Source organism: Monodon monoceros, unplaced genomic scaffold (genome assembly GCF_005190385.1).
Source record: "Monodon monoceros isolate NGI ecotype Baffin Bay Population unplaced genomic scaffold, NGI_Narwhal_1 Super_Scaffold_20, whole genome shotgun sequence".
NCBI lineage: Eukaryota > Metazoa > Chordata > Mammalia > Artiodactyla > Monodontidae > Monodon > Monodon monoceros.
Window position 1 is genome coordinate 51014755 of NW_021703777.1, and position 144179 is coordinate 51158933.

Here is a 144179-nt window from a genome sequence, read left to right on the forward strand (position 1 = left end):
CATGAAAACACCCTTCTACATAATTCACATTTCTTCCCCAGCCTCACCCTCCCTCCCCCAAAGTTTTCACAAAATGCCAGTGCCCAAAAAGAATCATAATTCTATAACTATAAAGATAAAAGTTTCTCCCAAACTTCCTTGATGTTGGGCTATAGGTGAATTTTAAAGTATGCATCAGCTAAACAAGGCCATCAGTCACCCATCTGGAAGACTGGTGCATAGTTTCCTCCTAGGCTGGTGGTATTAGAAAGTACTCCAGTTTTTGAATGGAGCCAGATTTATATGTTAGCTCTATAAAATATTGAGCAACTGTAGCAGCAAATACAAAATTATGAAACAAAATAATTTTATTTAAAAATTCATTTCTGTTACATTAAAACAATTATTTTCCCTTCACATCTGTTTCCTTTAACCAGACATCAATTTCTTCTATTGCTGAATTATGGTCTATTACACTGCTGCGGAAAAAGGTAAATTCAAATTCTGGAAAGTTTAAGTTTAATCTTAAAAATGTGAATTCAGGAATGTTAAAGTAAAATAAAAGTCTGTTTTAAAAGTATCTCTCACACGTATATATATATTTAAATACTAAAATAGGCTACCTAGGATTTTTATAAAATGGCTCTTGAAAAGATAGCAGAGGCACAAAGAAGCTATATAGTATTTTCCAACTGGGCATAAGTGTCACAAGGGTACCCTACAAAAAGACAGACAATCTCTATCTGATGCAACAGGAAGCACCAGCAACAACAGAAAAAATCAAATACATTATTGGGACCTGAACTGCCTCAACGAAGGAACGCCCTAGCTAGGCCTACGGGCCTGTGGTTCTTCAAAAGCCTGCAGAGTCACATGGGCTTTAGATGCAGTCGGAACGCAAGCCAACTTTCTCCCGGAGGCAGGGTGAATTCAGGCAAGAGGTCCTAGATGGAATGCGAAGCCGAGTGTTTTTCTCAGTGCAGCTCAGATTAGGGCAATGAGTCAGATTTCCACGGCATGGTGGACCTGCCAGAACGGTGTTCGTGAACCTCTGGGAGTGCTGGGGTTTTCAAGCTGTCCCAAGAAAGATTTCAGTGTGTTGCCCTACACTCGGCATACACAGAGTGGCTCCGAAGGGCTACGGGCCTGGATGTTGCTTATCAGGTCCAGGGGGTCTGGGGGTACTCAGGGTTCTGGACGGGAATAGGGTGCCCAGGCAAGGCTCCTAGGTGTCCTGAAACGCGTACTGCCATGAAGATAATGCAAATTTTACTCTATTAGGGGTTATTGTCTTTAAAAAAAAAACTTGAAATATAAGCATTAGAAGCCATCGCTTTGTATAAGGAAAATGAATAAAGTTTATCATCTTACTCCTTCCAAACACCTGATGGCATTCACTTCAGACACCTGAAAGATGAAGAGCAGTGCAACTTTCAATAATTTAATGGACCGGTCTCAGTATGAGAGACTTTACATAGCATTTGTCAACTTGAAAATTAAATTGATAACTGAAATAAAGAAAGCACTTAGAGAAAACATAATTATAAACTAATCATAGAAAAGTTTCTTTCTAGAAAAAACAAGTGTTTCTAGGAACTGCATGAAAGGTTTCCCATCTTTAAATGAGCACAGTCTCCACTAATACCAAGGAAACAGCATGTGTTTTGAGGAGATGACAGCGCCTCTTAATGTAGGGGACATTGATACTTCCACAGCAGATGATATAATTTAGTAACTTAAACATTCATTTACAGGATGATTTCTTAACTTGTTTAATTGAATAGTGACGTCTTGATATGGTTAGACCAGTATTTGGGAAAACAAGGACAATTTAATAAACGTCATGACACTGTAGGACCTCAAATCCTCAAGAAGCAATTTTATCAATAAATCATCACAATTGAGCCCAGGGCTTTAAGTTTAATCAGCAAAATTATTCAGTTTAAAAGAGAAAGGTAATAATCAAAGAATCTGATTTATAAACCAGGCACTTCAAACTGAAATTTAAAAATTTTAGTTTAAAAAAAATTTTGTTAAGTTTTCTGTTTTCAACCAACTGTCTGAACGCTTAAATTCTTTATAAACTATTATGTACGAGAATCTTGGTATTCGTTGGAACTGGCCTGGCCCCTAGGCAGAGAGAGATACGTAACCGAAGTAGCACGTATACTTTAAGGCAGTCTCATTTTTTGGATACTGCCAAATCGAGATGCCAATAACATCATCGCCTGACATCTCTGCAGAGACAATTTGTAAAGATACGGAAATATTACCTTTTTATCATAAAAATATAATCACTATGATGTAGTAGAAATATCTAACTGTATTAGTTGAGTATGAAGTTAGAAAATAAAAGTACAACTATGATGTCACTAACAGTCTTCCTCCCATAATCTGACATAGGCTTAACTCTCCATTAATAAATCTTAACATATTTATAATCTAAAAATGAAATACCCATAGAATGTCTGCTCCTTAGTAGAAGCTGGAAATTGGTTCAATTCCACTTCATTGTTAATCTGAGCCATTATTGCTTTTGGCAAATTATTCTTGCTAAGGACCTACCAAATAAAAATACACTATGTCACCAACATTTTGTCAAGCAAAAATGACACTGAAAGAAAAAAATCGGTATAGGCAAAATAAGGAATAACTTAATTTAAATTTTGATGATTTGAGCTTAAAGCCTATAGGAGTAGGCTTAGCTGTAAATATTCTTCATAGACATGGTTACTGTAATAAAGCTCCCCCACAATTCTGTTCCACTGATTCAGAAAAGAAAATCTAGTTTGTATGTATGTTTCTCTCAGTAACTTTCAAAATCTAAATATATTATAAATAAATCATCTTATGTCAATAACTTACACTGAAAACCACATTTACTACCTTTTAGCAACTTTAGGTACTTTCCAGATGTGAATTTTACTAGTTTTTTCTCTCACTTGGATCTATATTCCAAAGCTATAACTTCACATTTTGCAGATGACTGAAAATAGAGTAAGTACTACACAAAAGTTTCTAATTCTTTTCATCAGTTCCTTAAATCTCAAAGTCCTTTCAGTTACAATATTATAATTTTGAGATTGTTCATTCATCAAATAATAAGAATAATTCTCTCTGTGTGGTATACTAGTACAAATTGCCATTACATTATAAAGTAATGTATTTCTCAGGGGCTACAAAGCTAAAAGAAACTAAAACATGATCCGAGAATCTTCAAAGTAATAGCCACTAAACTAGATAACTGCCTTCTATTTAGATTAATTATGAGAAAAAAATAATAAGAGATAAAATAAAAGACTGAAAGAGTTAATACAGCTTCCAAAGTCTCCCAGGGAATCATTTATACATCAGGAGAGACTGGTTCAGTAGTTAGAAGGTAACAGAGTCACCAATGATAAGTAGATAAGTACATTAGATGTGCTGGCTGGTTCATTCCACTTGGTAAAATAGTTTAACAAAGTGGAAGGGTTTTTTTTGTTTTTAAAACCAAGGGGCATGTGTCATAACATGGAACCAGAATGCAAGTTCTGTAAGCCAGAATGGTTGGTGAAATGTTAAAATATAAGAATGAATGTAGCTATTTAAACATTTTAGTATACTTTGTCTCACTGAAATTGAGAACTTTAAAAACTGGCAACGTAACTAAATATATAACTATGTATTTAAAATAGAAATTAATAAGATTACTTTAAATTCAAAGTAAGAAATACCCATTTAAATATATTTGTGGGTGATAACCTCCAACTGTACCCTTTTCTCAAAAACTTAAAGTTCAAAAAAATGAAAACTAATATTAATGGGTTTTTTTCTGAATTAGTACAATCATTGACATGCTAGATGCTTCCACTGCTAGAATACACCCTTAAAAATGGAAAGAATGACTGCAGGAGCTGTAATATCCAGTATCACAGCAAACATCTTTGCTCATTTCTAAAGTATGGATATCATACCTATTTGATAGCTTTAAAATGAAAAATAAATGCTTTTCCTATATAAAATGCTTGGTTTAAAAAGGCCATTTATCTTGCATCCTAAAATTTAAGCCCTTTAAATATCACAAAGTTACCCTCTTGGGCCTTTAAGAAAGATACCTATCCTAAAGTATTCTAAACTGGAATTTTTTTTTAATGTTTAGTTATACTGGTTATTTCTAATGGATGGGATAATATAACTGACTTTCGTCTCTTTGCAATGTTTTCCATATATTCTGATAAATACATCCAGGCATCCTTCTCTTAAATGAGTTTTAAATAAATCTAAATAACATTATATACAATTATTCCTTGCAGATTAGTTTTTTAAAACAGATCCATAAGCTAAATATCCTTAAATTGTATCATGAAAACTGTAGGGCCTCACTGAAATAGAAAAAAAGAAAAGGCCTTTGTTTGTATCATATGGTAATTACCAGTTAGTTACCTGTATTGATAAGATTTGGAGAGCAGAAAACCAGAAATAGGCATTTTCACGGTAGATTCAAATGTTTCATAAAACTTGGAATCTGTATAATTTGTAATTACCAAAGAAAATCTAAAGTTTCCATTTGGTAAAAAATAGACAGTGATGGTAATCCTATATTTTGAAAACACAGAACACCTCAGAGCTGCCAAAATTGTGTAAGACTCTCTTAATGCAAAATTCTCAGGACAGGTGGTGTGCTAAAACACTTTCAACCAACAAATCTCCAAACGGTTCTGATATATTTATTCTCATTAACCCTATTTCTTTTCCTTCTTTTTTTTTCCTTCCTTTTTCTTTTTTAAAAAAATAACTCTTAGAACTGAGGGCAACAGTGACTCCTGGTCATAATTTTACCATTCTTTATCTTGTCCATATAAGATTTTAAAGTTAACTTTGAGGTTTATCTACTGGTATGCGTAACAGTTACCAAAGAATCTATGTGACCTTAAAAATAAAATTCATGATCTTTCCAGTTGAGAGACAGCAGTACTGCTATTAATAAGTATCACAGTCTGTTGAAAAAAGCATAAATAATGGAAGGCCATCATAACCAGTATATGTTGATTTTCCTGAAGGTACTATGTTTTGGAGCAAAGAGGAAGCAACAGATTCATGAGTGAGAAAAGGAGTTGGAAACCAGTAAAAAACCTGCAGAATATGGAGAGACAGAAAGAACTGTCTAGCCTAAAAAATCTTCAGGGAGTTCACTTTCCCTTTCTTTACATCTGTAAGGGATAAAATAAGTTATAGAATAAGCCAATTAAAAAATGAAACAGTTAAATTACTATAACTTAAAAAAAATTATTAGTAAGGTTTAGCACCCAGACAAAACTGAGATCTTGTGTTTTGAATAAGAAACTGTATTTTCTTTTTCTAATCTAACCAGGTGCTTTCATAATTATTAAACTTCAGGTATATACATAGAAAAAAAGTTACTCAAAAGTTTATTGTTGGGCTTCCCTGGTGGCGCAGTGGTTGAGAGTCTGCCTGCCGATGCAGGGGACACGGGTTTGTGCCCCGGTCCGGTAGGATCCCACTTGCCGCGGAGCGGCTGGGCCCGTGAGCCATAGACGCTGAGCCTGCGCGTCGAGCTCTTCAAATGAAAAATTAAAATGACTTTAGGATTTTCCTCTGGGTTGTAGTCTAATAAACGACAGGCCATTTCTTAGGTAACACCTGTTAGGGTACCAATGAAAAGAAATACACACACACATACTCACACACACATATACACTTAAATATGCATAATTCCAGAAGGTTTATACTTAAGTGTTTTAAAGTAATTATAATAATATAATATATTACATTATATCAATACCAAACCACAGGAGAAAGATCTGAAAACCTCAGTTTTCGTAATTCGTTTCACAATGTTGGTCATTTCTGGATCTGAAACATTCCTTATTCATTAAAGTCCAGAGATATAAATGGATTTATATTGTGGTAATAATTTTGCTCTTCAAAAGTAAAATAAAATAATAAAATTGTCTACCCTGACAGGATTTAAACAGAAATCTGTTTTCAAACCATTTTTCCATACCCAGAAACTAATATTGTCATCACGTGCATCAAGATTAATCTTCTTTATTCAAACCACAAATACTACAAAAATTGCTTGAGAAAAAAATATACCTGTGCTGTTTGGTAGCTTTTCTCTAAATGTATTCTATAACATCACCTCATGGTAGATAAGCTTCAAACTTTAATCACCAACACTTATTTTCCTCATAAAAGTCCCATAGAGCTTCACCTGTATTTTTAATCTGTAATAAATTCTCATTCTAGCTGTTCTTTGCTGCAGCAAATTATGATCTACAGTGAATTCTGCTTTTAAATATAAATCTTGATTGTAGAACTTAGAATGTGAACATGATGCTAGAGATATAGTTTGCTCAATACAGAATAGAATAGGCTACTGTATGCTATATTAGGAATGACCTATCTTAGAGACTTGGTTCAAATTTCAGTTAACAGAATGCTCACTGTTAGGCAAGGGATGTCAACAGGTTGGCAGAATAGGATGTCCCTCACTCATATCCACCCACAGCAACAATAATTTGGCAGTCATCCACAAACAAGAGTGCTTTTGTGGGAGATATGGGATCTAGATGGTGAAAGCCCTATGGAGCCCAAGACTGTGGAGGGCCATGTTGTTTTTTTTTTAAGCATCTTTATTGGAGTATAATTGCTTTACAATGGTGTGTTAGTTTCTGCTTTATAACAACGTGAATCAGTTATACATATACATATGTTCCCGTATCTCTTCCCTCTCGCATCTCCCTCCCTCCCACCCTCCCTATCCCACCCCTCTAGGTGGTCACAAAGCACCGAGCTGACCTCCCTGTGCTATGCGGCTGCTTCCCACTACCTATCTATTTTACGTTTGGTAGTGTATATATGTCCATGCCACTCTCTCACTTTGTCACAGCTTACCCTTCCCCCTCCCCATATCCTCAAGTCCATTCTCTAGTAGGTCTGTGTCTTTATTCCCATCTTGCCCCTAGGTTCTTAATGACCTTTTTTTTTTCTTAGATTCCATATATATGTGTTCGCATACAGTATTTCTTTTTCTCTTTCTGACTTACTTCACTCTGTATGACAGACTTTAGGTCCATCCACCTCATTACAAATAACTCAATTTCATTTCTTTTTATGGCTGAGTAATATTCCATTGTATATATGTGCCACATCTTCTTTATCCATTCATCTGCCGATGGACACTTAGGTTGCTTCCATGTCCTGGCTACTGTAAATAGAGCTGCATTTAAAAAGGTAGGTCTGGTAGGTCTGCACCCTGGTGGTAGGCTGGCCAACTATGATCCTAGTTACAGATCTGGAAACAGCCCCATGTTCCTATGGATTTGGTTAGAGCCCTGATTGGCCTTCATCTTGCTACTAGCATCATTCACCAAAGGACTCTGAGCCACACCTGCCCGTGCCTCAGGTCTGCAGATCTTGGTCCCTACTGCAGATCCTGAAGCAGCCCTATAACCTAGCTTCAGCCCCTCAACTAACCAACCTTAGCTGCAGCTGTGGTCTATATGTACTCCTGCCAGCCCAGGGACCCAGTGGGAGTCATGCCCATCTGTGCCCCTGGAGGCAGGTTCCCTGAACTCAACCTAACTGCAGGTCCTGCAACCCCTTTGATTCAGCTCCAATCCCTCCTAGTCACAGTCATGCCTGCCCAGGGACCTGGCAGGACACACCCTTATTCATGCCCCCAGAGGCAGGCCTTCAGATCTTGGACCTGGCTGTGAACCTTAAAAGCAGCTCTGTGACCCTGTTCCAGCCTCACTCAGTTGTGGTCCAGGGCTAGTCCTGCCTGTCCAAGGACCCACTCAGTGACCCTGTAGGAGTCCTCCCAGGAACCTGGAGAGAGTCACACCTACACAAACACCTGTAACAATTCTGCTATATGCGGACCCAACGGCGAACATGTTAGAGACGATGACAGCGTTAATCATAAAAAAAGAAAAATGATAAATTTAAGCACATTAAAACAAATAGCTTCCACTCATTAAAGACATCATGGAAAGAGTGAATAGACAAGGCACAGAGTGAATGGGGTTTACAATGGATTTTAACATATGCCCCATCACCCAGAAGTAGCTAGCCTAATTGAAAGATGGAATGGCTCACTGATGAGTTACAGCAACACTTGGAAGGCAACACCCTGAAAAGATTTTTTGTTTGTTTTATAGGAGGCAGTGTATGCTTTGATTCAGAGACTATTATATAGTGATATCTCCCCATATCCCGCATACATAGGTGCCAGAATCAAGAAGTGGAAGTGGGATTATACTCTTACACCTGCAGAATTTTTGCTTCTCATTCCATCGACTGACCTCAGTTCTCAATGGGGAACCTTTCTGTCAACAAGTCCAGACTTGTACTGTTCATCACACAAAAGGCCAACAAATTGAAAGGTGACGTGTTGGGGCAAGGACTGAGGAGATGGTGGACTAGTGTCCCAAAGAACCATCTTACTCAAGCTAGAATTCAGGTTTCTTTTATACTGAAAGAGAAGAGGATGTGGCTGGTTGTTGCAAACTTCTTGGTGCTGACCAGACCCAGAGGGAATGTGATAATCCTTTGCTCTTGCACCTGTCCACATAGGTCTAGTCACAATATTCCTATAAACCTCCAAAAAGACAAATATTATTCTCTGTTTTGCAACTTTTTATCTCTATGTGAATGAAAAGCTTTATACCTTTAAATATCAAGCCTGGGAGGCAGAGCCTTGAGAAAGGGCTATTATGTATATTCCAGGCTATAGGCAACATTCTTTTACAAAGGGACACAGCCAGTATGACTAAGCACAGGCAACAGAGCACAAAGGTTAGAGCTAAAGGAATGGGTCCAATATGGAGTCAGGTTTGTTCTTCTTATTTGATTTCCACCAGGGGACTCCATAATGGTTCCACTGAATTGGAAGATGAGACTACCACCTAGTCACTTGGGGCTTTTTTTGCCTCTCAACCAAAAGGCAAAAAAAAAAAGAAAAGTTAATCTATTGTATGGAGTGACTCATTCTGATTATCAAGGGGAAGTTTAGCTGCTGCGACAAAATGGAGATAAATAGGACGATGTCTTGAACTCAGGGGATTCTCTGGAATGCCTCTTTTGCTTCAAAACCAAGTTGCAAATCTTAATGGAACACTAACAGCAACCAAAAAAAGGCAAGTTGGTTAAAGAAGCACACCTTGTAGGAGTGGAGATTTGGATCACCCCTCCAGGTAAAGAACCCAGAGAAGTTTCTGGCTGAAGACAAGGAAGTATGAGATGGGCACTAAAGAAGAAAGCCACAGATATCAACTATGACATAATAACCAATTTACAGAAATGAGGACTAAAGTATCTTTGATATTTTCTCTTTTCTTGTTACATGTATGTGTTATTTGTATATACTAACCATTTTCTTCTCTCTCCTTCCCATTTTATTTCATATATGAGTTGTTAGAGATTAACTCACAATATAATCTTTGAATAACAGAATATTTATGGAGATGATGACTGAATTTAAAGAGTGTTTTTTAAATGTTTATCTTGGAGAAATTATACATATAAAAGTCAATTATTTACTTACATTCAAATGTAAAATTTAAGTGAATAAAAGTCAATGCACAGAATAAATGGAACAGGACTGAAGTAAGAATATTATTATGTGCTGAATAAGTCTAATTTTATAGAACCATTACCTCTAATGATTAATTACCTTGGCCACACATCTCCATGTTGGAATCAGATGGCCCGACATGTAACAAGTTCTCTGATTTTGGACAAGATACATATTACCTATGAAGATATTACTACCTATAAAATATGGATGGCTTAGGGTCGCTATAAGGATAAAATGAGATAATGTACACAACGAACTCAGTTCAGTGAAATTGGTAGACATTTAATAAATGTAAGTCATCCATTCATTCATTTTTCTCATTCAACTTATTTACAATTCACTTACAGTGGAACAGACAGTCTGTTAGGTACTGACACCTCTTTTCATGGAAATTAAAGTCATTTATAGGAGGAGGTGACAGATATTAAACTTCCACTTCAACAATTTTTCCGTAAATTGGTCTCACTTCTCCAAACCTGTTTGTTTCTTTTACAGCATTTATGATCATTTTTCCCTTGGTTTTTGCCTGTGTCCTTTTTCTATCTTCTTTTTTAGACTGTAAACTTAAAAAGGCAGGGATTCTTTCTGAACTGTCTCTCAGTCATCACAATGCACAGCACAGTGTATAACATCTATAAATAATTGTTGTTGAAGATTTTTAAGTAAACAAATTATCATTCTAATACATAATTACATATAAGTACTCTAAAAAGTTGTAACAAGAGACTCTAAAAAAAATAATGAACAGAAGTGACAAATGAGAAGAAAACGGAAGCAAAAGAAGAGGCCAAGTTTTCCACTCCAAAGGAGAAAATGGAAAAACTGTTGCAGAACAAAACTTGGGTTCATTCACCTGATGTGCAGAAAAGCTAATCTACTGACACCCGTTGGTGGTGAAGTGGACTACAGCATTCATTGCAAGGCATCAAACAAGGAGAAGAGACAGCTAATGCTCAAAAGACCTGAACTCCCTAATGACTTTCAGAAAATGGTTTTTTTAAAAAAATATGGCACTTCCCTGGTGGTGCAATGGTTAAGAATCCACCTGCCAATGCAGGGGACACAGGTTTGAGCCCTGGTCTGGGAGGATCCCACATGCCGCGGAGCAGCTAAGCCCATGCACCACAACTACTAAGCCTGTGCTCTACAGCCTGCAAGCCACAAGTACTGAGCCCATGTGCCACAACTACTGAAGCCCATGTGCCTAGAGGCTGTGCTCTGCAACAGGAGAAGCTACTGCAATGAGAAGCCCACACACCGCAATGAAGGGTAGCCCCCACTCGCCACACCTAGAGAAAGGCCACGTGCAGCAACAAAGACTCAATGCAGCCAAAAATAAATAAATTTATTTTTTTAAAAAAGGAAAATAAAAACAGTATGAGGGAAAGGATCGCAGAGTGTGTGATCAACTCATGCACAATTCTCTTATCAGTTGTTGGTGTGGTAGCAGGGTGATGTTTTGGGAATCTCATTCATCAACCTTCTGGTTTCACCTGGTCTGGGGTGGTCTTTGTGCTGGTGGTCAATATGCAGTTAATTTTTTCCACCCGGTGAGGGTTTTAATATTTGCAAAACAACTCAAGGATATGTCTCAGGATATGATCTATAGCCTTGAGGAGGAGCTAAAAGTCCTTGAATTTGTTTTATGTTTAAACTATTATTGTTTTGTCTCACTTGACTGTTTTCCTTTGCTTCTGCATTTTCTTACTTCTCTGACTGAATTTCTTTGGAACTCAAGGAAGGCCTAGGAGGCCAACAGTTTTTCTGCAAACAAGAGGCAGGGGTCATGGGGTTCTCTATCCTGGGGAAAGCCCCCCAAGGTCCTGCTTGGTTTCAGAATCAGTTTTAGACTTTATATCTCCCAAAGGAACTATTACCCAGTCACTGGAAAAGCTAAAGAGAAATGTTTTTAAGGTTCACAAATGTGCTGTGTGCAGTTTCATAATGAAAAATCTCCTGCAGTTCTATGATAACAACCTGTAACACAAATTGAATGATTCTTCTTACCAGTGCCCAAATGTGGCCTCTGTTATATGTCCCAAGTCTCTCTGTTCAGGCAGCTCTTCATAGTGAACAAATTGAAGTAACTTCAGCCAGTGTCCAAACAGAATGGGTGTGGGGACGATAACCCACAAGAGAACAAACCTAGGCACAAGGATAAATCATCTGATGGTGTAGTGTCAGAAAGATAAAGCGAAGTGTGCGCAAAACATTTTGCAGCTGACGCTGCCTTAAATACTCACATGTGGACACATGACATGATCTTTATTAAATCCAAAATAATGAGTTCAACTGAGAAATAGCTACAGTTGTCTGTTAACCTAAAAAATAAAACAGCCAGGAATTTAACCAGCAAAATGGGTTTATCTGGGAACAGCAAATAATTACAATTCCTGACAAGCAGGCTATAGGAAAAGCCATAGGCAAGTCCAATAAACAAAGGAAAGGAATGTCATTTTATAGAGAAAAAGGAAGGAATGTCATTTTATAGAGAAAAATGAAGAAGTTAGGAGGGATTGTTTTGAAGGAAAACCCACTGGACAAAAGTGAGAAATCAGAGCGAAAATGTTCTCACCGGCTTAGTTGCTGGGGTGTTCAATTTTCTGAAGGAGATGCAATGTACATCTTTCCTGTTGAGACCTGTAACTGACAATTCTTAACTGTTGATGACTCTTCTGGTTGGGGTCTGTAATTGAGAGTCCTTCCTGTTATTGACCAATTGGTACTGTGTAAGAGCTCTCCCTTCTGACCTCTGACTCCATTTTAAATGAGGTTGCTCTTTATTAATTTTCACATGCCTATAAGGAAAATCTCTGTCCATGTTGGAATGAAAAAGGCAAGGCATTTTTGTTGCAAAAAAATTGCAGCTTATTCGAGTTAACAGTATGGTCTAGGCTGTTGCAGTATATTCTCTTTCAATGTGCCTTCTTCATCTTATATATGTACTTGATGAGTTAAAAACAGTATTTGAGTTTAAAAGAGTTTGTATATATTTAAATGAATAACATTTTATAATCTTTGTTACATGTTTATATCAGTATCTGGTGGAAAATGTTTTGAGGTTTTTAGGGTTAATTTCCTCCTTTACTGTTTCTTTAAAACAGAGTTCTTAATAACAGTGGAAGTTCCTAAATTCAACTAAACCATTTTGGATGTTGCAAGTATTAAAAATATTAGTTTGTTAACTAATTACAGGTTAATATATTCCCTTTTTAATTTTTAGAATTAAATTAGAACAATTTTAGAATTAATTAGAAACTAATTTAGAATGTGTTTTTTAACTTTTAAATTTACTACATAAATTATAGGTGATTATGGGTCTCAATAACATTAAGAAAGCTTCATTACCTTAACATTATCCTCAGTGTGCCTACTCTAAGTATAAAAGTGCACATTTGAAACACAGCTGCAGAGATAGGTTCCTCACAACTTTTTTTTAAATTTAATTTAATTTTATATTTTTTTATTGGAGTACAGTTGCTTTACAATGTTGTGTTAGTTTCTGCTCACAGTTTTTTTTAGGCCACACCAAACAGTTTTTATTTTATTTTTATTTTTTTCATTAATTTTTATTGAAGTATGTTTGCTTTACAATGTTATGTTAGCCTCCACTGCAAAACAAAATGAATCAGCCACACACAAGCATATATCCCTTCTCTTTTGGACTTCCCTCCCATTTAGGTTACCACAGTGCATTAGGTAGAGTACCCTGTGCTATACAGTAAGTTCCCATCAGTTATCTATCTTATATATAGTATCTATAATGTATATGTGTTAATCCCAATCTCCCAATTCCTCCCACCCCACCCCTTTCCCCCTTGGTATCCATACATTTGTTCTCTATGTCTTTGTCTCTATTTCTGCTTTGCAAACTGGTTCATCTGTACCATTTTTCTAGATACCACATATATTCATTATTATATGATATTTGGTTTTCTCTTTCTGACTTACTTCACTCTGTATGACACTCTCTAGGTCCACCCACATCTCTACAAATGACCCAATTTCATTCCTTTTTATGGCTGAGTAATATTCCATTATATATATGTACCACATCTTCTTTACCCATTAATCTGTAGATGGACATTTAGGTTGCTTCCATGTCCTGGCTCAATGAACATTGCGCTGCATGTGTTTTTTTGAATGGTTTTCTCAGGGTATATGCCCAGTACTGGGATTGTTGGGTCACATGGTAGTTCTATTTTTAGATTTTAAGGAACATCCATACTATCCTCCACAGTGGCTGTATCAATTTACATTCCCACCAGCAGTGCAAGAGGGTTCCCTTTTCCCCACACCCTCTCCAGCATTTATTTTTTGTAGAATTTTTGATGATGGCCATTCTGACTGCTGTGAGGTGATACCTCATTGTAGTTTCGATTTGCATTTCTCTAATAATTAGTGATGTTGAGCATCTTTTCATGTGTTTGTTGGCCATCTGTATGTCTTCTTTGGAGAAATGTCTATTTAGGTCTTCCACCCGTTTTTTGATTAGATTGTTTGTTTTTTGGATATTGAGCTGTATGAGCTGCTTGTATATTTTGGAGATTAATCCTTTGTCTGTTGTTTCATTTGCAAATATGTTCACCTATTCTGAGGGTTGTCTTTTTGTCTTGTTTATGGTTTCCTTTGCTGTGAAAAGGTTTGAAGTTTCATTCGGTCCCATTTGTTTATTTTTGTTTTAATTTTCATTACTCTAAGACGTGGGTCAAAAAAGATCTTGCTGTGATTTATGTCAAAGTGTGTTCTGCCTATGTTTTCCTCTAAGAGTTTTATACTGTCTGGCCTTACATTTAGGTCTTTAATCCACACACCAAACAGTTTTTAAAGCAGCCTTACAAGTAGGTTTTTGGTTTTTTTTTTCCCCAGTGGTGGAGAAAAACTTAGACTAATAATCCAGTAAAGAATGCAGATTTTCTTAATTTAATCTTGAGGAATGGGGAAGAATGGTATTATATAAGAAAAATGGGGACTTGTTCTCTGTGCCAATTTGCAAGGCTGGTTTAAAGAGCACAGGAGATAAAGTTATAAAAGGGCTACTGTAAAAGTTACAAATATGTAGTTAAAGCAAAGTTATAGAGGCAAGTTTTGTCATGTAATTTATTCAATATTAGAGAAACAATCAGCAGTATAAAGTATTTCTCTTGACCCTTGACAGTAAAAATATCACAACTGACTTAATCCTTTCCTGTTGGAATAGTTTGCATTTCCTGTTCTGGATGCCACTGCCAAATATCCTGGTACTTTGAGTTGGTGTGCATGACTTCAACAACTGCTTTGACAATGCAGCAGTCTGAGTATTACAAATGGCTGTTAGATTAAGCACTGAGCTACCAGGGTTTAGTTCAGTTATTTCAATAAACACGTTTATTCTTGGTAGTTCCACTTTATTGAAGTGCAGCAGAGGTACTCTACTGACTCTTCCATTTGTAGTTCTCTGGAAGAATTATATTTTTTCTTGTCTTTTTTTGTGTTTATATATTTTATTTTACATTTTAATAATGTTATGTACTTTAAAAAAGAAATGTTCTGTGTGTATAGATATTTGCATGATATAATGTAGTTGATATTCAGTTCCTCAAAAGGTCTTGCTGCTGTCAGATGTTATGCACTATATCCATCATGACTATATTAAACACAGCTCATATGTGAACAAATATAGGACATTTGGCCAAATAATAATAATGAAAATAGTAATAATAATATTAATAACCTAGATTCAAGACTTCACCTCACTGTGTCCAGCAATCCAAAGTTATGTCATAAACCTTGTCAAGTCACAACCTGTTCTTTACAAAGTCTTCCTTGATATCACTAACCAGGTCCCAACACCATAACTATCTTCCTTTGACTTCCCTGTTCTGAAGCAGTAATAAAGTCCAGTCAAAGTACTCTACACACTTCCTGTAATAAATCAAACGAACCTAGCTTTGGTGATTTTGTATTTAATGAGTTTCTTACTGTAGTGCATTAAAAATGACTTTGTTTGCTTTGTATCTCCTCCTATCAAGAGGTGGAAGCTACTTCTCCACCCTTTGAATATGGACTTGACTAGTGACGTGTTCTAAAACTCAATAGAAGCAGAAGTGACCTAGGCCTAGAACTTACATGCAAGGTGTTATAAAATTCTGCTCTCATCTCAAAAAAGTCCAAGTTTGTCTGTTGGAGAGGCCACAAGAAAGTGAAAATCAAAGCTTCCTACTAATCTGCCAAACTCCAGCCATGTGACTGATGCCTTCTTGTATCATTCTGCTCCAGCTAAGCTGATGGCTAACCCTGTACTGAAGAGTAAGCTCAGGGAAGCTCCAAAGATAACACTTCCCTGACCCCAGACCAAATTGCTGGTCCAGAGGGTCATGAGCAAATAATATGGTGCTATTTTAACCTTAAGTTTAAGAATGGTTGGTTATTTTTGTGTATAGTGTAAGGGAGTGTTCTAATTTCATTCTTTTCCATGTAGCTGTCCAGTTTTCTCAGCACCACTTATTGAAGAGGCTGTCTTTTCTCCATTGCATATTCTTGCCTCCTTTATCAAAAATAAGTTGACCATGTGAATGTGAGTTTATCTCTGGGCTTTCTATCATGTTCCATTGATCTAAATTAGAACCCTCCCTAACACCATACACAAAAATAAACTCAAAATGGATTAAAGACCTAAATGTAAGGCCAGACACTATAAAACTCTTGGAGGCAAACATAGGCTGAACACTCTATGACATAAATCACAGCAAGATCTTTTTTGGCCCACCTCCTAGAGAAGTGGAAATAAAAACAAAAATTTAAAAATGGGACCTAATGAAACTTCAAAGCTTTTGCACAGCAAAGGAAACCATAAACAAGACAAAAAGACAACCCTCAGAATGGAAGAAAATATTTGCAAACAAAGCAACTGACAAAGGATTAATCACCAAAATATGCAAGCAGCTCTTGCAGCTCAATATCAAAAAAACAAACAACCCAATCCAAAAATGGGCAGAAGACCTAAATAAGCATTTTTCCAAAGAAGATATACAGATTGCCAACAAACACATGAAAGGATGCTCAATATCGCTAATCATTAGAGGAATGCAAATCAAAACTACAATGAGGTATCATCTCACACCAGTCAGAATTGCCATCAACAAAAAATCTACAAACAATAAATGCTGGAGAGGGTGTGGAGAAAAGGGAACCCTCTTGCACTGTTAGTGGGAATGTAAATTGATACAGGCACTATGGAAAACAGTATGGAGGTTCCTTAAAAACTAAAAATAGAACTACCATATGACCCAGAAATCTCACTACTGGGCATATACCCTGAGAAAACCATAATTCAAAAAGAGTCACGTACCACAATAGCCAGGACATGGAAGCCACCTAAGTGTCCATCAACAGATGAATGGATAAAGAAGATGTGGCACATATAGACAATGGAATATTACTCAGCCATATAAAGAAATGAAATTGAGTTATTTGTAATGAGGTGGATGGACCTAGAGTCTGTCATACAGAGTGAAGTAAGTCAAAAAGAGAAAAACAAATACCGTATGCTAATACATATATATAGAATCTAAACAAACAAAAAATTATATATATATAATATATATATACACATATATATGGCTCTGAAGAACCTAGAGACAGGACAGGAATAAAGGCGCAGACGTAGAGAATGGACTTGAGGACATGAGGATGGGGAAGGGTGAGCTGGGACAAAGTGAGAGAGTGGCATGGACATATATACACTACCAAATGTAAAATAGATAGCTAGTGGGAAGCAGCCACATAGCACAGGGAGATCAGCTCGGTGTTTTGTGACCACCTAGAGGGGTGGAATAGGGAGGGTGGGAGGGAGACGCAAGGGGGAGGAGATATGGGAATATATGTATACGTATAGCTGATTCACTTTGTTATAAAGCAGAAACTAACACACCATTGTAAAACAATTATACTCCAATAAAGATGTTAAAAAAAATGGTTGGTTATACAGCAATATGTAACAATGATATTATGATTTATCAAAAACACAGTACATATGTAGCTCTTTAAATAAACAAGCCCAAAGAATATTAATATAGTGAATCAATGTCAAATTGGAACAAAGTCCAGAGTGTCAAGGACTTCTAGGTTACTTGTACAAACTCTTTAATGGTTGATAAACTTTCATTGAGAAACTATCACATTTTCATCTCCTCACTACTCTTAACAAAATATATCTTTTTAATTTGAACTTTATATATTATACATATATATGTGTGTGTATGAATTCTAACAAACACAGAAAATAAGGTTTCTTTTCAAATACTTGAGGGAAAATGTAATGAGTAAAAAAGGGACTTATCTAATACTCCACTGTACACAGATAATACCCAGACTGTGATAACTGTGAATATTTTACTACTTTTAGTCATGGTGAATTGGGACCATATATTTTTGGAAGAATAGTTACTAGTGGTTGTGATATATCAGGTACTGGATAAATATGAGAAAAACAGAAATTAAGAATAAATGAAGGTACATGTTTGTTTCTGCATTATATTTTATGTGGCAAATATAATGACAGAATGAGGACTCTAAACCATCATATTAAGGCTAAGTGAGAAAGCCAGAGGAGCATCCTTAGCAGCATATAAAGAAATTCCCATCTCTTGCAGAAGGAAAAAAATCAGTGTCATTTTGAAATAAAATATTTCCAGTTCTACTTAAAGTCCCAACCCAGTTTTAAATTTTTCAAAGATCAAGACCCTAGTTGAGAAAGAGCAGAATGACAGAGAAATAGTTAATGTATGTGAAAATCTTGATTTCCTAGATTCCCCTGAGCCTACTCCTCTCTGTGAAGGGATAGCACTTCTCCATTGTTTGAGGATGATATACTGTCTTCTACCCTTCAGAACATCTTGTATCCCTGTCAGTATCTGCTCTTATCTCCATTCTTGGTCACAGGCCAATAACTAGGGTTAATCATGTGTATAGAGCCAGGTATAAGATGGATCTACTAAGGGAGGAAACATAGTATAACTCAAAAGAACTGGAGGACTTATCCAATATTTACCTGCAGGTACTGAGAGATGATATGTGGAACTGTATGCTGAGGAAAGAATTAAGGAAAGTAGAATTTAAAGTTGTATAAGGAAGCATCTTTTTAAATTTTAGAGCACTCTCTCAGGACATAGGATTTAATACCTGGGCTTAGACTCCAGGAGAAACTTGGAAAAAGTGATGGCCTATAGGAAGTAAAAGTGATATGCTGAAAGTGCCATGAGAAACAGTGAAAGAAGGAATCCAGAGGCTTAGAGCAGAGGATATATTAAGATTTATATGCTTGTAAGTCTGGAAAATCTACCACATGATTGTTTACTGAAGTTATAAAATGTTCATTGTGGCCATACTGTGAGGGCCAGGCTGTTGGCAGTAACAAAACTGAGCTCAATAATGTTAATTGTAATCAAGTCCAAAAATAATACAGACTAGGTAATGGCACTCAGTCATCAGAAGTCAAGCAGTCACAATGATCACAGTGAACAGTGAGGTTAGAGTGGCAGCCAGGCAGCCTTAACCCATGAAAAGCTATCAGTATGGTGATAGAGATAAACAGATAGGCCACCAAAAAGGGCATTGTCCTGTCTATACTACCAGAAGAGTTCAAGGATCAGTATCAGAAGGATGAGGACCATCGCTTCACTCAAATCATAATCACTTGCCAAGTTTTAGACCTGGAATTTTTAGACCTGATCCATTGACTAATGAAGAGACTGGGTCCTTTACAGGAAGAATGCTGTAGCATCACAGTAAGTGTGCATGCTAATAATTTCCTCAATTCTTTCCCAAGAGGATGAAAGCATCCTGGGGCAACTGATGATTTTTTCAGTCCCTCAAATATATAATTAGATAGAAATACTTTGTCAGTTGCACAAATCCAAACTGTATCCTTGACATGTGGGATAAAAGTTGTAATAGTGGGAAAGGTTGGGTAGAAGCAGTCTGTATTAGAGTCCTAGGGCTGCTATAACAAATTACCACAAACTTGGTAGTTTATAACAACTGAAATTTATTCTTTCACAGTTCTGGAAGCCAGAAGATTGAAATCAAAGTGTGTCAAGGTCCACTTCCTTTTGAGATTTTTTGAAAAAATCCATTCCATGATTCTCCTAGATTCTGTTGGCTACTGACAATGCATGCTGCTCCTTGGCTGTGGTTTCTCTCCAATTGCTGTCTCTCTTCACATCACCTTTTCCTTTGTGTGTCTATAAACCCCTTCCATCCTTCTTGTCATAAGAATATCTGTCATTGGATTTAGAGCCCATCCTAAATCCAGTATGAACTTACCTTGATATGCTTAACTTAATTACAAGTATATTTCAGAGGTATTGTAGTTTGGGTTTCAGACCACCACAACAAAGCAAAAATCACAATAAAATCAGTCACAAGTTTTTTGGTTTCTCAGTGTATATAAAAGTTATGTTTACACTACAATGTAGTCTATTAAGTGTACAAAAATGTACCTTCCTTGATTAAAAAGTGCTTTATTGCTAATCTGAACGTTTAGTGGGTCATAATCTTTTTGCTGGTGGAGGTCTTGCCTTGTTAAAGACTGTTAACAGATCAGAGTGGTGGCTGCTTAAGACTAGGTTGACTGTGACAATTTCTTAAAATAAGAAAACACTGAAGTCTGCACATCAACTGACTCTTCCTTTCATGAATAATTTCTCTGTAACATGCTATGTTGTTCCATAGAAGTTTATTTTCAGTAGAACTTCATTGAAAATTGGAATCTATATGCTCAAACCCTGCTGCCACTTTATCAACTAAGTTTATGTAATATTCTAAATCCTTTATTTTCATTTCAACAATTTTCACAGCATCTGCACCAGCTGTACTTTCCATTTCAAGAAATCACTTTCTTTGCTCATCCATAAGAAGCAACTTCTCACCCGTTAGTTCTATCAGGAGATTGCTGCAGTGAATTCAGACCTTCAGGGTCCACATCTAATTCAAGTTCTCTTGCTATTTCCACCACATCTGCAGTTCCTTCCTCCACTGAAATCTTGAACCCCTCAAAATCATCCATGAGAGCTAATATCAACTTCTTTCAAATCCCTGTTAATGTTGAGAGTTTTACTTCTTCCCATGAATCACAAATGTTCTTAATGGTGTCTAGAATGGTGAATCCTTTCCAGAAAATTTTCAACAGACTTTGCCTAGCTCCATCAGACGGATCACTATCTGAGGCAGCCATAGCCTTACAAAATGTATTCCTTAAATAATAAGAGTTGTATGTTGCAATTACTCTTTGATCTCTGGGATGAAGAATGGTTGTTGTGTTAGCAGGCATGAAAACTACAGTAATCTCATTACACATCTCCATCAGAGTTCTTGGGTAACCAGGTGCTTTGTCAATGAGCAGTATATTTGAAAGGAACCTTTTCTTTCTGAGCAGAGGACCCAACACTGGGCTGAAAATATTCAGTAATCCGTGTTGTAAAGAGGAGATGTGCTGTCATCTGGGTTTTGTTGTTCCATTTATAAAGCACAGGCAGAGTATATTTAGCATGATTCTTAAGGGCCCTAGGACTTTTGGAATGGTAAAAGAGCACTGGCTTCAACTTCAAGTCACTAGCTGCTTTGGCCCCTAACAAGAGAGTCAGCTTGTCCTCTGAAACTTTAAAGTCAGGCATTGACTTCTCTTCTCTAACTATGAAAGTCCTAAATTGCATCATCTTCCAATATAAGGATCTTTTGTCAACATTGGAAGTCTGTTGTTTAGGGTAGCCACTTTTTTTTGTTTTGTTTTGCTTTTTTTTTTCTTTTTTTTTTTGCAGTACACGGGCCTCTCACTGTTGTGGCCTCTCCCGTTGTGGAGCACAGGCTCCGGACGCGCAGGTTCAGTGGCCATGGCTCACGGGCCCAGCCGCTCTGCGGCATGTGGGATCTTCCCGGACCGGGGCACAAACCCGTGTCCCCTGCATCGGCAGGCGGACTCTCAGCCACTGCACCACCAGGGAAGCCCTAGGGTAGCCACTTTTATGAATGATCTTAGCTAGATCTTCTGGATAACTTGCTGTAGCTTCTACATCAGCACTTGCTGCTTCACCTTGTACTTTTATGTTATGAAGTTGGCGTCTTTCCTTCAACTAAATGATTCAAACTCTGCTAGTTCCAACGTTTCTTCTGCAGCTTCCTCACCAGTCTCAGCCTTCTCAGAACTGAAGAGAGTTACGTCTTTGCTCTGGATTAGGCTTTGGCTTAAGAGAATGTTGTGGCTGATTTGATCTCCTATCTAGACCACAGACATTTTCTCCACATCAGTAATAAGACTATTTCACATTCTTATCATTTGTGTGCTTGCTGGAGTAGCACTTTTCATTTCCTTCTAGAACTTTTCATTTGCAAAAATATTCCTTGATTTTGTGCAAGATGCCTAGCTTTTGGCCTACCTTAGCTTTCCACCTGCCTTCATAACTAAGCTTTATTATTTCTAGCTTTTGATTTAAAATGAAGTACATTCAACTCTTCCTTTTACTCGATACTTAGAGGCCATTGCAGTGTTATTAATGGCCTAATATCAATATTGTTGTGCCTCAGGGAGGGGGGAGATCTGAGGAGTGGGAGAGAGACAGGGGAATAGCCAATTGATGGAGCAGTTAGAACACGTATATTTATTGATTAAGTTCATCATCTTATATGAGTGAGGTGTTCTGGTGCAACCTCACAACTTAAAATAGTAACATCAAAGATCACTGATCACAGATCACCATAGAAAATATAATAATAATGAAAAAATTTGAAATATTTCAAGATCACCCAAATGTAATACAAACATATGAAGTGAACAAAGGCTATTGGTAAATGGCATGGATTGACTTAATTCACTCAGGGTTACCACAAACTTTCACTTTGTCAAAAGCCAACATGTGTGATGCACAATATAGCAAAACACAACAAAACAAGGTATGAGTGTACATTTCAAGGACCCTTTCTCTATATAAGATCAGTTTCATAGTTACAACATGGATGTATTTTGGGATATCCACTATAGCCTTGAAACACCACCCTGACCCAAACCAAAGCACAAACACAAGATAAGATCACATTTCTATGGATGGTACAAATTAACGATCTTAAAAAGTTAAAGAATGCAGGATGATTAGCTCCATCATATCTGGGCCTTGCAAAACCAAAAGATCCTGGAAAATGGTACTGGCCTCCTGCAAACTCATCCAAGAATTCACTCTACTCTCAGCCTCTCTTTAAGATGGGATATCTCTGCTAGAGCCTATTAACACATCTTCAGGTACATAGTAGGAGGTCATTTCTTTGGTAATTGTGTTCTCTGCCATCTCTATCTGAGAAGATCAGACAGAGGGCTCATTCACTTGGAACAGAAACAGCAAACATTTACAATTTTTACTGAGGACTATATAAAATAACTTTTTCTCTTCCCTCATAATATAGGCCAATGAGATATGAATTATCTGGATATCCTTCAGAAAATTGTATGAACTGACTATGTTGATATAACATTGAGCTAATCACACAGGATGAACAAGAAGTGACTATTATGTTGGACACCTGTGTAAGACACATGCACCTTAGAAAGTGGGAGATAAACCCTATGAATATTCAAGTGTGATCTGCCACATCAGTGACATTAATTGGAATCCAGTGATCAGGGGTATTTGAGGTCATGTTTTCCAAAAGAGAATAGATTTTTGTATTTGCCTTTCTTTCTACAAAGAGAAAAAAACAGTAGTTATTTGTAGGCCTTTCCAGGAATTGGGGAAAGCATATGTATTCCATCCTGTGACTCATATGCCAGGTAACACAAAACACTACCAGTTTTGAGTGGGCCCATAGCAGAACAGAATTCCGCAGTTGGTGTAGCCTGTGGTGGGCTATAATATTAGGTAGACCTTATAGTATTAAATACATCAATAGTGAGAAAAGACACTGTGTGGAATCTCTGCCAAGGTTAATGGCAGAATCACAACACAGCATTACAAAGTCATCTAGGCTGAAGAATTACATGTGTTTAGAAAAACAAGCCCTGGCATGCTATGGGACCCTGTTAAAGATGGAACATTCAACCATAGGACAGAATATTATTTCCTGCCAGAGATTATCCATCATAGAATAGGGAATAAGCAATAAAGTAGGCAAAATTACCCAGCCAGGTCACATCAGACAGCCTTTATTATCATCCACCCCAGTGCCTGTCCCTAGAACAAATTAACAAAGTGGTTATGGTGACAGTGAGTGGAGCTATGCATGGGCTCCAACATATGGGCTCCTGTTTACCAAGGCTTATGTAACTACTCCCTTACTGAGTATCAAGATGATCACATCTGCTAGGAATCTAATTAAACACTGAGTTCCTGATAGGGCACTGTTGTATGAGTAGACCAACTGGATACTGGGGGCCAATTTCCTAACTTGGATCTCTTCCACACCGGCTATTTACCCTGACAGGAATAGCCACATATACTAGGAATTACTTTATCTTATTATCTGCATGAACTCTGCAAAAAGGTCACATTCCATTAACCAGGAATTTTAGCAATTTTAACAGTTCATAACACTGAAAGATATAAAAATGGTAAAAAAATCAAGATATTTTAAGGCCATGGGTGAAAATTGACTTCAGCGTGTGAACACAAAGTCTTATGAGTAGCTTACTTATTTGGTAGAAAACAGTATGGGATATTTTGAATTTCCAAATTATGCTGTTCCTATTCTAGATGTCAATTCTCCTCAAATTCTAATTTCTTTTTCTTCAATCATTGATACCCCCAGTTTCTGCTGTTGATTCTGTTTGGGGCAATGTAATCTCAAAAGTGGCTACAGTCAGAAAGCTATAGTGATCTTAGCGTTCACATCATTAGCTTCCCTTCTCTTAGTTGTCATGTTTCTGTGATGCCTGATATTCATAACTGAAAATAGTGTTACGTATAATTTGTCCAGTTTTCTATTTGCTCATGGCAGAGGGTTAGTCTGGTCCCTGTTAACCCTATCATGGCCAGAAATGGAGTCAATACCTTAAATGACTTAATTACTAAGCAGTTTAACCAACTTGGAACAGTCTTTGAGTAGACAAATGGGAGCAGAAACTTAGGAAGATTTCTAACAAAAAGGGAATTTTTGTAATGTAGAAATTCAGTGACTTGCTAAACTCATATGCAAGAGAAAGCACATCCTTTTGTTTTTCCAAACTTACTAAGATTAGGAGAACAAAGTAAACACCTTTTATTCCTGCTAAAGTACATCCAGGCCAGTAAACACCTAATAATATTGAGAGAGTAATGTTGATAATGGATAAATTTGTTGGCTCTGGGTCAAAGTTCTTTAACTCTTCTGTAGTTCATGACAAATATAATTCTGAAAAAGCATTGATGCAGAGAAATTTTTAGTGACATCTAAGCATTATTTAAAATTTTATTTTTTCCAGTTTATCAAGATAAAATTGACACATAACGTATAATTTTGAGGTGATTTGAAATGCTTATATATTACAAATATATACTGGTATTAATTAACACCTCTATGACATCACATAATTATCATTCTTTTCTTTTGTGGTAAGAAAACTGAAAATCTATTCACTTAACAACTTTCAAGCGTAATACAATACTATTAACAATAAACACCATTCTGTACATTGAATGCCCAGAACTTATTCATCCTATAACTGGAAGTTCGTGCCCTTTGACCATCTTTTCCCCCTTTACATGAACCCTCAGCCCCTGGAAACCATCATTCTATTCTCCGTTTCTATAAGTTTAGCATTTTTAGATTCCATATATAAGTGATATCATACAGTACTTGTCTTTCTCTATCGGACTTATTTAACTTAACATAATGACCTCAAGGTCCGTCCATATTGTGGCAAAAAGAAAGACTTCGTTCTCTCTCATAGCTAAAGAATTTTCGATTGTATGCAATGTATCACATCAACTTTATCCACTGATGGACTCAGGTTGTTTCCATATTTTGGCTGTAGTTAACAATGCTGAAATAAACATGAAAGTGCAGATACCTCTCCAAGATCCTGTCTCCATTCCCACTGGATATATACCCAGAAGCAGAATTGCGTAATCATGTGGTAGCTTTATTTTTCTTTTGAAAAACCTACATAGTGTTTTCCATAGTAGCCATATTAATTTACATTTCCCAAAACAGTATACTAGAGTTCTCTTTTCTCCACATCCTAACCAACACTTTTTTTTTTTCTTTTTTTTTGCGGTACGCGGGCGTCTCACCGTTGCAGCCTCTCCCGCTGCGGAGCACAGGCTCTGGACGCGCAGGCTCAGTGGCCATGGCTCACGCCGCTCTGCAGCATGCGGGATCCTCCCGGACCAGGGCACAAACCCGCGTCCCCTGCATCGGCAGGCGGACCCCCAACCACTGCGCCACCAGGGAAGCCCCCTAACCAACACTTTTTATACTTTGTGTTTTGAGGATAACCATTCTAACAGGAGTGAGGTGACATATCACTGTGGCTTTGATTTGCATTTCTGTGATCTTTAGAAATGTTGAGCACATTTCAATGTAGTTGTTGGTCATATATATGTATTCTTTGGGAAAATTATTCAATGTGTCTGCCCATTTTTAAATTAGACTTTTTTTTTTTACTGTTAAATGTATGAGTTTTTTTCTTAATTTTTAGTGGAATATAGTTGATTTACAATGTTGTGTTAGTTGCTGTACAGCAAAGCAAATTGGGAGATTGGGTTTGACATATGAATTCTTTTTATATTTTGGATATTAATATCTTATCAGTTATATGATTTGCTAATATCTTCTCCCATTCTGTCTGTTACCTTCTCTTTTGTTGATTTTTCCTTTTTCTGTGCAGAACTTATTAGCTTGATAAGGTCCCACTTGTTTATTTTTGCTCTTGTTGCCGTGCTTTTGGTGTCAATCCAAAAAATCATTGCCAAGACCAATGTCAAGGGGCATTTCTCCTGTCTGTTTCTCTAGGAATGTTTTCAGTTTTTGTTATCATATTTAATTCTTTATCCATTTCATGCTAATTTTGTGAGTGGTGTTGTATAGGGGTTCAGTTTCATTCTTCTACCTGTGGTGATCTGGTTTTCCTACCCCATTTACTGAAGAGATTATCCATTCCCCATTTAGAGTTATTGGATTTTGTGTCAAATATTAGTTGACCTTACTAATGACAGCTTTTTTTTGAACTCTCAATTCTGTTCCATTGGTCTATGTGCATATTTTATGCCAGTGCCATACCGTTTTGATTATTATTCCTTTGTAATATAATTTGAATCAGGAAGTGTAATGCCTCCAGCTCTGTCCTTCTTTCTTGAGATTGCTTTGGCAATTCAGGGTGTTTTGTGGCTCCATACAAATATTAGGATTGTTTTTTCCTATTTTTGTGAAGATGCGTTGGAATTTTTATATGAACTGCATTAAATAGAGAATGCTTTGGTTATTATGGACATTTTAACAATATTCTACTCATCCATGACTTTGTATATCATTATAACTTTTTGTGTCTTCTTCTATTAATTTCAAAAATGTCATAGTTTCCTGTGTACAGAACTTTCCTTTCACCTCCTAGGTAAATTTATTCCTAAGCATTTTATTATTTGTTATGCCATTTTGAATGGGATTATTTTCTTTGCCCCTTTTTTAGGTGTTTTGTTAATAGTGTATAGAAACACAACTTATTTCTTTTATGTTTATTTTTATCCTGAAAATATACTGAATCCACTGATTGTTTCTAACAGTTTCTTTGGTGGAGTCTTTAGAATTTCCTATATATAAGATCATGTCATCTGCAAAGAAACACAATTTTACTTTTTCCTTTCAAATTTGGATGTCGTTTATTTTATTTATTTATCTATTTATTTATTTATTTTTGGCTGATTGCTCTGGCCATGACTTCTCATACTCTGTTGAACAGAACATATTTGTTATTCCTGGTGGAACTTCAGAGGGAAAGTTTTCAATGTTTTATTATTTGCTATTATGTTATCTGTGGGTTTGTCATGGATTGCCTTTATTATGTTGTCATGTTCTTTTTATACCCCGTTTAAGTGTTTTTATCATGAAAAGATGTTGTTTTTCCAAACTTTTTGCATCTATTGAGATGATCACATAATTTTTATTTTTCATTCTCTTAATGTTGTGTATCACATTATTGATTTACTTATGTTGACTCATCCTTGAAGCCCAGGGATAAATCCCATTTGATCATGGTGTATGGTCCCTTTTTTTGCACTGTTTAATTTGGTTTGTTAATGTCTTATTGAAAAATTTTACGTCTATATTCATCAAAGATATTGGTCTGTAATTTTTTACTCACTCAGATTTTGTTTTTCTGGGAAATTATTTATCTCTATTTTTGAAGGACATCATTTTCAGGTAAAATATTTTGGGTCACAGATTTTGTCTTTCAGAACTTTGAATATACGAACCAACTCTGTCCTGGACTGTGAAGTTTCTACTGAGAAATCCAATAATATTCCAATAGGGATTTCTTTGTCTGATATGAGGTGTTTTTTAGACTTTCTCAGAACATTTCTATGGATATGTCTGTTCCACATTGCTTCTTCCCTCTTGAGGGGGATTTCTTTCAATTGTATGTCTCCTTTTGATCCCACAATGCAAGCCACATGTTGAGAATCTTCCATTTATTTTCCCTAGTACTGAGTCCTGAAATGTTAGTTTGTGAGTATTCTTCCAATCCAACAGACATGGGTCTGATTTCTGCACTTGCTAATTCCTGCTGTCCATGGCAGTGCACAGAAGGATACATTTCTGTGGGTCAGGGAGGAGGAGCAGAGTGGTGTGGGTGAGGTACACGAAGCACTGGAGAAACCTGTGGTCACTCAGAGGGGTCTGCAGATGAGGTGTCCAAGGAGATGGTGGGAATCCTGATGGAGTCCACAAATGGTTTAGCAGGAAGAATCACAAAGTGGTTAGTAGCAGTGCTTTGATGAGTTTAAGGCCTGGCAATGATCCCAGCCTCTCGTAGCCCCTACGCTTTTCAGATCACCTCAGTAATCTCGGTAAGGTGAGGAAAAAGTGTACATTCCTTATTGCTGGGGAAACCAGGCACTCACTCATACAATTTCACTTTCCCCTGTGGGAGACATTACATTTCACATGTATCTTTCCTGGCACTAAGCCACAATAATGGGGAAAGGAATGACACAGAAAAATGAAACTATTCTTCTTACCTTCTTCAATGCACACATTTTTGGAATTATTTGCTTCAGTGGTGGAACAAAACTTCTTCACTAGACTTTCTGATTCCCAGAAAGTTATGCTCACCCCTGGGGGAATGCCAAAATCACTGTTCTGTGGGGATGACAGTAGAGATATCCTATTCTGCAGTCTTGCTAATGTCACTACAGAAAAGAAATTCTTACCATGAAAACCTCAAAGGAAGCTGATATCAATGGAGGTGGAACAACATAAGATTAGAAAACAAGTCAGGATCTTGTGGGTCATTTCAGAGAATATAGATTTTAATGTATAGATGAGAGAAAGTTATTAAAGCATTTTACTCAAGTATGATAATTTCTGAAACAGATTTTTTTTGAAAATCAGAAAAGTTTCTCTATGGAGAGTGAGTTGCAGGTATGCAGAAGTTGAAGCAGTGATATCAGAAGGGTACTGCAGTAAGTCAAAGTTAGATATAAAAATGACTAGAGTCAGATAGATGCAGTGAAGACTACAAATGAAAATAGGTTGATTTATAATTTGTGAGTAGAATGTATAGAAATAGTAAGCAATTGAATAATTACACAATTATATTTTTATTAAGGACCAGTTATTCTCATGATAATGTTATTATCATTATATATTCTTATTGATTAATTGCTTGAGGAAAATCAACTTTTTAAGCAAAAGGATTATAGATGTATTGTCCTAAATATCATTGAATCCATTTCTACATGGTATAGTGTCTTCCAGTTGTGAAGATCCAAGCAAAAAATGGAATTTTACATTATAAAAAGTATCTTAGAACAGGAAGGCAAGGAAAATAGAATTGGATATGCTGGAAGGAAGGATAAGATTATCAAGTTATGCTCTTCATGACTTCTGCATTCTAAGATATCTCTTCTCGATATAACATTAATCTGATGAGAACCAGAACTTGAACTCCTATCTTCAATAACAGTAAAAAGATATCTTTTTCTTCTTCTCTTAAAGATAGATGTGATTTAGCAGAAAAGGCACTGAATTTAGCTTCAGAACATTTGGATCTAAATCTCCCTGCCTTAACATCTCAAAGTGTGCATATTCTCTCCTTCTGGCAGTAAGTGATGGCCTCATTCTTATCTGCAATATTTGGCAGAATTATCAGTATGAGAAACACTACAGAGACCATTCTGTTCAAAAGAACATTCAAATAAAACCAGAGAAAAAGATCCAAACAATCTAGTCTTATTTGAATATGCATCAGATGATGATGGATTTTCTTAATATTATTTAGAAATTATTATGGATTTGTGTTTAACTTCACACACCCTTTTTTTGATATCCTCTCAAAGAAGTTTGGTAACTCTCATTCTGAGGTTTGTTTTTTCCTAACTTATTTTATTGACTTTATTGACATTTTTTTTTCCATCAAGGCACTTGCATTTCATTTTACTCCTCAATACAAAGTACACAACTCAAAGTTCAGCCCAACCTACTATAAATTGATTGGGAGGGTCAAGTACAAATCTTTGGATTGTGAGTTTCATGCACTTGGTTTAAGCCCAGATTTAGTTTGAGCAAACTTAATATCATGAAGACTGTGAAAGGCTTCTGTGTCATTTTCATGCTGCATCTATGGTTCTTTGACTCTGGAAGGACTGGGAAGGTACTTGTATGGCCCATGGATTTTAGTCATTGGATTAATCTAAAAGTTATTCTGGAAGAACTCCACCTTCATGGACATGAGATAACCATCCTGGTACCTTCAACAAGTTCTCTGCTTGATCATACCAAGATTCCCTTTAATGTGGAGATACTTCAACTTTCAATAAGTAAAGAAAGTTTCATGGAAGAGTTCAGTGCTGATCTCTATACACTTTCTTTTGAACTGCCGAAACTTTCATGGTGGGACAGGCAAGTGAAAATGACAAAAGTTATAAAAAATTTTTTAGCATCAGCTAAAAGAGTATGTGACAGTGCTGTCACAAACAAGGATTTACTCATCAGGCTACAGGCAGCTAAATTTGATATCTGTATTGCTGACCCTTTAAGCTTTTGTGGGGAATTGGTGGCTGAACTCCTCAATATTCCGTTTATATACTCTTTTCGGTTTTCCTATGGGAATGTCATTGAGAGATTGTGTGCCAGGCTTCCTATGCCTTCTTCATATGTTCCTGGCATCACATCAAGACTGACAGACAACATGACTTTTATACAGAGGCTGGAGAACTGGTTATTGTATACAATGAGTGCTATGATGTCTTCATACTATGCATTTGCAGAATGGGATGAGTATTACAGCAAGATTTTAGGTGAGAGAAATTTGCATGTAATAATGATTCATATTTCATATGTAAAATGTGAATATTTATCTGACTGTAGGAAAACTTACAAAAGACTTTTTTTTAAGTGAGGACCCAAGCTCCTGTTGCTTAACTGTTTTGAGTGAAAACAATAAAAACAGCTCTTTTTCTTTCTTTTTTTAAACTTTTTCTTTTTCTTTTTTTTTTTTTTAGATCATTGAGTACTGCAAACATATCAGAGAAGGAATATTCTCTATATTTCTCCATAAATTCTGTTTGATGCTACTAATTTTTTTTCCAGAGTATCTGGAAAACCCAAATCTGACGTGTGCTTAAGTTCCATAACCTTAGACTACTTCTCCCTTGTTTACTTCTCCTTTTATACACTTGTTTTCTTTCTGATTAACCTGCTGTCTCTCAGGCTTTCTGTTTGCATCCTATCAAGGCTTGATTGACTGATTCCTGGGCTTGGAAAGTGGTAAGCATGAAACTGGAAAATAAATAAATATATCTTGATTTCATTTGCTCTTGTCTTCAAAAGGAGAAACAAGGAAGATTTTTCTCTAAAGGACCATGTTTCTAGACTTTTAAACTTATCCCATTGTTATCTTGTTATTGTTCTATTCATAATTGCATTAGAGGTCAACTAGAGAGCTTTGACCCTGAGCACAAAGCTTTTCTCAATTTAAGCAAGTCTGTAACCACTTTAATTTTCCTTTTGCATAATTGATTTTTTTATTAAAGAAACTTTTATTTAATTGTGTTAAGGATGATTTTGCATAGTATATTAGTTATCTTAGAGGAAGCAGTATCCTATTTATATTATTTAGATTTTTTGAGATATAATTAATATATAACATTGTATTAGTTTCAGGTGTGGATGAAAAAGTTAATCAATAGTCAATCTAAGAAATGGACAACTTTATTTGAGCCAATGTGGGAATTATAACCCAGGAGACAGTCTTTCAGAAAGCTCTGAGGAATGTTTCACCCATTAGAAGTCAAAGCACAGTTATATGTTTTTGAGACAAAGGGTTTTACATCAAAGGGTTATACATCAGAGTAATGTATTGACAGTTTACATAGGCCAACAAAGCGAGTAATGAGTTACTGTGACCCTTTAGGGGATTAAGGAAGGAATGTTATATCCTAAGGAGTTACCTTGTTGGCACCAGGAGGAAACTGGCTTTTTTGTTTGTTTCATTTTTGTTTTGTTTGTGAGCAGGCATTCCTGTGTCTTCTAAGGAGATCTTGTTAATGTACAATGCAGATGCAAAATGGACACTAAAGGGGAGCAGGGTAGTAGCTCAAATGGCAGAGAAAATTTTACGTTAAATTTTTCTTGTCCTGCCTTAAAATCATTTTGTTTCATCACAGGTGGACAACATAATGATTTTATATTTGTACATATAGTGAAATGATCACCACTATAACTCTAGTTAACATTCATCACCACACATAGTTAAAAGTCTTTTTTATCTTGAGATGAAAACTTTAGATCTATTCTCTTAGCACATTTTAAATATTCAATACAGTATTATTAGCTATAGTCACCATACTGTACATTACATCCCCAGAACTGAAAGTTTATAACTTTCGTCCACATTTACCTATCTATTGTGCCCACCCTCCAACCGTAGGATCTTGCAACAACCAATCTATTCTCTGAAATGTTTTTTTCTCTTTTTTTTTGAAGTTCCACATCTAAATGATATCAAACAGTATTTGTCTTTCTCAGTCTGACTTACTTCATTTACCACAATTTCCTCAAGTTCCATTCTTGTTTATGCAAATGGAAGGTTGTCCCTTTTTCTCATGACTTAATATTACTCCATTGTTTATATAACCATGCTTTCTTTATCCATCACCCATTGAAAAACAGATTGTTTCCATATTATGGCTATTGTAAATAATGATGCAATGGACATGAGAGTATAGTAGGAATTTTATTTTGAGTTTTTTGAGGAACATCCATACTATTTTCCAAAGTACCTGCACCAATTTACATTCCCACCAACAGTGCACAAGTGCTCCCTTTTCTCCACATCCTCACCAGTATTTGTTAACTCTTGTCTTTTCGATGATAGCTACCCTAATAGGTGTGAGGTGATACCTCATTGTGATTTTGATTTGCCTTTCTCTGATGATTAGTGATGCTGAGCACCTTTTTATGTATTTGTTGGCTATTTGAATATCTTCTTTGGAAAGATGTCTACTCAGGTCCTTTGCTCATTTTTTTAAATGAATTATTTGCATTTTTGTTTGTTTGTTTTTTTGCTGTCGAATTCTATGAGTTCCTTAGACATTTTGGGTGGTAATGACAAATCAGATACATGGTTTGCAAATATTTTCTCTCATTTCATAGGTTGCTTTTTCATTTTGTTGATCATTTCTTTTGCTCTTCAGAAGCTTTTTAATTTGAAGTAGTCTTCACTTTTTTATTTTTAATTTTATTGCTTATGCTTTTGGTGTCATATTTTAAAAATTATTGCTAAGACCCATGTCAAGGAGCTTTTCTCCCATGTTTCCTTCTAGGAATTTTATGGGTTTTCAGGTCTTATATTTATGTTTTTAATCCTTTGCAAGTTAATTTTTGTAGCAGAGTAAAATGTGGGTCTACTTTCATTCTTTTGCATGTGAATATCCAATTTTTTCAGTGAAAATTATTTAAAAGACTGTCTTCCTCCACTATTTCTGGCTGCCTTGTGAAATATTAGTTGACCTTATATGCATGGACTTATTTCTGGGCTGATCAATGGGTTTGTTTTCATGCCAGTACCATATTGTTTTGATTAATACAGCTTTAAAATATTGCTTGAAATCAGAAAGTGTGATGCCTCCAGGTTTGTTCTTCTTTATCACAAATGCTTTGGCTATTTGGAGTCTTTTGCACTTCCATATGAATTTTAAAAGTGTTTTCTTTGTTACATATTTTAACAGAAATATCTCTAATACCCTATCATTACTAAAAATTAATTTTATTCCTAAAGAATTAAAATTTACCTTTTTGGTTGTGATCTATTATTTTATGTAGCCACTTCCTTTTTTCTTTTTTGGATATCTGTTCAAAATTTCCTCTGAGAAGTTATTTCTTCAACAACTCACAAACAATATGAGTGCTTCTAATGAAGTATGCTGCCCAGGAATATGCCATATATTCAAAAAAGGCATATGACTTAATCAAGGTCGACATGTTGCACTGAGGATTTTTCTGGGCACTCTGTGACAGAAACAGGTGCTTATATCTCTAGACTTGACCCTAAAACAAAAAAAAATGTGGACAGAAACTGCTGCACCCATCACTTACCCAAAGTCACAGTCCAAGCTGCAAAAGGCAAAACCGAAAAAAGATAACTTAAAATCTCATCCTAGTGACATTTTCTGAGCCACGGATCAAGCAGTGACTGATCTACAAGTGTATTGAAGTTATTTGTTTACCTCTGGTTCCAGCAATTTTGTACTCAGTTTTGGAAGCTCTTTTATAGTGAGACATAAGTTATAGGACACAACTCTGTCTCTGATTCCTTGCTAGCTCTTGGCACCTTAGAACATTCTTTTGGGGAATATATCAATAATCTGAGAAAGAATAATAAAGTCTTGGTAAATAGAAGAAAAAAATTTCTTTTACTCTCATAAATTTTAAAATGCTATTAGACATAGATTATCATTCAGTATCAGTTTAGTATCTCCATTATAAAATGTATTCCAAGTATATTTTTCAAATTTTAAAACTGTAACTCATAACTTATACAATTATAAATTGAATCATGTCATAGATATGTTCAAATAATTGAGGAGAAAACAAGTAAGAAGGTATCTGGTTCAAACAATATTTTGAGGAAATATTAATATAACATTTTGGGAGACAAAGGAATGTTAGGATAATACTATTGGGTTAGACACAAAAATGGTCAATGTCTAATAGGGCAATAAAATCATAATTTAGGGGATGATATTTTCTACCAGACAGAAATATACACACCAACTTTTTAACTTCACAGTGTCTGAACAAAAAAGTCCAAAATAAATCAATAATAAATAACAAAATAAAATGTAGGCACACTTTCCTGAAGATGTAAATAATCCTTTAATCATTCAACAAATGCCCCAGCATTATATCAAATGTGGCATTGCTTTTGGAAATTTGGAAAAGTTTTTCCAAATTTGACATATTTTCTCACAATCTCCTTATTCAGATCAATTATTTTTTTATTTCTCCTACAATATTATCTTCATTTCAATAAGATGCATTAATCACACCAGATTACTAAATCAGTAGTGGAGAATTAACAGGAAAAAGATATCATCTTGATATGAAAGAAAGTGAACCAAACATATGACCCTGCAATTCTACTCCTAGGTTTATAACCAAGAAAAATAAACACATATGTCCACAGAAAACATATACACGAATTCTCAGAGCAGCATTATTCATAGTAGACAAATGTGAAAACAACCCAAAAGTTCACCAACTAATGAATGAATAAACAAAATGACGTATATCCTTACAAAAATATCATTCAACAGCAAAAAGTAATGAAATACTGATACATACTACCACGTGGATGACCCATGAAAAACATTATGCTAAATGAAAGAAGGCAGCAAAAAAGACCACATGATGTATGATTTCATTTATATTAAGTTAAATAAGGTTTTTCTGGAATAGGCAAATGAAGCAAAAAGTAGATTAGTGGTTGTCATGGGCTGGGAAGAGGGAGAAATGAAGAATGACTGCCAATGGATACAGGATTTCTTTTGCAAGTAATAAAAATTTTTTTTAATTTAATAATGGTGATGGTTTCACAATGTTATAAATGTACTAAAAACTACTCAATAGTTTATTTAAAAAGAAGAATTTTATGGTATATAAATTATACGTCAATAAAACTGTCATTAAGAAAAGCATGGGAGTAAAGCATCACACAAAGAGAATAAAATTATACCCATGGCTGATACAAATAAGGCTCCAATATGGGGTCTGTGCTGGGTCTGAAACTGGATTTTGAATACTTTTGTCATTACCAGAATAAAACCCCTAAATTACTGAGATCTGCTTGTGATCTCTTACATAGATAGATTGTCCTGGTAAGATCAAAACCCTTATATTTTCTGATCAAAACTTTAGCACACTTAGAACATCAAGGAGAATATTCAAAAAGCCATGCAGTGAGAAACCAGATAGCTATGGTTTCCTCCTATCAGTGATATGGAGTACGTATTTCAAAAGGACACCAAAACTCTGGGTAAGGTTCCTTATACCACAGTAATTGAATAGAATTCAAAAATGAAGCTCTGGTTCCCAACTAAGTAAAATGATTTAATTCAGAGTCACTAATCTGAGTTCTTATTCTGTTAATGTTCACTTGGTTTCCACTTCAGTTCAAAGGTAACCCTTTTGTACTGTTTACCAGCTAAATATGTCAAAATAGCAAATATTTCATCACCAAATTATTATGCAGTGCTCTCTCTTCACCAAAGAGGACAAAGTCTTGTAAAACAGGAGCTATAATTATGTACAGCAAAGGAATAATCACTTTTAAATGTTTATGAAAAGATTTCCATTCCTGATAGGATATAATAAGTATGGAAGCATAGCCCCAAACACCAGAAGAAAAGATGGATACATTTCAAAAGTTGTTTTTAAAAGATATCAGAGGTTTTGGAGCAATGAGGATGAGATAAATTGGAATTCCAGAAGAGGAGGAGACTCTACCATAGTAGGCTGGGATCACTGGCTGAATTTCTTGTTCATCGCTAGGAGCACATGCTGATTCTGAGCTTGGAGTGGGACTCAGGCTTAGCTCAAGCAGAAAGAGTCTGTTGGCAGAGAGAAAGCAGCAGGCTTTTGCCTTGTTCCATACTTAAATCTGTGTTTGGTTATGCATAATCTCAGTATTGTGTACTCTTGGGGGGCAAAGGCCTATTGATTTCTCATGGGTTGCATAGAACTAATATTGCTTCTTTAAAGATTTTTCTTAGAAAATTCTATCGTAAAACATGTCCCACTTAACATATCAGATTGTTTTCCCTCTATCGTCTTTTATTTTTGTTCAGGAAAACGTACCACATTATGTGAAATTATGGGGAAAGCTGAAATGTGGTTGATTCGAACATACTGGGATTTTGAATTTCCATTCCCTTACTTACCTAATGTTGAATTTGTTGGAGGACTGCACTGCAAGCCTGCAAAGCCCCTACCTAAGGTAATTAAATGTGCTTATTTTTGCTTCTCTGAGTATTTACCTCCTGGAATCATTTCTAGTTTATTATTTTTTAGTATTTGACCCTCAAACTGAAAACCTGGACACAGGAATTATCCACCTTAGACTATTACATTACCATTAAGTATTTACTACATTATTGTGGTAATCATTAGTGATGCTTATCAAATATGCCACATATTTGACAACAGTAATGTCCCTAGCCCCTGAGTTTAGTGGAATTGTCCAATACTCTCAGGGCAATGAGAATGAACTGAAGTGACAGGTATCACTTCCAGGTCCAACACAATTATCAGGTGCACTTACTCCAGAGTTCTCTTTGGGCTGTCTTTGGGCTGTGTTCCAGAGTAGCTACTCTGCCAATCTGAGTCCTGGTTAAAGAATATATATAACAGTTGCAGCTCAATGATGGACATATGGCATGAGAAAGAAATAATGTAACAGGGAAGAGCCAAATCTTGACTACATGTTGTATCTGTTTCTTTTACTTTAACCTTTGCTTTCCGCTGCTTTTGTTCACTAAAAGGATACTGTCTATACATAATGGCTTGCCTTGGGGAACCCTACCCCTCTGCCTGAATGTTAAACCAAAGTGCCTTTGTTCAGGCAAACATCCAGACCCTGTCCACCTGTGGATGGCTACAAGAAAGAAGAAATTAACACATCCCCTCCCCGAGGCTGGCCGTTCCAGGTGATATTTGCAAAACTTATGGCCTTTTTACTTTACTTCCTCATCTCCCCCCCACACACTTTGCGCTATAAAAGAAACTAGCATCCAAACCCCGATAAGATGGTTATTTTGAGACTTTAGCCTGCCATCTTCTCAGTTTGCCGGCTTTCTGAATAAAGTCATATTCCTTGCCTCAGCACCTCGTCTTCAGTTCATTGGGCAGTCCTGCAGTGAGCATAGCGATCTTGGACTTGGTAACAATAAGGTGTTGTTTTAGGCCACTGAGATTTTGGAGCTGAAAGTTATTTTGCATAACCTAGTCTAAAAGCTGGACATAGTAGGGAAATTATAATAGTTTGAGAAAAGATCAAATAGAGATGGATGGCCCACCCAAAATCCTGGCATAAGTTCAGTAATGGTGACCTGTTTGGTTTGAATAGAGGAGAGAAATTAGCCTGGAGAGATGATCAGAGGATAGGTTATAATAAACAAATGGGCAATACTAAGTATTCTTTACTTCAAATTTAAGGTCAATGAATGATCAATGTATACTTTTTAAGCAGTAACGTGATACAACTTACCCTTTCATAAATATTATCTATTGAATTGTTTGGAATGGAGCAAGATTTAAAGGAGGGAAATGAGCTGAGATAGAAGTGCAATAGTTCCTGCAAGCCATTGTAGAGATCCAAACTACAATATGATAACAATTTTGAGTATAAATGGAGAGGTTTAGGAGGTATTTACAAAGAAAGTCAATAGGATTTTCTGATAGGCTAGAGATTAAGGAAGAGAGTTCCAGAATTAATCCTTGGCTTTTTGTTTCTTTGTACATGTCATTTCTTTACATTTCTTTATTTATTTTTTGTACAGGCAATTTAGTAGAGAATATTATCATTTATGAGGAGAAGAAGGAAAGGGGAACAGTTGTGAGGGAAAATGATTTGTTCATATTTGCATATGTTGAATGTGGTACAATGCAGTGTCTAGCAAGCATCTACCAAATACATTGGTTTAATCTCAGGGAACAGATTTATGTAGTATTTATGGTTTTTTAAATTAATAGACTATTTTTAGAGACACATTCACAGCAAAATGGAGCACAAAGTACAGAGAGTTCCACCTATCTCTTGCCCCCTCCCATGCACAGCTTCCCCAACCATCAATATCCCACACTCCTGCAGCACATTTGTTACATTTTATGAACCAACATTCATGTTAATTTCAACCAATGTCCACTGCATACAAAAATGTTAACTCTTTGTGTTGTACGTTCTATATTTTGATAAATACATAATGACATGTATCTACCCTTATACTGTCATACAGACTCTCCACTGTCCTAAAAATTCCCTGTGCTCCACTTCTTCATCCTTCCCTGCCCCTAAATCTCTGGAAATCACCATTTTTTTTAACTTTCTCCGTAGATTTGCCTTTTCCATAAGCAGTAGTCTCACATTAGTAGTCAAGGAATAAGAACTCATGACTTTTTACTGGCTGCTTTTTGTGAGCATTACATCACCCAGAGTGAAAAACAGAACTTGGGGTGGATCAAAATACTATAAACTAGATGCCTAAGGCTTCTGTGAAGAGGGGTTATTCCTGAAAACCTGACCATTGACATTAGAGAAATAGATGAAAGTATAGAATAAAGACATAAAGACAAGTACACTTTTTTTAAAAATTGAACTTTTAAAAAATATTTTATTTTTATTTTTTTTTACTAGGGTATACTTGCTTTACAATGTTGTGTTAGTTTCTACTGTACAGTGAAGTGGAGTTCCCTGTGCTATACAGCAAGTTCTCACTAGTTATCTATTTTTTACATATTAGTGTATATATGTCAATCCCAATCTCCCGATTTATCCCACCCCCCTTTCCTCCCTGGTTGTCCATACATTTGTTCTCTACATCTGTGTTCTATTTCTACCATGCAAACAAGTTCATCTGTACCATTTTTCTAGATTCCACATACATGTGTTAATGTGTGATATTTTTCTCTTTCTGATTTAACTTCACTCTGTATGACAATCTCTAGGTCCATCCACATTTCTACAAATGACCCAGTTTCGTTCCTTTTTATGGCTGAGTAATATTCCATTGTCTATATGTACCACATCTTCTTTATCTATTCATCTGTTGATGGGCATTTAGGTTGCTTCCATTACCTGGCTATTGTAAATGGTGCCACAAAGAACATTGGGATACATGTGTCTTTTTGAATTTTGGTTTTCTCTGGGTTTATGCCCAGTAGTGGGATTGCTGGGTCATATGGTAATTCTATTTTTAGCTTTTTAAGGAACCTCCATAGTGTTCTCCATAGTGGTTGTATCAATTTACATTCTCACCAACAGTGCAAGAGGGTTCCCTTTTCTCCACATCCTCTCCAGCATTTATTGTTTGTAGATTTTTTGATGATGGCCATTCTGACTGGTCTGAGGTGATACATCATTGAAATTTTGATTTGCGTTTCTCTAATAATTAGTGATGTTGAGTAGCTTTTCCTGTGTTTTTTGGTCATCTGTATATCTTCTTTGGATAAATGTCTATTTAGGTCTTCTGCCCATTTTTGGATTGGGTTGTTTGTTTTTTTGATATTGAGCTGCATGAGCTGTTTGTATATTTTGGAGATTAATCCTTTGTTGATTCATTTACAAATATTTTCTTCCATTCTGAGGGTTGTATTTTTGTCTTTTTATGGTTTCCCTTGCTGTGCAAAAGCTTTTAACTTTCATTAGGTCCCATTTGTTTATTTTTGTTTTTATTTCCATTACTCTAAAAGGTGGGTCAAAAAGATCTTGCTGTGATTTATGTCAAAGAGTGTTCTGCCTATGTTTTCTTCTAAGAGTTTTATGTTGTCCGGTCTTACATTTAGGTCTTTAATCCATTTTGAGTTTATTTTTGTGTATGGTGTAAGGGAGTGTTCTAATTTCATTCTTTTACATGTAGCTGTCCAGTTTTCTCAGCACCAGTTATTGAAGAGGCTGTCTTTTCTCCATTGTATATTCTTGCCTCCTATGTCATACATTAGTTGACCATAGGTGCGTGGGTTTATCTCTGGGCTTTATATCCTGTTCCATTGATCTATATTTCTGTTTTTGTGCCAGTATCTTTGGAACATGGTCTTTTCTTCTTAAACTTTAGCCCCATCTACTGAAGAAATAGAGGGAGAATCACAGTTAATCATGTATGTGTGTTCTTATAACTCTCAGCACAACAATCCTCTAGTGAATGTGACCCAACTAGGGATCTGCAGTAAGACTCAGACTTTCATCTCTTTCTTGTAAGGAAGACATACGAAAACGTTGGGGAGAGGAGTGAAAAATTTCCCTCGCACTACAACATGATAAAAATGTCAGTTTGATTTTGAATGCCACAACATAAGTTTGTGGAATTACAGAATTTGTTTTTTGTGCATCTCAGGGCAACAGAATGTATTAATCATACTCTCAGTTCATTCCACTCCATAATCAGCCCATGGCAAACATCTCTTTTGATTAATTTTTCTTACATTTTTTCTTTGTCTTCTTCTCTTCCATTACCCCACAACCAGTGGGCACCCAGTCAAATGCATTTAATGTTTATCATCTTATTTCAATTTAAACAGATAACTGTGTATCCTTAAACTATATGTAGAAATGATTTGAGTTGTTTAATTATATAAATGATGTTATGCTATAATTCACATTTTCTCATTCTTATTAGTATATATAATTTTTTTCATATGTATCCAAGTTTCTATTTGTAAATTCATTTCATTCATTCTGACTGTAGCAGAGAATTTTGGTATCAGGAATGCTTAGGGGGTTACAACTTCCACATTTTATCTAGACCTTGATTATTATTCTATTTTCTAATACGGGTCAGTTTCACAGAGGCAAAGGGATATCACACTGATGAATTTTATTTGTAATCTCCATTTATAGCAAAGTTGAACATTGTTTCAGAAACTTATCAATTATCCTTATTTTCCTTTTGTGAAACTCATATATTTAGTATATTTTTGGATAATCTTTTTTTTTTCAAGTAATATCAATTCTTTCCATCATTTAGAATATCTAGGTATAAATCCTTGATCTAGCCATTGCAAATATCTTCTCCTATGACTCCATATATTTGTTAATATTTTCTCTAATTACCTTTTTTAAACATAAAGTACCAAATTTGATGTAATCAAATCCATCTTTTTATACATTATGATTTGTACTTTTAAAAATCTCATTTAAAATATTTTTCTCTTTACTAAGGTTAAAAAGACATTCTCCTATATTTTATTTTTAAATGTATAATATTATGTTTTAACATGATACATTTAATCCATTCAGATTTTTAAAATTAATACATGATAGGAGGTAAATATTCACCTCCATTTTTTGTCTGAATAATGAACATATTATTGTACCACCAGTTAATAAACCATCCACTCAGTGTGATATTTTCTCACTGATTATCCCAATGAATTATATCATCTTATCATACAGGAGGCTTTCACATACTCATGGCTCTCTTTCTGGCCTCACTACTTTATTCTATTGTTGACTTTGTTAGCAGGTCAGTAGATTTCATTTTGTATTGTTTATTATTATCGGATTGAAATAGTCTCCAGTACTCCTTTTTCTTTTTCAAAGTTTATTCATTATTTATGAAAATGTATTTTTATATACTTTTTAAAATATTTCCTAGTATCTGAAGAATATGATATATAATTGAAAATAAATTTGAAGTGATTGATAGCTTTACATATTATATCAATCCATCTATAAATACAGTGTAACAGTTAATTTTATACATCAATTTACCTGGGCCAGGTACCCAGATATTTAGCCAAACATCACTCTGGAAGTTTCTGTGAGGGTATTTTTGGATGACATAAACATTTAAATATGTGGACCTTGAGTAAACAAATTGCCCTCCATTATGTGGCTGAGGCTCATCCAATTAGTTGAAGACCTGAATAGAACAAAAGACTGAACACTCCCAAGCAAAATAAGAATTCTGCCAGTAGACAGCCTTCAGACTTGAACTAGAGCAATGGCTCTTATCTGAGTCTCCAGCCTTATGGCCTATTCTGCGGATTAAACTTTCCAAACTCCATAATCATGTGAGTTAATTCCTTAATATAAATTTCTTCCTTGTCTTTCCACTTTAAGTCTTACACATTTTTATCTTCTCTTATTTGGTTGAATTAGTTTTGTTACTAGTTCAACATAGGATGAAAAGATTTCTTTTTACTTCATTATAATTAGATATGATATTTTTATTTTTAATGGAAAGCCATATATTTCTACTATATTACTGTTAACCTCAGAGTATTCATTATAGTTCTTTCTGCATGTCTTATATGGTCAGGAATTTATATGTCTACCTCATTTCTAAATGTGTTTGTGGAAGCTTATACGAAGAGAAAATATAACCAAAATAAAAGAAAATTGAAATTTAGAAAACAGAAAAAAGTAAATATACCAAAAGTATGTCATTATACTGACTGTGATTCAGCAGAAAAATGAATGATAATCTTATTAGCATCCAAAACTAAATATAAAGTGAAGCACCAGAACTATTTAACTTAAACTAGAAATTTGGCTCTGCCAGCTACTGCTGCGTAGACTTGGACAAATTACTTAACCTTACTGAGATAGCTTTCTCATCTGTAAATGTATACATATCTCTTAAGATTCCCATATATCTAAGTTAAATCATACATGTAAAGAGCTCTGTAATTGGTAGAAGATAACATGTAGTCAATAATTTGTAAACACACACACACACCCCCCTCTATCATGCTGAAGGGAACCTCCATTTAAATCATTTTTAATTTTCTTAATAACCAGTGATTTCAGGTTATACTTTGTACACTGAAATGGTTAACATACGAAAAAACAGAAGTGTTCTAAGAATTCAGGCATATTGAGAAAAGTGTGTGACATTCTTGTAAATATCAACTTTCATATAACAAAGACTATTTCCCTCACAGGAGTTAGAAGAGTTTGTTCAAAGCTCTGGAAAACATGGAGTTGTGGTGTTTACTCTGGGGTCAATGATCAAAAACCTCACAGAAGAAAAGTCTAGTGTGATTGCATCAGCCCTTGCCCAGATTCCTCAGAAGGTCAGATAATCTTACTTTTTCAGTGACAGCTTCTTTAAATTCCATGAAGATATCCTTAAAATTGTGCTTAAAAATGTAGGAAAAGTTATTGGTATTGTTAGTGTCAATTTAACTGAACTGTAAAGAAAAAATATTAAATGGTAAAACAGGATATTTGATTCTTATCTTGCTTTAAACCTGACATTACTAACAGGAAAACATATTGCACAATTTTCTTTAAATAATGACCTAAAACTTAATCATTCACTACTGTCAAACAATCAGTCAGCTTTGTGTCTAGGTTTTAAGGCTTCCATGTAATCTAACATTGTTTTTTGGTGTTTATTGAGTTTTTTGGTTTGTTTCTTCATTTTTTAATCTGAGACATATACACAAGTTACAACTACCTTGATGGAGAATAAAGGAATAGATATTCAAAAATACAACCTTAATTCACTGGATGCCTTAGGACTATATTTCCTTATAATTAATGGATTTGTGCCAGGCCATGGTTGAGCCTGGAATTGACAACTTAGATTCCTGGAATACTCCTAAATAGATACTCTTCGTTTTAAACAGCTAAAATCTTTAATAATACAGTACAAGATTTATGCAGTTCACTCCTTGAAGTTCCCCAAAATTATAACTTTTTATTTATACCATTCTAAGTTATAACTGAGTGGCATTGTTTTTAACCACCATGAACACTTTTTTCCCCTACATTTAGTTAAAATAGAAAATTGCATGTAAATTTAAGTTACAAATGCTCACAATAATTATTGTATTCATAACCAAATTACTTTCAATAATTGTTTTGTGGAAGCAGCACCCATCTAAATATTTAATCTAAATTCCATCTTCATAAAAATATTAAACTTTCAATTGCATTAAAATACAATGTTTAGGGGTGAAACCAGGGTAGACTAGGAAGCACTAAGACCTGTCTCTCTACCTAAACAAAATTGTACTAGCAAAAACTGTCTGAAGTAACTATATTGGAACTCTGGACTCTAACTGAGCACTCTAACTGAGTGGGAACTGTGGTTAATTTTAGTCAATGTCATCCTTTTAGAATAGCAGCATCTTCAAAGTCTTCATCACTCTGTCCCATGCCAGCCAACATGCCTGCATTCCTGGTGTAATTTGGTGGAACCGGTAGACAATAAGACCTTATCCTCCAAATACTGTGGTTCTGCATTCTAATTGCTGATTACTGCCCATGGTCATTGAGGTATATGCACAGAAGCTGGGCACAGTTGTTTCAACATTCATTAGAAGAAGCAACTTCCAGGCGTTTTAAAGGATAAGCTTTTTTTTTTTTTCTTTTTTCTCCATTTGGGAGAATTAGACATTTAAAAAAAACAACCTCACAAATAGTGGAATTTACAAAATTATGTGCATGTCCAGAGAAAAACACTGGCTCATAAAATACCTGAGAAGACCTAAAACTTTAACCTCACCCTGATTTCTAGCAAAGAGAAACACTTCAACAACAGCAACAACAAAATCAAACTCTAACAAGGGGCAAATCTGATTTCTGAAGATAGAACATTATAAAAAGCAAATGTACAATACTCGAAAAATATCACAAGGCATACAAAGATAGATGAAAGTATGGCCCAATCAAAGAAACAAAATAAACTGAGAGAAACCATTCTTGAGGGAGCCTGGATTTTGGAATTACTAGAAAAAGCCTTTAAAACCACATTTTTAAAGATGTACAAAGAACTAAGGGAAGACAATGATAAAGAGAATAAAATGATGGAGGAACAAAAGGAAATATTGATAATGAGAAAGAAATTATTTTTAAAAAGAATCAAAAAGAAATTCCAGAGGTTAAAAATTACAATAACTATAATGAAAAGTTCACCTCAGGGGTTCAAAACCAGACATGAGCAGGCAAAAACATCAGCAAACTTGAAGAAAGGATATTTGAAATTATCGAGTTCAAGGAAGAAAAATGAATGAAGAAAAATGAACAAAGCCTAAGGGACTTGTGGGACACCATCCTGTGAATGAGCATACACACTGTGGGAGTCCCAGAAAGACAGAAATGGGCAGAATGGGCAGAAAGAATATTTAAAGAAATAATGGCTTAACATAGTCCCAATTTAATAAAATACATAAATTTACAAATCCAAGAAGCTTAGTGAACTTCAAGTTGGATAAACTCAAAGACACCTACACCAAGACACATTATATTCAAGTTGGTGATAAACAAAGATAATGAGTGACTATTGAAAGAAACAAGAGAAAGAATTCATCACCTAAAAGATATCTTCAATAAAGTGATCAGGCAATTTCTCATCAGAAACACTGGAGGCCAAAAGGCAGTGGATTGATAAATTCAAAGTGCTGAAATACAAACTTGTTAACTGAGAGTTTTATATCAGGCAAAATGTTCTTCAATAATGAAGTAGAGACTTCCCTGGTGGTCCAGTATTTAAGACTCCACCCTCCCAATGCAAGGGCCATGGGTTTGATCCGTGGTGGGGAACTAAGATCCCACATGCCACACAGTGTGGCCTTAAAAAAATTTTTTTAAAGAGTAGAAATTAAGACATTCCCAGATAAACAAAAGTTGAGGGACATCATTAACACTAGACTTTCCCTGTAAAAAATGCAAAAGGGAATACTTCTTGTTGAAATGAAAGTTTGCTAAACAGTGACACAAAACCATAAGAAGAAATAAAGATCTGCAGTGAGGTAAAATTGCAGTAAAGGCAATAATAAAAACTAATATTATTGTTATTTTTGTTGTAACTCCATTTATTAAAATTTTTTCTTGGGCTTCCCTGGTGGCGCAGTGGTTGAGAGTCCACCTGCCGATGCAGGGGACACAGGTTCATGTCCCGGTCTGGGAAGATCCCACATGCTGCAGAGTGGCTGGACCTGTGAGCCATGGCCGCTGAACCTGTGCATCCGGAGCCTGTGCTCCGCAACAGGAGAGGCCACAACAGTGGGAGGCCTGTGTACCGCAAAAAAAAACCAAAAACAAAACAAAAAAAATTTTTCAATGATTAAAATAAAAATTTATAAAAACAATTATTGATCTATGTAATTAGAAACAGTATGTATATGTATGTAATTTATGTCATCAATTATAGAAAAAGCTGGATGGATCTATAAAGGAGCACATGTTTTTATGCTATTGCAGTTAACCATCAATAGGTCAAAGAATACGTTACAAAAGTAATATGAAAATGTTTGTTTAAATGAACGAAAACACAAGAGACCAAAGCAAGAGATGCAGAGAAAGCAGAGTTCAGAGAGAAATTTATAGCTGCAAGTACCTACATTGAAAAAGAATAATGATCTAAAATCAATTACCTAATCTTATATTTTAAAGAACTATAAAAAGAGGACAAACTAAACCAAAAGCTAGCAGAAGGAAAGAACTAATAAAGACTAGAACAGAGATAAACAAAACAAAAAACAGAGAAAATCAATAAAACCAAAGGCTGGTTCTCTGAAAAAGTCAGGGAAATTATCAAAACTTTAGCTAGATTCGCAAAGAGGAAAAATCGAGTATATGCAAATAATTAAAATCAGAAATGAACCTAGGGAGATTACTAATGGCTGTACAGAGATTAAAATATTATCAGAGGATATGATGGAGCTGTGTCCAAGATGGAAGAGTAGGAAAACCCCAATCTCACCTCTTCTCACAGGCACACAAAAATAGCTCTGATTTGCAGAGGAACTACTGATGAGAAAAAGAAGATGAGCAGAAAAGATCTTCTACAACTAAAGATATAAAGAAGGAACCACAATGAGCCAGATAGGAGTGATGGAGAAGCAGTATGGTTAAGAGAAAAGAACAAAGAACCAAAATAAGAACAAAATAATGCCATTTGCAGCAACATGGTTGGACCTGGAGATTGGCATACTGAGTGAATTGAGTCAGAGAAAGACAAATATCATGTGATATCGTTTACATGTGGAATCTAAAAAAAGGCTTCAAGTTAACTTATCTATTGGCTTGGCCAAAAAGTTCTTTTGGGTTTTTCATACAATGTTATGGAAAAACCCAAAAGAACTTTTTGGCCAACCCAATACAAAACTGAAATAGAGTTACAGATGTAGAAAATAAACTTATGGTTACGGGGGGTAAGAGTGGGGGAGGGATAAATTGGAAGACTGAGACTGACACATATACATTACTATATATAAAATAGATAACTAATAAGGACCTACTGCATAACACATGGAATTCTACTCAATACTCTGTAATGGCCTATATGAAAAAAGAATCTTAAAAAGAATGGATATATGTATACGCATAACAGATTCACTTTGCTGTACACATGAAACTAACACAACATTGTAAGTCAACTATACCCCAATAAAAATTAAAATAAAATAAAACAAAAGTCATCTGTAAAAAAAAAGATTCGTATTTCCAAGTGAGCAAATTAGCAGAGGTTGTTTCCAAGGTGTGAACAGTTTGAGCCAAACATTGGGCTCCCCAGCACACATCTCCTGCACCAGGAAGTCAAGCCTTCAGAACACTGGCTTTGAAGGTGAGTGGGGATTACTTTCAGAAGAGCCAAGGGCTCATAGTAGTCAACACACAACACAGAAGATCCCATGAAGCCCAAATTGGAGCTGCCCTACAGCATGTAGCTCTCATTACTAGAGGAGAGTGCAGTGCTTGGACACATAGGATGTCTCCTGCAAAAGGTCACTTCTCCAATGTCAGGCAATGTAACCAACCTACCAGATATATATAAAAAAAAAATCAGCAAATTAGATGAAATAAGGTGACAGAGGAATATGTTCCAAATGAAGCAACAATATGAAACCCTAAAAAAAGAACTAAGTGAAGTGCACATAACAATCTACTTGATAGAGAGTGCAATGTAATGACTGTAAAGATGTTCAAAGAACTCAGGAGAAGATTAGATGAACAGAGTGAGAAGTTAGAAGTTTTTAACAAAGAGTTAGAAAATATAAAGAAGAATAAAATGGAGATGAATAATACAAAAAATGAAATGAAAAATATACTAGAAGGAATCAACAGCAGATTAGATGATACAGACAAAGAGAGCAGTGAGCTGAAAGATAAAGTACTGGAAAACACTGAAGCTGAACAGGAGAAAAAAAAAAAGATGGAGAGATATACCATGTTCTTGGATTGGAAGAATCGACATTGTGAAAATGACTATACTAGACAAAGCAATCTATAGATTCAATGAAATCCCTATCAAGCTATCAATGGCATTTTTCACAGACCTAGAACAAAAAAATTTCACAATTTGTATGGAAACACAAAAGACCCTGAATAGCTAAAGCAATCTTGAGAAAGAAAAACAGCTGGAGAAGTCAGGCTCCTGGACTTTAGACTATACTACAAAGCTACAGTAATCAAGACAGTATGGTACTGGCACAAAAACAAATATAGATCAATGGGACAGGATAGAAAGCCCAGAGGTAAACCCACGCACATATGGTCACCTTATCTTTTTTTTTTTCCAGTACACGGGCCTCTCACTGTTGTGGCCTCTCCCGTTGTGGAGCACAGGCTCCGGACGCGCAGGCCCAGTGGCCATGGCTCACAGACCCAGCCGCTCCGTGGCACGCGGGATCCTCCAGGACCAGGGCACGAGCCCATGTCCCCTGCATAGGCAGGCGGACTCTCAACCACTGCACCACCAGGGAAGCCCCTCGTCACCTTATCTTTGATAAAAGAGGTAAGAACATACAATGGGGGAAACACAGACTCTTCAATAAGTGGTGCTGTGAGAATTGGACAGCTATATGTAAAAGAATGAAATTAGAACACTCCCTAACACCATACACAAAACTAAACTCAAAATGAATTAAAGACCTAAATGTAAGGCCAGACACTGTAAGACTCTTAGAGGAAAACATAGGCACAGCACTCTATGACATAAATCACAGCAAGATGGTTTTTGACCCACCTCCTAGAGAAATGGAAATAAAAATAAACAAATGGGACCTAATGAAACTTAAAATATTTTGCACAGCAAAGGACACCATAAACAAGATGAAAAGACAACCTTCAGTCTGGAAGAAAATATTTGTATTTGAAGAAACTGACAAAGGATTAATCTCCAAAATTTACAAGCAGCTCATGCAGCTCAATATCAAAAAAACAAAAAACCCAATCCAAAATGGGCAGAAGACCTAAATAGACATTTCTCCAAAGATATAAAGATGGCTAACAAACACATGAAAAGATGCTCAACATCACTAATCATTAGAGAAATGCAAATCAAAACTACAATGAGATGTCACCTCACACAGGTCAGAATGACCATCATCAAAAAATCTACAAACAATAAATGCTGGATAGGGTGTGGAGAAAAGGGAACCCTCTCGCACTGTTGGTGGGAATGTAAATTGATACAGCCACTATGGAGAACAGTATGGAAGTTCCTTAAAAAACTAAAAATAGAATTACCATATGACCCAGCAATCCCACTACTGGGCATATACCCAAAGGAAACCATAATTCAAAAAGATACATGCACCCCAGTGTTCATTGCAGCACTATTTACAATAGCCAGGACATGGAAGCAACCTAAGTGTCCATCGACAGATGAATGGATAAAGAAGATGTGGCACATATATACATAAAAAGAAACGAAATTGAGTTATTTGTAGTGAGGTGGATGGACCTAGAGTCTGTCATATAGAGTGAAGTAAGACAGAAAGAGAAAAACAAATACCATATGCTAACATATATATGGAATCTAAAAAAAGAAAAAATGGTTTTGAAGAACCTAAGGGCAGGACAGGAATAAAGACACAGATGTAGAGAATGGACTTGAGGACATGGGGAGGAGGAAAGGTAAGCTGGGACGAAGTGAGAGAGTGGCATGGACATATTTACACTACCAAATGTAAAATAGCTAGTGGGAAGCAGCCACATAGCACAGGGAGATCAGCTCAGTGCTTTGTGACCACCTAGAAGGGTGGGATAGGGAGGATGGGAGGGAGATGCAAGAGGGAGGAGATATGGGTATCTATGTATATGTATAGCTAATTCACTTTGTTATAAAGCAGAAACTAACACACCATTGTAAAGCAATTATACTCCAATAAAGATTAAAAGAAAAAAAAATCTTTAGCATTACTGTGAACTGGAAAATTAGTCACCCATAGCTTGTAGACCCCAAGTTGAAATTTTGATACAAAGAGAATTGGTGAGGGAGTTATATTAAAACATTAAACCTGTTAATATGTGAACTCTTCAAAAAAAAAAAAAGTAATGAAGCCATAATAGCTGAAAACTTCCCTAACTTGGGAAAGGAAATGGTCATCCAAGCAGAGACAATCCCAAATAGAATGAACCCAAAGAAGACCACACCAAGACATGTTGTAATGAAACAGCAAAAATAAAACCTAAAGAGAGAATTTTAAAAGCCCAAGGAAAAAGGAACAAGTTAAGTACAAGGAAACTCCCATAAGGCTAAAAGCTGACTAGTCAGCAGAAACACTGCAGGCCTGAAGGGAGTGGCAGGATATATTTTAAATAATGAAAGGGGAAAACTTACAACCAAGAACACTCTACCCAGTAAGGCTCTCATTCAGATTTGATGGAGAGTTCAAAAGTTTTACAAGCAACCAAAAGCTAAGAGAGTTCAGCACCACCAAACTAGGTTTACAAGAAAAGTTAAGGGGACTTCTCTAAGTGAGAAAGAAAAGCCCACAACTAGAAACATAAAAATTGCAAAAGGAAAAATCTCATTGGTAAAGGCAAATATACTGCAAAGTCAGTAAATCAGCCATGTATTAAGCTAGAAGGAAGGCTAAAAGACAAAATTATACAATCATGTATACTCACAATAACTAGTTAAGGGATACACAAAACAAAAAGATTTAAAATATGATGTCAAAAACAGTAAGTGTGGTGAGGGAAGTAAAAAGGCAAGGTTGTTTAAAATGCATTTAATCTTAAGAGATCAGCAACTTAATCAAGTATTTTACATATATTTGTATTTATTTTGCTAAGTACAGTGTGAGGAACATGGACAATAACTATGTAATATCTTCACATGTTTTAACTAGATTTATCATGATAATCATTTTGACACATATAGAAATACCAAATCACTATGTTGTGTAACAGATACTATCATAGTGTTGTAGGTCAGTTTTACTTCAAAAACAAAAAAGAAACAAACAAACTCACAGAAAAACAGATCAGATTTGCGGTTATCAGAGTCAGGGGATTGGGGAAGGGACAATTGGAAGAAGGTGGTTAAAAGGTTCAAACTTCCAGTTATAAGATAAATAAGTACTAGGGATGCAATATACATCATAAATTTAGGTAACACTGCTGTACTTTATATGTGAAAATTGCTAAGAGAGTAAATCCTAAGAGTTTTCATGTCAAGAAACTTTTTTTTAAATTTCTTTAATGTTATACCTGCTGTGAGAATCATTTCATAATGTATGTGAGTAGAATCATAATGCTGTACACATTATACTTACACAGTGCTGTATGTCAATTATATCTCATAAAACTGGAAGATAAAAGAGGATATTATGAAAAGTTGCACAACAAAAATTAGACAATCTAGAAGAAGTGGATAAATGCTTTGAAAAACTCTATTTACTTACACTGACTAAAAAAGAAACAGATTACTTCAACAGACCTATATCAAATTAAGAGACTGAATTAGTAATCAAAGACCTGCCAAAAAGGAAAAATCAGGGTCAGATAACATCAATGGTAAATTCTACCAAATGTTTAAGGAATTGAATAATTAAGGTAATCCTTTTCAAATATTCAAAAAATGTGGAAAGAAGGAAACAATAAATTACTCTATGAGGCCAGATGTTCCCTGTTACAAAAGCCAGATAAAGACATCACACAAGAATAAAATTATGGACCATGATCATTTCTAAATATAGATATTAAAATACTCAAGAAAATATTTGAAGATCAGATCCGCTAGAATGTTGAAAAGAGTATTCACCATAGTAAAATAGTATTTATGCTATTTATGCAAAGTAAATAAATATTACATTCATTGATTTACCAAAAGTAAATCAATGTAATACATTACATGATTATAATGAAGGGGAAATAAAAACACTATCAAATGATCATTTCAACTTACACAGAAAAGGAAGTTGAGAAAATCCAACATTCTCTGCTGATAAAAACTCTCAAGAAACTAGGAATAGAAGGAAAAGCCCTCAAAATGATACAGGGTATTTCTGAAAAACCCACAGCTAATATTATACTCAATGGTGGAAACTAAGATCAGGAACAATACAAGGATGTATTGTTTCACTGCTGTTATATAACCTTATACTAGAAGTTTTAGCACGGGGATTATAGAGGAAAAAGAAATGAAAGGCATCCAAATTGGAAAGAGAGAGGTAAAACAATGTGTATTTGCAGATGACATGATCTTATGCATAGAAAATCTCAAGAATTCAGAAAAAGCTACTAGAACTAATTACCAAACTTAACAAGAGTGCAGAATACAAGATTAACATACAAAAATCAGTTTTGTTTATATAAATGTCAGTGAACACACTGAACATGAAATTTTTAAAATTCCATTTACAAGAACAACAAAACAAATACTTAAGAATGAACCTAATTAAGGAAGTAAAATATTTGCTGCTGAAAACCAAAAAACATTATTGCTGCAAGAAATTAAAGAATACCTAAATACTTGGAAAGTCATCCCATGTTCATAGATAGGAACGCTTAACATGGTTAAGAAGTCAATACTATCCAAAGCAATCTACAGATTAATGCAATGCCTATCAAAACTCTAACAGCCTTTTTTATAGAAATGAGTAATCCAATCCTCAACCTCATATGGAACTATAAGAACTACAATCAGACAAAAAAATCTTGAAAAACAACAAAGTTAAAGGAGTCACATTTATAAACATTGAAATTAGAAATATGCTATAATACCTACAGTAAATTAACACTGTTGTACTGGAAGAAGGACAGGCATATAACCCAATGGAACAGAAGAAAATGCAGAAATTAATCCTCATATATATGGTCAATTGATTTTCAACAAGAGTGCAAGACCATTCAATTGGGGGAAAGGACAGTCTCTTCTCAACAAATAATGCTGAAAAAATCTTGATATCCACATGCAAAAGACTGAAGTTGGATCCTTACCCTACACCATATGCAAAAGTTAACTGAAAATGGATCAGAGACAAACTTTAGCAGTAAAACTGTAACACTTTCCCAAGAAAATTCTCAGGGAAAACTTTATCACATTGGATTATGTCATGATTTCATAGATATAACACCAAAGCATAAGCAAAAAAAGTAAAAAAATAAATAAATAAATTGGACTACATCAAATGCAGAACTTTTGTGCATCAAAAGATACTATCAAGAAAGTAAAATACAATGTACAGATTGGGAGAAAATCTTTGCAAATCATATCGCTGACAAGGAATTAACATGCACAATACATAAAGAACTCCTACAGCTCAACAACAGCCACAAAAACCCAATTGAAAAAGGGGAAAGTACTTGAATAGACATTTCTCCAAAGAAGGTATACAAGTGGTCAAAAAGTATATGAAAAGATGCTCAACATCGTTAATCATTAGGGAAATGCAAATCAAAGAACAAAGAGATACCACTTCACATAGGACAGCTATTATTAAAAAAAAAAAAATACAAGTGTTAATGGAGAAATGAGACCTCCTGCACTGCTAGTAGGAGAGCAAAATCATGCATCTTCTCTGGAAAACATTTTTGTGGTTCGTCAGAAAATTAAACACGGAGCTATCATATAACCCAATAATTCTAATCCTGGCTATATAGCCAAAAGAATTGAAATCAGGGGCTCAAACAAATACTTGCACACCAATGTTCACAGCAACATTATTCACAATAGTAAATGATTGGATAAAGAAAATGTGATATACACACAAAACAGAATATTATTCAGCCTTAAAAAGAAAGGAAATTCTGGCATGGTACAACATGCATGACCTTGAAGACAATGCTAAGTGAAATAATGTTAAGTGGGAAAAGGGCAAATACTGTATGATTCCACTTATATCACATGTCTAGAGTAGTCAAATTCAAAGAGACATGAAGTAGAATGTACTTTACCAGGGGCTAGGGAGTGGAGGAAATAGGGAGTTAGTTATTGCTTAATGGTACAGAGTCTATGTTAGGGAAGGTGAAAATATCTGGGGTATATATAGTGCTTATGGTTACAAACATTATAGATGTATTTAATGCCACCAAATTCTATACTTACAATACTTTAAAATGATAAATATCATTATGTATATTTTACTATAATTAAAAAAGGCAATGCTTGATTCTATATTAATGTGTGTGTGTGTATATATATATATATATATATACACACACACACATACATATATATATATAACAAAGGTCAAAGCACTAACAGTTTCTTAGTGAGGTAAATAACATCTCTCCCCTTTGCCTCTGAAAACTGTTTCAAAAATCCTCTTTACCAGAATGGCTTAGTAACACCACTATGTAATTATTTCAGGTACAGGTTATCTTTTTTCTTCATCTCCTAAGTAAGAATTAACCTGATGATGATAGCCTATCGATTAGGATTATTACAAGCATTTGTAAACATGGTTATAGCATCAATGGTTTAAAAACATTCATTACTTAATCACTTCAGGCCTCAGTTTGCTTGTGTATTACCTGGAGGCACCGAACCAGATTAATTCTAAGTCAGTTGCTTCCTTCTGATAGGATGTGATTCTAAAAATTTTCTAGAGTAAAGGCATTTATCTTAACAGGTCCTATGGAGATACACAGGAAAGAAACCAGAAACTTTAGGAGCCAATACCCGACTATATGAGTGGATTCCACAGAATGATCTTCTTGGTAAGACCAAAGAGAAGCAAAATTAAATGGAAGTGAATGAGGGATAATCTGAATGATTACTCAATAACAAATAAATCCAACAAATTTCTATTCAAAATAAGGAATAAACAACAACAACAAAAAACCCTTGATGTCTTCTTCACATTTCTTGTGGAGCTTGCTAAAGAAAAAATTATAAATGGCACTTGATAAAGACTGTAAGGCACACATTATTCAAAACCATCATGATACATATAGCTACTACTGCAATAGACTTCTACAGTAAGTCAGAGAGATTGGGCTCAACTCTGAGTGCAAAAAGGAAAAGTGGGAAACTTGTAGGCAAAGTTCAGAGTAGGGGGTGTCACTGGATGGAAGATTACTAAGGAAACCTCAGGGCCAAGTGGGTACCCTGGCAAAACTGCCTGAATCAGATTCTTGCTGAAGGCAAACATCACTTGGAGGATGGTGAAGTACGAAGCAACAACTACATAGGGTGATCAGATATCAGGTTGGAAGAGTCTCGCTAAACTGACTTAGTAGGATGCTTGCTAAAATTGGGCAATGCAGAGATAAACAAATAAACCCCCAAATCAGGGCCTAGTTGAGAAAAGAGTTCAGAGGAGTTTGACTAGACTTTGGTCAAGGATAGAATCTTTGTTAAGTTCTAACATAAATATGGAATTTATAATTCTCACATTTATGATACAATCTCCCTCCTCAGAATCAGAGTCAAGGAAAGTACCTTTAGATCAGGCTCTCATTAACTTTTGTATACAATATTTCAGCATCATCCTGACTCTGTATCCATCTTCTCCCACCTCTCTTCTCTTTTTCTCACTATAACTATTTGAAAAAAATCTGATAAACCATTTCACCAACTATAATGTTATAAATGGTTCCATATTACTCAAAATAAAGGGCAAATTCCATTTTCCTAAACAGAAACCTCATGACCTTGCCCTCATCTATCTTTCTAGTCATTCTCACATTGAAACCCTGCACATATTACCCCCCTTCCCCAACCACAGAAGCTTTTTTTTCTTAAATCCCTCAGTCCTGTTTACTAAAGAATTCTCACCCCAAAAACTTGTCCAAAGGCAAGTATTTTTCATCATTTAACTCTGTGCAAACCTTTCAGAGGCTTATGGGATCACTTAATTGCTGGAATCACTAGTTGTTGCTTAGCATGGAATAATCAATTGCTGCTTTCTTTAGAGTTTATAGGCATTTACATATGGCCTCATGGCACAGAATTATATAGAAGATGCTCCATAATTGAATTATTTATACAGGTGTCATGATTTTCTGTTTCTGAAACTCTTACAACATAGAATAATGATATATATTTTTTTCTTTTTAGGTCATCCCCAAACCAGAGCTTTTATTACTCACTGTGGAACCAATGGGATCTATGAAGCTATTTACCATGGGGTCCCTATGGTGGGAATTCCTCTGTTTGGTGATCAGCATGATAATATTGCTCGTATAAAAGCCAAAGGGGCAGCTGTTGAAGTAGACTTGCAAAGAATGACAAGTTCCGATCTGCTTAACACTTTGAAAGCAGTTATTAACAACCCTTCGTGAGTATAGAATATATTCTTTTCTGAGAAGCATCAGTATTTTAAAAGGAGTAAATTGTTTTATTCTACTAAATTGATTACTTTTACATAATCACCAGGGGCTGGCTAACATTAAATATGATTGACTTATACCTTTCAAATTTTATGAATGCATTTAGATTCACCTGGGCAATAGATTACTGGGCAACAACGTACAATCTCAAAGAAATACTAAATTTATTTAAATAAACTAAGCTATTACTAAATATTATTATTTTTATTAATAGTGTTTGTTGTTTATTTCTTTAAAATTGCAGATATTACCATTATAAAGAATTCAGGCAATATGACAAAAACATAAGGAGATAAAAATGAAAACCCACTTAACTCTCCTCATGTAGCTGTAACCAATTACCAGTAGAAATATTACCTCAGCTATTTCCTTGTGCTAATTTATAAATAGAAAAGAAAAATAATCTTATAAAAATGGGATCATGTTACTTTTTAATTAAAAATATTTCAAGAGAAAGTCAATGAAGTAAAATTGAGAGCTCCAAGTGGAGACATAGAAGACCCCAGCCTCCCTGTCCCCTGACAAAGATCAACAATTAGACACTATCCATGAACAAAAATATCTCTGGGAGAGCTCTAAAGTTCACTTAAGAAATTTTAGCAACAATGTGGAACAAAAAAACTCTAAGAATAATCACATAAGAACAGTGAAGACAGCTTATTTATGCCTGCATCATCCCATCCCCAGGCCAGCATTGCTCAGCACCAACAGAGAAATTCCCAGCTAGAAAGAGTTCCTCACCAGGAAGGGAAGAGTGAACTGAGTGACCAGCTTCTAAAGCCTTTTGGGGCACAGAAGTAGAAAAACCAATCCTAAATTTGTATGAAGCCACAAAATATCTCAAATAGCCAAAGAAGTCCTGAGAAAGAAGAATGAAGCTGAAGGCATCCCACTTCCTACTTCAAACTATACTGCAAAGCTATAGTAAATTTAAAAGTATGGTATTGGCATAAAAATAGACACATAGACCAAAGGACAGGATTGAGAGCACTGAAACAAACCTTCATATACAAAGTTGAATAATATTTGAAAAAAGAGCCAAGAATAATCAATAGGAAAATGGTTGTCTCTTCATTAAATGGTACTGGGGTAAATTGATAATCATATGCAGAAGAATGAAATTTGGAACTCCATGTTCCATCACTTAGAATCATTGACTAGAAATGGATTAAATACTAAAACATAACCTGAAACCATGAAACTCCCAGAAGAAAACAAAGGGGAAAAATTCCTTGACAAGGGTTTTGCCAACAATATTTTAGGTATGACACAAACAACACAATGAACAAATGCAAAAATCAACAAGTGGGACTACATCAAACTTAAAAGCTTCTGCACAGCAAAATAAATGACCCACAAAATGAAAGGCAACTGGCAAAATGGAAGAAAATACTTGCAAAGTACATATCTGATAAGAGGTTAATATACAAAACATATAAAGAACTCTTATAAAGCAGAGTTACTGAATAGATACTTGTCCAAAGAAGACACACAAATGGCTAACACGTACATGAAAAGCAGTTTGATGTCACTAAGCATCAGGAAATGCAAATCCAAACCTTAATAAAGTATCATCTCACACCTGGTAGAATGGCCACCAACAAAAGACAAGGTATATTGTCTTTTCATCTTGTTTATTGTTTCCTTTGCTGTGCAAAAGCTTTTAAGTTTCATTAGGTCCCATTTGTTTATTTTTGTTTTTATTTTCATTACTCTAGGAGGTGGGTCAACAAAGATCTTGCTGCAGTTTATGTCAAGGAGTTCCTACGTTTTCCTCTAAGAATTTTATAGTGTCTGGTCTTACATTTGAGTGTCTGGTCTTTAATCCACTTGAAGTTTATTTTTGTGTATGGTGTTAGGTAGTGTTCTAATTTCATTCTTTTACATGTAGCTGTCCAGTTTTCCCAGCACCATTTATTGAAGAGACTGTCTTTTCTCCATTGTATGTTCTTGCCTCCTTTGTCGTAAATTAGGTGACCATATGTGCATGGGTCTATCTCTGGGCTTTCTATCCTGTACCATTGACCTATATTTCTGTTTTTGTGCCAGTACCATACTGTCTTGATTACTGTAGCTTTGTAGTATAGTTGGAAGTCTGGGAACCTGATTCCTCCAGCTCCGTTTTTCTTTCTGAAAATTGCTTTGGCTATTCGGGGTCTTTTGTGTTTCCATACAAATTGTAAAAATTTTTGTTCTAATTCTGTGAAGAATGCCATTAGTTTGATAAGGATTGCATTGAATCTGTAGATTGCTTTGGGTAGTATAGTCATTTTCACAATACTGATTCGTCCAATCCAAGAACATGGTATATTTCTCCATCTGTTTATGTCGTCTTTGATTTCTTTCATCAGAGTTTTATAGTTTTCTGAGTACAAGTCTTTCACCTCCTTAGGTAGGTTTATTCCTAGGTATTTTATTCTTTTTGTTGCAATGGTAAATGGGATTGTTTCCTTAATTTCTCTTTCTGATTTTTCGTTGTTAGAATATAGGAATGCCAGAGGTTTCTGTGCATTAATTTTGTATCCTGCAACCTTACCAAATTCATTGATTAGTTCTAGTAGTTTTCTGGTGGCATCTATAGGATTTTCTATATATAGTATCATGTCATATGCAAACAGTGACAGTTTTACTTCTTCTTTTCCAATTTGTATTCCTCTTATGTCTTTTTCTTCTCTGATTTCTGTGGCTAGGACCTCCAAAACTATGCTGAATAAGAGTGGTGAGAGTGGACATCCTTGTCTTGTTCCTGATCTTAGAGGAAACGCTTTCAGTTTTTCACCATTGAGTGTGATGTTTGCTGTGGGTTTGTCATATATGGCCTTTATTATATTGAGTAGGTTCCCTCTATGCCCATTTTCTGGAGAGTTTTTCTCATAAATGGGTATTGAACAAAAGCTTTTACTGCATCTATTGAGATGATCATATGGTTTTTATTCCTTAATTTGTTAATATGGTGTATCACATTGATTGATGTGCATATACTGAAGAATCCTTGCATCCCTGGGATAAATCCCACTTGATCATGGTGTATGATCATAAGGACAACCTTCAGAATGTGAGAAAATATTTGTAAATGAAGCAATGGACAAAGGATTAATCTCCAAAATGTACAAACAGCTCATGGAGCTCAATATCAAAAAAAAAAAAAAAAAAAAAAGAATCCAATTAAAAAATGGGCAGAAGACCTAAATAGACATTTCACCAAAGAAGACATACAGATTGCCAACAAACACATGAAAAGATGCTCGACATCACTAATTATTAGAGATAAAATCAAAACTACAATGAGGTATCACCTCACACTGGTCATAATGGCCATTATCAGAAAATCTAGAAACAATGAACGCTGGAAAGGGTGTGGTGAAAAGGGAACCCTCTTGCACTGTTGATGGGAATGTAAATTGATACAACCACTATGGAGAATAGTATGGAGATGCCTTTAAAAACTAAAAATAGAACTACTATATGACCCAGCAATGCCACTCCTGGGCATATACCCTGAGAAAACCATAATTCAAAAAGAGATATGTACCACAATATTCATTGAAACACTATTTACAATAGCCAGGACATGGAAGCAACCTAAATGCCCATTGACAGATGAATGGATAAAGAAGATGTGGCACATATATACAATGGAATATTACTCAGCCATAAAAAAAATTGAGTTATATGTAGTGAGGTGGTTGGACCTAGAATCTGTCACACAGAGTGAAATAAGTCAGAAAGAGAAAAACAAATACCATATGCTAACGCATATATATGGAATTTAAAAAAATGGTACTGATGAACCTAGTGGCAGGGCAGGAATAAAGATGTAGACATAGAGAATGAACTTGAGGACACGGCGGGGAAGGGGGAAGCTGGGGTGAAGTTAGAGTAGCAGCGACATATATACACTATGAAATGTAAAATAATTAGCTAGTAGGAAGCAGCAGCATAGCACAGGGTGATCAGCTTGGTGCTTTGCCATGACCTAGAGGGGTGGGATAGGGAGGGTGGGAAGGAGGCTCAAGACGGAGGGGATATGGGGATATATGTATGCATTTGGCTGATTCACTTTGTTGTACAAAAGAAAGTAACATAGATTGTGAAGCAATTATACTCCAGTAAAGATCTATTTAAAAAAAAAATAAAGACAAGTTATAACAAGTGTTGGTGAGGATATGAAGAATGGGGAACTCTAGTGCACTCTTGGTGGGAATGCAAATGGTGCAGTGACTATAAAAAAGAAGTATGGAGGCTCCTCAAAAGATTAAAAATAGAACTACTACACTCTCCAGTAATCCTACTTCTGGGTATGTATCTAAAGGGAATAAAAACAGAATATGGAAGAGATATCTTCACTCCCATGTTCATTGCAGCCTTGTTCACAATAGCCAAATATGAAAACAACCTAAGTTTCTGTCAGTGGATGAAAGGATAAAGAATATGTGGTATATGTATATAAAGGAATATTATTCAGCAAAGAGAAAATAGGAAATCTTTCCATTTGTGATAATATGGCATCATGCTAAATGAAATAAGTCAGAGAAGGAAAAATACTGTATGATAGCACTTATATTTGTATATAAAAAGTGAAACGCACAGAAACAGATACTAGAGTGGTGGTTACCAGGAGCTAGGAGTTGGAGGAATGAAGAGATGTTATACAAAATTACAAACTTTCAGTAAATTGAAACTTACTTCAGTGAATAAATTGTGGGGAACTTTGTACAACATGAAGATTAGCTGTAATCATAGATAAATAAATTCCTAATGATGAATGATTATATTTATTATGTTATTCTTTCTCATAAAAATCAAATAAATATACTCTGTGAGGAAAAAACATTAAAATTAAGAGTATTGCCAGGCTTTGGATAAATATTTCTTTAATATCAGATAAATTCTTACTAAAAATTTCATATAAATCTATGAACAAATTTTGACAGTAGAGATTAGAATAATTATTTTGTAAATATTTCCAATTTTGGTCAGTATAGAATGACTTTTACTTGAAGTCAATTCTCAACTTCCAGTCCATGTCTCTTAAACATCACATGTTAATTTCTGTTAGCTGCATTATCATTACAACATTATCAAAGCTTACAACATACGCATCTTGTCCATGACCACATTTCCAACATTGTTTAGCATTAGTTTGGTGTTTATATGGACTTGATGTAATTCATGTTTTATTACAGTATTTCTATTCCTGAACGATTTTATTATTTTTTTATCTGACAAATATTTTGTTTCTGTGTCTTGGAGCTTTTGTTGTTGTTTCCTTGTTTTCCTGAGATATATCCAGAGGTATTTACTCCTTAAATTCTTGTGTATTAAGAAAGGCCTGTAGTATTTTTTTTTTTTAACCAAAGAGCAACAGGACTTTGTATAATTTTTTCTTTTTTTAGCCACAATTATCTTCCTCAGAACTTTCTACATGCTGTTCCACTATTTTCTATAATTTAATGTTCTGTATTCTCCATCAATGGTGACTGCACTTCAGTGTGGGAGAATAACCTCCCTTCTTCATGTCCTTCACAAACCCAAGGAAATCCTTTTTCTAAGTCAGCCGTTCAAAAACTTAAACCAAAACCAGGGACTGGTCTTCTGTTCCTTGACTAAAATTAGAAGGGTTAGTGTTCTAGTTATTGCCATTTTTCCCTCTCACCACTGCACTTGCATCCCTCTGTTGCTTGAAGCAAAGTTTCCAGCATCTACTCAATCTCAGGCCCTACTTCTTGCCCATAGGGTCATATTAAGCTTTTTGTTTTCAATTGAAATATCATGGCCGTGAAGATCACAGACTGAAATCTTTCTTGCTACTGTTGAAGACTAGCTTCTTGTTAACACTAACACTCCAGACAGAACCTGGGGAAGGTTGAGGGGGAAGGGGAAGGGGTTCCTTTCTCATAGACCTACCCCTCAATGCTGCTTCCTGTCACTATCATGTTCCCAATACCATACTCAGCAAATGAGATCAAATTCTATATTCTCAACCTACATATTCTACATTCCTATTTCTGAACCTTTAAAATTCTACTTCCAATTAGAAATTATTTTTTCCCCTACCTCCAATCATTACTAAGACTATGAAACATCCAATGAATTCCAGCTGATAGACCACCTTATCTAGAAATATCTCGAGGAAACAAACTTTCAAGTGCATTCTGTGACCTTAGTGATATATTTATGAAATAATGTATTAATAATTATGTAATATACCTTTGATAATATATAAAAATTTTAGGTATTTCATGTCCTTAACAAATTTTTCAAGTGAGTATCTACACATTTATTCAATCCTTAGCTATAAAGAGAATGCTATGAAGTTATCAAGAATTCACCATGATCAGCCTATGAAGCCCCTGGACCGAGCAGTCTTCTGGATTGAGTTTATCATGCGCCACAAAGGAGCCAAACACCTTCGGCCAGCCATCCACAACCTCACCTGGTACCAGTACAATTCTTTGGATGTGATTGGGTTCCTGCTAGCATGCATGGCAACTTTTATATTCCTGGTCACTAAATGTTGCCTGTTTTGTTACTGGAAGTTTGGTAAAACTGCAAAGAAGAAAAAGAAAGAGTAGTGGGTTTTTTTTTGTTTTTTTAACAGTTGGGCTGGAAACCTTGATAAGCTCCATCTGAATTAATCCAGCCACTGATTTAAACAGATTCCTCTCCTACTCTCCTGGGTTCTTATCTATTCCTTAGCTTATCAAGTCAAAGATCAAAGACTCACCCCCAAAATGTGCCACATGATTTAGAATTAAGGTTTAAAATAATCTATTCTTTAAAAAGAGATGATAAACAAATAAACACATGGAAGTTGCTACCATTAAAGACTTAGTGTTTTACTTCATTCATTGCTTTCAGCTCAACAAATTGAGATGCTGCTTGAGGGCTTAGGAACATAATGATTAACAATTTTCAGTACTGATCATATTGAATATTTCCTAAATATCTAACATCATTTTGGGTCCAGCATGTAAGAATTATTACATATTATCTAAAGGAACTTTACAAGAAGTAGTGTAGAGCATACTCTCTCTACTCAGAGTTTCCCTTCCAATCAGGAAGGTCAGGAGACTGTTAGGGTTTCTACTCTGCTATTAAGCACGTTTTACACCATCACTTTCCTTTCATATGACACACTGGACTTTGTCTCTCTTAGAATACAAAACACTATTTTTTGTCTTTGATTTGAAGATTGTCTTTCATTTGGATATTAATAATGATAGTACTTCATTTGTATTGTAACACTTTGTGGCTTCAGAAAACTAGCTAATTATCATATGTTAGCATGGTTAATAGTATGATGGAGCAAAAGTAAATGATTGGAATTTAATACCCACTTTTTAAAAGTAACTTAATTTTTTAAAAAATTCTTTCCTACATTAATTTTACTTACAATAAACACATTTGGAAATAAGCAAACTTCTTAGACTACACTGCAGATTCTTTGAGGGAAAAATGCATTTCTCTGAAATACTATCTGCTGTGAGGATGATTTCTACATATAATCAGAAACTCGGTGAGTTTTCTCATTTCTTCCTTTTCTTTTACTCCATAACTTCCCCTGGTCTTCTCACAAACTGTATTGTGATCACTATACCAAGCATAAGTACTTAGGCTTCTTATTAACTAGTGTCAGCCTGAAATCTGCAGTAAACATGAAGACAACATGTTGAATTTTAATAGAAAGTTCTCAAAAAAAGTATTCCCTCTCCTTCTTCTCTAACCATACAGGGTCAATTTTGGGGAGTTCTGACAGTGATTTTATTTTGAAATTCTGCCAAATTCTCCATTTAAAAAAAAGTCTCTTTCTTTCATTTCCAAAAAGTCTATCTTCAGTATGCTTGCCAATAATTTGCCCATGAGGTCAAAAAATTATTCAATATAATACATATCAACCAAGTTCAGTAATAATTTACTATGGACTTTGCCTGAAGACTATATAAAATAAACTTTCTTCTCTTCCCTCATAATATAGGCCAATGAGATATGAATTATCTGGATATCCTTCAGAAAATTGTACTAACCAGCTATGTTGACAACACTGCAAATCAGAAAGATGAGCAAAAAAGTGGTTAGTATGTTGGGCAACTGTGTAAGACACATGAGCTTTAGAAGGGGGAGAAAAACCCTATGAATATTCAAGTGTGATCTTCCACATCAGTAAAATTAATTGAGATCCAGTGATCAGGGATATTTAAGGTTATCATTTCCAAAAGAGGATAGATTTTGCATTTTGCCTTTTTTCTGCAAAGAAAAATAATAGATATTGTATGCCTTTTCAGGAATTAGGGGAAGCATATTTTTCCATTCTGTGACTCGTAGGTCAGATAACTCAAAAGACTATCAGTTCTGAATGGACCCAGAGCAGGAAAGAATTCTGCAGTAGGTCCAGCCTGTAATAGTCTGTAATATTAGGTAGACCTTATAGTATTAAATACATCAGCTGTGAGAGAAGACACTGTACGGAATCTCTGCCAAGCTTAACAGAAGAATCACAACACAGCAATATAAAGTCATCTGGACTGAAGAATTATGTGTTTTTGGAAAAACAACTCCTGACATGTTATGGGACCCTGTTAAATATGGAACACTCAACCATGGGACATCATGGTATTTCTCACCTGAGACCAACCATCATAGAATTGGCATTAAGCAATTAAGTAGGCAAAATTACCCAGCCAGGTCACATCAGACCGCTTTTATCATCATCCACCCCAGTTCTGACTCCTAGAACAAATTAACAAAGTGACTATGGTGACAGAGAGTAAAGCTATGCATGGGCCCCAGTGTATGGGATCCTATTTACTGAGGCTCATGTAACTACTCCCTGAGTGTCAAAAGGATCATATCTGCTTGGAAGAGAATTAAACATTGAGTTCCTGATAGGGCATCATTGCTAGAGTAGACCAACTTGACACTGAGGCCAATTTCCTAAATTGGATCCCTTTCACACTGGCTATTTACCCTGACAGAAATAGTTAGATAATACTGGAAATGATTTTATCTTATTATCTACATGGACTCTGCAAAAAGGTCACATTTCATTGACCCAGAATTTTAGCAATTTTATTGGTTCCTAAGACTGAGAGGTATAAAAGTGGTATAAAAATCAAGATATTTTAAGGCCACGGGTGAAAATTGACTTCAGCATCAACACAAACTGAGTACCTTAGTTTTTCAGTAGAAAACAGTGTAGAGCATTTTGAATTTCCAATTTATGGCAGTTCCTTTCCCAGATGTCAATTCTCCTCAAGTTCTCATTTCTTTTTCTTCACTCATTGATACCCCCAGTTTCTGCTATTGATTCTGTTTTTGGCAATGTAATCTCAAAAGTGGCTATAGTCAGAAAGCTATAGTGATCTTAGGGTTCACCTCATTAGCTTCCCTTCTCTTAGTTGTCATGTTTCTGTGATGCCTGATATTCATAACTGAAAATAGTGTTACGTATAATTTGTCCAGTTTTCTATTTGCTCATGGCAGAGGGTTAGTCTGGTTCCAGTTATACCATCATGGACAAAAATGGAGTCAATACCTTAACTGACTTAATTACTAAGAAATTTAAATGACTTGGAAAAATCTCTGAATAAACAAATTGAAGCAGAACCGGAGGAAGCTTTGCAACAAGAATGGAATTTTTGTAATGTAAAAATTTAGTGACTCACTGAACTCAAATCCAAGAGAAAGCCCACTCTCTTATTTTTCCAGACATCCGAAGACTAAGAGAACAAAATAAACACTTTTAGTTTTTTCCTACTAAAGTACAAATGGTTAACATCCAAGCCAGGAAACATCTAATAACATTGAGAGAGTAATACTGATAATGGATGAATTCATTGGCTGTGGGTCAAAGTTATTTATCCCTTTTGTGGTTCATAACAAATATAACTCAGCAGAATCATTAATACAAGAAATTTTTAATGATATCCAAACATTTATTGAGATATAATCAACATACAACATAGTATAAATTTGAGGTGACTTGAAATGCTTTTATATTAGAAATAATTACTGCCTTAGCATTAAATAACATCTTTGAGACACCACATAATTACCATTCTTTGCTTTTGTGGTGAAAATATTGAAAATGTTTTCACTTAGCAACTTTCAAGTGTAATACACTATTATTAACAATAATCACCACGCAGTACATTAGGTCCCCAGAACTCATTCGTCTTATAATTTTATGTTTGTGCACTTTTACCATCATCTCTCCCTTCACTTTAACCCCTACCTTCTAGAAACCACAATTCTATTCTCCGTTTCTATAAGTTTGGCTTCTTTAGATTCCACATATAAGTGATATCATACAGTATGTCTTTCTCTGTCAAACTTATTTCACTTAGCGTTATGCCCACAATGTCCATCTATGCTGTGGCAGATGGAAAGATTTCCTTCTTTCTCATAGCTAACTAATCTTCTATTGTATACATATATCACATCAGTTTGCCCATTCATCTATTGATGGACACTTAGATTATTTCTATATCTTGACTGTAGTTATTAATGCTAAAATGAACATGAGTGCAGATATCGCTGTAAGATCCTGTTTCCATTTCCATTGGATATGTACCCAGAAGGGGAATTGCTAAATATGTGTAGCTCTATTTTTTTTTTCACAAAACCTCCATACTGTTTTCCATAGTAGCTGTACTAATTTACATTCCCCCAAATAGTACACTAGAGTTCTCTTTTGTCCATATGGTCACAAATACTTCTTGTGTCTTGTACTTGATAATAGCTATTCTAACAGATGTGAGGTGATAGATCATTGTGGCTTTGGTTTGCATTTCTGTGATGGTTAGAAATGTTGAGCACATCTTCACATACCTCTTGGTGATTTATAATATGTATTCTTTGGGAAAATTATTCAATGTGTCTACCCATTTTAAAACAGATTTTTTAAACTATTAAGTATAGAGTTCTTTATGTAGTTTCGATATTAATGCCTTATCAGATATATGATTTGCAAATATTTTCTCCCATTCTGTAGGTTGCCTTTTATTTTGTTTATTTTTATTCTTCCTGTGTAGAACTTATTAGTTTGATATAGTCCCACTTGTTTATTTTTGCTGTGGTTGCTGTACTTCTGGTGTCAATCAAAAAAAACCAATGCCAAGACCAAAGTCAAAGAACATTTCTCCTATCTATTCTTCTATGAATGCTTTCAGTTTTTGTTATGTTTAAGTCTCTATCAATTGCATGCTAAATTTTGTGAGTGATGTAGTTTAATTATTTGGCATGTGGTTATCCAGTTTTCTAACCCCATTTATAAAAGAAACTATCATTTCCCCATTTAGTGTTATTGGATCCCATATAAAATATGAGTTAACCTTATAGTCAATGCTTTTTTTGTTTTAAACTCTCAATTCTGTTCCATTGGTCTACATGCATATTTTATGTCAGTGTCATACTGTTTTGATTACTATAGCTTTGTAACATAATTTGAAGTCAGGAAGTGTGAGCCTTCTAGCTTTGTCCTTCTTTCTCAGGATTACTTTGGCAATTATTTTGTGGCTCCATATAAATATTAGGATTGTTTTTCTTATTTTTGTGAAGATGCCTTGGAATTTTTACATTAATTGCATTGAATACAGAAGGCTTTGGATAGTATGGATATTTTAACAATATTAATTCTACTAATCCATGAATATGGGAATCATTCCAACTTTCTGTGTCTTCTTCCGTTTATTTCAAATAAGTCTTATAATTTTTGGTGTACAGAACTTTCATATCCAAGGTAAATTCCTAAACATTTATTCTTTTTGATGCTATTTTGGATGGAGTTGTTTTCTTTGTTCTTTTTTGAGATGTTCTGTTGTTAGTGTATAGAAATACAACCCATTTCTGTACATTGACTTGTACTCTGCAAATACACTGAATTCACTGGTCACTTCTAAAAACTTTTTGGTAGTCTTTATAATTTCCTATATAAAAGATAATATCATCTGCAAAGAAATGCAATTTTACTTCTTTCTTTCCAATTTGGGTGCCTTTTATTTCCTTGTCTTGACTGATTGCTCTAGCCAGGACTTCTAGTACAGTATTGAATAGAGCACATGTGTTATTCCTGGTGAAATCCCAGAGGAAAAGCTATCACTTTCACTGTTATGTATGATGTTAGCTGTGGGTTTGCATAGATTGCCTTTATCATGTTGAGTCATGTTCTTTTTATTCCTAACTTGTTAAGCACTTTTATCATGAAAAGATGTTATATTTTTTTCAAAATTTTTGTGTCTATAATATGCTCATATGAGTTTTATTTTTCATTCTGTCAATATTGTGTATCATAATACTGATTTATGTATGTTGACTCATCCTTGAATCCCAGAGATAAATCTTATTTGATCACAGTGTATGGTCCCTTTTTTGTGCTGTTGAATTTGGTTTGCTAATGTCTTGTTGAAAAAAATTGACATCTATATTCATCAGAGATATTGGTCTGAGTTTTCTACCATTTCAGCTTTTGTTCGTATGGGAAAGTATCATTCCTTTATTTCTGAAGGACATCATTTTCACATAAAATATTTCAGGATCATAGGTTTTTTTCTTTTGGAACTTTTAATATACCAACCAAATCTGTCCTGGTCTGCAAAGTTTCTGCTGAGGAATTTAATAATATCCCTATGGGGAGTTCCCTTGTATGAAGTGAGTTGTTTTTTTCTCTCTTGCTGGTTTGGTATTTTTCTCCCTTTGCTCTTTGTTCTTAACTATTGAGAATTTGATTATCATATGTCTTGGTTAAGTCTTCTCTTTGGTGATTCTGTGTGGGAACCTCTGAGTTTCATGTACCTGGAAGTCCATATTCCTCCCCCAGCTTGAGAAGTTTTAGCTATTATTTCTTAAATTAAGCTTTCTGCACCTTGGTCCCTCTCTTCTCCTGCTGAGAATCCAATAATGCAAGTATTGTTTAACTTTAAGGTGTCCCGTTCTTCACATAAGCCTCCAGCACTCTTTTTTAGTCTTTTTCCCTTTTTGTCTTCTGACTAGATAATTTCCAATGACTTGTCTTTGAGCTCACAGATTCTTTTTTCTGCTTCACTGAGTCTGCTCTTGAGGCTCTGTATTCATTTTTCATTCCATTCATTGCATTCTTTAGCTCCAGGATTTCTGGGGTATGTTGTTTGTTTCTTTTCATTGTTGTGTTATTTTTAGAAAAATATGGTCTATAATTTTTCCTGTTTCATTTTTGTTTCTTTTTATGATTTCTGTCTGTGTTGAATGTTTCATTTTGTTCATGTATTGTATTCTTGATTTCACTGAGCTGTATTTCATTGTCTGTGTTCTCTCACAGCTCTCTTAGCTTCCTTTAAAGATTATTTAAAATTCTTCTCAGGGAATTCATAGATCTGTATTTCTTTGTAATTTGTTGCTGGAAAGTTATTGTGTTCCTTTGGTGATGTCATGTTTCCTTAATTTTTTATGTTCCTTAAAGGCTTGTGTTGGTGTTTGCACATAAAGCATCAGTTACCTCACACAATCGTCACTGACTGGCTTTGGGACAGAAATGCTTTCTCCTCTCAGTCTGACTAGAAAATCTGAGACTTTCTCAGACCTTTCTTATGGATATGTCTGTTCCACATTGCTTTTTCCCTCTTTAGGGGGATTTCTTCAGGTTGTATGCCTTCTTTTGATTCCACAATGGAAGCTGTGTGTTGAGGGTCTCCAATTTGTTTTCCCTAGTGTAGAGTCCTGAAATGTTCAAGTTTGTGAGTCTTATCCCAGTCCCACAGATATGGGTCAGGTTTCTGCACTTGCTTACTCTTATTCTCCATGGGAGTGTACAGCTGGAGACAGCTCTGTGGGCCAGGGAGAAGGAGCAGCAGGGTTTAGTAAAGGAGCACAAAGCATTGGGGGAGTCTATGGCCTCACAGAGCAGTCTTCTGATGAGTTGTCCCAAGAAGATGGTGGGCAGGCTTCCTAATGGAGTCCAGAAATTGTTTAGAAGGAAGAACCACAGAGTGGTTACTAGCCTTGCTTTGATAAGTTCTAAGGCCTGGTGATGATCCCAGCCTCTCCTATCTCCTTAGCTTTGCAGATCACCTCAGTAATCTGGGAAAGGTGAGAAAGAAGTGGACATCCCTTATTGCTGGGGAAACCAAGTACTCATAAGATTTCACTTTCCACTGTAGGAGAAATTACAGTTCTCCTAAAGAAGAAGTTCTTACAAGGAACTTTCCTGGAACTGGTCCATAATGCCCTGTGGAAGGAATGACACAGGCAAAGTGAAATTGTTTTCTTACCCTCTTCAATGAATCTGTTCTTGGAATGATTTGCTCCAATGGTGGGATAAAACTTCTCCACCGGACTCCCAGAAACTTACGTTCATCCCTGGATGACTGCCAATATCAATATTCTGTGTGGATGACAGTAGAGATCTCCTTCTACAGTCTTGATGCTGTCACTACAGGAAAGAAATTCTTATCATGGAAAGTTTAAAGGAAGCTGATATCAATGAAGGGGGAAAGTGAAACAACATAAGATTAGAAAACTAGGGTCTTGTGGGCCATTTCAAAGAGTATAGATTTTAATGTACATATAAGAGAAAGTTATTAAACCATTTTGCTCAAGTATGATATTTTCTGAAATAGAACTTTTTTGAAAATCATAAAAGTTTCTCTATGGAGAGTAAGTTGCAGGTGTGCAGAAGTTGAAGAAGTGATATTGGAAGGGTACTTCAGTAAGTCCAGATTAGATATGAAACTGAATAGGGTTAGATTGATGATAGTGAAGACTGCAAATGAAAATAGATTGGCTTATCATTTGGAGGTAGAATTTAATATAATAGGAAATTGAATAATTATGCAATTATATTTTTATTATTAGTCAATTATTCTTATGATAATGTTATTATCATCCTATATTCCTATTGATTAATAACTTGAGGAAAATCAACGTTTTAAGCAAAAGGACTATAGATGAAGTTATGATCCTAAATATAATTGTTTCCATTTCTACATGGATTAGTGGCTTCCAGTTGTGAAGATCCAAGCCAAAAAAAAAAGGGAATTTTACACTATAAGAAGAATCTTAGAACAAGAAAGCAAAGAAAAGAGAAGTGGATACACTAGAAGGAAGCATAAGATAATCAAGATGTCCTATTCATGATTTACCTTCTCCATTCTAAGTTATCTCTTCACAACATAACATTAATCTCACCTAGAATCAGAACTTGACTCATATCCACAGTAATAGTAAAAAGATATTTTTCTTAAAGATAGCTGTGATATAGCCAAACTGGCACTTTATTTAGCATCAGAATATTTATATTAAATTCTCCTTGCCTTAACAGCTCTTAAACTCGACATATTTTATTTTTCTGGCAGTAAGTGTTTGTCTCTTTCCTATGTAGAATATCTAGCATAATTATCAGTAAGAGAAATACTAGAGAGACCACTCTTTTCAAATGGACATTCAAAGAAAACCAGAGAAAAATTCCAAAAAATCTAGTTTTAATTGAGTATGCATCACATGATGATGGATTTTTTTAACATTACCAAGAAATTATTATGGATTTGTCTTTAACTTTAAGCCTCTTTATTTTGATATCATCCAAAAGAAGTTTGGAAATTCTCACTTGTTTTTTTTTTTCCTTAATATATTATTGACTTCATTGACTTTTTTTTCCATCACAGCAGTTGCATTGCATTTTAATCATTTTCTTTTAAATTAATTAATTTATTTTTTAATTGACATATGGTTGATTTACAAGTACACAATTCAAAGTTCAACCCAGCCTACTATAAAATAAAATAAAATGGATAAGATTTAGTTTGAGCAAGAGTTAATCATGAAGACTGTGAAAGGCTTCTGTGTCCTTTTCAGGCTGCATCTATGTCTCTTTGACTCTGGAAGGACTGGGAAAGTACTTGTATGGCCTGAGGATTTTAGTTACTGGATTAATTTAAAAGTTATTCTGGAAGAACTCCTCCTTCACACACATGAGATAACCATCCTGGTACCTTCAGGAAGCCTTCTGCTGGATCATACCAAGATTCCCTTCAATGTGGAGATCATCCAACTTCCAGTAACTAAAGAAGCTTTCATTGAAGAATTTGATACTGGTCTCTATACAATTTCTTTTGAAGTGCCGAAACTTTCATGGTGGGACGTGCAAGAAAAACTAACAAAAATGATCAGCAGTTTATTAACATCAGACAAATGAGTATGTGACAGTGCTATCACAAACAAGGAGTTACTCAACAGGCTACAGGCAGCTAAGTTTGATATCTGTATTGATGACACTTTAAGCTTTTGTGGGGAATCAGTGGCTGAACTCCTCAATATCCCATTTATATATTCTTTTTGGTTTTCTTATGGGAATGTCATTGAGAGATTGTGTGCTGAGCATCTTATACCTTCTTCATATGTTCCTGGCATCACATCAGTACTGACAGACAACGTGACTTTTATACAGAAGCTGAAGAATTGGTTTTTCTATGCAATGAGTGAAATGTTATATTCATATGATATATTTCTGGAATGGGATAAGTATTACAGCAAGGTTTTAGGTAAGAGGAATGTGCATGTAATGATTCTAATTTCATATGTAAAATGTAAATATTTATCTGACTGTATGAAAACTTACAAAAAAGTGTTTTTAAGAGAGAACCCAAGCTCCTCTTGCTTAACTGTATTGAATGAAAAAATAATAATTTTTTTCTTTCTTTTCTCTTTTTTTCTCTTTTTTTCCTTTTTTTCTCTTTTTTGTTTTGTTTTATATGATTGAGTACTGACAATATATCAAAGAAGTAATATTCTATATGTCTATGCATAAATCCTGACCGATGCCCCTAGGTTTTTTTGAAGTAACTGGAAAACCCAAATCTGACACTGTGCTTAATTTCCATAACTTTGGACTACTCTCTTGTTTACTTCTGGTACACAGCCTGTTTTCTTTCTGATTAACAGCTGTTTCTCAGGCTTTCTGTTTGCATTCTATCAGGGCTTGGTTAGTTGGTTGCAGAGCTTGGCATGTGGTGAGCATGAAACTAGAAAATAAATAAATAAATGTAGCTTCGTTTCATCTGCTCTTGTTTTCAAAAGGAGAAAAAAGGAATATTTTTCCCTAAAGGACCATGTTTCTAAACTTTTAAGCTATTATTTTATTGTTGCTGTTGTTCTATTTTAAATTGCATTAGAGGTCAACTAGTGAGCTTTTACTCTGAGCACAAAGTTTTTCTCTGTTTAAGCAAGTCTGTTTACCCCCTTTGTTTTTCCTTTTGATTTTTTTAATTTGAAAAGAATTCATTTAATTGTGTCATGGATGATTTTTGCATAAGACATTATTTATCTTTGAGGAAGCCCTACCCTACTTACATTATTTAGATTTCTTGAGATATAATTAACATGTAACATTGCATTCATTTCAGGGATCTACAAAAATTAATCAATAGTCAGTCTACAAAAAACTGGAAAATTGTATTCGAGCCAACGTGAGGATTATAATCCAGGAGACAATTTTTCATAAAGCTCTGAGGAATGTTCTCCCCATTAGAAGTCAAAGCACCGTTGTACAAGTTTTTGAGCCAAAGTGTTATACATCAAAGCAATATACTGACAGTTTACATAGGTCGAGAAGGCGAGTAGTGGGTCACTGTGATCCCTTAAGGGATTAAGGAAGGAATTTTATCTCCTAAGGAGCTACCTTGCTGGCACCAGGAGGAAATTGGTTTTTTTGTTGTTGTGGTGGTGGTGGTTGAGTAGGCACTCTTGTGTCTTCTAAGGGGACCTAGTTAATGTAGAATGCAGATACACTAAAGGGGGGGTGGGGTAGTGGCTCAAATGGAAGAGAAAATTTTATGTTAAATTTTTCTTGTCCTGCCTTAAAATCATTTCCTTTTATCACAGGTATACAACATAATGGTTTTATATTTGTACATATTGAACACCATAAGAACTTGTTAACACTCATCACTGAATGTAGTTTTTTTTATTTTGAGATGAGAACTTTTAAGATCTACTCTCTTAGCACATTTCGTATATACAATACAGTATTATTAACTATAGTCACCATGCTGTATATCACAGCCACAGGACTGACTTATTTTATAACTGCAATTTCGTACCCTTTCACCACCTTCACCTACCTATTGTGCCCATCTTCCAGCCCCGGCATCTGGCAACCACCAATCTGTTCTCTGGTTCTATGAGTTCATTTTCTTTTTTGTTTTGTTTTCTTTTTAGATTCCACATTTAAGTGATATCAAATAGGATTTGTCTTTCTCTGTCTGACCTAATTCACTTACCATGATTTCCTCAAGTTCCATCTGTCGAGGCAAATGACAGGTTGTCCTTTTTTCTCATGACTTAATAATATTCCATGGTATATATAATCATATTTTCTTTATCCATTCACCCATTGAAAAACATGCAGATTGCTTCCATAGTTTGGCTACTGTATAATGCTCCAAACTTGCAGTGAACATGGAGTGCCATAGTAGTTTTATTTTTAATTTTTTGAGGAATCTCCAAACTGTTTTCCATAGTTTTACACAAATTACATTCCCACCAACAGTGCACAAAGGCTCCCCTTTCTCCAGATCCTCCCCAGCATTTGTTATCTCTTGTCTTTTCATGATAGCCATGCTAATAGGTGTGAGGTGATATCTCACCGTGGTTTTAATTTGCATTTCCCTGATGATTAGCAATGGTGAGCACATTTTTATATATTTGCTACCTATTTGAATAGCTTCTTTGGAAAAATGTCTATTCAGGTCCTTTGCTCAATTTTTAATTGAATTATTATTATTTTTTGTACTGAATTGTATGAATTCCTTAGAGATTTTGGATGGCAACCCTGTATCCAATATATGGTTTGAGAATAATGTCTCTTATTTCATAGGTCGCATTCTCATTTTGTTGATCATTTCTTTTGCTGTGCATAGTCATTTTAGTTTGAAGTAGTCCCACTTATTTATTTTTAATTTTGTTTTTTATGCTTTTGTGTCATATTTTAAAAATCATTGTCAAGACCTCTGTCAAGAAAATTTTCTGTCATGTTTTCTTCTAGAAATTTTTTGGTTTCAGGTCTTACATTGACATCTTTAATCTATTTCCAGCTAATTTTTGTGGAGCAAGATTGGAGTCTAGTTTCATTCCTTTGCACATGAATATCCATTTTTTTCAGCAAGAATTGTTTAAAACTGTCATTTTCCATTGAGTTGTTTTGGTTCCTTTGTGAAATATTAGTTGATCAAATATGCATGGGTTTATTTCTGGGCTCTTGATTCTGTTCCATTGGTCCATGTGTCTGTTTTTATGCCTGTACCAAATTGTTTTGACTACTATTGCTTTATAATCTTGCTTGAAATCAGAAACTGTGATGCCTGCAGATTGGTCTTTTTTCTCAGGATTTCTTTGGTTATTTGGGGTTTTTTCAGTTTCATGTGAATTTTAAAATTGTTTTCTTTGTTACTGTTTTTGACAGAAATATCTCTAGTAATGCATCATTACTAAAAAATTAGTTTATTCCTGAAAAATTAAAATTTTCCTTTATAGTTGTGATCTCTTGTTTTATAACTGCTTCCCTTTTCCTTTTATCGACTATCTGTTCTAAATGGATACAGGATTTCTTTGGGGATTAATGATTTTCTAAAATTTAATAGTGGTGATTGTTTCACAACATTATAAATATACCAAAAACTACACTGTAATTTATTTAAAAGGAAGACTTGATTGTATTTAAAATATATCTCAATGAAACTTTTATGAAAGGGTATGAGAGTGAAACATTTCACAAAGAGAATAATATTATACTCATGGCTGACACCAATAAGGCAGTGAAATGGGATACGTACTGAGTATGAAACTGGATTTTGAATACCTTTGGCATTACCAGAATCAAAACCTAAATTAATGAGATTTTCTTGTGATCTTATGCAGATAGATCTTCCTGGCAGTTCAAAATCGCTTACATTTTCTAATCAAACTTTAACACACTTAGGACATCAAGGAGATTATTCAAAAAGCCATGTGGTGAGAAACCAGATAGCAATGGTTTCCTCCTATTAGTGATATAGAGTACATATTTCGAAAGGACACCAAAATGCTGGGTAAGGTCCCTTACACCACAGTAATTGAATAGAATTCAGAAAGGAGGCTCTGGTTCAAAATTAAGAAAAATAATTTAATCAGAGTCACTAATTTTATTTCTTATTCTGTTAATATTCACTTGGTCGTCACTTCAGTTGAAAGGTACCCCTTTTGTAGTGTTTGTCAGCTAAATATGTCAAAATAACAACTAATACATCACCAGATTATTATGAAGTGCTATATCTTCACCAAAGAGGACAAGATCTTGTGAAACAGGAACTATAATTATGGATAGCAAAGGAGATAATCACTTTTAAATATTTATTAAAAGATTTCAGTCCTGATAGGATATAGTTAGTTGTGGCAGCAAACTCCCAAACACCAGAAAAAAAAAAAGATGGATCAATTACAAAAGCTCATTTTTAAAGATATCAAATTCTTTTGGAGCAATGAGGATGAGATAAATTGGAATTCCAGAAGAGGAGGAGACTCTACCATAGTAGGCTGGGATCACTGGCTGAATTTCTTGCTCATTGCTCAGAGCACGTGCTGATTCTGAGCATGGAGTAGGGCTCAGACTTAGCTCAAGCTGAAAGAGTCTGTTGACAGAGAAAGCAGCAGGCTTTTGACTTTGTTCCATACTTAAATCTGTGTCTGATTCTTCATAATCTCACTATTGTGTACTCTTGCAGGGAAAAGGCAATAGTTACATGGGACCAATACTGGTTCTTTAAAGATTTTTCTTAGAAAATTTGATGGTAAAACATTTCCCATCTCATATATCATTTTTTCCCCCTATATCATTCTTTATTTTTATTCAGGAAAACCTACCACATTATGTGAGATTATGGGGAAAGCTGAAATGTGGTTGATTCGAACTTACCGAGATTTTGAATTTCTTCACCCTTACTACCTAATTTTGAATTTGTTGGAGGACTGCACTGCAAGCCTGCAAAGCCCCTGCTAAAGGTAATTAAATGTACTTATTATTACCTCTTTGAGTGTTTACCTCTTGGAATGATTTCTAGTTTATTATTTTTAGTATTTGATCTTCAATCTGAAAACTTGGACATAGGAATTAATGGGAATTATCCACTTGGAGTATTATAATACCATAGTATTAATAATATTATCATGGTAATCATTAATGATGTTCACCAAATATGCCAGATATTTGACAACAATAAAATCCCTAGCCCCTGAGTTTGGTGCAAATTGTTCAATACTCTCCAGGCAATGAGTATGAGCTGAAGTGTCATGTATCACTTCCAGGTCCAACACTTAACTGTCAGGTGCACTTACTCCAGAGTTCTCTTTTCTGTAATGTCAATGGGGTGTGTTCCAGAGTGGCTACTCTGTCAACCTGAGTCCTAGTTAAACAATATATGTAACAGTTGCAGCTCACTAGATGGACATATGGCATGGGAAAGAAATAAGCTGTTGTTTTAAGCCACTGAGATTTTGGAATTGCATGTTATTTAGCATAATCTTGTCTAAGACATGGACAATAGTGGGGAAATTATAATACTTTGATAAAAGATCTAATAGAAATGAGATGGCCCAGTAAAATTCTGGCAGAAATTCAGTAATGATGACCTGTTTGATTTGAAAAGAGGAGAGAAATTAGACTGGAGACATGATCGGAGGATAGGTTATGAAAAAACAAAGGGACAATGCTAAGTATTCTTCACTTCAAATTTAAGGTTGATGAGGATCAACATATAATTTGTAAGCAGTAATGTGATATAGCGTCCCCTTTCATAAATTTTGACTATTGAATTGTTTGGAATGGAGCAAGATTTAAAGCAGGGAAATGGGCTGAGATACAGTTGCAATAGTTCCTGAAAGTCATTATAAGGATCCAAACTTCAATATGATAGCAATTTTGAATATAAATGGAGAGATTTAGGAAGTATTTACAAAGAAAGTCAATAGGATTTTCTGATAGGCTGAGGGTGGAGATTAAAAGAGAGAGTGCCAGAATTAATCCTTGGCTTTTGTTTCTTTGTATATGTCAGCCCTTTACTTATGTATTATTATTATTTTTTTATATGGGCAATTTAGTAGTGAATATTGTCATTTACAAAGGTGAAGTAAATGGGAGCAGTTGTGAGGGAAAATGATCGTTTCATATATGGGTATGCTGAATAAGATACAATGCAGTGTCTAGCAAGTAGCTATAAAATACATTGTTTCAATCTCAGAGGACAGGTCTATGCAGTATTTGTGGGGTTTATTTTTAAACTAATTGACTATTTTTAGAGGCATTTATATTCACAGCAAAGCTGAGCACAAAATACAGAGGGTCCCCACCTATTTCTAGCCCCCTCCCATACACAGCTTCCCTCACCATCAATATCCCACATTCCTGCAGTACATTTGTTACACTTTATGAACCAACATCCACATGAATATCAACAAATGTCCATGGTTTACAGTAAGGTTTACTCTGTGTGTTGTACATTCCATCTTTTGATAAACGTATAATGACATGTTATCTACCCTTATACTCTCATACAGACTCTCCACTCTCCTAAAAATCCTCTGTGCTCCACTTCTTCATCCTTCCCTGCCCCTAAATCTTTAGAAATCACTATTTTTACTTCCTCCATAGTTTTGCCTTTTCCATAAGAAGTGGTTTTAAATTAGGGATGTCAAGGAATAAGAAGACATGACTTTGTATTGGCTGTTTATTGTAAACATTACACCACCCAGAGTTAAAAAACAGAAATTGGGGTGGAACAGGAGACTATAATCCAAATGTCTAAGGCTTGTGTGAACAGGTGTTGCACCTGTCACCCTGACAGTTGGCATTAGAGAACATGAGTAGTTGACAGTACAGAGTAAAGACATAAAGATAAGGATATTTTTTAAAAGCAGAGAAAATGAAACAGTTGGAAATGTCAGTCAAAAGAAAGCAGGACACATATTAAGACTCTGTCTGGACCCTGTTTGATGTAGGTAGGGTAGAACGATTGAGCATACTTAAAGGATTATAGGGCAAGACCTGAGTTTCAGGTAAGGTCAGGAAATATATGGAATACTCATTGAAGAGGTTGAGAATTTGGGGGAATTTTTAAATCATGTAACAGAAATTTTTACTTTATCCTGTTATATGAATACGTACATTAATATTTTGACAAGTTAAATGATATTGGATATCCATTCTACTTTGTTCTAAGCCATTGTTTCTGCTCAGAAAGTAATCACTTAAATATTCTGAGCCTTTTTTATTTTATTTCATAATTTTTGATAAAAGGTCTATGCCCTGTTGGGATAGTGTGAGACTTACTTATAAGTATATTTGCTATATTTAATAATTCAGAAATATTCAGAATTCTCCTATTGCCTTATTATTGACCCAGTAACACACATACATGTATATATAATGTGTGTTTGTGTGAATTTGTGCATTTATTTATTTTACCAACTATATGTCACCAAGGATCTAACTGATTTCTTTTGTATGAACTTTAAGGATGTCCAGAAAGTGTAAGAGCTTTGAAGTATTTCCAATGGATCTTATTTCCCCTGTCTCCACCCATCAGAAAACACTAGGGCCCTGGGGACACTACAAAAGCACAATCACATCTCTGCAGTTCAATAATGACATGCTCTCACACTCATGAAAAAAAAATGATTCCTAAGTTTATGACAGCTGTAAGGGGGTTCTTTAATATAGCAAGCATTTTCATAACATTTAATTGTTTGAATAATTCACATGATTAATTTTGGTATTAGAATATTTCCAGAAGATTTTCAATGGTATCCCTAACTATAAAAAGCGGATACTAGGGACCTCCCTCGTGGTCCAGTGGTAAAGAATCCGCCTTAAAGGTGCAGGGGACGCGGGTTTGATCCTGGTCAGGGAACTAAGATCCCACATGCCGCAGGGCAACTAAACCTGCGCACCACAACTACTGACCTGCGCGCCTCAACTAGAGAGCCTGCCGTGCAGCAAACTACAGAGCCCATGCACTCTGGAGCCCACGTGCCACAACTAGAGAGAGAAAACCCGCACACCATAACTAGAGAGAAGCCCGCATGCCCCAACGAAGAGCCCGCGCACTGCAAGGAAAGATCCTGCATGCCTCAATGAAGATCCCACGTGCTGCCACTAAGACCTAATGCAGCCAAAAATAAAATTAAATAAATAAATCTTTAAAAAAACAAAGCAGATACTAAAGTACACTGTATCTACGTTTACATACAAATACGAGTCGATGTGAATGAGCAAATTAACACATAAAGAGAGTGACAAGTAAAGTAGTCGTGAGGTTTGAGGCTCTGATAGAAAGGAATATGATGGGAGAAAGTGTAAAACTTGAACATTTCCACAAACAATAACCACATTTGTGTTCTGTTTCTGAGTTAGAGTATGTATAATGACAGATGATATATAAGTGCGAGCCCTTTGTTAACTACATTTGTGCCTTAATCCCTATGCAGAGCTCTCTGGTAAATTAGCCTGGATCATTTGGTTAAACTCAAAGTGTACACAGCTGCTTCTACCCTTGAGCCAAAATCATATCAATGTCAGGCAACTATGTCAAATTAATCAGATCAATGTAAACATTAAAAGGAAAAAGCAGTATTGAAGACCCATCTTTGGAACAGGGTCTTTTCTTCTTAAACTTTTAGCCCCATCTACTGAAGAAGTAGAGGGAGAGTCACAGTTAATCATGTATGTGTGTTCTTATAACACTCTGCACAACAATCCTCTAAGGAATGTGACCCAACTAGGGATCTGCAGTAAGACTCAGACTTTCATCTTTTCCCTGTAAGGAAGATGTAGGAAAAGGTTGGAGAGAGGAGTGAAAAATTTCCCTCCAAATAAAAGTAATAAACTTATTTACCTCCTTCACACTAGTCACACTATTCATATTAACAATTCCAATTATAATAACAATTACAATTATAAACTCAAGTATTTACAAAAGTAATATATATCCATCCTGTGTAAAACAACAATCTCATATGCTTTTATCACCAGCCTAATTCCAACAATAATACTTATCCACACAGGACAAGAACTACTTATCTCAAACTGACATTGAATCACAATCTAAACCTTAAAATTATCACTTCAAAATATATTATTACTCAATAATGTTTGTGTCAGTAGCACTATTTGTCACATGATCTATTATAGAATTTTCAATATGATACATGTATTCAGATTCCATTACAACATGAAAAAGATGTCAATTTGATTTTGAATGCCAAAATGTAAGTTTGTGGAATTATGGAATTTGGGGTTTTCTTTTTTTAATTTCAGAGCCTCAGAATGTATTAATCATTCTCGCAATTCATTCCATATGATAATCAGCCCATAGCTGACATCTCTTTTGATTTATTTTCTTACTTTTTTTTCTTTATCTTCTTTTTTTTCATTACCCCACAACCAGTAGGCACCCAGTCAAATGTATTTAATATTTATCATCTCACTTCAATTTACACAGATACTGTGGATCTTCAAACTATATATAGTATTGATTTGAGTTTTATAATTACATAAATTGTTTTATACTATAATTCACATTTTCTTTTTCTTATTACTCTATGATTTTTTTCAAATATATCCAAGTTTCTATTTGTAAATCCATTTAATTCATTGTGAGAGTTGCAGAGTTTTGGTTTATGTATTTATCACATTTTATTTATTCCTCACAAAGGATAATTAGGTGTCCCCATCTCCATCCTACAACGGAGAATATTAGGAGGAAAATTTGCAAAGCTAGGCATATATTTGAGATCTATATCCAATAGTGGGATTAAATTATAGTATCATGGGTTATTGGCATATTTAATTGTGTTGTACATTTAATTTCACTGAATATCTCTACAAATGTGTTGTTTCATCAGGAGTGCATAGATGGTCACATCTTCCACATTTTATCTACACCTTGATACTATTCTATTTGTCAGTTTCAAAGAGGTAAAGTGATATTACATTGCTGAATTTTATTTGTATTCTCTGTAATAGCAAAGCTGAACATCTTTTCAGAAACTTATTATTCTTATTTTCCCTCTTTGAAACTCATATACTTAGTACATTATTTTGGATATTCTAACATTTTTGCAAGAAATACAAATTCTTTCCATAGCATAGAATATTTAGGTATTAATCCTTGATCTAGCCATTGCAAATATCTTCTCCTATGGCTTCATGTATTTGTTAATATTACCTCTAATTTCCTTTTTCAAGCATAAACTGCCAAATTTGATGTAATCAAATCCATCCTTTAATACCTTATGATTTGTACTTTTCAAAGTCTCATTTAAAATATTTGTATCTTTTCTGAGGTTAAAGAGACATTCTCTTATATTTTATTTTTAAATGTATAATATTATAGTTAAACATGATATATTTAATGCATTCAGATTTTTCTATTAATATATGCTAGGAGGTAAATATTCATCTCCCTGTTTTGTCTGAATAATGAATGTATTGTTATACTACTACCTGATAAACAATCCACTCAGTATGAATTTTTCTCACTGATTGTCCCAGTGAATTGTGATACCATTTTTAGCATAAACGGGACTATCACATACTCATGTCTCTCTTTCTGTCCTAACTACATTATTCTATGGTTCACTTAGTCTGTTAGCAATTCAGTAGCCTTCATTTTGTATTCTCCATTATTATCTGATGAAGTAGTCTCCAGTATTTCCTTTGCTTTTTCAAAGTTCATTCATTATTGATGAAAATGTAATTTTTATATAAATTTTAAAATATGTGCCAATTTATCAAGAAAAATGCCATAAATGAAAAGAAATATAAAGAGATTGATAGCTTTACATATTAAGTCAATCCATGTAAAATATAGTGTGATGTTTAATTTTATGTGTCAACTTGCCTGGGCCAGGCACCCAGCTATTTAGCCAAACATCATTCTGGAAGTTTCTGTGAGGGCATTTTTGGATGACATTAACATTTAAATATGTGGACCTTGAGTAAACAAATTGCTCTCTATTATGTGGGTGAGCCTCACCCAATTAGTTGAAGACCTGAATAGAACAAAAGACTGAATGCTCCCAAGCAAAAAAGAATTCTGCCAGTAGACAGACTTCAGACTTGAACTAGAGCAATGGCTCTTCTCTGAGTCTCCAGCCTCATGGCCTATTCTGCAGATTAAACTTTCCAAACTCCATAATCATGTGAGTCAATTCCTTAATAAAAATCTCTTCCCTGTCTTTCCCTTTCAAGACTCATACATTTTTTTCCTTCTCTTGTTTAGTTGACTTAGTTTTAGTTTTGTTAGTAGTTAAACATAGGATGAAAGGATCATTTTTACTTCAGCATGATTAAATATATTTTTATTTTTAATGGAAAGTCATATATTTCTATTATATTACTGTCAGCCTCAGAGTATTCATTATATTTCTTCCTGCATGTCTTATCTAGTCAGGAATTTACATGGCTACCTCATTTCTAAATGTGTTTATGGAAGCTTATACAAAGAGAAAATGTAACCAAAGTAAAAGAAAACTGAAATTTAGAAAACAGGATAAAGTAAATATACCAAACTTATGTCATTATACTGACTGCGATTCAGCAGAAAAATGAATGATAATCTTATTAGCATCCAAAACTAAATATAAAGTGAAGCACCAGAACTATTTAACTTAAAGCAGGGATCAAATGTTCTTCATTTGGAACATTGTGGAGAGGGTTTTGGAAGGCAATAGAGAGTACTGAATATAGTCATTGGCTTTACAATCAACAAGCTTAACTTAGAAATTTGGCTCTGCCAGCTACTGCTGTGTAGACTTGGACAATTTACTCAACCTTACTGAGACAGCTTTCTCATTTGCAAATGTATACATATCTCTTAGAATTCCCATATATCTAAGTTAAAGGATACATGTAAAGAGCTCTGCACATGGCAGGAGATAATATGTAGTCAATAATTTGTAAACACACACACACACACACACACACACCACTCTATCATGCTGAAGGGAACATCCAATTTAAGTTATTTTTAATTTGTCTAGTAACCAGTGATTTCAGGTCATATTTTGTACACTGAAATGGTTAACATATGAAAAACAGAAATGTTCTAATAATTCTGACACCTTGAGAAAAGTGTATGACTTATTCTTGATACTATCAACTTTCATATAACAAAGACTGTTTCCCTCACAGGAGTTAGAAGAGTTTGTGCAAAGCTCTGGAAAAAATGGAGTTGTGCATAGTTTTGGAAGTTTTAGCCACAGCAACCAGAGAAGAAAAAGAAATAAAAGGACTCCAAATTGGAAAAGAAGTAAAGCTGTCACTGTTTGCAGATGACATGATACTATACATAGAGAATCCTAAAGATGCTACCAGAAAACTACTAGAGCTAATCAATGAATTTGGTAAAGTAGCAGGATACAAAATTAATGCACAGAAATCTCTGGCATTCCTATACACTGATGAAAAATCTGAAACTGAAATTAAGAAAACACTTCCATTTACTATTGAAACAAAAAGAATAAAATATCTAGGAATAAACCTACCTAAGGAGACAAAAGACCTGTATGCCGAAAATTATAAGACACTGATGAAAGAAATTAAAGATGATACAAATAGATGGACAGACATACCATGCTCTTGGATTGGAAGAATCAACATTGTGAAAATGACCCTACTACCCAAAACAATCTACAGATTTGATGCAATCCCTATCAAACTACCACTGGCATTTTTCAGAGAACTAGAACAAAAAATTTCACAATTTGTTTGAAAACACAAAAGACTCTGAACAGCCAAAGCAATCTTGAGAAAGAAAACGGAGCTGGAGGAATCAGGCTACCTGGCTTCAGATTATACTACAAAGCTACAGTAATCAAGACAATATGGTACTGGCACAAAAACAGAAATATAGATCAATGGAACAGGATAGAAAGCCCAGAGATAAACCCACACACATATGGTCACCTTACCTTTGATAAAGGAGGCAAGAATATACAGGGGAGAAAAGACAGCCTCTTCAATAAGTGGTGCTGGGAAAACTGGACAGCTATATGTAAAAGAATGAAATTAGAACACTCCCTAACACCATGCACAAAAATAAACTCAAAATGGATTAAAGACCTAAATGTAAGGCCAGACACTATAAAACTCTTAGAGGAAAACATAGACAGAACACTCTATGACATAAATCACAGCAAGTTCCTTTTTGACCCACCACCTGGAGAAGTGGAAATAAAAACAAAAATAAACAAACAGGACCTAATGAAACTTCAAAGCTTTTGCACAGCAAATAAACCATAAACAAGATGAAAAGACAACCCTCAGAATGGGAGAAAATATTTGCAAATGAAGCAACTGACAAAGAATTAATCTCTGAAATTTACAAGCAGCACATGCAGCTCAATATCAAAAAACAAACAACCCAATCCAAAAATGGGCAGAAGACTTAAATAAGCATTTTTCCAAAGAAGACATACAGATGGGCAAGAGGCACATGAAAGAATGCTCAACATCACTAATCATTAGAGAAATGCAAATCAAAACTACAATGAGATATCATCTCACACTGGTCAGAATGGCCATCATCAAAAAATCTACAAAAAATAAATGCTGGAGAGGGTGTGGAGAAAAGGGAACCCTCTTGCACTGTTGGTGGGAATGTAAATTGATACAGCCACTATGGAGAACAGTATGGAGCTTCCTTAAAAAACTAAAAATAGAACTACCATACGATCCAGCAATCCCACTCCTGGGCATATACCCTGAGAAAACCATAATTCAAAAAGAGTAATGTACCAAAATGTTCATTGCAGCTCTATTTACAATAGCCAGGACATGGAAGCAACCTAAGTGTCCATCAACAGATGAATGGATAAAGAAGATGTGGCACATATATACAATGGAATATTACTCAGCCATAAAAAGAAACGAAATTGAGTTATTTGTAGTGAGGTGCATGGATCTAGATTCTGTCATACAGAGTGAAGTAAGTCAAAAAGAGAAAAACAAATACCGTATGCTAACACATACATACGGAATCAAAAAAAAAAAAGGTCATGAAGAAAGAGGGGCAAGATGGGAATAAAGACACTGACCTACTAGAGAATGGACTTTAGGATATAGGGAGGGGGAAGGGTAAGCTGGGACAAAGTGAGAGAGTAGCGTGGAAATATATACACTAACAAACGTAAAATAGATAGCTAGTGGGAAGCAGCCGCATAGCACAGGGAGATCAGCTCGGTGCTTTGTGACCACCTAGATGTGTGGGATAGGGAAGGTGGGAGGGAGGCAGATGCAAAAGGGAAGAGATATGGGGACATACGTATATGTATAACTGATTCACTTTGTTATAAAGCAGAAACTAACACACCATTGTAAAGCAATTATACTCCAATAAAGATGTTTAAAAAAAAAAAAAGTTGCAGTTGTAGTGTTTACTCTGGGGTCAATGATCAAAAACCTCACAGAAGAGAAGTCTAATGTGATTGCATCAGCCCTTGCCCAGATTCCTCAGAAGGTCAGATAATCTTATTTTTTCAGGGACAGCTATTTTAAATTCCATGAAGATCTCCTTAAAAGCGTGCTTAAAAATGTCAGAAATGTTATTGGCAATGTTAGTGTCAATTTAACTGAACTGTAAAAAAAAAGGTACTAACTGTTAAAACAGGATATTTGATTGCTGTCTTGTTTTAAACCTGGCATTACTAACAGGAAAACATATTGCAAAATTTTCTTTAAATAATAAGCTAAAACAATCATTCACTACTGTCAAATTTTCAGTCGGCTTTGTATCTACATTTTAAGGCTTCCATGTAATCTAACCTTGTTTTGTTGTGCTTATTGTTTTTTTAATCTGAGGCATACACACAAATTGCAACTACCATGATGGAGAATAAGGGAATAGATATTCAAAAATATAGCTTTGATTTACACAATGCCTTGGGACTCTATTTCCTTTTAATTAATGGACGTGGACCAGGCCCTGTTTGAGCCCAGAACTGACAGCTTAGATTCCTGAAATACTCCTAAATAGTGATTCTTCTATTTAAACAGTTAAAAACTATAATAATATACTGAAAGATTTATGCAGTTCACTCTATGATGTTCCTATAAATTACAATTATTTATTGATACCATTCTAGGTTATAACTGAGTGATGTTGCTTTTAAACTGCCAGGGACACCCTTTTCTCCTTACCTTTAGTTAAAATAGAGAATTAAATGTAATTTTAAGTTACAAATCGTCATAATAATTTTTGTATTTATAATGAAGTTACTTTAAAATTATTTTGTGTAAGTAGTACCCATTTAAATATTTAATCCAAAAAGCATTTTCATAAAATTATTGAAAATTATTGAGTTTTCAATTGCATTAAAATGCAATGCTTATGGGTGAAAGCAGGGTAGAATAGGAAGCACAAATTTTGTTTGTCTCTCTACCAAAAAAATAATTGTGCTAGCCAAGGCTGTAGGAAGTAACTATATTGGAACTCTGGGGCCTGTCTGAGCACTTACAACTCACAGGGGACAGCTTGACTAGGAACTGTGGTTAATTTAGTAAATTTCACCCCTTTAGACTAAAAGCAACTTCAAAGCCTCCATCGCTCAACCCCATGTCAGGCAAAATGCCTATATTTCTGGTGTAAATTGATGGAGCCACTGTGGGCAAAAAAGACCTTATTTTCCAGATATTAGGGTTCTGCATTTTGTTTGCTGATTACTGCCTCTGATCCTTGAAGTGTAGGCAGAGAAGTTGGCCAGAGTTGTTTCAACCTTCATAAGCAGAAACAATATCCAGGAGTTTTAAAGGATCAGCACTATTTTTTTCTTTTTTTTGTCCATTAGGGAGCAAGACATTGAATTAGGTCATTAAAAACAACTTCATATAGTGGAATTTGGAAAGCTATGTGCATGTCCAGGGAAAGATATGGGCTTATAAAAGAACTGAGAAGACCTAAAACTTTAAACTCAGCCTGGTTTCTGGTAAAGAGAAATACTTTAACAATCCGAAAAAAAAAAAAATTCAAACTCTAACAAAGGGGCAATTCTGATTTCTGGAGTTAGAGCATTATAAAAATCAAATGTACAGCTCTCAACAAATACCACAAGGCATAAGAAGATAGACAAAAATATGGCTCAATCATAGGAAAAAAATAGAGAAAAACCATTCCTGAGGAAGTCTGGATTTTGTGGCTGCTACAAAAAGCCTTTAAAACCACTGCTGTAAAGATGCACTAACAACTAAAGGGAGACAATGATAAAGAGAAAAAAATGATGTAGGAACAAAATGAAATATTGATAATGAAAAAGAAATTACTAAAGAAAGGGCCAAAAAGAAATCCTGGAGATGAAAATTACAATAACTGAAATGAAAAGCTCACCTCAGGAGTTCAAAACCAGAAATGAACAGGCAAAATTATAAATAAACTTGAGGAAAGGATAATTGATATTTATCAAGTTGGGGGAACAGAAAGAAAAACAAATGAAGAAAAATGAACAAAGCTTAACAAACTTCTGGGACATCATCCAGTGAATGAGCATACACATTGTGGAAGCCCCAGAAAGAGAGAAATGGGCAGAAAGGATATTTAAAGAAATAATGGCCTAAAATAGCCCAATTTAATGAAATACATAAATCTACAAAACCAAGAAGTTTAGTGAACACCAAGTAGGATAAACTCAAAGAGACATAAACTAGGACATATTATAACCAGGATGTTAAAAGCCAAAGATAATAAGTGAATCTTGAAAGCAGCAAGAGAGAAGGAATTCATCACCTAAAAGGTATCTTGACTATGGTGACTAGCCAATATCTCATCAGAAACTTTGGAGGCCAAAAGGCAGTAGATTGATAAATTCAAAGTCCTCAAAGACAAATTGTTAACCAAGAATGCTATATCAGGCAAAATTTCCTTCAAAAATGAAGTAGAAATTAAAATATTCCAAGAAAAACAAAAGCTGAGGGACATAATTAACAGTAGACTTTCCTTGTAAAAATGCAAATGGAGTCTTTCTAATTGAAATAAAATGCTGCTAGACAGTAAGGTAAAACCATATGAAGAGGGGTACGGCTTGAAGATGGCGGAAGAGTAAGATGCGGAGATCGCCTTCCTCCCCACGGATACACCAGAAATACATCTACACTTGGAACAACTCCTACAGAACACCTACTGAAGGCTGGCAGAAGATCTCAGACCTCCCAAAAGGCAAGAAACTCCCCACGTACCTGGGTAGGGCAAAAGAAAAAAAGAAAAAACAGAGACAAAAGAATAAGGACGGCACCTGCACCAGTGGGAGGGAGCTGTGGAGGAGGAAAAGTTTCCACACACTAGGAAGCCCCTTCGCGGGCGCAGACTGCAGGAGGCGGAGGGGGGAGCTTCGGGACCACGGAGGAGTGCACACCGACGGGTGCGGAGGGCAAAGCAGGGAGATTCCCGCACAGAGGATCGGTGCCGACCGGCACTCACCAGCCCGGGAGGCTTGTCTGCTCACTCGCCGGGGCGGGCGGGGCTGGGAGTTGAGGCTCGGGCTTCAGTCAGATCTCCGGGAGAGGACTGGGGTTGGAGGCGTGAACACAGCCTGCAGGTGGTTAGTGCCCCATGGCTAGCCGGGAGGGAGTCCGGGGAAAAGTCTGCACCGGCCGAAGAGGCAAGAGACTTTTTCTTCCCTCTTTGTTTCCTGGTGCGCGAGGAGAGGGGTTTAAGAGCACTGCTTAAAGGAACTCCAGAGACAGGCGCGAGCCGCAGCTAAAGGCGCGAAATCCAGAGACAGGCGCGAGACGCGGCTAAAAGCGCGAACCCCAGAGACGGGCGGGAGACGCTAAGGCTGCTGCTGCCGCCACCAAGGGGCCTGTGTGCGAGCACAGGTCACTCTTCACACCCCTCTTCCATGGAGCCTGTGCAGCCCGCCACTGCCAGGTTCCCGGAATCCAGGGACAACTTCCCCGGGAGAACGCACGGCGGGCCTCAGGCTGGAGCAACGTCATGCCGGTCTCTGCCGCCGCAGGCCCGCCCCGCACGCAGTGCCCCTCCCTCCCCCCCCCCCCAGCCCCGGCCTGAGTGAGCCGGAGCCCCCGAATCAGCGGCTCCTTTAACCCCGTCCCGTCTGAGCAAAAAACAGACGCCCTCCAGCGACCTACACGCAGAGGCAGGGCCAAATCCAAAGCTGAGCTCCTGTGAGCTGTGAGAACAAAGAAGAGAAAGGGAAAATCTCTCCCAGCAGCCTCAGAAGCAGCGGATTAAAGCTCCACAATCAACTTGATATACCCTGCATCTGTGGAATACCTGAATAGACAAGGAATGATCCCAAATTGAAGAGGTGGACTTTAGGAGCGAGATCTATGATTTTTTTCCCTTGTCCTCTTTTTGTGAATGTGTACGTGTATGCTTCTGTGTGAGATCTTGTCTGTATAGTCTTGCTTCCACCCTTTGTCCTAGGGCTCTATCCGTCCATGGTTTTTTTTTTAAATTTTTTTCTTAATAATTAATTTTAATTGTAATAACTTTATTATAATTTACCTTCGTTCTTTCTTTCTTTCTTTCCTTCCTTCCTTCCCTCCTTTAGACAACGAATCATCCCAAATTCAGGAGGTGGTCTCTGAGAGCAAGATTTATGATTTTTCCCCCTTTACCTCTTTTTGTGAGGGTGTATGTGTATGCTTCTGTGTAAGATTTTCTCTGTATAGCTTTGCTTCCAACATTTGTCCTAAGGTTCTATCCGTCCCTTTTTTTTCCTAAATATTTTTTAATTCAATAACTATATTATACTTTATTTTATTTTTACTGTATCTTCTTTCTTTCTGTCTTTTTTCCTTCTTTCCCTCCTTCCTTCCTTCCTCCCTCCCTCCCTCCTTTCTTTCTTTCTTTGCTTCTTTCTTCCTTCCTTCCTTTCCTCCTTTCCTTCTTTCTTTCCTCATACTTCTACTAATTCTCTCTACTTTTTCTCCCTTTTATTCTGAGCCGTGTGGATGAAAGGCTCTTGGTGCTTCAGCCAGGAGTCAGGGCTCTGCCTCTGAGGTAGGAGAGCCAACTTCAGGTCACTGGTCAACAAGAGACCTCCCAGCTCCACATAATATTAAATGGCGGAAATCTCCCAGAGACCTCCATCTTAACACCAGCACCCAGCTTCACTCAACGACCAGTAAGCCACAGTGCTGGACAACCTATGCCAAACAACTAGCAAAACAGGAACACAACCCCACCCATTAGCAGAGAGGCGACCTAAAATCATAATAAGGGCACAGACACCCCAAAACACACCACCAGACGTGAACCTGCCCACTAGAGAGACAAGATCCAGCCTCATCCACCACAACACAGGCACTAGTCCCCTCCACCAGGAAGCCTACACAACCCACTGAAACAACCTTAGCCACTGGAGACAGACATCAAAAACAATGGGAACTATGAACCTACAGCCTGCAAAAAGGAGACCCTAAACACAGTAAGATAAGCAAAATGAGAAGACAGAAAAACACACAGCAGATGAAGGAGTAAGATAAAAATGCACCAGACCTAACAAATGAAGAGGAAATAGGCAGTCTACCTGAAAAAGAATTCAGAATAATGATAGTAAGGATGATCCAAAATCTTGGAAATAGAATGGACAAAATGCAAGAAACAGTTAACAAGGACCTAGAAGAAATAAAGATGAAACAAGCAATGATGAACAATGCAATAAATGAAATTAAAAATACTCTAGAAGGGATCAATAGCAGAATAACTGAGGCAGAAGAACGGATAAGTTAACTGGAAGATAAAGTAGTGGAAATAACTACTGCAGAGCAGAATAAAGAAAAAACAATGGAAAGAACTGAGGACAGTCTCAGAGACCTCTGGGACAAAATTAAACGCACCAACATTCAAATTATAGGGGTTCCAGAAGAAGAAGAGAAAAAGAAAGGGACTGAGAAAATATTTGAAGAGATTATAGTTGAAAACTTCCCTAATATGGGAAAGGAAATAGTTAATCAAGTCCAGGAAGCACAGAGAGTCCCATACAGGATAAATACAAGGAGAAATATGCCAAGACACATATTAATCAAACTGTCAAAAATTAAATACAAAGAAAGCATATTAAAAGCAGCAAGGGAAAAACAACAAATAACACACAAGGGAATCCCCATAAGGTTAACAGCTGATCTCTCAGCAGAAACCCTACAAGCCAGAAGGGAGTGGCAGGACATACTGAAAGTGATGAAGGAGAAAAACCTGCAACCAAGATTACTCTACCCAGCAAGGATCTCATTCAGATTTGATGGAGAAATTAAAACCTTTACAGACAAGCAAAAGCTGAGAGAGTTCAGCACCACCAAACCAGCTTTACAACAAATGCTAAAGGAACTTCTCTAGACAAGAAACACAAGAGAAGGAAAAGACCTACAATAACGAACCCAAAACAATATAGAAAATGGGAATAGGAACATACATATTGATAATTACCTTAAATGTAAATGGACTAAATGCTCCTACCAAAAGACACAGATTGGCTGAATGGATACAAAAACAAGACCCTTATATATGCTGTCTACAAGAGACCCACTTCAGACCTAGAGACACATACAGACTGAAAGTAAGGGGATGGAAAAAGATATTCCATGCAAATGGAAGCCAAAAGAAAGCTGGAGTAGCAATTCTCATATCAGACAAAATAGACTTTAAAATAAGGACTATTAAAAGAGACAAAGAAGGACACTACATAATGATCAAGGGATCGATCCAAGAAGAAGATATAACAATTGTAAATATTTATGCACCCAACATAGGAGCACCTCAATACATAAGGCAAATACTAACAGCCATAAAAGGGGAGATCGACAGTAACGCATTCATAGTAGGGGACTTTAACACCCCACTTTCACCCATGGACAGGTCATCCAAAATGAAAATAAATAAGGAAACACAAGCTTTAAATGATACATTAAACAAGATGGACTTAATTGATATTTATAGGACACTCCATCCAAAAACAACAGAATACACATTTTTCTCAAGTGCTCATGGAACATTCTCCAGGATAGACCATATCTTGGGTCACAAATCAAGCCTTGGTAAATTTAAGAAAATTGAAATTGTATCAAGTATCTTTTCTGACCACAACGCCATGAGACTAGATATCAATTACAGGAAAAGATCTGTAAAAAATACAAACACATGGAGGCTAAACAATACACTACTTAATAATGAAGTGATCACTGAAGAAATCAAAGACGAAATAAAAAAATACCTAGAAACAAATGACAATGGAGACACAATGACCCAAAACCTATGGGATGCAGCAAAAGCAGTTCTAAGGGGGAAGTTTATAGCAATACAAGCCCACCTTAAGAAGCAAGAAACATCTCGAATAAACAACCTAACCTTGCACCTCAAGCAATTACAGAAAGAAGAACAAAAAAAACCCAAAGCTAGCAGAAGGAAAGAAATCATAAAAATCTGATCAGAACTAAATGAAAAAGAAATGAAGGAAACGATAGCAAAGATCAATAAAACTAAAAGCTGGTTCTTTGAGAAGATAAACAAAATAGATAAACCACTAGCCAGACTCATCAAGAAAAAAAGGGAGAAGACTCAAATCAATAGAATTAGAAATGAAAAAGGAGAAGTAACAACTGACACTGCAGAAATAAAAAAAATCATGAGAGATTACTACAAGGAACTCTATGCCAATAAAATGGACAATCTGGAAGAAATGGACAAATTCTTAGAAATGCACAACCTGCCAAGACTGAATCAGGAAGAAATAGAAAATATGAACACACCAATCACAAGCACTGAAATTGAAACTGTGATTAAAAATCTTCCAACAAACAAAAGCCCAGGACCAGATGGCTTCACAGGTGAATTCTATCAAACGTTTAGAGAAGAGCTAACACCTATCCTTCTCAAACTCTTCCAAAATATAGCAGAGGGAGGAACACTCCCAAATTCCTTCTACGAGGCCACCATCACCTTGATACCAAAACCAGACAAGGATGTCACAAAGAAAGAAAACTACAGGCCAATATCACTGATGAACATAGATGCAAAAGTCCTCAACAAAATACTAGCAAACAGAATCCAACAGCACATTAAAAGGATCATACACCATGATCAAGTGGGGTTTATTCCAGGAATGCAAGGATTCTTCAATATACGCAAATCTATCAATGTGATAAACCATATTAACAAATTGAAGGAGAAAAACCATATGATCATCTCAATAGATGCAGAGAAAGCTTTCGACAAAATTCAACACCGATTTATGATAAAAACCCTGCAGAAAGTAGGCATAGAGGGAACTTTCCTCAACATAATAAAGGCCATATATGACAAGCCCACAGCAAACATCATCCTCAATGGTGAAAACCTGAAAACATTTCAACTAACATCAGGAACAAGACAAGGTTGCCCACTCTCACCACTCTTATTCAACATAGTTTTGGAAGTTTTAGCCACAGCAATCAGAGAAGAAAAGGAAATAAAAGGAATCCAAATCGGAAAAGAAGAAATAAAGCTGTCACTGTTTGCAGATGACATGATACTATACATAGAGAATCCTAAAGATGCTACCAGAAAACTACTAGAGCTAATCAATGAATTTGGTAAAGTAGCAGGATACAAAATTAATGCACAGAAATCTCTTGCATTCCTACACACTAATGATGAAAAATCTGAAAGTGAAATCAAGAAAACACTCCCATTTACCATTGCAACAAAAAGAATAAAATATCTAGGAATAAACCTACCTAAGGAGACAAAAGACCTGTATGCCGAAAATTATAAGACACTGATGAAAGAAATTAAAGATGATACAAATAGATGGAGAGATATACCATGTTCTTGGATGGGAAGAATCAACATTGTGAAAATGACTCTACTACCCGGAGCAATCTACAGATTCAATGCAATCCCTATCAAACTACCACTGGCATTTTTCACAGAACTAGAACAAAAAATTTCACAATTTGTATGGAAACACAAAAGACCCCGAATAGCCAAAGCCATATTGAGAATGAAAAAAGGAGCTGGAGGAATCAGGCTACCTGGCTTCAGACTATACTACAAAGCTACAGTAATCAAGACAGTATGGTACTGGCACAAAAACAGAAAGATAGATCAATGGAACAGGATAGAAAGCCCAGAGATAAACCCACGCACATATGGACACCTTATCTTTGATAAAGGTGGCAGGAATGTACAGTGGAGAAAGGACAGCCTCTTCAGTAAATGGTGCTGGGAAAACTGGACAGGTACATGTAAAAGTATGAGATTAGATCACTCCCTAACACCATACACAAAAATAAGCTCAAAATTGATTAAAGACCTAAATGTAAGGCCAGAAACTATCAAACTCTTAGAGGAAAACATAGGCAGGACACTCTATGACATAAATCACAGCAAGATCCTTTCTGACCCACCTCCTAGAGTAATGGAAATAAAAACAAAAATAAACAAATGGGACCTAATGAAACTTCAAAGCTTTTGCACAGCAAAGGAAACCATAATCAAGACCAAACGACAACCCTCAGAATGGGAGAAAATATTTGCAAATGAAGCAACTGACAAAGGATTAATCTCCAAAATTTACAAGCAGCTCATGCAGCTCAATAACAAAAAAACAAACAACCCAATGCAAAAATGGGCAGAAGACCTAAATAGACATTTCTCCAAAGAAGATATACAGAATGCCAACAAACACATGAAAGAATGCTCAACATCATTAATCATTAGAGAAATGCAAATCAAAACTACAATGAGGTATCATCTCACACCAGTCAGAATGGCCATCATCAAAAAATCTAGAAACAATAAATGCTGGAGAGGGTGTGGAGAAAAGGGAACACTCTTGCACTGCTGGTGGGAATGTGAATTGGTTCAGCCACTATGGAGAACAGTATGGAGGTTCCTTAAAAAACTACAAATAGAATTACCATATGACCCAGCAATCCCACTACTGGGCATATACCCTGAGAAAACCAAAATTCAAAAAGAGTCATGTACCAAAATGTTCATTGCATCTTTATTTACAATAGCCCGGAGATGGAAACAACCTAAGTGCCCATCAACGGATGAGTGGATAAAGAAGATGTGGCACCTATATACAATGGAATATTACTTAGCCTTAAAAAAAAACGAAACTGAGCTATTTGTAATGAGATGGATAGACCTAGAGTCTGTCATACAGAGTGAAGTAAGTCAGAAAGAGAAAGACAAATACCGTATGCTAACACATATATATGGAATTTAAGAAAAAAAAATGTCATGAAGAACGTAGGGGTAAGACAGGAATAAAGACGCAGACCTACTGGAGAACGGACTTGAGGATATGGGGAGGGGGAAGGGTGAGCTTTGACAGGGCGAGAGAGAGTCATGGACATATACACACTAACAAACGTAGTTAGGTAGATAGCTAGTGGGAAGCAGCCGCATGGCACAGGGATATTAGCTCGGTGCTTTGTGACAGCCTGGAGGGGTGAGATAGGGAGAGTGGGAGGGAGGGAGATGCAAGAGGGAAGACATACGGGAACATATGTATATGTATAACTGATTCACTTTGTTATAAAGCAGAAACTAACACACCATTGTAAAGCAATTATACCCCAATAAAGATGTTAAAAAAAAAAAATGAAGAAATAAAGGTCAGCAGTAAGGTAAAATTGCAGTAAAGGCAATTTTAAAAAGCCAGTAGTGTTGTAACCCCAATTTTTAAAAAATTTTCTCAATGATTTAAAATAAAAATTCATAAAAAGAAATTATTAATTTATGTAATTAGGAGCACAATGTATAAATATGTAATTTATCACATCAATAAAGAAAGAGATAGATAGGTCTATATAAGAGCACAGTTTTTTTCATGCTATTGAAGTTAACAAACAATTGGTCAAAGTATAAGTCACAAGAATAATTGGAAAGAGATTGTTCAAGATGGTGGAGTAGAAGGATGTGTGCTCACTCCCTCTTGGAAGAGCACCGGAATCAAAACAAACAATCATCGACAGGAAGACACTGGAACTCACCAAAAAAGATACATGGAGAACAATTATACCACAGAAGTCCACCCACTGGAGTCAAGGTACTGATCCCCATGTCAGGCTTCCCAACCTGGGGGTCCAGCAGTGGGAGGAGAAATTCCCAGAGAATCAGACTTTAAAGGCTAGTGGGATTTTATTGCAGGACTTTGACAGGACTGGGGGAAACAGAGACTCCACTCTTGGAGGACACACACAAAGTAGTGTGCACATCAGGACCCAGGGGGAAGGAGCAGTGACTCCATAGGAGGCTGAAGCAGACCTAACTGCTAGTGTTGGAGGGTATTCTGCAGAGGTGGGAGGTGGCAGTGGTTCACCACAGGGACGAGGACACTGGCAGCAGAAGTTCTGGGAAGTACTCTTTGGCATGAGTCTTGCCAGAGTCCTCCATGAGCCCCACGAAAGAGCCTGTAGGATCCAGTCCTCAGACGCCTCAGGCCAAACAACTAACAGGGAGGGAACTCAGCCCCATGCATCAGGAGACAAATGGATTAAAGTTTTACTGAGCTCTGCTCTCCAGAGCAACACCCAGCTCTACCCACCACCAGTCCCTCCCATCAGGAAGCTTGCACAAACCACTTAGACAGCCTCATCCATCAGAAAGCAGACAGCAGAAGCAAGAAGAACTACAGTCCTGTAGCCTGTGGAATGAAAACCACATTCACAGAAAGACAGACAAAATGAAAAGGCAGAAGACTATACACCAGATGAAGGAACAAGATAAAACCCCAGAAAAAAAAACTAAATGAAGCAGAGATAGGCAACCTTCCAGAAAAAGAATTCAGAATAATGATAGTGAAGATGATCCTGGACATCGGAAAAAGAATGGAAGCAAATATCAAGATGATGCAAGAAATGTTTAACAAAGAATTAGAAGAATTAAAGAAGAAACAAACAGAGATGAACAATGCAATAACTAAAATGAAAAATACACTAGAAGGAATCAATAGTAGAATAACTGAGGCAGAAGAACGGATAACTGACCTTGAAGACAGAATGGTAGAAATCACTGCCATGGAACAGAATAAAGAAAAAAGAATGAAAATAAATGAAGACAGCCTAAGAAACCTCTGGGACAACATTAAATGCAACAACATTCGCATTATAGGGATTCCAGAAGGAGAAGAGAGAAAGAAAGCACCCAGGAAAATATTTGAAAAGTTTATAGTCAAAAAACTTCCCTAATTTGGGAAAGGAAAAAGCCACCAAAGTCCAGGAAGCACAGAGAGTCCCAGACAGGATAAACCCAAGGAGAAACACAACGAGACACATAGTAATCAAATTGTCAAAAATTATTAAAAGCAACAAGGGAAAAGTGACAAATACCATACAAGGGAACTCCCATAAGGTTAACAGCTGATTTCTCATCAGAAACTCAGCAAGCCAGAAAGGAGTGGTATGATATATTTAAAGCAATGAAAGGGAAGGACCTACAACCAAGATTACTCTACACAGCAAGGATCTCATTCATGTTCGATAGAAAAATCAAAAGCTTTACAGACAAGCAAAAGCTAAGAGAATTCAGCACCACCAAACCAGCTCTACAACAAATGCTAAAGGAACTTCTCTAAGTGGGAAACAAAAGAGAAGAAAAGGACCTACAAAAACAAACCCAAAACAATTAAGAAAATAGTCATAGGAATATACATATCAATAATTACCTTAAACGTGAATGGATTAAATGTTCCAACCAAAAGACACAGGCTCACTGAATGGTTACAAAAACAAGACCCATATACATGCTGTCTACAAGAGACCCACTTCAGACCTAGGGACACACACAGACTGAAAGTGAGGGAATGGAAAAGATATTCCATGCAAATGGAAATCAAAAGAAAGCTGTAGTAGTAATTCTCACATCAGATAAAATAGATTTTAAAATAAAGAATGTTACAAGAGATAAGGAAGGGCACTACATAATGACCAAAGGATCAATCCAAGAAGAAGATATAGCAATTACAAATATATATGCACCCAAAATAGGTGCACCTCAGTACATAAGGCAAATGCTAACAGCTATAAAAGAGGAAATCATCAGTAACACAATAATAGTGGGGGACTTTAACACCTCACTTAAACCAATGGACAGATCATCCAGACAGAAAATTAATAAGGAAACAAAAGCTTTAAATGACACAAAAGACCAGATGGATTAAATTGATATTTATAAGACATTCCATCCAAAAACAGCATATTACACTTTCTTCTCAAGTGCACACAGAACTTTCTCCAGGAAAGATGATATCTTAGGTCACAAATCAAGCCTCAGTAAATTTAAGAAAATTGAAATCATCAAGTATCTTTTCTGATCACAATGCAATGAGATTAGAGATAAATTACAGGGAAAAAATGTAAAAAAAAAAAAAAAAGCATGGTGGCTAAATAATATGTTACTAAATAACCAAGAGATTACTGAAGATCTCAAAGAGGAAATCAAAAAATACCTAGAGACAAATGACAACGAAAATACAATGATCCAAAACCTAAGGATGCAGCAAAAGCAGTTCTAAGAGGGAAGTTTATAGCAAAACAATCCTACCTCAAGAAACAAGAAAAATCTCAAACAATCTAACCTTACACCTAAAGGAACTAGAGAAAGAACAAACAAAACCCAAAGTTTGTAGAAGGAAAGAAATCATAAAGTTCAGATCAGAAATAAATGAAATAGAAACAAAGGAAACAATAGCAAAGATCAATAAAACTAAAAGCTGGTTCCTTGAGAAGATAAACAAAATTGATAAACCTTTAACCAGACTCATCAAGAAAGAGAGGGAGAGGATTCAAATCAATAAAATTAGAAATGAAAAAGGAGAAGTCACAACGGACACCACAGAAATACAAAGCATAATAAGAGACTACTACAAGGAACTCTATGTCAATAAAAGGGAAACCTTGGAAGAAACGGACAAATCCTTAGAAAGGTGTAAACTTCCAAGGCTGAACCAGGAAGAAATAGAAAATATGAACACACCTATCACAAGTAATGAAATTGAAACTGTGAATAAAAATCTCCAACAAACAAAAGTCCAGGACCAGATGGACTCACAGGTGAATTCTATCAAATATTTAGAGAAGAGCTAACACCCATCCTTCTCAAGCTCTTCCAAACAACTGCAGAGGAAGGAACACTCCCAAACTCATTCTATGAGGCCACCATCACCCTGATACCAAAACCAGGCAAAGATGCTACAAAAAGAAAAAGAAATTAAATACTAATATCACTGATAAATATAGATGCAAAAACCCTCAACAAAATACTAGCAAACAGAATCCAACAACACATTAAAAGGATCATACACTATGATCAAGTGGAAGTTATATGCAAGGATTCTTTAATATATGCAAATCAATCAATGTAATACACCATATTAACAAATTGAAGAATAAAAACCATATGATCATCTCAATAGATGCAGAAAAAGCTTCTGACAAAATTCAACACCCATTTATGATAAAAACTCTCCAGAAAGTGGGCCTAGAGGGAACCTACCTCAACATAATAAAGGCCATATATGACAAACCCACAACAAACAACATTCTCAATGGTGAAAAACTGAAAGTATTTCCTCTAAGATCAGGAACAAGACAAGGATATCTACTCTAGCCACTTATTTTCAACATAGTTTTGGAAGTCCTAGCAATGTCAGTCAGAGAAGAAAAAGAAATAAAATGAATCTAAATTGGATAAGAAGAAGTAAAACTGTCACTGTTTGCAGATGACATGATAATATACATAGAAAATCCTAAAGATGCCACCAGAAAACTACTAGAGCTAATCAATGAATTTGGTAAAGTAGCAGGATACAAAATTAATGCACAGAAACCTCTTGCATTCCTATACACTAACAATGAAAGATCAGAAAAAGAAATTACGGAAACAATCTCATTTACCATTGCAACAAAAAGAATAAAATACCTAGGAATAAATCTACCTAAGGAGGTAAAAGACTTGTACTCAGGAAACTATAAGACACTGTTGAAAGAAATCAAAGATAACACAAAGAAATGGAGAGATATAGCATGTTATTGGATTGGAAGAATCAATATTGTGAAAATGACTATACTACCCAAAGCAATCTACAGAGTCAATGCAATCCCTAACAAATTACCAATGGTATTTTTTTACAGAACTAGAACAAAAATCTGAAAATTTGTACGGAAACACAAAAGACCCTGAATAGCCAAAACAAACTTGAGGGAAAAACTGGAGCTGGAGGAATCAGACTCCCTGACTTCAGACTATACTACAAAGCTATAGTAATCAAGACAGTATGTTGCTGGCACAAAAACAGAAATATAGATCAATGGAACAGGATAGAAAGCCCAGAGATAAACCCACGCACCTATGGTCAACTAATCTATGACAAAGGAGGCAAGGTTATACAATGTATATGAGACAGTCTCTTCAATAAGCAGTGCTGGGAAAACTGGACAGCTACTTGTAAAAGAATGAAATTAGAACACTCCCTAACACCATACACAAAAATAAACTCAAAATGGATTAAAGACCTAAATGTAAGACTGGACACTATAAAACTCTTAAAGGAAAACATAGGAAGAATGTTCCTTGACATAAATCACAGCAAGATCTTTTTTGACACACCTCCTCGAGCAATGGAAATAAAAACAGAAATAAACAAATGAAACAATACATTTGGACCTAATGAAACTTAAAAGCTTTTGCACAGTGAAGGAAACTATGAACAAGATGAAAAGACAACACTCAGAATGGGAGAAAATATTTGCAAATGAATCAACAGACAAAGGATTAATCTCCAAAATACATAAACAGCCCATGTAGCTCAGTAACAAAAAACCAAACAACCCAATCCAAAAATGGGCAGAAGACCTAAATAGACATTTCTCCAAAGAAGACATACAGATGGCCAAGAGGCACATGAAAAGCTGCTCAACATCACTAATTATTAGAGAAATGCAAATCAAAACTACAATGAGGTATCACCTCACACCAGTTAGAATGGGCATGATCAGAAAATCTACAAACAACAAATGCTGGAGAGGGTGTGGAGAAAAGGGGACTGTCTTGCACTGTTAGTGGGAATGTAAATTGATACCGCCACTATGGAGAACAGTATGGAGGTTCCTTGAAAAACTAAAAAGAGAACTACCATATGACCCAGCAATCCCACTACTGGGCATATACCCAGAGAAAACCATAATTCAAAAAGACACATGCAATCCAAAGTTCATTGCAACACTATTTACAATAACCAGGTCATGGAAGCAACCTAAATGCCCACTGACAGACGAATGGATAAAGAAGATGTGGTACATATATACAGTGGAATATTACTCAGCCATAAAAAGGAATGAAATTGGGTCATATGTAGGTACGTGGATGGACCTCGAGACTGTCATACAAAGTGAGGTAAGTCAGAAAGAGAAAAACAAATATCGTATATTAATGCATATATATGGAATCTAGAAAAATGGTAAAGATGAACCAGTTTGCAAGGCATAAATAGAGACACAGATGTAGAGAACAAATGTATGGACATGGGGGCAAGGGGTGGTGGGATGAATTGGGAGATTAGGATTGACATATATACACTAATATTTATAAAATAGATAACTAATAAGAACCTGCTGTATAAAAAAAATAAATAAAATTCAAGAATAAAAAAAAAATCAAGTGTACCATACTAATGTTAGATGCTAGTAATAGCAGAAATTGGATGTGGGGTTTATGGAAATTCTGCAATTTTTCTGTAAATGTAAAAGTATTGTAAAATATAAACTTTTTAAAAATCTGGAAAGAAAAGTAATTGGAAATTTTTTTTTGGCAGTACGCGGCCCTCTCACTGTTGTGGCCTCTCCCGTTGTGGAGCACAGGCTCCGGACACACAGGCTCAGCAGCCATGGCTCACGGGCCCAGCCGCTCCGCGGCATGTGGGATCCTCCCGGACCGGGGAACGAACCCGTGTCCCCTGCATCAACAGGCAGACTCTCAACCATTGCGCCACCAGGGAAGCCCCCAGAAAATTTTTTTTTTAATGAATGAAAACACAACAGTTCAAATCAATAGATGTGGAGAAGCAGGACTCAGAGAGGAATTTATAGGTGCAAGTGCCTACATTAAATAAGAAGAAAGATCTAAAAATCAATATACTAATATTATACTGTAAAGAACTATAAAAAGAAGGCAAACTAAACCAAAATATAGCAGAAGGAAAAAAATAATGGAGTTAGAGCAGAGATAAACAAAACAAACAAACAAACAAAAAAAAAACGAGAGAAAATCAATAATACCTAAACCTGGTTCTTTGAAAAGGTCAGCAAAATTATCAAACTTTTAGCTAAACTGCCAAAGAGAAAAAAAAAAAAAAGTAGATGCAAATCATTTTAAAATGAGAAATGAATCTAGGGAGATTACTAAAGGCTTTTCAAAAATAAAAAGTTTATAAGAGGATATGAAGGAGTTGTAGCCAAGATGGGAGAAGAATACCCCAGCTTACCTCTTAGCACAGTGAGACAGATAGGGGGGATGAAGAAGTGGTATAGTCAAGACTCATAGCACCAAGGGAGCAAATTAGCAAAGATTGTCCCCAAGGAGTGCATGGTTCAAGCCCAACATTAGGCTCCTCAGACCAGGGCTCCAGCACCAGGAAGCCATGCCCCCAAAACAATGGCCTTAAAGGCCAGTAGAGAGTACTTTCAGAAGAGCTAATGGCTCATAGTAATCAATCTACCACAACAAGAGGACACAGGCAGCCCAAATACAGGTACCCCTAGAGCATCTAAGTCTGGTGACCGGATGAGGGTGCACTGCTTGGATGGATAGGATGTCTAATACAAAAGGCCACTTTTACAAGGTCAGGAAATGTAACCAACCTTCAGATACATAAAAATAAAAACTGCAAGTTGGGTGAAATAAGGCAACAGAGGAATATGTTGCAAATGAAGCAACAACATAAAACCCCAGAAAAAGAACTAAGTGAAGTGGACATAGGCAATCTACCCCATAGAGAGTTCAAGGTAATGATTGTAAAGATGTTCAGAAAAACTGGGGAGAAGATTAAATAAACAGAGTGAGAAGGTAGAAGCTTTTAGCAAAAAATTAGAAAATATAAATAAGAACAAAACAAAGATGAACAATACAATAACTGAAATGATAAATACACCAGAAAGAATCAACAGTAGATTAGATGATACAGAGACATCGATCAGCAAGCTGAAAGACAAAGTAGTGGAAATCATTGAAGTTGAACAGAAAAAAGAATAAAAAGAAAGAAGACAGTTTAAGAGACTTCTGTGACAACATCAAGCATATTAACATTTGCATTATAGGTCTTCCAGAGGGAGAAGAGAGGCAGAAAGGGGCAGAGAACATATTTGAAGACATAATAGCTATAATTCCGTAACTTGGGAAAGGAAACAGTCATCTAGTTGTAGGAAGCAGAGATAATCCCACACAGGATCAACCCAAAGAAGACCACACCAAGACACATTGTAATTAAAATGGCAAAAATTAAGAGAAAATTTTAAAAGCAGCAAGGGAAAAGGAACAATTTACTTACAAGGAAACTCCCATAAGCCTATTGGCTAACTTTTCTGCAGAAACACTGCAGACCTGAAGGGAGTGGCACAATATATAATATTTAAAATGATGAAAGGGGAAAACCTACTACCAGGAATACTCTCACCAGCAAGGCTCTCATTCATGTTTGATGGAGAGATCAAAAGTTGTACAAGAAAGCAAAAGTTAAAGAGTTCAGCACCACCAAACCAGGTGTACAAGAAATGTTAAGGGGACTTTTCTAAGTGAGAGAGAAAAGGTCACAACTAGAAACATGAAAATCACAAAAGGAAAAGTAGGTAAAGGAAAATATATAGTAAAGCTAGTAAATCAGCCAGATATAAAGCTAGAAGGAAGGTTAGAACACAAAAGTAATACAATCATGTATACTCATAATAAGTAGTTAAGAGATACATGAAACTAAAAGGTTTAAAATATGATGTCAAAAATAGTAAGTGTGGTGAGGGAAGTAAAAATGCAAGGTTGTTAAAATGCACTTGAACTTAAGAGATCAGCAACTTAGAATAATCATGTATTTTCACATATATATGTATGTATTTTGCTAAATACAGTGTGGGGAATAAGACAATAACTATGCAATAGTTTTACATGTTGTAACTAGACTTATCGTGATGATCATTTTGAGAGGTACAGAAATACCAAATAGCTATATTGTGTAACAGGAACTAACATAGTGTTGTAGGTTAGTTATACTTCAAAACAGAAAAGAAAAAACAACCTCATGGAAAAATAGATTAGATTTGTGGTTACCAGAGGCAGGGGACTGGGGAAAGGACAATTGGAGGAAGGCGGTTAAAAGGTTCAAACTTCCAGTTATACGATAAATGAGTACTAGGAATGCAACATACATCATAAATAAACACTGCGGTATGTTATATGTGAAAATTGTTGAGAGTAAATCTTGAGTTCTCATGTGAAGAAATTTTTTTTCTATTTCTTTAATTTTGTACCTAGATAAGATGATGGATATTCACTTATTCACTTATCACTTATTGTGATAATCACTTCATAATGTATGTAAGTAAAATTATAATGCTATACAACTTAAACTTAGTGCTGTATGTCAATTATATATCAACAAAACTGAAAGAAAAAAAAGAGGATATTATCAAAACTTACACAACAAAAATTAGACAACCTGGAATACGTGGATAAATACCTTGAAAAACTCAATTTACTTACACTGACTAAACAAGAAATAGAGTATTTCAACAGACATATATCAAATTAAGAGACTGAAATAGTAATCAAAAACCTACCAAAAAGGAAAAGTCCTGGAGAGATAGCATCACTGGCAAATTCTATCAAACATTTATATAATTAAGTAATCCTTTTCAAATATTCCAAAAAAGTGAAAAGAAGGAAATATTATATAATGCTGTGAGGTTAGATTTACCTGATATGAAAGCCTGTGTATTGCCGAAACCTGCTTTCAGTTTCAAGGTTCGTTGGACTCACCAGCAAAATACCCACTTGTCTCACACAACTGAACAGATTTAATTAATTTCTTTAATAGAAGATGATTTAACTTAATTTCAATATACAGTCATTAGAAGGGGATTAATAAAAGTATTAGAAAGACATAACAGAGTATACATCACCAGATTGGGCCGACATCTTCATCCAGATTCAAACAGCAGCTGGGAAATCCCGAGTAACAGCAATCTGGAGTCCCAGCTGGGAAGGGTCCCAGGCGGTGCATCCACCTCAGGGGTGAAACTTCAAATTGTAGTTCTGGGGGCTTCCGTTTATAATTCCAGGCCACAAACTGATGTCATCAGTTTGCATGCAAAAATGCAGCTCGGGTTCAACTGTAACAATGCTGTTGATTTCACCATATGAGTCACAAGATTTTCTAGACCCCAGGGGACTGGCCAGGTCCCCAGGGCTCAAGAAATTCCAAGACCCACTCCCTTTCTTATTGTACTTGCTGCTTGACTTGTTAGTAAGAATTGTTAGGTGTGCAAGCAGGCCTGCAGTCCAGGCAGGATCACAAGTCAGTCAGAGGCCTTCTTTTGCCTCTGAAGCCTAAACAAGACTACTTTACTAGTTTTCCCAACAGCCAGATAAAGACACCACAAAATAAAATTACGGACCATGATCATTTCTAAATATGGACATTAAAATACTCAAGAAAAGATTTGCAGATCAAATCCACTAGAATATTGAAAGGAGTATTCACCATAGTAAAATGATACTTATTCTATTTTTGCAAAGCTGGTTCAGCAAATGTAAATCAATCCATGTAATACAGCACATGAATATAATGAAGGGAAAAACAGACAAACAAATGATCATTTTAACTTACACAGAAAAGGAAGTTGAGAAAATCCAACATTCTTTTGATGAAAACTCTCAAGAAATTTAGGAATAGAGGGAGAAGTCCTCAATATGATACAGGATACTTTTGAAAAACCCACAGCTTATGTCATATTCAGTGGTATAAACTGAAAGCTTTCTTCCTAAGATCAGGAACAATACAAGGTTGTATTGTTTCACTGCTGCTATTTAACCTTATACCAGAAGTTTTGGCATAGGAATGACACAGGAAAAAGAAATAAAAATGCATCCACATTGGAATGAGAGAGGTAAAGCAATATGTATTTGCAGGTGACATGATACTATACATAGAAAATCTCAAAGAATTCACAAAAAACTACTAAGGATAATAACCAAACTTAACTAAGGTGCATAATACAAGATTAACGGGCAAAAATCAGTTTTGTTCATACACACAAGGTCAGTGAACACTCTGAACATGAAATTTTTAAACTTCCACTTACTAGAGCAACAAAACAAATTAAATACTTAAGAATAAATCTAACCAAGGAGGTAAAACATTTGCATGATGAGAACCACAAAATATTCTTATTATTATTATTACTGTGCTGCGTGGCATGTAGGATCTTAGTTCCCCAACCAGGGATTGAACCTATGCCTCCTGCAGTGGAAGCTCAGGACCCTAACCACTGGACAGCCAGGGAATTCCCCACAAAACATTATTGCTGCAAGAAATTAAAGGATACCTAAATGCATGGAAACTCATCCTATGTTCATGATAGGAATACTTAACATGGTTAAGATGTCAACACTATGCAAAACTATCTACAGATTTAATGCAATGCCTATCAAAACTCTAACAGCATTTTTGTAGAAATAAAAAATCCAATCCTCAACCTCATATGGAACTACAAGAACCACAAATAGACGAAACAATCCTGAAAAACAACAAAGTTTAAAGGACTCACACTTTCAAACACTGAAGTTAGAAATTTACTATAAACCTACAGTAAATTAACAGTGTAGTAATGGGAAAAGGGCAGACATATAAACCAATGGAATAGAAGACAAAGTAGAAATTAACCCTCACACGTATGGGCAATTGATTTTCAACAAGGATGCAAGACCATTCAGTGGGGAAAGGACAATCTTCTCAACAAATAGTGCTTGTAAAATCTTGATATCCACATGCAAAGGAATAAAGTTGAACACTTACCTTAAAAAAATTAACTCAAAATGGATCAGAGACAAACTTTAGAAGTAAAAACATAATACTTTTACAAGAAAATTCTAAGGGAAAACTTCATCACATTGTATTTTGCTATGATTTCATAGGTATGACACCAAAAGCACAAACAATAAAAGTAAATAAATTGGACTTCATCAAATGCAGAACTTTGTGCATCAAAAGATACTATCAAGAAAGTGAAATACAATATACAGATTGGGAGACAATCTTTGCAAATCACGTATCTGATAAGGAACTAATGTGCACAATACATAAAGAACTCCTATAACTCAACAACAACAAAAAAAACAATTGAAAAATGGGAAAGTACTTGAATAGATACTTCTCAAAATAAGATATACAAATGGTCAAAAAGTACATGCAAGGATGCTCAAAATCATTAATCATTAAGGAAATGCAAATCAAAGAACCACTTCACACATTAAGATGGCTATTATAAAAAATAAATAAAAGGAAAATAGCAAGGGTTGGTGTGAATGTGGAGAAATAGGACCTCGTGTGTTACAATTCTGTTACCGAATGCAAGTTTGTATACCTGATGCAGTTAGTCCAGACAAACCAAAACACAGGAGTTTGGAGCAGAGAAAGGTTTACTGCAAGTCCACAAAGGAGGTGGGTGGCTTGTGCCCAGAAAGCCCTGAACTCTCCAAAGTGTTTCAACAAAGCACTTTTAAAGGCAAGGTGAGAGAGGTATGTGGTTAGTTGTTGCAAACTTCTTGGTGTAGGACAGTACTTTGTTCTTGCCACTCTCCAAGTAGGTCAGGTCATGATGTTCCTGTAAACCTCCAACAAGACAAATATTATTTTCTGTTCTGCAACTTTTATCTCTATATTAATGGACTCTTAAAGGTCAGAGCCTTGAGAATAGGCTATCCTGTACATTTCAGGCTGTAGGCAACATTATTTTACAAAAGGTACAGAGCCAGCATGACCAACACAGGAAACAGAACATAAAGGTTAAAGTAAAAGAAACAGATCTAATGTGAAATCAGATTTGTTCTTCTCTATTATACTCATAATTGTGCAAAATGATGTATCTGCTCTGGAAAACATTTTTCTTGTTCTTCACTAAGTTAAACATAGAGCTGTTATATGCCCCAGTAATTCTAATCCTGACTATTTATGAAGAGAAATTGAAATCAGGGACTCAAACAGATATTTGTACAACAATGGTCACAGCAACATTGTTCACAATACCAGAATGAATGGATAAAGAAAATGTGATATACACACAAAATGGAATATTATTCAGCCTTAAAAAGAAAGGAAATTCTGATATGTTACAATATACATGAACCTTGAAGACATAATGCTAAGTGAAATAATGTTGTCAGAAGACAAATACTGTATGATTCCACTTAGATACCTAGATTAGACAAATTCATGGAGACAGAAAGTAGAATAGAGGTACCAGGGGCTAGGGAGTGGGGGGAATAGGGAGTTATTGCTTAATGATACAGAGTTTATGTAGGGAAGATGAAAACATTTGGGGTATAGATAGTGCTTATCGTTACACACCACTGTGGATGTATTTAGTGCCACCAGATTCTATAATTACAATACTTTAAAATGATAGACATCATTATGTATAATAAAAAAGGAAATACTTGATTCTAAGTTACTACCAAGTATATAACAAAGATCAAAGCCCTAACAATTTCTTAGTGAGGTAAATCACATTCCTTCCCTTTGCCTCTGAAAACTTTGTTTCAAAATCCACTTTACCAGAATGGCCTAGTAATACCAATATACACTTGTTTCAGATACAGATTGTCTTTTATCTTCATCTACAAGTTAGAATTAACCTGATGATGATAGCCTATCGACTAGGATTATTGCAAACATTTGAAAACACTGTTGTGGTGTCAAAGGTTTAAAAACATTCACTACTTAATCACTTAGGACCTCAGTTTGCTTGTGTATTACCTGGAGTCATCAAACCTGATTAATTCTAAGTTAACTGCCTCCTTCTGATGGTATGTGATTCTAAAAGTTTTCTAATAGAGTAAATGCACTTGTCTTAGCAGGTTCTGTGGAGATACACAGGAAAAGAAACCAGAAACACTAGGAGCAAATACCCGGCTATATGGATGGATTCCACAGAATGATCTTCTTGGGTAAGACCAAAGAGAAGCAAAATTAAATAATTTTGCTTAATTACGAATGAGGAATAATCTGAATGATTACTCAATAACAGATAAGTTGTATTCAAAATAAGAAAAAAGACTTAATTTCTTCTTCACATTTCTTCTGGAGCTTGTTAAAGAAAAACTTATTCATGACACTTGTTAAAGACTGTAAGGCACACTTTAGCCAAGACCACCATGATAAGTACAGTAACTACTGCAATGGACTTTTACAGTAAGACAGAGAGATTGGACTAAACTCTGCATGCAGAAAGAAAAGTGGGAAATTTATAACCAAAGTGCAGAGAGGGAGGTCAGTGGAATGGAAAATCACTAGAAGAAACATCAGGGTCAAGGGAGGACGCTGGCAAAACTAACCTAATCCGATTCTTGTTGACAGCAGGCCAGGGTGATCAGCCATCACTTGGGGGATGGTGAAAGAGGAAGCAGCAGCTCAAAAGAGTGATCAGGTATCAGTACTGGGAGAATCTAGCTAAACTGACTTTAGAAGGATGGTTGCTAAAATTGGGCAATGCAGAGATAAACAAAAAGCCCCCAGATCAGGGTCTACTTGAAAAGAGAGTTCAGAGGAGCCTGACTAGAGTTTGGTCAAATATGGAATCTTTGTCAAGCACTAACATAAATATGGTATTTATAATTCTTCTGTTTATGATACAATCTCTCCCTCCTCAGAATCAGAGCCAAAGAAAGTACCTTTACATCAGGCTCTTATTATCTTTTGTATAGAATATTGCAACACCCTCCTGGCTTTCTGTATCCATTATCTTCCTCCTCTCTTCACTTTTCCCACAGTAGCTGTTTGAAAAAAAAATCTGATAAGCCATTTCACCATCTACAATATTATAAATGGTTCAAATTACTTATAATCAATTAAAAACCCAATTTTTAAAACAGAGTACTACATGAACTTGCCCAGGTCGATCTTTCTAGCCTGTTATGCCAACATTCTCACATTGAAACCCTACACATCTCAACTCCCTTTCCCTACTAAAGCAAGCGTTTGTTTTCTTAAAACCCTCCATTCCTTTTTATTAAAGTATTCTCACCCCAGCAACTGTCCAACGTCAAGTGCTCTCCATCGGTTAACTCTGCACAAACTTTTCACAGGTGTGGAATGACTTAATTGCTGGAATTACTAATTGCTGCTTAGCCTGGAATAATTAATTGCTGCTTTCTTTAGAGCCTATAGGAATTTATATATGGCCTCATGGCACAGAATTATGGAGAAGATGCTACCTAATTGAATTAATGATTTATAAAGGTGTCATGATTTTCTGTATCTGAAACTGTTACTAATGATATATATTTTATTTTTAGGTCATCCCAAAGCCAGAGCTTTTATTACTCACTGTGGAACCAATGGGATCTATGAAGCTATTTACCACAGGGTCCCTATGGTGGTAATTCCCCTGTTTGGTGATCAGCATGATAATATTGCTCATATAAAAGCCAAAGGGGCAGCTGTTGAATTAAATTTGCACATAATTACGAGTTCCAATCTCCTTAACACTTTGAACACAGTTATTAACAACCCTTCCTGAGTATAGACTATATTCTTTTCTGAGAAGCGTCGGTATTTTAAAAGGAGTAAGTTGTTTCATTCAGTTAAATTGATTACTTTTACATAATCACCAGGACATAACTAACATCAAATATGATTGTCTTACACTTCTCAAATTCTATGAAAGTATTTAGATTCACCTACTGTTACTGGGTAATAGATTACAACCTCAAAGAAATACTAAATTTATTTAAAGAAACTAAGCTGCTGTTAAAGAGACACAAATATTTTTATTAATAATATTTATTGTTTATCTCTTAAAAATGCAGATGTTAACACTATAAAGAATTTAGACAATATAAAAAAAGCATAGAGAAATAAAAATGAAAAATCACTTAACTCTCCACATGCAGCTATAACCATCAGTATAGAAATATTACTTTAGGTATTTCCTCGTGCTAATTTATAACTAGAAAAAAAAGATAGAAATACTTTTATAAAAATAGGATCATTCTACTTGTTAATTAAAAACATCCTATATTGGTATATTTTAATTGAAAACAAGAGAAAGACAGTGAAGTAAAGAGTGTGAGACAGTGAGATCCAAATGGAGACATAGAAGACCCCAGCCTCCCTGTCCCCTGACAAAGATCGACAATTAGACACGACAGTACCCATAAACAAAAACATCTCTGGGAGAGCTCTAAAGTCCACTTAAGGAATTTTAGCAACACTGTGGAACTAAAAAATCCTGAGAATAATCACACAAAAACAGAATGAAGACAGCTTCATTTTACCCATATCATCCCATTTCCAAGCCAGCATTACTCAACACCAAGAGGGAACTTCCCAGCTAGAAAGAGTTTCTCAACAGGAAAGTCAAGTGACCAGTTTCTAAAGCCTTTTGGGGCACAGAAATAGAAACACAAATCCTAAATTGTAGCTACTACAAAGCTACAGATCTTCTAAAAGTATGGTACTGGCATAAAAACAGACACATAGACCAACGGACAGGATTGAGTGTCCAAAAGTAAACCCTCACATATAAGGTAAAAAAATATTTGACAAAAAAGCCAAGAATACTCAATAAGAAAACAGTTGTGTCTTCAATAAATGGTGCTGGGGAACCTAGATAATCTCATATAGCAGAATGAAATTGGACCCCTATCTTACATCACTTACAAAGATTAACTAGAAATGGATTAAAAACTTAAACATAAGACCTGAAACCATACAACTCCTAGAAGAAAATATAGGGGAGAAAATCTCCTTGACAAGGGTCTTTGTAACAATATTTTGGATGTGCCAACGACAGCACAAGGAACAAATACAAGAATCAACAAGTGGGCTACATCAAATTTAAAAGCTCCTGCACAGCAAAAGAAATGATATACAAAATGAAAGAAAACGTACAAAATGGGAGAAAATATTTGCAAATTAGATATCTGATAAGGTTAAAATACAAAATTTATAAAAACTCATATAACTCAAGTAAAGAAAAATTTTAAAATTAGTAGAGTTACTAAATAAACATTTTTCCAAAGAAGATGTACAAATGGCCAACAGATACATGAAAGAGGGGTTGACATCAGTAAGCATCAGAAAATGCAAATCAAAACCACAATGAAATATCACCTCATACCTATTAGAATGGCCATCAATGAGAGAAAAGGTATAACAAATGTTGGTGAGGAAGTGAAGAAGGGTGTTGGTAGGAATGTAAATTGCTGTAACCACTATGGAAAATAGGATGGCGCTTCCTCCAAAAATTTAAAATAGAACTACTACATCATTCAGCAATGCCACTTTGGGGTATACATCTAAAGGAAATTACAATGGAATATGGAAGAGATACCTGCATTTCTATGTTCATTGTAGCGTTATTCATAACAACTAAGATATAAAAACAACCTAATTATCCATCAATGGATAAATGGATAAAGAAGATGTGGTATATGTATGTAAAGAAATATTATTCAGCAAAGAGAAAGAAGGAAATCCTGCCATTTGTGTAACATGGCATTGTTCTAAGTGAAATAAGTCAGGCAGAGAAAGCCAAATACTGTATGATATCACTTATATGTGTAATCTAAAAAGTCAAATTCATAGAAACTGAAAGCAGGTTGGTGGTAACTAGAGTCTAGGGGTTTGGGAAGTGAAGAGATGTTGGTCAAAGGGTACAAACTTTTAGTTTGAAGTGAATAAGTTATAGGGATATTTGTACTGCATGGTGATTAGCTGTGATTATAAATAAATAAAAATATTCTCAACAGCAAGTGATTATATTTATCATTTTAGTGTATTTCAAATAAATCAAATATATTCTTGGAAAAAAATAAGCTATATTAAAAGAATTGCCACGGTTGGAGAGTTTTTTTAATATTAGATAAATTCTTACTAAAATTTTCCTATAATTCTATGTACAAATATTTACATTAGAGTTTAGAATAATTACTTTTTAAATATTTCCAATTTTGGTCAATATAGAATACTTTTCACTATGAAGTCACTTTTAAACTTCCCATTCATGTCACCTAAACATCACATCTTAATTTTTGTTTGCTGTATTATCATTATAACATGTTCAAAACTTACAATGTACACATTTTGTCCATGACCAAAATTTCGAATAACATTTAGCCTTAGTTTTGTATTTATATGGATTTAATGATGCACTTTCTTTTTATTGCAGTCTCTCTATTCCTGGAGGATTTTCTTTTCATTAATTTTTTATCTGACAGATATTTTGTTTTTGTGTCTTGGAGGGTTTCTTGTTGCTATTTCCTTGTTTCCTTGAGATATATTCAGAAGTACTTATTCCTTAAATTCTTGGTATTAAGAAAGGCCTTTTTTTTTTTTAAACCAAAGAGCAACAAGGATTTGATGTTTTTCTGATTTACCGTTCCCTTCCTCAGAACTTTCTACATGCTCTTCCACTATCTTCTACAATTTAGTGTTCTATATTCTCCATCAATGATGACTGCACTTCAGTGTGGGAGAATAACCTTCCTCCTTCAACTCCTTCACAGATACAAGGAAATCCTTTTTCTAAATCAGCCATTCAAAACCTTAAACCAAACCTTGGTCTGGTCTTTGTTCCATGATAGAAGTTAGAAGGGTTAGTGTTCTAGCTATTGCCATTGTTCTATCTCAACACTGACACTTGCATCCCTCTGTAGCTTGAAGCAAAGAGTCCAGCATCTACTCACTTCTTGCCCAGACTGTCACATGAAACTTATTGGTTTCATCTGGAATGTCAGGGCCATGAAAATCACAGACTGAAACCATTTCCCATTACTATTGAAGACTAGCTCCTTGCTAACAGACACTCCAGACAGAACCTGGGGAAGGGCAGAGTGGTGGGGGGAAGGGTTCCTTTTTCATAAACTTTCCCCTCATTGCTGCTTCTTGTCACTATCATGTTCCCAATACTACACTCATCAAATGAAACCAAATTCTGTATTCTCAACCTACATATTCTACATTCCTATTTCTGAACTTTCAAAATGCTATTTCCAGTTAGAAATTCTTTTCTCCCCTGCCTCCAATCATTACTGAGACTATGAAACATCCAACAAATTCCAGCTGATAGGCCACCATATCTAGAAATATCTCAAGAGGAAACAAACTTTCATATGCATTCTGACTCTTGGTGATATCATTTATGACACAACTTATTATATAATTATGTAATATACTTTTAATAATATATAACAGTTTTAGGTATATCATGTCCTTAACAAATTTTTCAAGTTGCTATCTGTATATTCAATTTTAGCTATAAAGAGAATGCCATGAAGTTAGCAAGAATTCACCGTGATCAGCCTATGAAGCCTCTGGAATGAGCAGTTCTTCTGGATTGAGTTTATCATGTGCCATAAAGGAGTCAAACACCTTTGGCCAGCCATCCACAACCACACCTAGTACCAGTACAATTCTTTTTATGTGATTGGGTTCCTCCTAGCATGCGTGGCAACTTTTATATTCCTGATCACTAAATGTTGCCTGTTTTGTTGCTGGAAGTTTGGTAAAACTGCGAAGAAGAAAAAGAGAGAGTAGTTTTTTTTTAACAGTTCACCTGGAAACTTTGGTAGGATCCATCTGAATTAACCCAGCCACTGATTAGAATAGATTCCTCTCCTACTTCCCCAGGTTCTTGTCCATTCCTCAGCTTATCAAGTCACAGATCAAAGACTCACCCCAAAAATATGCCACATGATTCAGAATTAAGGTTTAAATTAATCTGTTCTTTAAAAGAGAATATAAACAATTAAACACATGGAAGTTATTACCATTAAAGTCTCAGTGCTTTATTTCTTTCTTTCAGTTCAACCAAATGAGATGCTGTTTGAGACCTTAGGAACATAATGATTAATTCTATTTTCAGTACTGCTCATGTTGAATATTTCCTAAATAACATCGTTTTGGGTCCAGTGTATGAGAATTATTGCATATTATCTAAAGGAATTAGACAAGAAGTAATGTAAAATATTACTCTAGCCAGAGCTGCCCTTCTGGTCAGGAAGATCAGGAAACTGTCAGGGTTTCTAATCTGTTGTAAAGCAGATTTTACACTATCAATTTCCTTTCATATGACACATCAGACTTTGTCCCTCTTGGAATACAAAACACTATTTTTGGTCTTTGATTTGAAGATTTCCCTTCATTTGGATATTAATAATGATAGTACTTCATTTGTATTGTAACACTTCGTGGCTTCGGAGAACTAGCTGATTATCATATGTTAGCATGGTTGATGATATGATGGAGCAGAAGTAAATGATTGGAATTTAATTCCTACCCTTTTAAATTAATTTAAAAGTTTATTTAATTCTTTCCTACATTAATTTTACTTACAATGTACATATTTGAAAAGAAGAAGCAAATTACTTAAGAGCTACTCTGCAAATACTTTGGGAAGAAAATGTATTTCTCAGAAATGCTATTTTCTATGGGTATGATTTCTCCATCAGAAACTCAAGAGTTTGCCCATTTCTTCCTTTTCCTTTGTCCCATCACTTCCCCTGGTCCTCTCATGAACTGTACTGGGACAGCTATAATAAGCACAAGTACCTAGGCTTCTTATTAACTAGCATCAGTCAGAAATCTGCAGTAAACATGAAGACACAAGTTCAATTTTAATAAAAATAAAGAATATATTTTCCTTTCTTTTCTAAAAAGTCTATCTTCCATTATGTTTGTCAGTGTTTTGCCCTTGAGGTCAAAATATTATTTAACTGTGATGGTATTACATAGTAGTAACCAAGTTCATTAAATGATTTACCACAGAGTTTGAAATTTATAACTCAAGTTTAAGAGGCCTAAAATTATAGCTCTATCTTAGAATAGTTATAAATCATTTGGGCAATTATCTTCTTTGTTACAGGAATAGTGGCACAAATAAGAACAAGATAAAGATAAATTTATTCTTAGGTGTGGAATTAACTATAAAGAGATAAACAAAAAAAGATATTTTCTCAATTTTATGAGGTTTTGAGATAATTAACTAATTATAATGCTTTAAGGTATATATTTTGAAAAATGTAAACACAATGCTACCTTGTTTACAATCTAATTAATGTAATCGAAGCAATAATTTACCATAGTGCTAAATCATTTATTCTGGCAATAAGATAATGTTATTTCCTAAAATACTCTATAAAATCATAGTTTAATCTTTGGTTATTTTATACCAATGTCAAGATATCCCTTCACTTTTTTCATTATTATCAAATGATGTAACATAAAGGAGTTTAAGTAAACTCAAGATTTGGATACCTTGTTAGCAATTTCTGAGTTTATTCAAAAGAACTACCCTGGCAAATAAACAAATATATTCTATCTTGTAGAGACCAAAGCTTTTCTTAAACACAAATATTTACCTATTTAAATCATCTATACATTACTATATTAAATATATTAACAATCTGGTAATAATTTTAGGTGTGTAGAAGCTAAATCTTTGTAACGTATCATATTTTTTCTAGTTTAAGTTTTAATAAAAACATATTTTTCAGGAGTTTGATGACCTCTGGCTTTTCTAGTCAGTTAAAATTACATGTCTTAACATACTTTATTTTTAAACTATTTACTATTCATATGTGACTATATTATAGAATCCTGCTCAATTTTCTTCTGTATCATGACAATTGAAAACACTAATAGGTAGATGCAAGTATTTTGTACATTACATGCATACATATGTGAATACAAAGTCACTTTCTATACATCACAAAAAAGTGATTTATATTTTATGTTTTGATTTTCAAACTTGCTTGTTTTTTACAATGAAGGATTTGTTTCTCTTATGTTCTACATGTTTTACCAAAAATAATGATTCACCTGTATCTTAGATTTAACATACTCCCTAATTTAGGAGAATATTAACTGTATTTTAAAGAGTAATACATTTGGGACTTAGAAGCGTCTGCTGTCTATAAAATAGAGAACCATAAGTTCTGCAATGAACATTGAAATCCTATCAACCTGCTTCTCAATTTCATTTCCTCCCCAGGTTGTTTGCTTCTGAATTCCATTCCAATTCTACCAAAGTTCTAGATTCTGGCTCTAGACTTAGCCAAAGAGGCTGAGATTCTAACCTCTCATTGTCATTTCCTGCCATTCATTTCCCCCAGAGACAACCTTTAATACACTCAGATGAAATCTTCTATGATATCAGCAATCCATATGACACCATGAAATGAAGGCGCCTTTCACCCTTAAAGGAATTGTCAGATGATAAAATTATGATCTTTTCATGAAGGGAAGCCACCCCACTATCCTGGAGATCCTTTGCCCTCATGAACATGCCTCAATTTAGATCTTGTCTCCTTTCCAGGACTCCTAGACATAAAGTCTCGTCATGCAGATTATGATAGGGGAGATCCTAAAACTCATGGAGAGTTTGCAATAAACTAGATCTTTCTTCCTTTGTTGAGATAAAACTGCTATTTCATCGATAATTACTAAGAACTGAGGGAAGATTCACTGTCCAGGTGTCATGATGGTATCATCTTACCTCTGTGAGAGGTATAAGAAATCACTGCTGGTACTATTACTCCTGCACCATCCCTTTGCAGTTAGCAGCCATCTTCCATTCCAGTCTTCACAAAACCCGATGCAATACCTCTGGAGGATCCTAACATGAGAAATGTGAATTTATCCATTACTTTCATATGTTTACAAGGCAAGATGATGAGGATATTGTTCCCAAATTAGTTGCTACACTTAAAAGCTTATATCACTCACAGAATGAATGTTTACTTAGAATCTGTATCCAAATCCTTTTCAAAGGAGATTTTCCTCTCATTTCAGGTCAATAGATTATTGATAGCATAAAAACAAATCTATCCCATGACATGCATCTTTCCCTTCCTACTTCTAATTTGATGGGAAGTCCTGGTAAGATCATTTTAAAATATAACTTACCTGGACTACAAAGGCAGGATACAAAACAAAGTTCAGAAGAAGGTACTTAGAGGATAAATACTTTCTAAGAGTAAGTATTGGGAAGTACTGAAGAAGTGAGAGAAATATAAGGAATGTTGCAAATGTTCAGAAAAGGAAATGATCATAATTCAGAGATAATATTCTTAAATAAAGGAAAGTAACCAAAGTTGATACTCAAAGGATACCCATGTTTGGATAAAAAGGAAAAAAGGGAAGGAATAACTATAGCCAAAAGAACAACAGCAAGCTAAATGAAATGGGGCTAATAAAACAGGTGTGAAAATACGGAGAAAGAAATGCTTGGAAATGCTCAAATAAATCAGAATATCCTTGTGTTGACACATGCTGCTTTCGTATCTGGAAACTCCCTACATACAAGGTTATTTCTTCTTAGCCTAGAGCCAGTAGCATTTACAATGATACTGGGATTTATTTTTCACACATAGAGGCACAAGATGATCTACGCTTTTCTTTATCTATTTGCTTTCCAAAGCTTCTGAACTGGAGATTAGCTTGCAGAGAAATTATGAAGGCGTGCTCTTGGAAACAAAATCTTTACCTCATAGTCATTGTGACCTTGCTATGTGCCAGTTATATTTTAACTACTTAATTGACTCCATCCTGGATATAAGTGAGAGCTACCTCTGCAGTAAAGAAAGTTTATGAAGAAGGTTTGGATTTTATCAAGATGTCTAAGACATGGGCTTCTCTTCTTGTCCTTTCCTTTTATTTCAGCTGTGCATCTTGTGGAAAGGTGCTGCTGTGGCCAATGGAATATAATCACTGCATCAATTTAAAGACAATGTGGGATGAACTTGCTCAGAGGGACCATGAAGTTACTGTGCTAGTATCTTCACCATCCTTGTGGGTCTCAATAAGCCATCTACCCTTAAATTTGAGGTTCACTCTACATCCTTCACTAAGAATGAGCTTGATTTGCTTTTTACAAAATGGATCAAGATATGGACATACGAGTTACCAAAGAATACATTATGGGCATATGATTCAAAGATGCAAAAAGCATATTATGAATATTCTGATACTGTTCAAAAGCTCTGTGAGGATGCAGTTTTGAACAAAAAACTTGTGAAAAAACTGCAGAATACAGATTTGATGTTGTTTTTGGACATGCCATTTCTCCTTGTGCTGAGCTGCTGTCTGAACTACTTAACCTACCTTTGGTCTACAGTCTTTGACTTACCACTGACAATACAAATGAAAAACTCTGTGGAGGGCTCATATTACCTCCTTCCTATGTACCTGTTATCATATCAGAACTTAGTGACAAAAGGACATTTATGGAGATGGTAACAAATATGTTGTATTAGCTATATTTTGACTTTGCATTTGAGACTTTTAACAAGAAGTAGTGGGATAAATTTTACAGTGAAGTATTAGGTAAGTCTGGTTTATTTAGTACGTTTTCCCTCTAGTAGATGGAAAGAAACCTTACTTCCTTTGTGTGGGTTAGAGTGCATATGTGTGTGTATATATATACATATAATTTAAAATAAAAAATAACTTGTATTTTCTTAGCTTTAGTGTCAAAATGGAAATAGAACGCTTCTCAGTCAAAATTTATCAACTATTCAAGAAAGCATGCAAAGTAATCTAGAACTGTGTGACACTGGAGATATCCCTCCATTTGACAATAATATTCCAATATGTGAATATTCTTGGGACTTGTTTATTTAGAAAGCTACATACTCACTGTGTTTTCGATAAACCATACTGCCTGTTATTTATTGCTGTAAAACTTAGCATTTAAAAGAGCAAACGTGAGAGAGCCTCCGGGAAGATGGCGGAAGAGTAAGATGTGGAGATCACCTTCCTCCCCACAGATACACCAGAAATACATCTACACTTGGAACAACTCCTACAGAACACCTACTGAACGCTGGCAGAAGACCTCAGACCTCCCAAAAGGCAAGAACCACCCCCCACCACCACGTACCTGGGTAGGACAAAAGAAAAAAGAATAAACAGAGACAAAAGAATAGGGACGGGACATGCACCAGTGGGAGGGAGCCGTGAAGGAGGAAAGGTTTCCACACACTAGGAAGCCCCTTCGTGGGCGGAGACTGCGGGTGGTAGAGGGGGAAAGCTTCGCAGCCGTGGAGGAGAGCGCAGCAACAGGGGTGCAGAAAGGAAAGCGGAGAGATTCCCGCACAGAGGATCGGTGCCGACCGGCACTCACCAGCCCGGGAGGCTTGTCTGCTCACTCGCCGGGGCGGGCGGGGCTGGGAGTTGAGGCTCGGGCTTCAGTCAGATCTCCGGGAGAGGACTGGGGTTGGAGGCGTGAACACAGCCTGCAGGTGGTTAGTGCCCCATGGCTAGCCGGGAGGGAGTCCGGGGAAAAGTCTGCACCTGCCGAAGAGGCAAGAGACTTTTTCTTCCCTCTTTGTTTCCTGGTGCGCGAGGAGAGGGGATTAAGAGCACTGCTTAAACGAGCTCCAGAGACTGGCGCAAGCTGCGGCTAAAGCGCGTACCCCAGAGACAGTCATGAGACACTAAGGCTGCTGCTGCGGCCACCAAGAAGCCTGTGTGCGAGCACAGGTCACTATCCACAGCCCCCTTCCGGGGAGCCTGTGCAGCCAGCCACTGCCAGGGTCCCGGGATCCAGGGACAACTCCCCCTGGAGAACGCACGGCGCACCTCAGGCTGGTGCAACGTCACGCCGGCCTCTGCCGCTGCAGGCCCGCCCCACACTCCATGCCCCTCCCTCCCCCCGGCCTGAGTGAGCCAGAGCCCCGGAATCAGCGGCTCCTTTAACCCCGTCCTGTCTGAGCGAAGAACAGACGCCTTCTGGTGACCTACACGCAGAAGCAGGGCCAAGTCCAAAGCTGAGACCCTGGGAGCTGTGAGAACAAAGAAGAGAAAGGGAAATCTCTCCCAACAACCTCAGAAGCAGCGGATTAAAGCTCCACAATCAACTTGATGTACTCTGCATCTGTGGAATACATGAATAGACAATGAATCATCCCAAATTGAGGAGGTGGACTTTGACAGCAAGATTTATGATTTTTTCCCCTTTTCCTCTTTTTGTGAGTATGTATGTGTATGCTTCTGTGTGAGATTTTGTCTGTATACCTTTGCTTCCACCATTTGTCCTAGGGTTCTATCTGTCCGTGTTTTTTTTTTTCTTTTTTGTGTTAATTTTTTTCTTAATAATTTTTTTATTTTAATAACTTTATTATATTTTCTTACTTTTTTTTACTTTTATTTTACTTATCTTTATTTTATCTACTTTACTTTTATTTTACTTTATCTTCTTTCTTTTTTTTTGCTTCCTTCCCCCTTCCTGCCTTCCCTCCTTCCTCCCTCCCTCCCTCCTTTCTTTCTTTCTTTCTCTCTACTTCTACTAATTTTTTCTTTCTACTTTTTCTCCCTTTTATTCTGAGCAATGTGGATGAAAGGCTCTTGGTGCTCCAGCCAGGAGTCAGTGCTGTGCCTCTGAGGTGGGAGAGCCAATTTCAGGACATTGATCCACAAGAGACCTCCCAGCTCCACATAATATAAAATGGCGAAAATCTCCCACAGATCTCCATCTCAACACCAGCACCCAGCTTCACTCAACGACCAGCAAGCTACACTGTTGAACATCTTATGCCAAACAAATAGCAAGACAGGAACAAAACCCCACCCATTAGCAGAGGGGCTGCCTAAAATCATAATAAGTCCACAGACACCCCAAAACACACCACCAGATGTGGACCTGCCCACCAGAAAGACAAGATCCAGCCTCATCCACCAGAACACAGGCACTAGTACCCTCCACCAGGAAGCCTACACAACCCACTGAAACAACCTTAGCCACTGGAGACAGATATCAAAAACAACGGGAACTACGAACCTGCAGCCTGCAAAAAGGAGACCCCAAACACAGTAAGATAAGCAAAATGAGAAGACAGAAAAACACACAGCAGATGAAGGAGCAAGATAAAAACCCACCAGACCTAACAAATGAAGAGGAAATAGGCAGTCTACCTGAAAAAGAATTCAGAATAAGGATAGTAAAGATGATCCAAAATCTTGGAAATAGAATAGACAAAATGCAAGAAACATTTAACAAGGACCTAGAAGAATTAAAGATGAAACAAACAACGATGAACAATGCAATAAATGAAATTAAAAGTACTCTAGATGGGATCAATAGCAGAATAACTGAGGCAGAAGAACAGATAAGTGACCTGGAAGATAAAATAGTGGAAATAATTACTGCAGAGCAGAATAAAGAAAAAAGAATGAAAATAACTGAGGACAGTCTCAGAGACCTCTGGGACAACATTAAACGCACCAACGTTCGAATTACAGGAGTTCCAGAAGAAGAAGAGGAAAAGAAAGGGACTGAGAAAATATTTGAAGAGATTATAGTTGAAAACTTCCCTAATATGGGAAAGGAAATAGTTAATCAAGTCCAGGAAGCACAGAGAGTCCCATACAGGATAAATCCAAGAAGAAATACGCCAAGACACATATTAATCAAACTGTCAAAAATTAAATACAAACAAAACATATTAAAAGCAGCAAGGGAAAAACAACAAATAACACACAAGGGAATCCCCATAAGGTTAACAGCTGATCTCTCAGCAGAAACTCTGCAAGCCAGAAGGGAGTGGCAGGACATATTTAAAGTGATGAAGGAGAAAAACCTGCAACCAAGATTACTCTACCCAGCAAGGATCTCATTCAGATTTGATGGAGAAATTAAAACCTTTACAGACAAGCAAAAGCTGAGAGAGATCAGCACCACCAAACCGTCTTTACAACAACTGCTAAAGGAACTTCTCTAGGCAAAAAACACAAGAGAAGGAAAAGACCTACAATAACGAACTCTAAACAATTAAGAAAATGGGAATAGGAACATACATATCGATAATTACCTTAAATGTAAATGGACTAAATGCTCCCACCAAAAGACACAGATTGGCTGAATGGATACACAGACAAGACCCATATATTTGCTGTCTACAAGAGACCAACTTCAGACCTAGAAATACATATAGACTGAAAGTAAGGGGATGGAAAAAGATATTCCATGCAAATGGAAACCAAAAGAAAGCTGGAGTAGCAATTCTCATATCAGACAAAATAGACTTTAAAATAAAGAATATTAGAAGAGACAAAGAAGGACACTACATAATGATCAAGGGATTGATCCAAGAAGAAGATATAACAATTGTAAATATTTATGCACCCAACATAGGAGCACCTCAATACATAAGGCAAATACTAACAGCCATAAAAGGGGAAACTGACAGTAACACATACATAGTAGGGGAATTTAACACCCCACTTTCACCAATGGACAGATCATCCAAAATGAAAATAAATAAGGAAACACAAGCTTTAAATGATATATTAAACAAGATGGACTTAATTGATATTTATAGGACATTCCATCCAAAAACAACAGAATACACATTTTTCTCAAGTGCTCATGGAACATTCTCCAGGATAGATCATATCTTGGGTCACAAATCAAGCCTTGGTAAATTTAAGAAAATTGAAATTGTATCAAGTATCTTTTCTGACCACAACACTATGAGAACTATATATCAATTACAGGAAAAGATCTGTAAAAAATACAAACACATGGAGGCTGAACAATACACTACTTAATAACGAGGAAATAAAAAAATATCTAGAAACAAATGACAATGGAGACACGATGACCCAAAATCTATGGGATGCAGCAAAAGCAGTTCTAAGAGGGAAGTTTATAGCAATACAACATACCTTAAAGTACAGGAAACATCTCGAATAAACAACCTAACCTTGCACCTAAAGCAGTTAGAGAAAGAAGAACAAAAAATACCCAAAGTTAGCAGAAGGAAAGAAATCATAAATATCAGATCAGAAATAAAAGAAAAAGAAATGAAGGAAACGATAGCAAAGATCAATAAAATTAAAAGCTGGTTCTTTGAGAAGATAAACAAAATAGATAAACCACTAGCCAGACTCATCAAGAAAAAAAGGGAGAAGACTCAAATCAACAGAATTAGAAATGAAAAAGGAGAAGTAACAACTGACACTGCAGAAATACAAAAGATTAAGAGAGATTACTACAAGCAACTATATGCCAATAAAATGGACAATCTGGAAGAAATGTACAAATTCTTAGAAATGTACAACCTGCCAAGACTGAATCAGGAAGAAATAGAAAATATGAACAGACCAATCACAAGCACTGAAATTGAAACTGTGATTAAAAATCTTCCAACAAACAAAAGCCCAGGACCAGATGACTTCACAGGCGAATTATATCAAACATTTAGAGAAGAGCTAACACCTATCCTTCTCAAACTCTTCCAAAATATAGCAGAGGGAGGAACACTCCCAAACTCATTCTACGAGGCCACCATCACCTTGATACCAAAACCAGACAAGGATGTCACAAAGAAAGAAAACTACAGGCCAATATCACTGATGAACATAGATGCAAAAATCCTCAACAAAATACTAGCAAACAGAATCCAACAGCACATTAAAAGGATCATACACCATGATCAAGTGGGGTTTATTCCAGGAATGCAAGGATTCTTCAATATACGCAAATCAATCAATGTGATAAACCATATTAACAAATTGAAGGAGAAAAACCATATGATCATCTCAATAGATGCAGAGAAAGCTTTCGACAAAATTCAACACTGATTTATGATAAAAACCCTGCAGAAAGTAGGCATAGAGGGAACTTTCCTCAACATAATAAAGGCCATATATGACAAACCCACAGCCAACATCATCCTCAATGGTGAAAACCTGAAAACATTTCAACTAAGATCAGGAACAAGACAAGGTTGCCCACTCTCACCACTCTTATTCAACAGAGTTTTGGAAGTTTTAGCCACAGCAATCAGAGAAGAAAGGGAAATAAAAGGAATCCAAATCAGAAAAGAAGAAGTAAAGCTGTCACTGTTTGCAGATGACATGATACTATACATAGAGAATCCTAAAGATGCTACCAGAAAACTACTAGAGCTAATCAATGAATTTGGTAAAGTAGCAGGATACAAAATTAATGCACAGAAATCTCTTGCATTCCTACACACTAATGATGAAAAATCTGAAAGTGAAATCAAGAAAACACTCCCATTTACCATTGCAACAAAAAGAATAAAATATCTAGGAATAAACCTACCTAAGGAGACAAAAGACCTGTATGCAGAATATTATAAGACACTGATGAAAGAAATTAAAGATGATACAAATAGATGGAGAGATATACCATGTTCTTGGATTGGAGAATCAGCATTGTGAAAATGACTCTGCTACCCAAAGCAATCTACAGATTCAATGCAATCACTATCAAACTACCACTGGCATTTTTCACAGAACTAGAACAAAAAATTTCACAATTTGTATGGAAACACAAAAGACTCCGAATAGCCAAAGCAATCTTGAGAACAAAAAACGGAGCTAGAGGAATCAGGCTCCCTGACTTCAGACTATACTACAAAGCTACAGTAATCAAGACAGTATGGTACTGGCACAAAAACAGAAAGATAGATCAATGGAACAGGATAGAAAGCCCAGAGATAAACCCATGCACATATGGTCACCTTATCTTTGATAAAGGAGGCAGGAATGTACAGTGGAGAAAGGACAGCCTCTTCAATAAATGGTGCTGGGAAAACTGGACAGGTACATGTAAAAGTATGAGATTAGATGACTCCCTAACACCATACACAAAAAGAAGCTCAAAATGGATAAAAGACCTAAATGTAAGACCATAAACTATCAAACTCTTAGAGGAAAACATAGGCAGAACCCTCTATGACATAAATCACAGCAAGATCCTTTTTGACCCACCTCCTAGAGAGATGGAAATAAAAACAAAAGTAAACAAGTGGGACCTAATGAAGCTTCAAAGCTTTTGCACAGCAAATAAACCATAAACAAGACCAAAAGACAACCCTTAGAATGGGAGAAAATATTTGCAAATGAAGCAGCTGACAGAGGATTAATCTCCAAAATTTATAAGCAGCTCATGCAGCTCAATAACAAATAAACAAACAACCCAATCCAAAAATGGGCAGAATACCTAAATAGACATTTCTCCAAAGAAGATATACAGACTGCCAACAAACACATGAAAGAATGCTCAACATCATTAATCATTAAAGAAATGCAAATCAAAACTAAAATGAGGTATCATCTCACACTGGTCAGAATGGCCATCATCAAAAAATCTAGAAACAATAAATGCTGGAGTGGGTGTGGAGAAAAGGGAACACTCTTGCACTGTTGGTGGTAATGTAAATTGATACAGCCACTATGGAGAACAGTATGGAGGTTCCTTAAAAAACTACAAATAGATCTACCATATTACCCAGCAATCCCACTACTGGGCATATACCCTAAGAAAACCATAATTCAAAAAGAGTCATGTACCAAAATGTTCATTACAGCTCTATTTACAATAGCCCGGAGATGGAAACAACCTAAGTGTCCATCATCGGATGAATGGATAAAGAAGATGTGGCACATATATACAATGGAATATTACTCAGCCATAAAAAGAAATGAAATTGAGCTTTTTGTAATGAGGTGGAAAGAACTAGAGTCTGTCATACAGAGTGAAGTAAGTCAGAAAGAGAAAGACAAATACCGTATGCTAACACATATATATGGAATTTAAGAAAAAAAAAATGTCATGAAGAACCTAGGGGTAAGACAGGAATAAAGACACAGACCTACTAGAGAACGGATTTGAGGATATGGGGAGGGGGAAGGGTGAGCTGCGACAAAGCGAGAGAGAGGCATGGACATATATACACTACCAAATGTAAGGTAGATAGCTAGTGGGAAGCAGCCGCATAGGACAGGGAGATCAGCTCGGTGCTTTGTGACCGCCTGGAGGGGTGGGATAGGGAGGGTGGGAGGGAGGGAGACGCAAGAGGGAAGAGATATGGGAACATATGTATATGTATAACTGATTCACTTTGTTATAAAGCAGAAACTAACACACCATTGTAAGGCAATTATACTCCAATAAAGATGTAAAAATAATAAAAAATAAAATAATAAAATAAAAGAGCAAACGTATCATTTGCTCATGATCCTATGAATCAGCAACTTGGGCTGGGCTCAGGGAAATGTTTCTTCTTTGAGGCTTGTCTGGGCTTACTCATTAGCCTACGGTTAGTTATCAGCTTGGCTGCGGTGGATCAGTCCAAGAAAGTGTCACTCTCATGGCTGGGATTTGGCAGATTGGCAGGATACTATGATTGTCTCTTCCATGTGACCTCTCCAACAGAAAAGCTTGGAATTTTTCACATGACAGAAGAATTCTAGAATAGTTTGTATGAAAGTTTTAGGCCTAGATTTGGAAGTCACACAATATCACTTCTGCCACCTTCTATTGGTAAAACAAGTCACAACACAAGCCCAAATTCAAAAGGTGAAGAAGTAGCCTCCACCTCTCAATAGGAGGAGTTTCAAAGACTACGTAGCCACTTTTAATATACTATAGTAAGAAACTTCGTTAAATATATTTAAAAATCAAGTGAAAGTCAGTCATGATTAAATATAATTTTAAACCTGGGTGTAGTAAAAAAAATCTACTTCATGTACAAGAAAGTATGACACTTTGTGTAAACTTTATGTTTACTTGTCTTTAAAATTAAACATTTCTATGGTTTCCCTGGTGGCGCAGCGTTTTAGAGTCCGCCTGCCGATGCAGGGGACAGCGGTTCGTGCCCCGGTCCGGGAAGATCCCACACGCCCTGGAGCGGCTAGGCCCGTGAGCCATGGCCGCTGAGCCTGCGCGTCCGGAGCCTGTGTTCTGCAACGGGAGTGGCCACAACAGTGAGAGGCCCACGTACCGCAAAGAAAAAAAAAAAAAATTGAACATTTTATGAACTTATACCTGAGGTTCCTTTCAGCTTTCAGCATCAAAGTCTCTGATATCTGTCTTCTAGATTCAGTTCTTCTATTATTTTAATATCTCTAACATCTCCATCATCTAATATATCTATTAAGAAGGAAAATTACTTAGTGTGGATGAGTTATCTCTGGGAATTATCTAGTATTACTCCTTCCCTCTCAATGGATTAAAATTCATTTGCTAAGTAAATCTAAAACACTGGGGATTAATATTAGAATTATCAATGTCTGCTTTCTGATTCTACAACACTACAGTTTGAAAAATGAAGCAGAAGGCAAAGTTCCAGAATATTTTTCATATCTGGATGATTTCTAATCTTGATTCTGTGAGTACATTCATTCAACTATAAATATTTATTGAGCTTCTTCTTGTTTGAGGGGGGGTGAAGCACAGAAGGAAATTAATAAATATTTATTGAGAATTTACACTTCTCCAGGAAATCTTCTACATCCTTTACATTTATTAACTCATGAAAGACACATATAGAAATCCTGTTCATAGGCACTATTATTCTCGTCATTTTATAAATATGGAAACTTAAGTAAGATAACCTACTCAGGTTCTCTTGGGGAAGAAGTGATGGAGATGGGGTTAAAACACAGCAGTCTGGCCCCTGAACCTAAGCACTTGTATATTGCATTAACTGACAGAAAAGCATGAGACTGTAATTTCAAAACTCCATGTACGATTTGGAGAAACATTGTGCTAAGCACCAAGTGTGCTGCAATATAGAAGACCAAGAAGATTAGTTTTTCTTGATGTTGGTGGTCTTTATAACAAACACTCTCCATAGTCAGCATATACCGCTGAACTAACCAAACTTATTTTTGCCAGGAGAGATGCTCCCTCACCACCATTTACTCATAGATACATATAAAGCATCTTTGTGTTTGGGAAGTATTGTAAAAATTTTGGAAACCTAAGAAAAGTATCCCTTCCAAATTGATCTTAACCATCCTTGACAGAAATTCATAATTACTCTCAATGCCTAAGAATATTTAAAAGGGTAATTTACAATTACAAAGGAAATAAATATCCGAGTTATATCAACATTAAACTTTGATTACATATATAGTATATGAGGTTATAGGATGTAGTGGCTTGGAGAATAGAGCCAAGGTCAAAGTCTCAGGAACAAATTCTGCTAAAAATTAATCAAGGATCACAGATCATAGAAAATAAGCTCTTAGATGAGATTCCATTGCCAGGGCATGCAAGGCAATGTGAAGGAAAACAGAGCATCAAATGCCAAACAATCAAAGTAGAAAGCTGGCTGGTGAATGACGTGGGAGGATGAGTAGGCCTATCTGGAATAAAAGACTAAACAAATAACCCAAAGACCAAAGTTTCTAAGATAAAAATTAATCAGGAATCATAAGTCATAGAAAATAAGCTCGTAAATGAGATACCATAATAAGCACATGCACAGCAATGGGAAGGAAAACAGGGCACCAAATAACAATCAAAGTAGAATGCTGGGCTGTGAATGGGGCGGGTGCATTGGCCTGTGAGAATATGACTAAGCAAATAATCCAAAGCCACGAAAAAGCTTAGAGAAATTGTAGGTAAATAAGGGGACAGAGGTGAAAGCGATTGACACAAATAGACTTTTACAACCAAGACAGTTTTCCAGTCTGACTTTCCAGAAGTTTTTTGTCATTCCTTGAAAAAGAAGCCATCACAGCATTGCTGATTTATTCTAGGAATAGAAACTAACAAAGGAGATCCTTTGATCAAGTTATAAACACTAAAGGAATATTTTTCAGCTTTGGGCAGGTGAGTCTCCTTTATCACTCATTCCCACTTGTTCATAATATTTATTTTTAGCTTTTCCAGTATTTATAATTTTTCTGGAGACCAAAGAGACAAGTTTAGATATGGGAAAACACTTCACAGTCTGAATCATGTGATACTTCCTTAGCCTCCTATCCTTTCTAGGCAGTTATCAAGCAGCCTTCCCTTTATATTAGATTGTAGTAATTGATACAGTCAGAATGTTTCAAATTTCCTAGGACAGAAAAAATAAATGACATAGAGATGGAAGTGAAAGACATCATTTCATTTAGTGCACCTCATTCATCATGCCCTTTCTTGATCACAGATGGTCCAAGAATTTAGTCCCACAATAAGCTTTCTTCTTTAAAACATACAAGAAAGTGTGAGACTTTAAGTTATGCAAGGGAAAGCTATTCATTCTTAGTGATATATGCATCATTAGGGAAGCTTCTTAAACCACTGAGGTTTCTCTTCTTGCCTTTCTCTATACTCCTAGAGGAAATTCAATTTCCTATGAGTAACCTGTTTATTCTCTGGTGGCTAGCTAAGTGACACTGGAGACCAGATTGAAATAAGTGTGAACAGTGCAAATTCATCATGCTGCAGGTCCTTGTTTAATGTGGAAAGTCATTAATAACCTTTAGAAAACAATCTCTATGGGGGTGAGATCAAGTTGGTGAAATAGGAAGGCCCTGAACTTACCTCCTCCCATGGACACACCAAAATACAACTATTCAGAAAGCAACTATCTTTGAGAACAACTTGAAGACTAGCATAAAAGAGTTCCCACAACTAAAGATATAAAGAAGGAGCCACAACTAGACAAGTAGGAGGAGCAGAGATTCAGTCTAACAAGGACCCACACCCTGGGGTTGGCCACCCACAAACAGGAGGAATATCACAACCACAGACGTTCTCCTCCAGGAGAAAGGGGTCTGAGCCCCCACTTCAGGCTCCCCATTTTGGTAAGATAGGCCCCCAGAATGTCTGGCTTTGCAAACCAGACGGGCTTACATTCGAGAGAACAGGAGACCCTGTAAACAGAGATTCTATTCTCAAAGTGTGCACACAAAATCTCACACAGTCTGAGTCCCAGTGAAGAGGCAGTAGTTAAAAAGGCACCTGGGTGAGACCCACTTGCTGATCTTGGCGAGTCTCCTGGAGAGGCATTGTGCAGCTGGGACTCCACCTAGGGATGGAGACTCTGGTGGCAGCCATTTTGGGGATTTTGTTCTACCATGCTAACATTGGCAAACACCATTTTGGAAGCCTCTCTCTAACCTATTAGCACCAGGGGCTTGCCTGCCAGTAGGTCCATGGCAATCACACAATGCTGGGTCATCCTTGGAAGATGGGGATGCTCAGTTAGTTAAAAAAAAACAAAAGTTTAAAATGTTAGAGCATTAAGTAAAAATGCACAAATATCATCAATGTGATACAAGCCCAATGCTATGCAGGAAAATGACCATTTAGAATGTAATATTCATCACATACTTAAATAATTACAGAGAGATATTGACTTAGAATTAAAATCTGTTAGTTAACTTGAACATGTAATACATAAAACAAGAATTAATCTTTAACAATTATTTGAACCTGGGTTCAAAGGTGCAGAGGGGAGAAGTTATTGTAAGCTGTGTAAGTCTCTCACTTAACATGTATTTTTTTCCTTCTCTTTTTTCTGTATATATGTTTGTTTAAATTATAAAACACTGGCATTGTTTGTTCATCTTGACCAACACAGACTTGAAGCTTTATTGCTATATCTTCTAAGAAAAAATGGATACAAATTTACATATATTCATTTTCCTATTTTCTTTTTCAGGAAGACTCACTACATTGTGTGAATTGATGGGGAAAACTGATATTTGACTGATAAGAAGCTACTGGGACTTTCAATTTCTCCACCCACTCTTACCAAATTTTGAATTTGTTGGAAGACTCCACAGCAAACCTGCCAAACCACTGCCTAAGGTAAACTGGTGTCTTGAATAGTTTTCCATTCCCAGTCCAAATACTGTCTTATGGAAAAGAAACGGACAATATATAAAATTTCTTCACACCATGCCCTCACCTATTATGTGTTTCAGGTTTTATTATCACTGAAGATTCTGAGCTACATAACAGTCATGAAAAGTAAGAGAGAAATGCAAGATTGTGTGGATATAGCCACTATAAAAAAGTCTTCCAACACATAAGAAATTATATTTTTTTTTAACAAATGTGTATTCTTTGTCTGCTAGATACCAGATTCTACACTCCGAAATGAAGAAGGAGGGGTGAATGAGATAGACACAGTTGTAGTCCTTAGGGATATTATAGACTGGTCAGCCAGAAAAACTATAAATGTTAAATAGTTATTTACAATCAAGTACAAATCACAAAATGCATAAAACTGAGGTAATGTGGGAGCTTATCTCTTGTATTTTATTAAAATAAATTGCAATGAGGTATTTAAAAGAATTAAATTCTGATAATGTGATATTAAAAGTGGAAATATGTGAGAGTATTCAAAGGTTATGGAATCTGGTGCTTTAATATATGGTACTATGATAGCTAGGAAATATACAAAAGCCAAATCCTGCCGGTAGTGCCTTTCCTATAAAATATGGATGCACAAGAAAAAAAGAAGAAAAATGAGGGAGGGGGTTTACTTACCTATCTCATTGGAGTGGTGTGAGAATAAAATTGTCTAATACAGTAATTCTTCATTATATACAGATTCTGTATTTTCAAATTTTCCTACTCACTAAAATTTATTTGTAACCCCAGAATCAATATTTGTAGTACTTCATGGTCATTCACAGCTATATACAGAGCAGCAAAAAAGTTACTCACTGGACGTGCATGTTCCCAGTTAAGCATTGAACAAGGCAATCCTCTGCCTTTTTGTTGCCGCTCTCATACTGTAAATAAGTGTCCTTTTCAGGTCTAATTAATGCCACATTTTTGCATTTGAGTGCTTTTTGTTGGTGATGTCGCTGTTTGGAATGGCCCCCAAGGAGAGCGCTGACATGTTTTCTATTGTTCCGGAAAAGAAGTAAGAAGGCTGTGATGTGCCTTAGGAAGAAAATATGTTTGCCAGATAATCTTCATTCCATTCCATGAGTTATAGCACTGTTGGCTATGAGTTCAGTGTTGATGAATCAACAATATATGTTAAACAAGGTGTTTTAAAACAGAAACACACATAAAACCAGCTTATGTGTTGAGCAGTTGACAAAAATGTTGCGACAAGAAGCTTGGGTGAAACCAGGAGCAATGATTCATTACTCACAAATGACATGTTTGTGGCAACTTTATAGAACATAATTACTAAGAATAAAAAGAATCGACTGGATACATAAAGCCCATACACAGTGCCAAGGACATAGTGCTTGATAAATATTAGCTATTGTGACAAATTTCTCAGTGCCCCTTTTGACAAAAGGAATTTGTCTCAGAAACCAAAGTAAGAAGAAGAAAATGTTAAAATTGTATTTGAAGCTTTAAGCAGTCTCACTAGTATCTAGACTGGAGGGATTCCTTCTGGTATATGTACTTGTGTATGTGTCATACTGGCAAACTCATGATATTTTTTCCCAAAAAAATTGTTCTCATCATATTTGAGATCAAAGAACTTCACAGCACAAAATAGAACAGAAATTATTGTATCCTGATAATACAATTCATGGAAATAAGCCTCTCTCAGGAATTGGTTGTAGTGGTGCATTAAAAATCATCCAGTAATGCATAAAGATATAGCTCTATTTCAATCATGTAAACTGCCTGACCTCACTAGCTAGGCTTGGAAACAAATAAAGTAAAGTAGATATCAGAGAGGAAGTGCCTAGTTTAGTATTAACCTGCACAATAGGCTACAAATTTTAAAATGTAAATGAAAGTTTTCCATAACGTTATGTCATGAGCCACAATTAGTTCATAGATAGCCTGATCAGATGTTTTACCCAATAAATCACACTCTCGTGGAGTAAAATCCACCCAAAATAAACAATTTACGGCAAAATCTGTCACATTCATTATAAGTCATAGCATTAATTCCCTTAAAATATCTGGGCCATGATCAGAAGTAAAATTAAATTTATACTCAAAATTTAAACATCCCATATAAAAATAATGATAATATTTGACATTGTAATTTCATTAGGTTTTGAATGAAAATAGAGAGAAATAAACTACAGGAAGTTTTGAAAAGCTATTTCCTTAAGAGAGATGAAATTAATATAGCATGCCCAGTGTTATCAGAGCATGAGGTAGAAAGAAAAAGGAAATAATATTTTAAGATAAGGAAAATTGCTTTCATCAGTCTTTTTCTCTTTCAGTCAATTAATGTAATATCACCAGAAGTTTAATAGATCAGAATCTTAACTGAGGATTAAATTTAGGGAACCTGTCAATATTGGGAATTTGAAACACCAATAAATAAATAATAAATTGTGATTAACAAATTCAGAGCCATTTATTTATATATAGATGATTTAACAAGAGCACTTTCATTCTTCTACCAAAGCAATTATATGTAACCTCATAATCAGGTTATATTATCATATGTAGCCTTTATAATTAGGAAAGCCTGTACACCAAAAGAGACATCCTGAAAACTGCCAAGAAGAAAAGTAGACCAATTCAGTAACAAATACACTGGGCATAGAATGACATAAAATCTCAAGAAGCCGAGCTACAGACAGATTCTCTGTTAGGAATTCAGGTCCTTTTAAATATTTGTCTTCTGTCAACTCCTCCAAACAACACCAAAAAAAATCCAAACAAACAAAAAATACCTTGTTGATCAAGCAAGGCTAGGTTTATTTGACTTATTATAGGAAAAAAGAACAGCACTTTGACAGAGTTTTATTACTTTTCAGCAGAGGAAAGTCAGGGGAAGATAATTCTAAGGTGTTGGGGCCTGGTTGGTGATATCAAGGAAGAATTTGTAAAGTGAGGAACAGTTTGGGACTGGGCAAAGTTCAAGGCATAACTTTGGATTGCTGGACACAGTGAGGTCAGGTCTTGATTTTGTCTGGGTGAGCAAGCCACGTGTTTTAATAAGCACACGATTTTACTTGGTCACAATCCTGTCATCCTGGGACAAATTACTAAGTCATTGTTGCTGGAACTTAGCATTATTTAACACATAACTAGAAAAAAAATTCCTGGTCCTGCTATTGTTTGAGACATGGAATAAAAATTACACTGTTTTCAAAACTCACTTAAGAAAATTAAACCTGTGCTGTCACAACGTAAAATGTTCTTCACTGGAAACTTTACTGCTGTCTCTTGTTGATAAGTAATAAATAAATCATACTTGCCTAGTAGTCAATGATTATACATTGATTAAAGAAAATAGATTTCATATTACACATCTCTTTCCAAGGGGGTTTAAGGTTTGGCATGTTAGAAGATGAGACATTCTAACAATACTTCTTTCTTTAGAAATATACATATTCATTTCCTTCAAACAAACTAAAACAAGAATAAATGAAACAAACAAACAAAACTCTCTCTTTCTCTCTTTGCTGATGCCCCTTTGTAGTACAGCAAATTATTTCTTTTCAGGAAATCAAAAAGTTGTCCAAAGCTCTGGAGAAGATGGCATTGTATTATTTAGTTTGGGCTCAATGGTCCAAAACCTTCCAGAAGGAAAGGCTAACATGATTGTATTGGTCCCTGCCCAGATTCCACAGAAGGTATGATACATTGCCTTTGTGCTGAACAACTACTTGAATGACTCTCTTTAATGTCTATGGAGTGGGTCCATTAAAATAGTTTTTGCAAGGGGGAGAGAATTTCATAACACAATTAGATCAAAATGAACTGGTATATCTGTTTTTCTTTTGAAGTCAAATTTTTAAATGGTGCAAGGGGGACTCATGTGCTTAAATATTCCAATTCAAGTTTTACTTTGTTCTCAGAGACACTTCTATATTAGAGGTTATGTGTGAGGTTTCCGTGCTATTAAGTTAATAGTAAGAACACAAGAATGTCCAAATCTAACTCCACAAATAATGATTTTTCCCAGAGGAGTTCCTGGGGGACTGTGGAAGTTCTGAGCAGCAGAGAGACATTGTGTTACAGTTCAGTTAGTAGCTGCACTCGATATTCAATATTCAAAATAGAATTTTGAAAAAGGCTGAGTTGAAGCATAAAGATTCAAATCCTTCTTCCTGTTCCTGCTCTCTCTTTTCCCAAGATGAAAAGAGCATATATCTTTTTTCTTTCCTTCTTTCTTTTTAAAACATCTTTATTGGAGTATAATCGCTTTACAATAGTGTGTTAGTTCTGCTTTATAACAAAGTGAATCAGTTATACATATGCATATATCCCCATATCTCTTCCCTCTTGCGTCTCCCTCCCTCCCACCCTCCCTATCCCACACATCTAGGTGGTCACAAAGCACCGAGCTGATCTCCCTGTGCTGTGCGGCTGCTTCCCACTAGCTATCTATTTTATGTTTGGTAGTATATATATGTCCATGCCACTCTCACTTTGTCCCAGCTTACCCTTCCCCCTCCCCGTATCCTCAAGTCCATTCTCTAGTAGGTCTGTGTCTTAAAACCAGTCGTTGAGTAAAAGACCAAGAGAGACCCCTGGAAGCCATGCTTTGTTTCCTGTTAAAGCAGAGAAGGGTGACAGGAAGAGGCATAGGCTCTGAATTTAAGGTCTCTTAGTCCTGTCCATTAACAACTTGGCCTAATCAACATACGGTTCTGACCAATTGGATTAACAGCTACTTTCTCAGAGGTGGGGAGGAAGAGGAGAGGCAAAAACTGGAAAGCATGGGAGTAGTCAGGGTTAGCACAGAGAAAATTACAGAAGTGCTCCCTGGTAAATCCTATAGTTATTCTTATGACAGTATAAATCCATCTGAGCTCTCTCACTAGTGGTGAACTACTTTCCACCTTCAGGCATGATCTAAACTGCCCCAAAACAACCCAAACAATTTTTATCTTCTACAGCCTGGAATCAGGCTGACTGCCTTGACAAGTAATAGACAGCCACCTACCTTAAAAAAAAAAAATTGCCCCAGTAACCTAGGATTCCTTGGGATTTCATCCCATTGAGAAGTGAGAATTTCAGTATCCATGAATTTTTTGGGCTGGATATAGCATATTCGATACCTTCTAAATTAGTGTTTTCCATTGTATAAAATGCATTTAGATCTCCTGAAAGCATAAACTGCTACTTTGCCTATTTTAGCATATAATGGTCAGTGAAAATTAATGTGGCATTGTCTTTTTTAAAATTTTATCACTTGTATTATTCTTCAGTTCCTAGCTTTATATAAAAACGTGTAAAACTGTGCATGGATAACTCCACTCTTAGAAACTAGAAACTTTGAGGGAAAAAAACTGAGATAATATCTTGAAAAATTCATACTTAAAAGATTATAGGAGATTGGTTCAAGATGGCAGAGTAGAAGGACGTGCTCTCATCTCCTCTTATGAGAGCACCGGAATCACAACTTACTAATGAACAATCATCAACTGGAAGACACTGCAACTCACCAAAAATGATATCTGACATCCAAAGACAAAGGAGAAGCCACAATGAGATGGTAGGAGGGGTGCAGTCTCAATAAAATCAAATCCCATAACTGCTGGGTAGGTGACTTACACTGGAGAACACTTATACCACAGAAGTCCACCAACTGGAGTGTAGGTTCTGAGCCCCACATCAGGCTTCCCAACCTGGGGGTCCGGCCACAGAAGGAGGAATTCCTAGATAATCAGACTTTGAAGGCTAGTGGTATTTGATTGCAGGACTTTGACAGAACTGAGGGAAACAGAGACTCCACTCTTGGAGGGCACACACAAAGTAGTGTGTACATTGGGAAACAGGGGAAGGAGCAGTGACCCAATAGAAGAATGAACTAGACCTACCTGCTAGTGTTGGAGGGTGTCCTGCAGAGGCAGCGAGTGACAGTGTCTCACTGTGAGGACAAGGACACTGGCAGCAGAAGTTCTGGGAAGTACTTCTTGGTGTGAGCTCTCCCAGAGCCCGCCATTAGCCTCACCAAAGAGCCTGGGTAGGCTTCATTTTTGGGTCACCTCATGGCAAACAATGAACAGGGAGGGAACCCAGCCCCACCCATCAGCAGACAAGTGGATTAAAGTTTTATTGAGCTCTGCCCACCACAGCAACAGCCAGCTCTACCCACCACCAGTCCCTCCCATCAGGAAACTTGCACAAGCCTTTTAGATAGCCTTATCCACCAGAGGGCAGACAGCAGAAGCAAGAAGAACTACAATCCTGCAGCCTGTGGAATAAAAACCACATTCACAGAAAGATAGACAAGATGAAAAGGAAGAGGGCTATGTACCAGATGAAGGAACAAGATAAAACCCCAGAAAAACAGTTAAATGAAGTGGAGATAAGCAACCTTCCAAAGAAAGAATTCAGAATAATGATAGTGAAGATGATCCAGGACCTCCGGAAAGGAATGGAGGCAAAGATAGAGAAGATGTAAGAAATGATTATCAAAGACATAGAAGAATAAAAGAACAAACAAACAGAGATGAATAATACAATAACTGAAATGAAAACTACACTAGAAGAAATCAATAGCAGAATAACTGAGGCAAAAGAACAGATAAGTGACCTGGAAGACAGAATAGTGGAATTCACTGCTGCAGAACAAAGAAAAAAGAAGAAATAGAAAATATGAACAGACCAATCACTAGTAATGAAATTGAAACTGTGTTTAAAAATCTTCCAACAAACGAAAGTCCAGGACCAGATGTCTTCACAGGCGAATTCTATCAAACATTTAGGGAAGAGCTAACACCCATCCTTCTCAAACTCTTCCAAAAAATTGCAGAGGAAGGAACACTCCCAAACTCATTCAATAGCCACCATCACCTGATACCAAAACCAGACAAAGATACTACAAAAAAAGAAAATTAGAGACCAGTAACACTGATGAATATAGATGTAAAAGTCCCCGACAAAATACTAGCAAACAGAATCCAACAACATATTAAAAGGATCATACACCATGATCAAGTGGGATTTAGCTCAGGGATGCAAGGATTCTTCATGATACACAAATCAATCAATGTGATACACCATATTAACAAATTGAAGAATAAAAACCATATAATCATCTCAATAGATGCGGAGAAAGCTTTTAACAAAATTCAACACCTATTTATGATAAAAACTCTCCAGAAAGTGGGAATAGAGGGACGCTACCTCAACATAATAAAGGCCATATATGACAAACACACAGCAAACATCATTCTCAATGGTGAAAAACTGAAAGCATTTCCACTAAGGTCAGGAACAAGACAAGGATGTCCACTCCCACCACTATTACTCAACATAGTTTTGCAAGTCCTAGCCACAGCAATCAGAGGAGAAAAAGAAATAAAAGGAATACAAATCGGAAAAGAAGAAGTAAAACTGTCACTCTTTGCAAATGAAATGATACTATACATAGAGAAACCTAAAAATGCCACCAGAAAACTACTAGAGCTAATCAATGAATTTGGTAAAGTTGCAGGATACAAAATTAATGCACAGAAATCTCTTGCATTCCTATACACTAATGATGAAAAATTTGAAAGAGAAATTAAGGAAACACTCCCATTTACCATTGCAACAAAAAGAATAAAATACCTAGGAATAAACCTACCTAGGGATACAAAAGACCTATATGCAGAGAACTATAAGACACTGATGAAAGAAATTAAAGATGACACCAACAGATGGAGAGATATACCATGTTCTTGGACTGGAAGAATCAACATTATTAAAATGACTATACTACCCAAAGCAGTATATAGATTCAATGCAATCCCTACCAAATTACCAATGGCATTTTTTATGGAACTAGAACAAAAAATCTTAAAATTTGTATGGAGACAAAAAAGACCCTAAATAGCCAAAGCGGTTTTGAGGGAAAAAAAACGGAGGTGGAGGAATCAGACTCCCTGACTTCACACTATACTACAAAGCTACAGTAATCAAGACAATATGGTACTGGCACAAAAATATAGATATATCAAATATAGATCAATGGTACAGGATAAAAAACCCAGAGATAAACCCACGCACTTGTGGTCAACTACTCTATGACAAAGGAAGCAAGGATATACAAGGATATACAATAAGTGGTGCTGGGAAAACTGGACAGCTACATGTAAAAGAATGAAATTAGAACACTCCCTAACACCATACACAAAAATAAACCCTAAATGGATTAGAGACCTAAGTGTAAAACCGGACACTATAAAACTCTTAGAGGAAAACATAGGAAGAACACTCTTTGACATAAATCACAACAAGATCTTTTATGATCCACCCCCTAGAGTAAGGAAATAAAAACAAAAATAAACAAATGGGACCTAATGAAACTTTAAAGCTTTTGCACAGCAAAGGAAACCATAAACAAGACGAAAAGACAACCTTCAGAATGGGAGAAAATATTTGCCAACGAATCAACAGACAAAGGATTAATCTCCAAAATATATAAACAGCTCATGCAGCTCAATATTAAAGAAACAAACAATGCAATCCAAAAATGGGCAGAAGACCTAAATAAACATTTCTTCAAAGAAGACATACACATGGCCAAGAAGCACATGAAAAGCTGCTCACCATCACTAATTATTAGATAAATGCAAATCAAAGCTACAATGAGGTATCACCTCACACCAGTTAGAATGGGCTTCACCAGAAAATCTAGAAACAACAAATGCTGGAGAGGGTGTGGTGAAAAGGAAACTCTCTTGCACTGTTGGTGGGAATGTAAATTGATACAGCCACTATGGAGAACAGTATGGAGGTTCCTTAAAAAACTAAAAATAGAATTACCATATGATCCAGCAATCCCACTACTGGGCATATACCCAAAGAAGACCATAATTCAAAATAACATATGTACCCCAATGTTCATTGCAGCACTATTTACAATAGCCAGGTCATGGAAGCAACCTAGATGCCCATCGACAGACAGATGGATAAAGAAGATGTGGTACATATATAAAATGGAATATTACTCAGCCATAAAAAGGAACGAAATTGGGTCATTTGTTGAGATGTGAATGGATCTAGAGACTGTCATACAGAGTGAAATAAGTAAGAAAGAGAAAAACAAATATCGTATATTGACGTATGTATGTGGAACCTAGAAAAATGGTACAGATGAACCAGTTTGCTGGGCAGTAGTTGAGACACAGATGTAGAGAACAAACGTATGGACACCAAGGCAGGAAAGCCGCGGGGGGTGGGGTGGGGATGGTGGTGAGATGAATTGGGTGATTGGGATTGACATGTATACACTGATGTGTATAAAATTGATGACTAATAAGAACCTGCTGTATAAAAAATAAATAAAATAAAATTCAAAATTTAAAAACAAAACAACTAATACGAAACTTCCTTTGGGTTATTTGTATGGATATATGTTAATATAAATGTTTCAGACATTACATGAAATTCCTAAAAATCTTATATATTCTGGTATAATGTTAGCAGTCATAATTCTAGTTATTATTTTAAAATGTATATCTCAGAAATAACTAAATTTCCTTGTCAATTGCATTATTATGAACTTTCATCAAATCTTTAACCGTGGTCATTTTTAAGTCTTTTGTCATTTACAGACAGTTCTGGGTGTACTCTGATGCTTTTGCAAAAATGTTCCTATAAAAGTGTTTCATCTTCTAGGAATTCATGGAAAAGACTCTGACAAGCACAGGTTTCTGGTAACTGACTATACTGCTGAACTGAATGAATAAGCATTTTCTGAACTCTAATGGAAAACTGATGAATTCATAAAAGTGCTAACAAAAGATCAAGATAAAAAAATTAATTACATGGGACTGAGTGAACTGATGAGGATGATTATAATTTTTGTGACTTGCTGT

General features: G+C 35.8%; 1 protein-coding gene and 2 pseudogenes across 1 annotated transcript; all 3 read left to right on the top strand.

Annotated features, from left to right (window-relative positions):
- Nucleotides 1–11865, top strand: part of LOC114902386 — an 11946-nt pseudogene extending 81 nt beyond the window's left edge.
- An 18501-nt stretch (nt 11866–30366) lies between these two features.
- On the top strand, nt 30367–117251 carry LOC114902691 (UDP-glucuronosyltransferase 2C1-like). Its single transcript, XM_029235159.1, is given in 16 exon segments — nt 30367–31017; nt 37066–37214; nt 43877–44008; nt 55751–55838; nt 57181–57400; nt 63748–63891; nt 73278–73963; nt 78308–78394; nt 78397–78455; nt 85642–85690; nt 87876–87967; nt 111572–111592; nt 111594–111654; nt 113003–113225; nt 116968–117043; nt 117045–117251. Coding segments are annotated over 16 exon segments (2925 nt in total). The 5' UTR covers nt 30367–30386.
- Nucleotides 117252–121329: 4078 nt separating this feature from the next.
- On the top strand, nt 121330–139604 carry LOC114902387 (annotated as a pseudogene).
- The last annotated feature ends 4575 nt before the right edge of the window (nt 139605–144179 follow it).